Source organism: Acomys minous (genome assembly GCF_964271855.1).
Source record: "Acomys minous genome assembly, chromosome: 16".
Lineage (NCBI taxonomy): Eukaryota > Metazoa > Chordata > Mammalia > Rodentia > Muridae > Acomys > Acomys minous.
This window is the reverse complement of record NC_140498.1, coordinates 5,127,070-5,269,293: the sequence shown is the minus strand read 5'-3', so window position 1 is coordinate 5,269,293 and position 142,224 is coordinate 5,127,070. Positions and strand designations below refer to the sequence as shown.

Sequence of the window (142,224 nt, the reverse complement as noted above, 5' to 3'; positions counted from 1 at the left end):
TGACTCTCCTCTGGGTGAGATAGGTTCAGAAATGTTATCTGCACGCAGGGCCAGAAAGCCTGCTTAAAGACCAACCCTGAGGATGGTGGCGTTAGAGAGACAAGCATGGGGAAAGAGCTGTTTTATGGGTTTTCTCTGCCTCCTCCCTCATCAAGGGTCCATGTTCACTCTCCGAGAAGGACACACGGCTGGGTCCACATGCAGCATGCACAGGGGCTGTGTCAGTTCAGGAGACACGATGATCATCTGGCAGGAAAAAAAAAATGAAGTGGTCGGTGCCAGCTAGCAGATAAGCGAATCTGTTTAGGAGTTGACTAGTCTGTTCCAAGACGTCCAGAGTTTCCTGGCAGAGTAGGCACACAAGGCTGAAGGCCAGCCAAGAAAACAAGAGAACAGCCAAACCCCCTTTGTCAGAGACGCTGGGGTGAGAAGCTCAGAATGCCAGAATCTGACTACAGGTCTAGGGTGCTCAAGTTCACTCTGTGAAGGAACATTCTGTGCATATCCAAGCACTAAAGAGACGGACTCCAATAGTGGCTGTCTCTGACGTCACAACCTCAAATGCTTTTATGCAACCAATAATTGCATCTGGTCACCCAGGCTCCAGACACTGGGAGCATCTTCAGCATTTGAAATTGGCAACTTTCTGAGGTAAGGAGAATCCACTGTGCCCTACCCCCAGCTGTTCCCTGTCGCCCACACCAAGCTGTCCCCAAGCTCCCCAAGTCAGCATGCAGATGCTAACATTTTACATGCTAACAGCATTTCACACATTAATATAATCACTACATTTGATGACTCTGATTATCACTGCTCTTTCTACCTAGCTCTTTCCCCAAACCAGTTGCCCCATGACTACCCAGTCCTGCAGAATATTTTTCTTCATTAATCAGCTTTATTTGTTCCCAAGACACTGACCTACTCCATAGTGGGGAGCCCCAGACCATATCCACTGGGGCATGCCCCACAGCATTGGCTCTGATGTCTTCTCACTTCTGACCCCACCTTTCCCACAATCCTCCTCTTCCTTCACCCTCCAACCCTGTGGTGCCTACCTTCCCTGGCTGGAGTTCCTTGGAGGCTTGACTCTGGCCCCGCCCAGGGCCTGTTATCTGAAGAAGACTCCAGGCCATGATCTTCAGATCTTGGTCTCCAAAGCTACTTGGGAACACTTAGGCAGTGCCTCTCATAGTGCAGTCTGAGGACCAGCAGCAGTGGCTTCACCTGGGATCTTGGTAGAAATGCCAAGTTTGCAGTCCCAATTCCCTCTTCCCTTAGGGAGTATTGAAGGCTGGCTCCAGTATTGAAGGCTGTGCATCCTGGGAACTCTTAGTCCTGGACAAATCAGTGTGGTTGGTCACCTCCTCTTGTCCCATACTTGTTGAATAACCAACCAGGTCTAGAAGAAAGAGTCTGGTGTTGTGTGGACTCAGGACAGGCTCATCAAGTCCTAGAATATAATGGCACAGGAAGGAGGGGGATGCTCTATAGAGATGCTTGTGCCCTTCTCTTTGGCTGCCATACTATTGAGACAATTGGACTCCAAGGAAGTGGAATTTCCCAGTAGCTTTAAGCTGGGAGAAGGAAAGCACTGAGGGAAGGGAAGGACTGAAGGGAAACATCTTCCAGGAAGATCTACAGTTTGGCAGACCATTGGGCAGAAGGGACTGGAGCTGAGACGTTGGTGGTGGGTGGGACCATGCCGTAAAGGAGATCAGTTAGTTGTGCACACTTCTGGCCTTCTATTTAAACCAAAAAACTTATGATAGGACCTGGAAAATGAACTTGATGGGCAGTGGGGGAGTTACTAAACCTCTTTGTTCATCTCCTCTACGAAACCACGTTGGATATCTCTCTTTTTTTCTGCTCTTCACTATTATGTGTCTTTATTTGGACCACTGAGTACAGGTGGGTAAACCTGACTTGTTAGGGCTGCCCGAGCTCCGGGAATGAGAACGCCTGTCCGGATTGATGTGGAATTTAATGTTTGCCCCAGGGATGACCAGTGTATGACTCTATGTCCTCTGAACTCCCCTTGGGCACAGGAGCATAAAATGTGGCCTGCTGTCTGTCACACTGTGTCCCAGGCTGAACTAGCCCCTGGCAGCTCTTTCAGCTATGGGAACCTCATGTCCTGGCTAGCCCATTCTGCCCCGCGCTCCTCACAACTGGCTAATGACTCCCAGAGTCTGTAGAGATGGAGACAAAGGGATGTAGGCCCTCCTCTATCCCCACACTGACTCCCATCCCACTACACCCCAGTACCAGGCAGCTCAGTACTCTGTGGTCCCCATCTGAGAGATATTCTGGGATGGGAAGTATCCTTCAGGTGCTGTGTCAGTTTCCCAGTCATCATCACATCAAAATCCTCCTTTATTCTGCCCCCTCCCCATCTCTCTCGTTTTAAAATATGTTGTCTGCGAAGCAGATTGTAATCACCATGGAATAATTAATTCGTCTCCCCATGATTTATTAATCAAGGCCATCCAGAACTGGGTATGCAAAAAGAAAAAAAAAAGTATTAGGATTTCCATTAGTGTTTTTGAAACATTTAAAGTGATGCATTACAACCCCAAAAATCCCTTGAGACGTGTGAAGAAGAAATGAAACCGGAGATTTCAGCTCTTGGCTGCCCGTGTGGAGAAAAAGCAGGAGACAAAATGCTTCTTAGCTCTTATTACCACTCTCTGCTCTCCCCGCCACCACTAGCTAGCTCCGGACTTTGACCCCTTCCACAAACCCCCACCTTCCCTTCCATTTCTGTAAACACTCAAGGGGCAACTCATAAACAAGGCCCAAAACTGGTCCCCAGGACCCTTCTCCATCACAGAGATCTCAAGGCTGTGCTGCTTGGCCACAGTGCTAGAGGCAGCTGTTTCCCACTTCCTCCTGCAAAAAGCCTAGGACAGTGGACCTGGAGGACAGACCCAGTGCTGGGGACCAGTGTTTGCTCCTGCTTGGTGCGAGAAGGGCTCATTTTCTCCCTCTCTCACTTGGTACACTTGTCAAACAACTTGGTCTCACTATGTAACACAGGCTGGCTTGAAACCCACAGTCCTCCTGCCTCAGCCTCTTGATGGCTGGTTTTATAGAAGTGCACCACAGGTGGGTCTGACCAAACTCTTCTCAATGACAGAAGAGAAGCAGCCTTCAGGCATGGAGCTGGGAGAGGTCAGCCCCCAACAAGACAAATGTTTACTTGTATGAATGTTGACTTTCCTTTATCTTTTCTTTTTTCAGAGTTTTATTTAACATTCATGCATGTCTATAGTGAGTTTGGATTAAATCTCCGCCCACATTTCCTCTCATCCGGACCCTCCCTGTCCCTCCTGAATGTTGACTTTCACTACACAGTATATTTGTGTGTATTCAGTACTTCTAAACTGTGCCCAACATTTCAAGTCATCATTTTGCCTGTTGGGTTTACTTTCTGCAGCCCAGTGACCTCGGCCAGTCTCGGCAGCCGAGAAGGAATTTCACCATAGGCAACAATTCTCGGCCAGCCACATGTGGGTACCTGTCAGGTTGCCAGGCAAGCCCAGCCATGTCTAACGCCCCCTGGAAAAGAACGAGGCATCCCTCCCATTTCAGCTTCACGTTTTCCATGTGAGGATGAGTCACAGGTGGCCTGAAACCCACTTTGCCTGGCCCCTGGTTTGCTGCTCCTCCTGCCACCTCGTTTGTCCTCTCTTGGGTGAGAGCAAAGGTCCAGAGATGGACAGGGATCTCAGGGCAGCCAGCCTGATAGGTTAAGTTGTATAGTCAGGGACCTTGCTGAGCTGAGCACACAGGACTGTTGATGCCAGCACTAGATTCTTTAGAGGATGCAGGCATGGGAGGATGCTAGGTGACATAGTTCAAACTTCTGGTCCATGAACTACAGCCACTGAAAACATACACTGGCCTCCGAAGCCACTGGGAGGTGTCAGCCAAGTTCAAGTACCTACGCTGCTGGGTGCCAACATGGCCTCCCCATGGGGACAACAAAGGCTACCACCAGGCCACTGAAGCTCACTTCTGAGATGAAACTCCCTTATCTTTGCTCTCATTTCTTAGGGATGTGAGCCAATGCTAGGAGTCAATTATGCAGGTGAACTTAGACCAGCTGTCATAATCAGCAACACCTAGAAACCACAGTCGCCACACCCTCTCCTCACAACACAGTTCCAACCAGAAAGAATCCCGATTAATTCCAAACTTCTCGGCCCTCACGGCCATTCTCCATCAAATCGATAACATTTGCATTTTTACTGTCCTTCATCCCAATTTCCTCTCATTCTACTTGATACGGTGAAAGTCTCCATTGCATAACCACTGAAAAGGGTTTGCTTGACCCTGTTATACACAGAAGAAAAAAAAAAGTCACCACACCTTTCCGCAAGCACTGACACTCACAGGAGAACTCAGGCTGGAAAGGGAATGAAAGGTAGGTTGTCCGACATGGACCGCTCAGTGCAATGCTTCAGGGGGCGAGCTGAGCGGCTTGAGGCCGTGTGTCTGCAACTTACCTGTCCAGGAACAGACCCTCCTCTGTGTTATCAACAGCTTTGCACTGGAAGGGTTTCTGAACATGCTGCCCTCGATCAGACAAGGGGCTTTGGCACTGAAGGGCATAGCAAAGAAATCCCACCACAGACCCGGAGCCCTACCCCCAACACACACACACACACACACACACACACACACACACACACACACACACAGTCACACGTTATTTGTGAACCCCTGAAAGTTGGAGGCAGAACACAAGCCGTCAGTCGAACCCATTACAGAGACTGTGATTCGTATTGAAATCCAAGACCAGCTTGATGAAAAGCCCTACGGTGTAGAAGTAAGGCCCGCAAAGTCAGTGGCAGACTTGAACCTCATGCAAAGGGTAGGATTAAGTTTCCTCTCTTAACACACACATTCTCTCTCTGTCTCTCTGTCTCTCTGTCTCTCTGTCTCTCTGTCTCTCTCTCTCTCTCTTTCTCTCTCTCTCTCTCTCTCTCTCACACACACACACACACACACACACACACACACACACACACTTGCCTGGTAACCACATAGCTATCAGTCAACTGAGATAGAGAAAGTTCTGGACTAGAGGTGAGACCTAGATACAACTTGCTGGCCAACTGACTGTCACTACAGGCCCCTTTCCGTGTCTCTCTGTAAAATGGGCTCTTGGAGCTATCAGGCACGCTAACACAATGCAGTGATAAGCGGCCTCTGGTGAGCTTTTTGTCATGTGTCAGCGCTTTCTGTGCTTTATCTCCTTTCATACTTATCATAACCTTGAAAAGTTATGATAGATGATCCAGAGATGTTCAGGAACTTGCCCTGGTGTGCAGTTAGTGACAAGGAGAGATGGGACCGGACCCAGGAAATCTGATGCCAGAACACTCTGAGATCCATAAAGCACAGGTAGACATGGGTGAAAGGTGAAAGGGAGTCTAAAGTCAGCACTTGAGACATAGTGGCCAGGGGACCTCACATGCCTCACACTGCCAGGCAGACCATCTGTATTTTAATAAGCTCCACCTAGCAATTCCAGCTACACCCAAATCAAAGAGTTTGAATTTGAATGTGAGCTCAGGCACCAGCTTCAGCCAACACGAGCAACAAAATACACAAAGTAACTACTATATAAAAAACGAAGAGGTGAAGTCAAGATACCCAAATATTAAACCTTTGATAGACTGATAAAGATAGACTCGTAAGGAAAAAATGGAATAAAAGGATCAATTTACAGAATGAGAAAGGAGACATACTGAACATTTTACAAATGCTAAAAAGGTCACACAATGAATGCAAAGAATGAGCTCACTTGGCTACTTGTCTTGTTGCTGCGATAAAATGCCCAATCAACAAAAGCAATTTTTAAATATTAATTTATTTTCTTTTATGAGTTTCTCAGAGTGGTTGTATGTGTACAATGTGTGTGTACAGTGTCAATGGAGGCCCAGCAAGGGCTTCAGATGCCCTTGGAACTGGAATTCTAGATGATTGGAATGCCCATGTGGGAGCTGAGAATCGAACTTGCGTCCTCTAGAAGGGAGGCCAGTGCTCTTGAGCATTGAGCCCATCTCTCCAACCCCATCAAAAGCAATTAAAGAAAGGGATATCTAGAGCTGGAGAGGTGACTTAACAGTTAAGAGCACTTCCTGCAGGTGTGCATGTGAAACACACACACACACACACACACACACACACACACACACACACACACTTTTTTTTAAATCTTTTAAGAGAAAGAAAAAAAGAAACTATGGAGAGGAGGGGAAGTGCGTGTCTTGGGCATGTCTAAGATAACTACCTGCCTTTGTGGAGATGTAAGAGTGGGAAAATTCAATTAGTGAGCATTTCTCTCCATTTGGAATCATCAGAAACAAAATCTCCATTCAATACCTGTCCGTGGATCTACCTACCTACCCACCACACAGTTGACAGCCGAGGTGGAATCTGCAGGCAGCAGCAAACCCATGCCACAGCCGTCTGGTAAGTGAGGCGCATCAAGCTGACAGCCACAAGTAAGGGAAAGTTCCCGAGTCTTGCTCTCTCTTTTCTTTAAGAGTAAAACAAGCTATTTTGATATGTCTACAGGGGCACAAACTATACACAGGGTGACTTTCATGGCTAGAACAGTTACCACTGGACAAAAAGTATGTGTGTTCCCTCATGTACACTGTCTGCTAAGGAAATGAAGGCCAAGGTCACTGTGAGGTGACTCTTATAAGGGTCTCGTGGCTTTTAGACAGGGATCAAACTGAGTCACCCAAACACCTTTCTGCTTTTCTTTTGATACTCTTTAAGTTTCAATAGAGGGCAACCAAAAAGAGCCTGTCTCTCAAACCCTCTCTCCCCTCAGTCTGCAACCTTTGCAGGCACCTCCCCAGTCTCTCCCCACCAATACCCCATTGCCCACATTTCTCCTGCACTGCACACATTTCCCCTGCTTCTCTAAGATCTCCCCTTTCTGCTAATGAAGACTCAAAAACAGTTGTAAAAAGACAGCATCTTACTGTTGACACACACTCCAGGCACCCGTGTCATTAAAATCTGCCCTAAAGGAGCTGGAGAGATAGCTCAGTGCCTAAGATCACTAGCTGTGCTTGCAGAGGACTCGGGTTCGGTTTTCAGCACCCACATGGCAGCTCACAACCACCTGTAACTCCACTTCCAGGGGATCCAACATCCTCTTCTGTCGTCTATAAGCACCAGCCACACACATGGTACACATGTCTCTATGTAGGCAAAACACTTATACATATGAAATAAAATAAATGTTAAGCATGTTTGCACATTTGTGCATCTTATTTATAGCCACATATTTGCTCATGGCTCAATGTGACGTAACAACAACATAACAGAAACTGAGGAGACAAAATTTATTCGAAATAGCTCAAGCCTTTGGGGATGTGTTTGATGTACGTGGGTGTGAGACCTAAGACCACCCCAGCATGGTGGGGGAGCGGGGAGCAAGGGCACCTGTGTAGAGTGATGAAATGTCCTCATTCCTAAATTAATAAAGAACAAGGGAACACAATGTTTACATTGTACCCTGGAAGGCAACCACCAATGGGGGGAAAAATACACAGACACAGACACACACACACAGAAAGAGAGAGAGACAGAGAGACAGAGACACACACACACACACACACACACACACACACAGAGAGAGAGAGAGAGAGAGAGAGAGACAGAGAGACAGAGACAGGGAGAGGAAGAGACAGAGAGAGAGAGAGAGAGAGAGAGAGGGAGAGGAGAGGGAGAAGGGAGAGAGAGAGAGAGAGAGAGAGAGAGAGAGAGAGAGGGAGAGAGAGGAGAGGAGAGGGAGAGGGAGAGAACACAGCAGAACAAAGGACAAAGGGAAAACAAACCATAAGATGATCGGCCTGACTCCAACACACAAATTACAAGACAGAGATTATACAGGTGGAATATTTTCAGCTGCCCAGTTATATGTTATCTACAAGAAACTCCTTTCAAATATAACGATGTCGGTATGTTGAAAGCAAATGAGTGGGGAAACATAGGCTATGCAAACATAACCGAAAGAAAGGTGGAGGCTGCATTAACGGATAGAGGGAGCCCGGTTCCCCCCCCCCACCCCCCCACTTTCTGTTTCCTGAGTACAATCTCAGGGTGGTTTAACAGCTCTACTCTTTGACTTGGCCAGCTACACAGTTTCCCCAAACAGCTTAACTCCCATGCCAGAGCTTTCAACGCCCCAAGTTCTGATAAAAGTGGTAAAACATTTGCCCAAAGCTGAGGAACAGGGAGAGGGTGGGAAGGTGGGGGGGGGGGTGGTAGGGGACTCGGCCTTGACCCAATAATCCTTAACTCCTCATAAAAACTCCACACTGAGCCTGGCAAGTTGACTTTGCAGGTAAAGGGGCTTGCTGTATGAGCCAGGAGCCCGTGTAAAGGTGGCAGGAGAGACCCAGTTCCACAAAGATGCCCTCTGACTTCCACACGCACTCCGTGGCACATGCCTAACCCACATACCCAGCACCCCCACACATCGATAATGCTGTTGCTGATAACAATAAAAATTAATAATTTTGTCGGGCATGGTGGCTCATGCCTTTAATCCCAACACTCAGGAGGCAGAGACAGTCGGATCGCTGAGTTCGAGGCCAGTCTGGTCTACAAAGTGACTCCAGGACAGCCAAGGCTACACAGAGAGACCTTGTCTCGAAAAACAAACAAACAAACAAACAAACAAAATTAATACTTTTTTTCAAACTGCTACATACTGATGCCCTCACTGAAGACATATCTAGTAAGTAGCATGTCCCTTTCTCTAGCTGTCAATCATGGGCATAAAGTCTCTGTAAAGTAGCTCCTCTTACCAATGTTTTGCACCCTCCCAGATACTAGAGGTGGATGAGTGCTAGACGTGTGCTCTACCCCTGAGCTACATCCTCAGCACACACACACACACACACACACACACACACACACACACACACAATTCTGAGTCAAGGTCTCACAGAGATACACAAGCTGGTTGCAGTCTTATGATCTTCATGCATCTGCATGTACCTATGGAGAATCTGGGATTACAGTCACCTGTCACTCATAGTTTAGTGCCTCCATGGACTCTTAGCCAGTTCCTTGTCAGGGTTCTTTGAGCCACATCACTTTTGGGCACTTCCCTGCTACAGCTTTTGGGACAACTCCAGCTGAGCTTTGAGAGGATGAAAGACTAATGTAAGAGCAAAGAGAATGTGCTAGGCATGGTGGCACACACACATGTAACCCCAGGACTCTGAGAACCTACGAAAAGGCTAGCCTGACTCACAGAGTGGGATCTGACCCCCCACCCCCTCACACACACACCAAAAAAAAGCAAAGAGAATCTCCAGGGGATGGAAGGGGCGTTATATAATGATAAAAAGTCAAGTCATCGGGACAACAGAAAAATTTTTAAAAACATATGCACTAGTGCCTAGAGAGTTGGCTCAGTGGTTAAGATCACATACTGCACTTGCAGAGGACTGGAGTTCAGTTCCCAGCACCCACATGGGGCTGGCTGCTCACAGCCACCTGTAACTCCAGCTCCCAGGGATCCAACGCCTCAGGCTTCCATAGGCACCTGCGCTTACGTGCACACACTCCCGCCCAGATAGACACACATACACATAATTTTAGTTAATTACTACTAATAATAAGTATTGTTTAAAAGAAATGTGAACTAAATAACAAAGTTTTGGAATCAGTAAAATAATTGAATATACACCCCCCAAAGTTTACTATGTGGAAGACAGATATGTTATCATCATTGACCTTTAGAGATGTGTGTATTAAGTCACCTGAAATACCCTACTTACTTACTAGAATGCCTAAGAGAAAACACTGCCTGCAAATATTTAGTATTTGGAACTCTCAGCCATTGCTGGCAGAAATGGAGGACTGAGCAGCCATGAAATGGGCTGACAGCATCTCACGAATAAGCATTCTCTTATCATACATCCTGGGAATCCCATGCTTGTATATTTATCCCCTGTGAGGGGGAATTACAGTCACATAAACTCACAAGTGTTTACAACAATGGCTGTACTTAAAACTGCAGAAGGAAAAAAGAATCAAACTAAATGTCCTTCCACAGAAAATCAGTAGGAACTGTGGTACAGCCTTACAAATGACATGCTATTCAGAAAGAAGGAGCAAAGCACTTTTGATAGAAATAATACTTTGGATTGACATTCAAAGGCCTTAAGATGAGTGGGGGGAAAAAAAGCCAGTCCTGAAGTTTACATATGTGATACAGAACAAGGCTAAAAAGATACTCTGGTGACAGAGAGCAGCTAGTGTGTGCCAGGGGTCAGGGGTCAGGGGTCAGGGGTCAGGGGTCAGGGGCCAGGGTGGAGTAAGGACGGGACTAAACATGGATGGCAGAAGGAAGGTCTTTGGGTGGTGGAAGAGCTGCGGCTCTCAACTCTGGTGCTTTCAAATCAAAGACCCACAGTCCACCCCACCCCCAATAATGTCAGCTCTGTTTAATTTTTAAAAATAAACTTAAAACTTCATTCTTTGCCATTTGTATTTCTCGAACTTTCCCAAAGAGTCTCTTTATGTAAGCCACAGGGAAAGCAACATTGCTATGTCCTTTCTCGGCTGTCTCATCCTTTACTCCAATTCCCTGTCAGGTGGTAAGGGGTTAATGTATGCCCTGGGCCTACCTTCTTCCTCAGCACTGACAACAGACAAGCCTCTGGTCAAGTTCCCCACTTTCATTAGGCTCAGTGTGGGGAGTCAGAATTGGCAGAGCCTGCTCGTGCTCCAGGTGGTGTGAGGGAAGCCCGGGTTTAGAGTTCACCTGAACAAAACACGTTTGACTAAAAGAGGCCCCAAGACAGCCAACAAGGGAGCTTCAGACTGATTATAATCATGTTACTGCCTCAGCCAAAAAACATTTCTGGAATTCTTTTTCTGGAGAGAGGGTCTTGCATTGTAATCTTCTTATCTTGACCTCAGAGGTATGAGGATTACAGGGGTATGCCAACACTCCTGGCTTAGAATTATTTAATAATTTCCAGGGCAGGCTGTACTACACAAGGACCCCAGTAACAATAATGAATTTAGTGTAGTGTGGTGTGTGGTTTTTTGTGTGTGTGTGTGTTGTGCTGTGTTTATCTAATCTCTACAACAACCTACTATAATAAGGTAAGTACTTGAATGAACCCATTCTGTCTGTGAGAAAACCAAGAAAGAAGATTATTTTCACATCTGCCAGGCGACAGACCTGGCTTTGAGCCTAAACTACCTGAGTCCACAATCCAAAATTTCAATAGTTACTATGTTGCCCATGGGTATTGTCTACTCTTCTTATCTTATAATGAGTTATCATCTTTTTACCCCACCACTCAAAGAATCTGTTTCATCCCAACTGAATTTTCGTTATTTATCCCAAGTAACCTGTCTTCCAAGGAAAGTTACCAACATAAGATAAATTCAAAAGAATTTGCTGCAGGCTTTAGAAGTGGTTCCTAGGAAGGGTCACACATTCCTGAGTGATGACAGTCTTCCAAGACTGTGTACTCTACCTAAATGCCCAGAGCTGTAATTGACTCTGGGATGTTGGTTAAAAATAATTCGCCATATTCTTTTTTATAACTATCCTCAAACCAAGCAGGCGAGGTGCACATCTTCCGCAGTCCTCTGCCTCCTTCCCTGGAACACTCAGAGTGACGTCCCTGACTCAAAGTGTACTCAAAGGGGACTCAGAAACACTCCTCCAGGCCCAGCCCTGAGAGATTAACAAGTTCTCCCCACCTGCTTTAACCCAAACTAGAAATATTTCTGTCCAGTGTCTTCAGTGGGCTCCAAGCTCTGGGGAGGGAGTGAGAAATGAACAGAGAGCATGGCTTGGCTACCAGTGACCATGGCCAGCCAGAGTCATGCCCACCCCGGGGTCCTCACCCTCCCTGCTCACGTATTTTCAGGTGAAGCAATGACTTTCAGATTCATGGAAGCCCTAAGACATCTCTCACACAAGACTCGATGGTGTCTGGGACCAGCCAGAAACTGGACCAGAGACAAGTTTGAAGGATCAGTGAGAGAGAGGTTAGCAGCCAAGAGACCTGACCCTCAAACAGGAAAGAGTGAAGCCCCACCTCAGGCATTAAGGGGTGCAGACACCAAAATGAATGACTAGGTCTCCGTGATGAGCAGCCTGAGTTCAGATTACCTAGGTCAGGGGTCAGCCCAAAGGCCAGACGTCGGCAGTCGCAGTCTGCATCGTTAGCTCTTGTTCCCCACCTTGCCTCTTCATCTTCTTTCTCTGCCTCCTCCTTTCCTCTCTCTCTTCCTCCTTTTTTTTTTTTACAAAACTTTGAAAAGTTTACACCCTATACATCCATACCCCAGAAAGAGAGAGAGAGAGAGAGAGAGAGAGAGAGAGAGAGAGAGAGAGAGAGAGAACTTATGAGGAACACAAAAGCAAGCAATGGGGTGTAGGGTGTATTTGATCCTCAAGCCACAGTTGGCTGACCCCAAGTCAACAATTCTCAAACATTACTCTATGGGCCAGAAACACAGTAAAAATTCGTGATGTATTGATACATACTACCTAAAAACAAAAGCATAACCTTGATTGCCCATAACTATAGTGTAAATATTCCCACTGCACCTACCATATTGCTCCCAGGCACAGAGCTGAGAACTGAGGCTACACACTAAGCTCTTGGCAGCCAAGACCAGCCTGCCCAAAATTGCTTTGCATCATCACAGGAGGACAACATACTGCAGAAATGTTACTACCAAATATGGAAAACTCTGGTGTTGGCTACATCAGTAAATAATATACCCATAACACTCATTAAGCAAATGTTTATACTGTGGTAAAGTGTAGGACTCACTGATGAGTAACAAACATCCCTAGCCTAAAGTAGGTTCTGAGGCAGCTGAGAGTCCACAAACAGGCGTTCACGGCTTACGAACAGGCTGGGATAATATGTCTGGAGAAGACTGCGTAGCCCAGAGGGCCTCTGAGACCAAACAGACCTTACCAGATTATTTCCAAAGGTCTCAACTCAGGTCATCAGACTTTATGGCATACAGCTTGGTTTTAGAAAAGTCTGGCCTAGGGAAAAGTCATAAAATTGGGAGTTAACAGGTATAAGTTCGACAGATTTTTTTTTTTCCTGACCATGGAAGAAGTTGGTTCCTAGTGATCATTTTATCCTTGATTGTGTGCATGTGCGTGTGTGTGTGTGTGTGTGTGTGTGTGTGTGTGTGTGTGTGTGTGGATAGTTTGTCCTGAAAAGGTCAAATGATTATGGCTATGTGATAAAAATGATATTTTCCATTAGTAAATGAACTTGATGAGTTTGCACACTTGGAGGTTTTTTTTCCCTTTGTTTTTGAATGTGCATTGTCTGTTATATTTGACAAAACAACACTTCTGAGTTCCCTGGCACTCTAACAATAACTTGTTCTTCCATTTCTGCATGTTGTCACCTAAGTCTGTGACAGAAGACAGCTCCAAAGGTTGCTTCCTTTTTATATTCATTTGTTTTTGTTTTTTGAGATAGAATCACACTATGCTGGCTAGTGATGCCCATTTATTTCTTGCATATTAGTCAGTTTTACACGTCACCTCACAACCATATTTATGTATTCTTTTTCCCACAAATAATTATAAAAATTTATGTTCCAGTTTCCTCCCAGTTGCTATGACAAAACACTCACATGACCAAAAGCAACAAGGGGGAGGGAAGGGTTTATTTCAGCTGCCGGGTCACAGTCCATCATAAACTTGAAGTGGAAACTATGGAGGAACGGGACTTGATAGCTTGAAGGCTTGTGCTTAGCTATCTTATAGTAGCCCAGGAAACAGTGCCACCTACAGAAGGCTGGACTCCGCCCCCCCCCCCACCAGTTAACAGCCAAGTCAATCCCCCACAGATTTAGCCACAGGCCAAGCTGATCTGGGAATTACCTCACTTGAGACTCCCTTCTCAGGTGACCCTTAACCTTCCTAATGCTGTGACCATTTAGCATAGCTCCTCATAAAATTATTTCATTGTTACTTCATAACTGTAATCTTAGTACTGTTATAAACCATAACGTAAAGATCTATGCTTTCCAATGGTCTTAGGTGACCCCTGTGAAAGGATCATTTGACTCCATAGGGGTCACGACCCACAGGTTGAGAACCACTAAAGCTAACTAAGAAAATCCAGTTTTCCCACAGTTTTAACATTCCAGCTACTTTTGCTTCTAGTGATTCAGTCCTCTGTTGGCTTCTGTTGTCCGACAAACCACTCCAGGACAAAGCAGCCTAAGTCACGGACTGTCTCTTATGTTCATGATTCTGCATCTTGAGGAGCTCTGGTGTGAGATGGGCTGAGCCACGTCCAATGGACTCCCTTGTGCCTCTCAGTTAAGTACTGGGACACCTACCTTGGCTGTCCTGAACTTGCTTTGCAGACCAGGCTGGCCTTGAACTCACAGAGATCCTCCTGCCTCTGCCTCCTGAGTAATGGGATGAAAGGCATGTGCCACCCCCCCCCCCACCTGATCAGTGCTCTTGCCCTGTGTCTGCCGATTGGCCAGCTGCTGACCAGAGTGAGGGGACAATCAGCTCCTGTGTTTCTGGTCAACCAGGAGACTGGCCCAAGCTTTTGACATGGTAGTTGCTGTTTTCTGAGATCAGCAAGTGAAGGCAAGAACATATATAATATATGTCTTTTTTACCCCCATGTTCTGCTTGCATCTTGTTTCTTGTTCAGATGATCGAAGCATGTCAGACGGCTAGGCAGAAGGCCTGGGCACAGGGAAGTGCAGATGATCAGGGGCAAACTCTATTGTAACAATTCACCAGATGTCATTCGCGATTTGAATGATGTTTGCCAATTGCCAACAAATAACTTTGAGACTTCCAGGATGAAGGCATAAACTATGTACCTTGTAAAAGGAAATATTTGGAGACATAAAAAAGCAATGGAGGAAAGAGTAGCCTTAGCAGAGCAAACAGGGTGCATAGAGGTCTGGAAGTGGGACGGTCAAGGCTGCTCCCCAGCGGTTCACTGTGAATGACACAAACAAAGCTGGCCTACCTTGCCCTAAACATCTGCTACAGGCAGGTGCCTTTCACTCGAACGCCTTAGAATACGAACCGTGACCTGACTTTGCGTCCACTACCTATACTGTTTGCCCTGCTATAAAGATTGGCAACAGACCGGGGAAGAAGTGTGCTTGACTTAGGATTGAGTCAAACAGGCCATCACAGTCTACAAAGGGCAAGAGGAAGTAGTGCCTCTGGGAAAGAAGGATTCCTTAGAGGTGAAAATGAAGGTTCTAGAAGGAAGCAAAGAGGATGGTGAGTGAAACAGGGAGAAACATGAGGATTGAGTTACTCCAGGACATTGCATCCAAGAATAGGAGACCTGACAAAAGGCCACAGTAGGGATCTTGTTCTGGAAGCCAACACTGTACAACCCACCTTCTCTCAGTCCACCTGCTTCATCTGGTCACCAAGACCACGAAAGCTCTTCCTCTCAACGTGACCCAGGATGACTTCTCGCCACTCCCCTTCACCAGGAATTTGTCCATTGGCCTCTTTCTTACATTTCATCCTCAATACCTTATCTAGAAAACCCACCCTTCACTCTCCATAAACCCAAAAACTGGGCAGCTGGGGACCCAGGGTGCTAGTGGGATGATAGGATGAGTGGGACCCCTGTTACTTTATTTCTGCTCTCTGGGGCTAGGAGTAACAGTCACATGACCGGAGCTGCTGCAGAGCCAGCTTTCTGTCTCACAGAGGTCTGTGTGTGCTCAACACGAAGCTACCTGTCAAGACACAGCCTCTCGCGTGTGCTGCTCTGAAGCGTTGGCATGTCCTGACATCAGCTGAGTCCTAACATGTAGATATCCACATTTCAGAGCTGTTTTCAAACAGCATAGAAAGAGAGGAGGGGAAAACTCAGAAAACAGTCTTAGTCCTATAAGAAAACCTAAGACACAGGGTCGGCGGTTGGGTCTCCTTCAGTTAGAAGTCTCTGCTTCCTTAATTGTCAGTCAGCTTTTACAATTACCCTCCATGACATCTACAGCTCCCTAAAGTGACTTGCAAAGAGTCGGCCCACTCAAAGGGTGAGAGGCAAGGCAGAAATGTGAAACCACCTCCCCACCCCACTACCACCCCCCGGAAAGCCCAGAGGAGGTTGGCAGAGCCTGCAACGACAGAAAAGAACAGCTTGGAGCTAATTAAGTCTGCAGAGGAGCCGAAGAGGCCTCCTTCCTGGTTCCTTGCCAGACACAAAGCTTTTTGATGCTGTGCTTACATCTGAGTCTGCCGGGCCAGAGAGGATTTTGATTACAATGCCTAGAAATATTGAGAGGAAAAACGAAAGAAGAGCCTTAGAAAATACGGGATCCGCCAACCGACTGTGTGTGGATAGTGTAAGAAGGGTGTATGACCTCTAATCTTGATTTTTTTTTAAAGATGATTCTTTCCATAAATAATTGTACTTTAACCAAAGGAAGGCAGAAAATTATCACATACACACACGGCACCCACCCCCAAGTTAGTGGCTGTGCCATGGAGCTTCTGCCACCTAGTGTCCGATCCTGGAATCACAGCATGGTTGTTTTCTAGCGTGAGTAAATTTTGAAAAGCCGACTCGGAGCAGAGCCCTTGGCTTCTTTTTCAATACAACCTTACTGTGAGAATGCGCCCATTAGTGGTCTCTACACAAGACTAGCACATGTAATTCCCTTTTTGGTATTTGTACAGCCCTTCGAGATTTGCAACCACCGGCCTGCTGCAGGTGAGAAGGCGTAATTATCTTCACCTTCCCAAGGAACAGACTCAGGATCAGAAAGGTCCCCCAGAACCTGTTCAAGGTCAAAGGATGGCAGAACTCTAGTGCCAAGTCCTCCAGAGTCCAAGTTCAGGGCAATTTCACTTAATTCCCAGTAAAATATTTCAATCCTCAGGAAAGACCTGAAGAGCAGCCCTGGCTGCCAAGCATCCCATGCAAGACCTCTGAGCCATACTGATGGCCTGATTCCATGCCCAGACCCCCACTTCCTGCTGTGGGAAATGCCTGCACACCAGCATTTTATGAAGGTCTCCAGTGAGGCTAAGGTGCAGCCGAGGTTGAAAACCAGTGTCCACCAGTGAAATAAAACAGAAGGACACAGAACAGCTGTGCTTCTGTTTCAGAGAGAACTGTATTGCCTCCGGAATCTGGGGCAAACTAGGGACTGTCCATAATGTCACAGGGGAAGACCTCAAAAGCATCCCTGTGACTCCCTTTTCTTCAATACACACACACACACACACACACACACACCACACACCATACACATACCACACACACACACACACACACACCACACACACACACACACACACCACACACACCACACACACACCACACACACCACACACATACCACACACACACCACACCACACACACACACACACCACACCACATACCACACACACAAACACCACACACACCACACCACATACCACACACACACCACACACACACACACACCCCACACCACATACCACACACACACACACAGCACATACACACCACACACACCACACACACACACCACACACACACACCCCACACACACACCACACACACACATACCATACACATACCACACACACCACACACACACCACACACATACCACACACACCACACACACCACACACACACACACACACACCACACACACCACACACACACACACACCACACACATACCACACACCACACACACACACACACACACACACACACACACACACACACGCATGCTAGCTGGCTAGCGATTGGTACTCGGGGCAAGACAAGTTAATAGAAGGACAGGAGGAAGTGTTGGAATCTGAAGGTGGCAGAGATGATACTGACTGAAGTCAATGAGGAGGCAGCGTGGAAAGATCTGGACGCAGAACAGAAACAGCAGTTGCAAAGATCCTGTGGCAGGCTCAGGCCCAGGGCATTCAAGAAACAGCAACAAGATAAGAAGGGGGGGGGGAGAGAAATAAAAGGAGAACTTTGGAGGCCTTGGCTTTTACTCTGAGCAGGAAGAGCCACTTAAAAGAAGCACGTGGGGGAAAGAGAAGAGGGGCGTGAGAGCAATGGGAAGCAGACACAGGGGAGGGTATTAAACCCCTGCTGCTCGCTCTTCTCTTATGGATGCACCTCTCTCTCCCATTACATCCTTTCCTTGTCAAATAGACACCTCAGGAAGTCTAAGCAGACATCACCCCACCTGCCTTGGGCAACACACACCCCTGCCCAAGAGAGACCTGCCTAAACCTAGAGCTGGGTGTGGCCCACATCTCACCTTTCACTCTAATGGGCTGGGTTCTGTGCAGGGTGAAAGGCAAGGGGTCCAGGAGAGAATAAGCTAAGGATCCCAGAGCAGAGGGCAGGTAGTCAGAACCGTCACCCACCAGGGTCACTGAGTCTGACTGGCCAGAGCTGGAAAGGGATGCTGTAATGTGGATGGGCCTCAAAGCTGTCTTGCTAAGTAAAGAAGCAGGACACACAAGGCACATGTTCCATGACTCTCCTTATAATGCCCAGAACAGGAACACGTATAGACAGAGAGTAAGAGGACTGCTTCTGTGGCATGGGATGAGACTGGAGGATGACTGCTTTGTGAGCTTAGGGTCTCCCCTGAAGCTGATAGGAATGCTTTTTTGTTTTTGGTTGGTTGGTTGGTTTGGTTTTTGGGTTTTTTGTTGTTGTTGTTGTTTGTTTGTTTGTTTGTTTTGAAACAGGTTTCTCTGTGTAGCCTTGGCTGTCCTGGACTCCCTTTGTAGACCAGGCTGGCCTCAAACCCTGCATCTGCCTCCTGAGTGCTGGGATTAAAGGGCGTGCACCACCATGCCCAGCCCTGAATGAAATGTTTTGAAATGCGATGCAGCCACTGGTCACCACTCTGCAGACCCAGAAAGTAAAGAGCGCCATGGTAGGTGGCTGACTGGGCTGGACTCCCAGACACAAGGAGTCCTTTGGGCTGTGTCCTTTGGGCAATAAGAGGTCCTCATCATGGGTTCCAGTTGCAGACAGTGACTGTTCTCTTCCAGAAGCCAGCTCTCAGGGCCCGATTAAACTGCCCTTTCTAGAATGCGGGTAGCACCCACGAGCTGCTGAGAGCTTCAGAGTCTACCTCGCAGGGTCAGAGTCAGCTGCTGCCACAGACCTGCTGAGGATGTGGTAGCCAGCAACACAGAAGAGTCCAAGAACTTTCTTCTAAGGTGAAAGATCAAAATAATGGTGACATTTTAGCTACACCAAAGGGACAGCCCCAAGAGACCCAAAACAATAGAAAGAAACTAGGTTAATTCTACACACAACAGAATCAGGAAAAATGAATGGGATTTCTTTTTCAAAGAGGTTTTATCTACTACCCAGAAAATGTTCCAGGAATTTAAGTCAGTGTGAGCAGGGAGGCAGGTGTCCTTGCGAAAAACAGTTAGATGCTCTGTAGGGACCTGATGTTCAAAAAGGCCACCTTCTGCTGGTGAAGTCTTGAGCTGATGTCAGGTTTCATGAGCAAAGCCCAGACCTGTATGGGCCATGATGCGCATGCCCAGGAATGCCATGGTGCAGGGTTTCCCAGTTACAACCACTATATTACAGAGCTTTACTGGCTTATGATAATAACAGAAATCATTTGACACACAGAGTTGCCGGTTGGGTATGGCTGATCGGGGGTACCTTGTGTCTGTTGCATGCAGCCTGGAGAGTGAGGGATGCAGGCTGCTGGAGTTGGTACATCTTCAGGTCACCGATGCGCAGCTTGGGCTTCCTTACATCATGGCGGGCAGTGTTCAAAGTCAGTGGGCATCTCTCCTGCCAAAAGCGGTCTCAAGGAGCAAGTGTGTAAACTCCACCTCCCAGCGGAGGAGGTGGTAAGGTTCCGGAAGGCCCAGGGTGAAAATGGAAATGGTTCTAAAGTTTTAGGGATATTTGGAAAGCCCAGTGCATCATACAGGTGAAGAAAATCTGTCAGGAGCCAGGGTGCACACACACACACACACACACACACACACACACACACACACACATCACACATCACACCACAAAGGCACTTCTCTGAGAGATCAATAGCTCAAGATGTCACTTTTTCCAACAGGCCAAATTGTAGGGGCCAGAGTCCCGCTAAAGCCTCCTGTGCTGAGGAGCCCTTCTGTCCTGTGGAGAGTGGGTGTTGATTCTCTACGATGCCCTGACACGTGCTCTTGGGTGAACATGTTGCAGAAATATACTGTAGACACATTCTGGTACCTCCAAGCCTTTTACAGAATTATGGGTTTTAGAGTCAATCCAGGCAGGCTTAGAATGCAGTCATGTTACTGTGCATCTTTGGAAAAACTGCCCCATGACTCTGTGTCTCCGTTTCCTTAGCCTGTACATGTGTGCAGTACAGAACTGTATGCATGTACAATGCCTTGCGCAACACCCTACTGTGGCCAAATATGGCCCCAGGGAGGGTCCTCAGGTGGAACTCCTGCTGACAGCAAGCCTGACCACCTGTGCTTCAGGCCCGAGACCTTCTGGCCAGGACTGTGGAAACTAACAGGACTCAGTTAATGAGGTCAAAGCCAGGCTGCCTGCCTGGTCCTGGAACCACTGTTCATCTGGCTGGTGATTAAGAGGGAGGCCTGCAAGACTCAGCTCTTCCCGTGTAATTGAATTTCCTCCCGGAGCCAGAGAAGACACAGGGAAGTTAAGTACCGGTTTCCAGAGCACACAGCCAGTCAGGCTGCCCTCTGGGCCCCTTGAAGACAGTAACGCTTTCCTAGAAGCTGCCACTGCCAACTGCTAGTGGCCCTATAGCAGCCTGATCAATGATGACAGCTGAGACATCGCTCTCGCCTTCCCCACCTCCACCCTGCGCCATGCAAGGGAGAAGCTTCGGGGGTTTCAGAAGGAATCCTGGGAGTTTCAGAGGGGGCCTTAGACTCATATTTGTAATCAGGCGATATTGTGGTTGTGGGAAATTATATCACGCATTATAGAATATTTAGCAACATCTTGGTCTCTGACTACTAGATGCCATTTAAAAACGTGCCTTCCTCCCTACTAATAGACATACAGTGTTTCTTGGAGAGCAAAGTCATCAGTAGCTAAGACCACCATACTAAGTGTGTGTGTGTGTGTGTGTGTGTGTGTGTGTGTGTGTGTGTGTGTGTGTTTAGAGGCATATGTATGCACCTGCGCGTTCAAATGAAGAAAAGAAATGTGCCCTCAGTGACAATTTACTCCACATATTCAGAAAAATTAAGAAAAAAGTCTTTTTAATAATAGTGATGTTGTTGTTGTTGTTGTTGTTGTTGTTGTTGTTGTTGTTGTTGTTGTTATTCCCAAAGAGGAACCAGCAGCAAACAGAAACCTTTACTAACTTACACAGGCCTTGGACTGATACATTCCACACACACTATCATCTTTAAATCTCTTTCACTTTCCACCTTAGAACAATTTCAACAGAGACAGGAGACTTCAAGTCTGGCCACTTGGGCAGATGGGAGATTTACACAGCAAAGATATTCCAGAGCTGCCCCTCACTCACCACGGCTGCTCTGTTCAAATACTTGTTACCCAAAGTCATCTTGCCTGCCTGGGAGAATTATGTTCTTTCTGAAGAAAAGAACTGGGGCCTTGGCAAGCCCAGCCTTAACAACAGACAAAGCAATGTCGTCACTCTGTCCCCTTGAGCCGTGCATTACAGGCAAGTTCCCCCACACAGCAATGCCTACTGGCTGGCTCTAAGTCAGGGTTCTCTCTCTTCATTATAGGGATGGGGCCTAACGGCTGGTCAGTCCTGGGGAACAGACATTTACAGAAGTATTATCCTCGATAGTATCCTAAATGTTACTTATCCCTATCAAGCCTGCTTAGTATAGAACGTATCTTTGAAGTATTTAGGGGGGTGTCTTTAACTAAATTAGCTGGATTTTACTATGTGTGACTTAACAGCTCCTTAGCAAATCCTTTATAACAATGATTCTATTGCTTCTACACCAAGTCTGAGGTCGATGATGAATGTCTCCTTTGGTCACGTTACAACTTATCTTTCTAGACAGAGTCTTTAATTGAATCGAATTGCTCAGCAATTGGCTACACTCATTAGCCAGCAAACTATGGGAATCACCTGTCTCTGCCCCGTCTGTGCTAATATCACTGATGTGCACAGCCATGCCTGGCTTCTCTGCATAGATGTTGGGAGACGTGAACTCAGGTCTCCTTGCTAGGGTGGCAGGCATGCTATCAACTGAGCCATCTTTTCAATTCTTCATCGTGCAAGATTTTAATGCTGTTGTAAGTTTTAGCCATCACAATCAGATAAAGAAAGAGAATAGAGTTAGTTGATACCAAATTGACTTTCAGACAGAGTAAGGAATTTAAGGTTTAAAAGGCTCAAAAGATTAAAAGAGAAAAAATTGAATGTTTATCTCACCCCATGGTCTAGAAAATAAGACTTCTACTAATCAAAAACTTCCACAAGAGAAAGATAAGATCCATGTTAACATAAGTGACTATAGGGCCAAGACCATGTTCTAAAAGGCATATAAAGGATCCATAACCATGTATTGTTAACTCTCATATATACCTAACAAAAGACCACTGTCACAATGGTGAAGACAAAAATGGATGTGATATGGTATGCACAAAATAAGTTAGAAATTGGTATACTTTAAAGTGTCTGATATTTTTGGTTAGCAGAAAAATGCAAATTAAAATAATTACAATGTACCTTTGCATATGTGACTCTCAAAGATTGGATTTAAATAGTAATGTCTAATTGTAGGAAGGATGTGAAGAAGAAAAAAACCTGGCACAGAGGATGAGAGCTAATGTGGCTTTAGCTTCCCAAAGAAAAGCCTGATGTTAAAACAGATATTTTTGACCCAAATAGTTCACTCTAAAATTTATACCAAAAAAAAAAAAAAAAATCACAAAGATAACCAAAAATGTATCAAGACATTAGACACCAGTAATCCTAACATTGGAGAGGTAGAGGCAAGAAGACCAGGAGTCCAAGGATAGCCTTGACAGTGTAGAGAGTTCAGATCCAGCCTGGGCTACATTGAGGACCTAACTCCGACAGTATGGTGGCACACGCCTTTAATCCCAGCACTTGGGAAGCAGAGGCTGGTGGATCGCTGTGAGTTCGAGGCCAGTCTGGTCTACAAAGTGACTCCAGGGCAGCCAACACTACACAGAGAAACCCTGTCTTGGAAAAAAAAAATTTATGTTCCAGTTTCCTCCCAGTTGCTATGACAAAACACTCACATGACCAAAAGCAACAAGGGGGAGGGAAGGGTTTATTTCAGCTGCCAGGTCACAGTCCATCATAAACTTGAAGTGGAAACTATGGAGGAACGGGACTTGATAGCTTGAAGGCTTGTGCTTAGCTATCTTATAGTAGCCCAGGAAACAGTGCCACCTACAGAAGGCTGGACTCCGCCCCCCCCCCACCAGTTAACAGCCAAGTCAATCCCCCCACAGATATAGCCACAGGCCAAGCTGATCTGGGAACTACCTCACTTGAGACTCCTTTCTCAGGTGACCCTTAACCTTCCTAATGCTGTGACCATTTAGTATAGCTCCTCATAAAATTATTTCATTGTTACTTCATAACTGTAATCTCGTACTGCTATAAATCATAACGTAAAGATCTGTGCTTTCCAATGGTCTTAGGTGACCCCTGTGAAAGGATCATTTGACTCCATAGGGGTCACGACCCACAGGTTTGTTTGTTTGTTTGTTTGTTTGTTTTTCGAGACAGGGTTTTGGTTTGGTTTGGTTTGGTTTTTCACAACAGGGTTTCTCTGTATAGCCTTGGTTGTCCAGGACTCCCTTTGTAGACCAGGCTGGCCTCGAACTCACAGCGATCCGCCTGCCTCTGCCTCCCGAGTGCTGGGATTAAAGGCATGCACCACCACACCTCGCCCTTGATTTCATCCTCTTTAATTTTAGCTAATTTGTATCTAAATAGTCTTGTGTAGCTTGTGATGACCTTATTGGGCGGCTCCTCATTGTGGGTAAGGACACAGGTTCTGGACCTACGTTTCCAAGGTCCGGATTCCATCTATTCTCCCACTTACTCTGGATATTTGACAACTCCGTGCCTCAGTTTCCAAAGACCATGGAGTGGGTACACCCTTAGCACAGAGCTTCCTGGCAGGGTTACATGACGTGCAGTGAGCATGTGCTCACCACAGTCCATGCTGCTGTGCGGGGTTTCCCCTTTTCCTTCTTCCTTCATTCTGCTCTCTGCCCTGCTTTGCTTTAGGAGATTGGCTGTGATGACCAGGGGCAGCGCATCTGTGTCTCAGGTTTCCAGTTGGGTGTAGCCCAAGAGAGGCACTGACAGAACACAGAGGACTGGAGCAGAAAGAAGTCGGGCTACCTCTCTTCCCTCCTCTATGCCTGGCAGTCATGCTGTCCTTCTCGATTTGCCTCTACATTTACGTTCCATCTTCATCCTGCTCAGCCTAAAGTTGGCAAGGATGGACTCCTGGCATGGTAGCCACAGTTTCTTGTCACCGGGCCCCACTGTGTTGGACAGTGCCTTCCCAGGGCTTCCTCCACGGCTCCACCTTGGGGTGCTTTCTGGCCAGTCACTCACAGGGAGTTACTGGCAACATTGTTGGCAGCATGCCATCTGAATCTGTGCCAGTATCCAAACAAGCTGGCTACACTGGCTGTCTCTTCTTGATGCTGCAGGTCTTATTCACTGGCCTAGCTGGTTGGCTCAGGACCTGGAGAAGTGGGAAGATGATTGGCAGTGTGGACACATGTGTCTTCTCCACCAGAATCCTTGCCCTCTGGAAACAAGCTCATGCACTTCCTTAGCAAGCCTATACCAGAGAATTCCGTTGCCGTGCCTTACAGCATGACACTAGAACCCTGAATCTACCTTCCCTGCTCCAGTTGGAGCAGCATTCCCTAGCCCCCACCCCACCCCCATCCCTGCCACCCCTGGAGTCAGGCAGGGATTGACTAGGTCTCCCTAGGAAACTGCCACTGCATCTCTGCCAGTATCAGGTCTCCCTAGTGGAAAAGATGGCCAAGGTCAAGGGCTTGTTGCTAGGTGCTTGGGATGGAGGCAAGGGTTGGATTAAAGATAATTAAGTGAAAGTCAGAAGAAGAGAAGATTTGGGGCACAGAGTGACTAATCCTTTGTCACCACATATTTACTCTGCAAAGTGCTTTTATGAGGATTTGTACTTGCAAGTGGCAAAGGAGTCAACTTTAGTAGGTTTAAAGAGAAAGTAATTAATCCAAAGTCTATTTAGTGGGTCCCCTAATGCCTGCTAACACTGGGGAGCCAGTTTCTGAACACAGACAGCAAACAGGGAAGCTAAGACAAGTTACATCAATGGTCTTGCCATTAAACCCTTGGGTCCCATATCGCTCCACTCCACTCCACAGGTCTATAGAGGTCACTGTGAATGAATCCTCATCTCTTCCCCATTTTGTCACCAGCTCCTGATTCAAACTCCCAGGCATGTGAATCAGCTTGGCTCATACTGAACCACATGCTTGAGTTCCTCGTGCCAGAGAAAATGGAGAGGCAGTCTCTAGGCCACTGGAGCTCTTGGCATCTACAGAAAATGAATAATATTCCTCATTAAGAAGTATGGCAGGGGCCAGTAAGATGGCTCAGCGGGTAAAGGCCTTGGTCACCAAGTGGCAACCTGACAATCTGAGTTCAAGCCCAGGGACCCACCTGGTGGAAGGAGATAACTGACTCCTTCAGGTTATCCTCTGGGCTCCACACATGTACACACACACACACACACACACACACACACACACACACACACACACACACCTTGTTTAGCTCTAAAGAACAAACTCATGCCATCTGCAGCAAAGTAGATGTAATTGGAGATCATTACATTGAGTAAAATATCCCAGAAAGACAAATGAATACCACATATATGGAATCCACAAATACCAAATATATGGTATTTCTCTCATATATGGAATCCAGATTTTTTTAAAAAGACGTGAAACCACAACAGGGACTTATTTTTATGAGGGGAGAACCCAAGAGGGTGTGGATAGGGACAAGAGAAGAGGAAATAGGGGGATGTATAAGATCAGAGTATATTGTGTACATGAGAGGAAACATCATAATGAATTCTGTTCTTTTTTATTATTTTATTATGTTTCTTTTTTAACATATACATTTATATTATTACACATGAATAAGATAAACTACATACAGCAGGAAGAACCATGAGACAATGGGCTGTTTGTATTTGTCAAGCTTGAAGTAAACATCTTTCCTAGCTTGTTGGGTCTAAATTTCTGAATGAAAGTCAATATCTATCATATCTCATCTCTATTATCTTAAATCATCTACCTTGATTTTAAAAGATCTATCCCCTAGCCATCTAAACTTGATTGCTTAATTGTAAGACTAAACTATCTGGTCTTCAACCCCATCAGAGACTTGAGAAGGAATAAAACTTAAATGCCTGAGTGATCCGGAAGTGCAGATTAGCAGCTTCCAAAATGAAAAATGACAGTTTACTGCCTGAACAGTCACCCAACACTATCTATAAGGAGATAGGAGATAAAAAGAAAGGAGGATATAGAAATATAGAGGGAGGATAGAACAAAAGGTAGAGTATTGAACCTATTTCTTAACTCAAGGCCTTAACTGTTACTCACAAAAAAGGTTGTTTTTAATTCATTAATATAGAATTTTGTATATTGATGCAAATCATGGTCATGCCAAATAATAGTCTAATTTTATCACAAGAATATATATCCTAGATCTAGCAGACAGATATGATTTTATAGATATATAAGGTAAAATAGTTAAATAAGGTCTTCAAAAGCCTCAGAGGCCAGCTCTTTTTATACAAGTATTATTACAGGGAAACAGTCGAGAGGCCACTGAGAAAGAACCTTCCCCTTCACAGTCACTTCAATCCAGGTAACACTAGACAGGTAAACATCAGCTTTGCCACTCATTAGGATTGAAATGAAAAGTAGAGGTGTCTGTGTATTGTTGCAGCTCATTAAAAAGAAGCTACTTCCTCTGGGCAGTGGTTGCACACACCTTAAATCCCAGTACTTGGGAGGCAGAGGCAGGCAGATTTCTGAGTTCAAGTCCAGCCTGGTCTACAAAGCAAGTTCCAACACAGCCAAGGCTACACAGAGAAACCTTGTCTCAAAAGCCAAAAAGAAAAAGAGGAGGAGGAAGAAGAGAAAGAAGAAGGAGAAGAAGAGAAGGAGGAAGAAGAGGAGGAGGTGGCACAAACCTTTAATCCCAGAACTCAGGAGGCAGAGATCTCTGTGAGTTTGAGGCCAGCCTGGTCTGCAAAGAAAGTTCTAGGATACCCAGGGCTATTATACAGAGAAACCCTGTCTCGGAAAAACCAAAAAGAAGAGGAAGGGGAAGGAGGAGAGGAAGAAGAAGAGAGAAGAAGAAGAAGAAGAAGAAGAAGAAGAAGAAGAAGAAGAAGAAGAAGAAGAAGAAGAAGAAGAAGAAGAAGAAGCAGCTGCTTCCTCCTGGTCAAAAAACTAGAACCTAAGCTCTGTCTTTGGCCCTAGATGTACACTTGGCATTCTAAGCTACCCAAAATGTTGTTTACTATTATCTTCTCCTTTATATTAACTCTTTATTCAAGAATTAGTACAACTTGGCCTGTCAGCCATCCTGGTCTATGCCTCAGGAAAGCTGGTTCACCTGAAGATGTGCTAAGGAAATAAAAGGACAAATACTGGCTGAGATAATGTGTGTATCTTTGCAGAAGCCTCTCCCTCGAGGCAGACGCTTGCAGTATTTCCAGAGGTAGCACTGTGGGGCCTGTTCACTTTTATGATCAGTAAGTCTTCGGTGCTAATGTTTGTATGGATAAGAGTCCATTGGGGTCATGAAGCAAAACCACAGCACTTCAAAGACTGGTTTCATTGGCTCTGCTAGGGCTAAGAATATCCATAAATCCAGGTCCCCACACTATAGACACCTAAGCAGACCCCAGCACCATGCAAAGGTACCCTGGAGGCATAAAGATGCTGTAAGCCATGCCAAGGAGGTGAACTAAGACTTGAAAAAAGTGAGGAAGAGAGAAAAGGAATGAGGAGCAGACTCACACTGTGAGGCCTAGCATGGACCGTAGAAGAATGAAACAGACTGACAAAAGATCAGAACACCGGACACCGGTGAGCACAGGTGGTAAGGTGGAACATCTCTATCACCCCAAAGGAATCCAGCCTGGTGCCTTGAGTTGATATTTTTCAAGCAGGTGACTCACTAGCAGACTGTGGAGTCAATTTAGTGGATTCTGACAGGCAGTTCTCAAAAGTGATATAGACCAAAAACTCAGGTTAAGTATGGAGTCCTGTAAACTGCGCTTGCTTTGTATACATGAACGCGCTAGAAAACTCAACTTCGATCTTTGAAAAGAGTCTTAGAGCAGGTTAAGGTCACAAGAAATTGAGAGCCATGTCAGTCGGCACAGAGCTGTCTGGCATTTTTCAAGAAGCATTTGGTTAAGGGTATCATAGGATTTGTAACATATACTCCTCACTCTGCTGTTGGCTACATAGACAGACCTGGAGGATAAGCCTCAAGGGACACCTTTCAGCAGAAGACTGGCAATTAAGGGAGGGGCTGAACTCAACTGATGCTCATACTGAGAGGAGTGGGGAGCTAGCAGTCAACTTCACTGAAGACTTGGAAGAAGACAAAGAGGAAAAGATCCTGTTCCCAGTGTGGCTAGGAGGGTGAAGGGGCCTGACCTGAGCTGGGCCCTGGAGGACATGTATGTTCACCTGTGAAGGAAACAGAGCTGGTAGAACAGATACAGCGTCCAGGCACATCTCCAGGGCTCTGGCCATTGGACACAGTGCACCTCGCCAAAACCAGGTTCAGCCAGTGCTGTCGCCCAGGATAGAGCCTTGAGCAGAGAGACCTGGGACCAATCCACCCTGGAAAGCTGTTTCCTTTGCTTGGGACCCAAGAACTGGATCTGTGAGCCTCCCTCTGCCTTTCCTCACAAGTCCTTTTGATTAATTTCCCACTTCCTTACTCACACAAAGCAAAAGGCATCTTCTCAGCATCCAAGAACACCTGACTGATAAATAGTGGTCACCCTGTTGGCCTCATAAAACTCATGCGGTGTGATTCATGAGGTAGTTTCGAACTGCTTTGCAAACTATTAAGCACTGGACAGGTGTGAATAATAGGAGCTTGGCAACACCACCTCCCTCGCCTCTAGGCTCTTCCAATATCATTCATCCGTGTTCTCCATATGAAGTACAGGACCTGGTGCTGAAGGCAGCTGTCTGCAACGACTGCCCACAGTGCATTGTACCTTCCCATCACCCCCAACACAGTGGTGCAAAGGCTGAGACAAACAGTGGTGGGGTTTACATTGAGCTCTCCCAGAAGACACGAGGATGCTGACCAAGCTGAGGGCCTGGCATGAGCCGTGTCCCACAAGCAGCTGCTCTGCTGGGCAACATGGTCACCACCAATAGCCTGGCATGTCTCATGGCTTGTAGGAAAGAAATGGGGATGGCTGAGGCCCTTCCTTGGGGACTAGGGCCTCGACTACGAGGGGATACGAAACTCAAGGCACAGGCTTGAATGATGGAGAGCCGACACGTGTGGATCTGAGGGGCTTCCAGGCTGTCCAGCTAGAGCAAGAGGAAGAGGATAGACTTGGAGCTCACACACGGACATCAAGTGTTCTATCTCAGAGCCCTTCTGACCTCTAACAAGACCGAGTGGTAGGTCAGCCCTGCAGGTTCCCTTTCCTCTCTAGTTCCCCCCAGGATACTCATTTGTTGCCATCTTGTCTCCCCAAACCCTGTCAAATTTGAAAGGGCAAGGGTAGTATCTTACTGCCTTTGTTCTTCATATTGAAGTCAAAAGGTGCTCTGCAAATGCCAAATGAACAAACAATCCGTCTGTCCTTCCAGTCTGTCATTCCTTCCTGTCTCCCCAGCGGCAGGTCAGACTCAGATGTCCCGCTGAGCCTGGTTCCTCCCTGGGCTCTCTGCAGGGCATTTGTTTACCCTAGAGATAAGTAGAGCCCAGGGCTGGTCAAAATGAGCTGGGCACAAGTTGGCTAGGAGCCAGGCAGCAGTGGAAAATTCCAGCCTGCCACCAAGCCTGCTGGGCCTCAGCACCCAGCTGGCACATGCAGCTACTGAGAGGAGGAGTAAAGAAAACCTACGTTTTTCTCTCAAGGGATCTGTATCTGTATCACCCTAAGCATCCCTCCTGACCCCTTTAAAAACTAAAGAGAGGACCCTGAACTTTTCCTGTAAAGCAACAGAGAGTAACCACTTAGGACCCTATAAAGCAGATGGTGTCTGCCACAGCCACTGAGCTCTGTCCCTTGTAGCAGAAACACGTTGGTGCGTGGGCTGTGTGTTCCAACTAACTCGATTAGGCTCTGGGGTGTGTACTTCAGAAAGCAATAAACCTGCCAAGCCTCTGGGCACTGTCCACCATGAGCCCTACCCACACCTAAGATCTACAGCAATGACTCTCAACCAGGGTCATTTTGCCACCCCCGTAGGAGCCATTTGGCAAGGTCTGGAGACTTTCGTAGCCTTCAGATGTCATGGAAGGCTGTTACTGGCATCTAGCGGGTAGAGTCTTAGCAAAGTCTGTGGCAGTCTTGACAAGGTAGGGTCCTTCACTTATCCTCAACATACCAATTAAAGATCCAAGTAACAGTAAATAGAACCAAGTACCAGTAAATAGGGGGAAAAGGATTGATTTGATGTGGCTACATTGGGAAGAAGATTCAACAAAGAGGTCCAGTGACCCGGTGCTGACACAAGGCATACTTTTAAATAGAGATGTGTATAATTACGCATTCCTAGTCAAAGTATGTCCCGCCCATTATTGATCCATAATTGTCTGGGTTTCTGTCAGTCCCACAAAATAGTCTGATAAGTTGTTGGGACTGTGAAGTCACGTCTTGGAGTCAAATTCCTCCTGGCTGGCACCAGGCATCAGCCTTTCCCTTCTCCTACCATGAGATTCCTGGACACAGTACGATTTCTTAGCATCCATTGCTTCACCTGTTGGACAGCCAGAGAGGCACAGTGTCTCTCTTTACACTCTCTTCTCTCCTCTTGAAAGGCCAGGGATGCTATGGAACATCCCCCAGGGTGCAGGACTATCCTCATAACAAGCATGCTGCCCACCCTGAGTGTCAACAGTCTAACTTGAACAGCTCTGCTGCATAGGACAGCATTAGCACCACCTGGGCAGTCATCAGGCTACCTAACCACCCACCACTCCTGCTGAGTCAGAGCTCTGTGCTGCCCAGCAACCTGCATCCCAATAAGCCTTCCTTCTGACTGTGATGCTCAGCATAGCTAGACAACCATTGCTAAAAGCAAGTCCACAGGGGCCAGTGGATGGGGCCATGAGGAAGGCCAAGAGGGCATACCAAAACAGACCATTTGCCACTCTGAGCTTCAGGAACTCCCACCACAGTAAGAGAGCAAAGATACATAGAAATGCCCACATAGGGGGAATAAGTGTTACAGAAAGACAGGGAGTGAGCCCAATAAGGAACATCCAAATGCTTCTCTCTCATATGACTCAGAGGCATATTTCTAAGTAGTGGTTCAGAGGAATTATGAAGATTTATAAGACTATCCAGACTCAAGGAAGCCACATGCTGCATACTGGAGTCTCGGGAGAGAAAGACGTGAAAGCAGACTTGAAACATAACCCAGCTATGTGTAGCCGCTGTGGGAGTCTAGAGACATTTCAGCCTTCAAGGGGAGCTCGTGGAGGAAGCGACAAGAGGATGCTGACTTTCATCCATCCAGGCCTGAGCCTGTACAAAGAGATTAGGCCTCCCTCAGTGAGACACAACCAGAGCAGGCATCCACTCCCTCTCTCAGCTTGTCCTCTCTCTGCAGCCTAGACTTCGGCACAGGGCACTCCGTGGTGAGGAGTTTTGCTGTGATACATGTAGCCCTGGGGCAACGACACTAGGGATGGCTGGAAGAACTTGAGAGTTTTCAAACCATTTTCACCAGGCACTAAGAGGTTTCTGGGAACATGGCTGTACTCAGAACAGGGTGCAGTGCTTTTATCCATCCACACAAGAGACACGGGATGTAGAGTGGATAGTTTGAGCCACTGGGCTACCACATCGGAAGAGGGGCTCGAGTAGATAGGAAGTGGGGCCACCGCATGCGCACACAACACCAGAAAGCTGCTATGGGGAGATGCAATGAAAGTGGAAGAAAAGTCTCCAGAGGAAAAGGAAGGGAGGAGGCATAGGGCACAGCCTGCTTGCTCTCAGTTCACCACGATCCGGAAAGGTTAGGCTGACTGTCGCCTCCATTTAAGGAGGGAACTGAGGCTCAGAACCATTAGGTATCTTCCGCAAAGGCACACAGCAAATTTTAGATCCAGGCTCCTCAGAAACAGGAACCTACGTCTCTTGCTGAAGCAGGGAAGCATTTAGGAATCAGGAGAGACCTCAGAGAGATGTCTTCCGTCTGTAGGAGAGAAGCAGCCAGGAAGGCATTTGCAGCAGTGACCACAGTGTCTCCAGCATCTCTGTGTTCGGAGACCTCTCTGCCTACCTCCTTTCTCTGTTCTTATCTGTTTGAGATCATCCGAGGGAGACAAACCCTGGCTTCGGCTTCAGGCAGCAGAGACCCTCCCACCTTGGAGGTTGGGGTTTCTTTGGGAGTCTTTGCTTTTGCAAAGGCTGTAGCAGGAGGTTCCAGACAACCTCTCCCCCTTCCCACCCAGCCCCGCCCGTTCATCCTCATTCTCCATACTAGAAAATGCTCCCGCTCTAAGCACGGCCCTCTGTAAATACGCCTCCTTGCCCTGCTTTCTGCTAGATCACAGGATTGTTTTCTTTGTGTCTCTACTGAATCCTGTTTGTTGGCTGACAAGAGGGCTTCGTCACCAGTCACAGCCTTTCCCAGGATTCCTCTTCATGCCCCACTGCTCCAGGAGCCCTACCAGAAAGAAGCCCCACCCCCACCCACCTCCACTGCCTGAATGATGCTGCCAGCATCCTGTTTTGGGATTCACTTAAAGACTATTGGATTAGCAAAAAATAAAGCTGTATTGGATTAGCAAGAAACAAGACTGTGTCGGATGCAAGTTGCCTGCATAACGTTTGCTCTCTGGGTGGAAGGAAATTGCCTCAGCAGGAGCTGGTTTCCTTAATGGGTAGCTTCTTGTTCACGGGAGGCTTAAGTGCCAAGTGTGTTCAGCCAGTTGCTCAGGCAGCCCTGACCTGGCCAGCCACCCAGGGAAAAATGACACGTTTCTCAGATAGAAGAATTGGTACGTTTGCTGGGGGGCAAGGAGGGTCTGAAAATAGAGAGCTGGTCCATGTCCTGAAGCAAATCCTTTCTAGGTTGTTTTGGTTTGTTGTCTTGTTTTTCCTCAAGAAGGCCCACACACCTCCAGCCAGCACCACCCACACCTAGAGGTCATAGGGAGATACAGCACACACAGGCTGGCCTGAGGAAGTCCGGCAGCCCCAAGTTCAGGTGCAGTACAGACTCCAAGCCTTGATACTGGGACCTACAACGTGAGGCCTTGGGCCAGAGAACATTTGCAGCCAGGCAATGAGAAAAAGGCACAGAGGCGACCAGAGCCTCAATTAATCAATGTCCTCTTTGTTTGGAGCAGTGGAAATTGCACTCCCCATGTGTATATGGGGCAATACACATGCTAAGTGGATCCCACACAGGAGCATGTGACAAAGGCACTGCCTTCTGGGTCCCAGCCTACATGGAAGGTGGCCTTGTACTTTTCTGTGCACTTTCTGAAGAAGAACCACGACTTCCTTTGTGTGGTTTGTCACATCCAGGCTAAAAGTCTTTGGAGCCGAGGTTTGTGTTTTAAAAATCATCACATGAGTGACAGGGAGAACTAGAGAGACACACACTCATTCTTCCAGAGGTTAGTCCTTGCTCTCAGGTCAGGTTGCTCACAGGTGCCTGTGAAGCTGGCATCAAAGGGACCCAATGTTTCTAGCCTTCATGGGCACCCAACTCACATGTGCATACCCACACACAGTTCACATAACATACACATAATTAAAAATAAAATAAAGCTTTTTAAAAAATATAAAGAAATAAGGAGCCCCATAGTGTGGTGGTTATCACATCTGCTTTACAAGCAGAAGGTCCTCAGTTCAAACTACAGTGTAGCCGGGAAACACGCTATTGGGCCCTCAAAAAAAATATATATATACATATATATATAAAGAAATAAAGTAAATCCTCACTATTGCAGAGTATTAGATCATGTCTCAGCCAACTCAGCATTTTTACAAACACACACACACACGTGTACATGCACACACATTGGTCTTAAAAACCACAGAGTCAAGGCAGTCCAGAGCCCAGGCCACTGTTCTGTGAGGGCTGCAAAGGCCAGGATGACTAGGGACAAGAATGGAGCCAGGAGATCACGAATACAAACACTTTATGCAAAGCCTACAAAGAGCAGGGCACAGCTCTTTGTTTCCTCTGCTCTCTGTCTACCATTTGGACTCCCTGGGGCTGCTGTGAGCCTGTGCCGTTGCTAGGCAGCTGCTGCCCTGAGCATTACCAGAAAGAGGAGTTTTGGTCTGAACATGCGTCTGCTCCCTGCAGCTGCAAGCACCTGAAAGAATTGCGAGGAGACCAGATACAGGGGTCCCAGGGGAGGTCTCTCATACTAACTAGAGATTCCTTCTGCTCTCTGTCAAGCAGATGAAGGCAGCAGGGCATGGTGGTGCACGCCTTTAATCCCAGCACTCGGGAGGCAGAAGCAGGTGGCTTGCTGTGAGTTCAAGGCCAGCCTGGTCTACAAAGTGAGTCCAGGACAGCCAAGGCTACACAGAGAAACCCTGCCTCGAAAAACCATAAAAGAAAGGAAGGAAGGAAGGAAGAAAGAAAGAAAGAAAGAAAGAAAGAAAGAAAAAAGAGCAGATGAAGGCAACTACCCAGTTTCCCAAGGAAAGAATCAGTAGCTCTCAGTTCTTCCCAGATCAGGATGGAGAGCAATGGACAGGAGTTAGGATGATAGTAGGATGGGGAGATATTGAGAGGGGTGTTTTTGAAGAGTGGCATTGGGGATGGTTCCAGGCTGTGATCTCCTGAGGATGATGGGGGAAATAACCTTCCACCCTCTTCTGGACCACTGACACCAGAGCCTCTAAACAGGAGCTGACTTACACTCCTTCATTCCTTGGGGACATTTGGGCACATCTGAAGATAGTTTTCATTAGCATGAGTTGGAGGTCTTTACTGGCATTTGATGACTAGAGATGCTGTTTAGCCAACCTACAGCACACAGGAGAATGAAACAAAGCAAATTACCCCAGCCCAAAGTGTCATCAATGCTGAGAAAGCTGGTCTGAGAGTGACTGAGGCTTATTCATATAACCAATGTCTTCGAGCTACATCAAAGTGGAGTACTCCCCAACATCCATCATGTTCTTTCTCTAGGTCTCTTTGGAGAAATAATGCACACATATCACCCAAGTGGGACAGAAGCAGGGATAGGAAGAAATAAGAGAGAACATTTATTGAGCACCTACTATGTGCCAGGAGTCCCACTGGAGTACATACACTGCTGTCCTTCACTTCTAAAGGGCAGATATAAAACCATCCTTTGTCCCTCCACACTCCTCCTTTTCCTTTGCCATCAAACCAGTGAAACATTCAAGCACAGAAATTCAAGATTCTGGGAAGTCGCTCCCATTGGTTAAGACAAGAAAAATTCACCCTCAGCCATGCCTGAAGGCTTCTGGGGTACCCTCACAAGAATCCACAGGGCTAAGGGAAATGGGACTGGACCCGGGCCCTGGCGCTCATCTGACATGCCATCTGCAAACAAGTCTAACTCCTCCAGTCTAGCTGCCAAACAAGATCCTCCAATCAGGCTCAGCCTGAAACAAGGTGCCCTGCTGCTCTTGATCTCCAAAGGCGCTGATGGCCACCTCCCCCACCTGGGCTGAGTAAAGAGGGAAAGAGAACAAAAGTAAGGCACAAGAGAGAGACTTGCAAGTACCCATCAGACTCGAGGAAGCCAGCCTCACTCTGCCTCTTCACAAGGTTCTATGTCCCAGACAGAACTCAGGTGTGGTCTCCATGGTGTTTGGAGAAGTCTATTTCCATTCCTGAGCACAAACCCTGTGCCACTCAGTGCAGAGACCGCGTCCTGTTGTTTTAACTGAAAATCCCAGATCGACCTATTTTTACCGATAAAGACTCAGGAGCCAGATGTTGGTGTGAGAAACCTGACAGCTCAGAGAGGCAGAGAAAGCACCCAGCTGACCTTCCTATTCAGCTCACACTCTGATGGAAAAGGCCCAGAAGGTTCACTAGCTCAGCTGACAGCCCAGGAGGAAAGGCCAAAAACAAACAAACAAACAAACAAACAACAAGGCCAAAGGCCAAGGAGCTGAGGAGCTAAAGACCTAAAAGTTAAAAGCCCAAGAGCTAGGGTAGTGGTGCATGCCTTTAATGCCAGCACTCGGGAGGCAGAGGTAGAGGCTCACAGAGATTGCTGTGAGTTCGAGGTCAGCTTGGTCTACAAAAGTGAGTCCAGGACATCCAAGGCTACACAAAGAAACCCTGTCTCAAAAAACAAAAACAAACAAAAAGCCCACGAGCTTCTTCTACTTCTACAAGTTATGTTAGATACCATTCAACTCAAAGTCCCTCCTACTCTTTAATTCCTATTAGTTGATTTCTTGCTCTGCCTCTTGATCTAGGGTTTAACTTTACTAAATCCTACGTACAGCAAGCTCTTAGACTCAAGGTATGTATAGGGGCTGGCTAAACCACTCCTTAATCACCTGTTTACAATAAACAGAAAGTTCTTGGATTAAAGCTGTGTGTTAGGGCTCAACCATGCCAAACAAGAGACAGATTATTACAGTTCACAACGGGATCAACTGTCCTACAACAGAGAACAGGCGACCAAACCATGCTTATTAGAATTACAAAGGTCTAGCTTTCAAGCTAAAGACTGCAGGTAACATCAGGAACCTCTGTATTATTTGTTGTACATGTGACTTTCACAGTTAAATCTGTACTGTGTAACTGCTTGTTCAGTGTCTGTCTCATTAGAATATAAACTCCATGATAGGGGGACTGGAGCCATCTTAGTCACCAGTGTGTCCCCAGAAGGAAACAGCTAACAAACAGTACATTCTGTGTTGCTGTCTTGGTCAGTTGTTTTTTTGTTTGTTTGTTTGTTTGTTGTTTTTATTTTTTGCTTTTTGTTTTGTCGAGTTGGCACAAATTAGTGTTATCTAGGACAAGGAACCTCAGTGGAGAAATGGCCTCCATCAGGCCACCTGTAGGCAAGTCTTTTGACTAAAGCTTGATGTGAGAGGGTCCAGCCCACTTTAGGTGATGTCACCCCTGGGCAAGTGGTCCGGGCTTCTAGTATCTTCTCCAACAATGCTTGGCCTGTGTGTGTGTGTGTGTGTGTGTGTGTGTGTGTGTGTGTGTGTGTGTGTGAGTGCGTGTGCATGCGATGGTGTGCACGGGTATTACACCTATGTATGGTAAAGCCTGATGTACTGTCAGTATAACTTTATTGTTCCTCGATGTTTTAAAAAAACTGTATTTTGTGCATATGTTTATATGATTTATCTGCAGATCCAAACATGCTACAACAAATGGATATCAGAAAACAAGAAGCAAAATAAATAAACAAATAAAAGAAGCAGGCTTGGGCCGGGCGTGGTGGCGCATGCTTTTAATCCCAGCACTTGGGAGGCAGAGGCAGGCAGATCATTGTGAGTTCAAGGCCAGCCTGGTCTACAAAGTGAGTCTACGCAGAGAACCCCTGTCTCTAAAAGCAAAACAAAACAAACAAACAAAACACAAAAATAACCAGGCTGGGAAAGCTCTGAAAGCAAGCAGCTAAGCAGCCTTCCTCCACGGTCCCTGCTTCAGTTCCTGCCTCCTTCTAGGCCTCAGATCCTGACTGCCTTGGACTGTGATCAGACTATGTAAGCCAAATATACCCTTTCCTTCCCAAGGTGCTTTAGCCAGCATTTTATTTCAGCAACAGAAAGCAAATGACGTGAGTGGTGTTAATCCTCTTATCTCTTGGCCTTATGAGACTTGACTTCTTAGACAAGTCCCAAAGGCACTCTAAATTTCATAAACCTCTTCAACACACACACACACACACACACACACACACACACACACACACACACACACAAAGTCCAATGCAGTGATGGTGTGGTGGCTGTCCTTCCTAAACCTCCAGGCTACCAGCACTGAAAAAGGGAACTTGGGATTTTTAAACTTCTGGCAAAATAAAGGGAGGGCTGGTCTGGCCTGCGCCCCAAGCAGTGGGGAGGGAAGCAGTTCAAATGACATTAGCATGGTGCTCAGCTGCTGAGTTAGAGGCTGCAGCCTGCTCAGCAGCTCTTCCTAATAGGACATTAATGTTCATTCTGAGCAATTACTGTATTTGCAACGGTTTCTTAATGTTCGGCTTCTGGAGCCTCAGAGCAAAGGGGCCTCGTGTTTCCAGTAACCAGCTCTCCACTGAGGTGGAGGAATGTACTTCAGAAATGATCTACCCAACAGGAATTGGGGAAAGTTAAGAGGCAGGCAGACTCTGCACACGGCTTCCCTGACCTGCTCACACCCTTTCCGGTGAGTGTAGGCAGAGGCAGGCTGGCAGGTCTCTAGGCACAAAAGGACATCAGGAGCCATCTCTATAGCTGCTTCCTGCAGTTGCAAGGGGCCTGGAGCTAACGCCTGCTAAATGCTCCTAGCATCACCCAGTTTTCAACATCCTGCTATGGTACTTACGTTTTTTATTTTAATACCATTTTCCCTTTTGATCATTAGAGTAATTAATGTTCATTGCAAAAACTAAAGTACTGTGGGAGTTGAACAGATTGTATTATCTCTGCAGCCACAGGTCACAGCTCCTGGACACTCTCCTACACACAGGTATACATAAAGATCAGTAAATACCAGTATTAAAAACACAGAACGCAGCGCCCCAGCAGCCTTACGTTGGTAGGAGGGCCGTGGTACATTGTCATCGCATGGACAGCTCCTTTCCCAGTGAGACGTAATCTCAAGGTGGAGCCATACAAGCAAGCTCACTACTGATTGAGGCCAGGGCCCCTGGCACAGGGCACTCACTCTTGTTACTGGTTGGCTGCTGCCTCAGGATTCCTTGGGTTGTGAGTAACCCGACTGAGCTACCCAGTTAAAACTGGCTATCAAAAGGTAATCTCGAAAATTTTAGGGGATCAAAAATAGTTCGATCTGCAAGTGAAAATTGACCCAAACTTCCTACTTCCTATTCTGGCTCTTCTCTCTCTCTCTCTCTCTCTCTCCCTCTCTCTCTCTCTCTCTCTCTCTCTCTCTCTCTCTCTCTCTCTCTCTCTCTCTCTCTTTCTCTCTCTCCTCTCCCCTCCTCTCATTTACTCTTCTGGGTAGACAGATCTCTTTCTCACACAGCACATAGCCAGGAGAGGGGAGCCAACCCCTCCCTCACTAGCTAAACAGAATCCACCCCTGCACCCAAAGCTGGAATGTCTAGAGCTGGGGTGGTGACAGCTAGGATCTGGAATGTCCTCTAAAGGCCCAGTCCCCAGCTGGGTGGTGCTGGGAGGTGATGACATGTTGAGTGGTGGGGCCTAATGGGAGGTCTTGTCTCTAGGGATATGGCCTTGAAGGGATGTCAGAACCCCAGATTCCCAGCTCTCTCTGTCTCTCTCTGTCTCTGTCTCTCTCTGTCTCTCTGTCTGTCTGTGTGTCTGTGTGTCTGTGTGTCTGTGTGTCTGTCTGTCTGTCTCTCTCTCTCTCTCTCTCTCTCTCTCTCTCTCTCTCTGTGTGTGTGTGTGTGTGTGTGTGTGTGTGTGTGTGTGTGTGTGTTCCTGGCCGCCAGGATAACTGGCTTTTCTATCCTGTGCCATGGTGTGCTGCCACAGGGACAATCAGTCATGAACTGAAAACTCAAAAACTAGAGCCCCAATCACCTTTCTCTAGACTTCATTGTCTGTTGTTTATAACAGAAACAGAAAGCTGGCTCACAAAGGCAGGCGGCCTGTCACCACCAAGTCCAAAGGACAGAAATGGAGAATGAGATGGGAAATCCACACCCACTAGAAAAGAAAGATGGAAAGAAGAATGGGTCATAGTCGGATGGAAGAAATAACCAACTCCTGAGGAGAGCGAGGTGCCGAACCAGCTCTGTGCTCTGAGTCTGGAGTCTGTTCATAATGTACATGCAGAAAAGGCAGGGAGAAGCTGGACATGAGGGAGGGAGGGTGGAGGGAGGGTGAAGGGAGGGAGGGAGGGAGGGAGGGAGGGAGGGAGGGAGGGAGGGAAAGAGACACCAGTCAGGCACAGGAGAACAAGTAGAAGATGACAAGTAAAGTAGCTGATGACATTAACAGTGGACCTTCACAGCAAAAGCCTGCCAGCCCCAGCCTGGGTGGCCCGGAAGCCTTCATGGCTGTCCTCCCTCCAGGCCTAGGGAAGCACCGCAGTGGTGCTGCATTCCAGACTCCGCTCTGGTCTTCTGAGATTTGTGTCCATCTCTCTGTCTGTGGGGTCCCTACCTAACCACCTGACCCTTGGATTTGGTAGTTTGGACAGAGGGAGGAAAAGAGGTGGGGCTTCTACACCATAGATTTCCAGGGAAACCCCACTCACTTTGTGATCTGCTGTCCCCTCAGCGGTCACAGTTTAGCTGTGACCCGAAGGGGACCAGACTCTTTCTACACATCCCAGTCTGCTCCTCATGGGTTGGGCCAAGCCAATGACAAAATGATCTCTGGCCCGGAAAGGATAGAAACTATAGAAAAGAAGGAAGGAACAAGCCTTGTTCTGCCCCCAGCTAGTCAACTGGATGCTGAAGCAAACTGCAGAGAGACTACATCTGTTATGGCCTTAAAACTTGGGGTCACTCCCAACATTGGGAGGCAGAGCCAGGCGGATCACTGTGAGTTCGAGGCCAGCCTGGTCTACAAAGTAAGTCTAGGATAGTCAAGCTACACAGAGAAACCCTGTCTCAAAAAACAAAAACAAAAACAAAACAACAACAACAAAAAACAACACCCAAAAACAAAAACAAAAAAATTTGGGGTCACTCTAACTTAAGTGTGCAGTGTTGTTTGAGTTCTTCTTCACTGGTCTCTGTCTCTGTCTCTGTCTCTCTCTCTCTGTGTCTTTCTCCTTCCCTCCCTCCCTTTTTCACTCCCTCCTTTTTTCCTTTTTTTCATGTCCCTCTCTCTTCTCTTTGTCCCCTCTGCATTCCCATCTCGTCTCTCTCCTTTCACCATGCTGTACTTCCTCGGCGTCTTTCTTTCCTCCTTCTCCCTCCCCCTTCCCTCTTTCCCTTTCCTTCCCTCCCTTCCGTTCTCTTCTTCCTCCTCCTTTCCTCTTCCCTCTTCTTGTTACTCTGCACCCCCTTTCTGTGTCTCTCCCATTGTCTTCCCCCTGTAGATCTCCTTGCCTGCCCCCTTACGTCTCCTGCTTCCTTCCCCTCCCCCTGCCCTCACCACAGACATCTCCATGTTCCCATTTCTTCAGTATTTCTCAGTCTCTTGTCTGTCTTCCTTCTTTCCATCAGGTATTTACATTTTGCCAAATGCAATCACTCTATTATCAACCAAGCACACACTCCACGTGCATTAACGTGAGAAGTACACTCTCTGATAAAGAAATCCTGCTTCCTTCTATCAACCGCAGTGTTTAAATAAAAAAAATACACCTACACTGAATGTAATTTTATTTTATTTATTTATTTTTTATGGAGCATAAAGCAAGAGTGTCCTCCGGAGATGAAAGGCCTCACTTCCTACATCTGTTTGTCTGCTGCTGCTGCAAAAAAAAAAAAAAAAAAAAAAAAAAGGAACCAGCATCGCAGCAGTACTGACTTCAGAGCATGCACAGTGAACAGATCTGACAAGTGTCTCTCAACAGCCTTTGCGGAACTCCGTGCAACACTTCCTGGAAACAAGAAGCAGCTGTGGCCAAGCATGTAACCTCTGACTCAGCCTCCTGCAGCAGCGCTGCCACGCCCTCAGCAGCTGCCTCTTGCTCTGGTAATATTAGCACACTGGCAATTAAACAACGCGTTGCTTGGTGTTTGTGTAGCTCACCAGACTGCAAACCCCATGAGGACAATGTCTGCATCCTTTTTTCCCCCTTCCTGTTGCTTTCCCAGGCTTTGCACCCTTAGCGGGCACGGCTGGTGCTCATTAGCTGTTGTGACAAGAAACCGTTCTGATAACTACTTCCTAATCCTTTAGATCTTTTTACAGAGTATGCGAGTTCAAAGTGAAATCTTGGCACTCACAAAAACAGTTGCCTAGAAAAAAGCACCTTTTTATGACAAAGAACAGAAGGAGGCTTGGTGACGTATATGTCACCAAGCCCAGAGGAAAACACTGCAGCAAACTAATAGACATCCTATTGAGAGACAGCATGTCCCAGGCCTGCCCTCAGGCACTGCACTGCAGCTGCTGCACAGCAGCCGCTAGATGCTTTATTCCCAGTTGGTGGATGTGCTAGCTTTACTTTTTAGCATTTTTTTATTTGCACTTGTGTGTGCATACATGTCACGTGCACATGCATACACACACGGAGGTCACTTGTGAGTGTCAGTTTGCTGCTTCTCCTATGTGGGTCTTGAGACTGAACTCAGGTCTTCAGACTTGGAGGCAGGTGCTTTTATCTGCTGAGCTATCTTGCCAGACTCCTGCTAGTTTTAGATGATGAGACAAATTCTTAACAGAATTATTATTCAACTCAAATACTATTTGTTAGTACATATATAATGCCACAGCGCACGTGCCAGGGGTCAGAGGTCAATTCTCAGGAGTTGATTCTCTTCTTCCACGGTGAGTTCTGGGGACCAAACTCAGGTGTCAGGTTTGTGCACCAAGTGCTTTTTCCAGCTGAGCTGTCTTCTGGGACCCTCAACAGAACCCTTCAGGGAACATTTGCTAATGAATAATAATTTTCTTTATTAAATAATTGGTGCAGTGGAGAGGAGAACAGTCATACTGTGATGTAGTCACACCATGGATTACTAACAGAACCCTAAGGAAAGGAGCCCCTCACCCCCCCCACTCACCCCCACACCCCCCACCCCCACCCCAGCATCTCTGATGGGGAGCCATGCTGAGAGAGGAGGGAGCAGGGAAGGGAGGCTGTTTGTGAGAAAGTCTTCACCAGGGAAAGCCTTTTCTGGGAAGCAGTTCCCCGGGGATGGGTGGGGGTGTGCTGGGAGAGGTCGTGAGAGGGCTTGCTGCCAGTGAGCACCACGTGCTCTGCTGTATCTTGAAGGAGGGGTCGTTAGCGGGGTGTGTCAGCACTGTAGTGTCTGGGCACATCAGAGCTGCTAACATTAATGTTTGCAAAACTGTCACCCAAACAAACAAACAAACAAACAAATAAACCCACGAGCAAATACAGGTCGGTCGGGTGTTATGAGACGCGGGCTCAAGTGTTTAGGGTGAATTGTACAGTGGCTTAAACATAAATAGATTGAAGGTGGCAGGTGGAGGGAGGCGAGGCAGCTGTGTGAAACTGAGGCAGAGCAAGTTGTCCCTAGAAACCAGAGGCAGCGGGCCAATAGTGGCTCCCTGCACAGTGCTTTCCAGCTTTGCTCTGTGTTTGTACATTTTTGTAATAAAATGCTGGAGAAAGAAAAAAAAAAAAAGAAAGAAAGAAAGAAGGAAAGAAAGACAGCAAGCTAAAAGAAAAGAAGTGTTTTAAAAGTAGCTAAACTTCACTGTAATCAATAAAGTAACACAGATGGGTAGAAGATAACTAATTTTTAAAATTGTTTGTTTTGTTTTATTTATTTGTGGTTCAGCGTTTCCCTATGTAGCCCGGCCTAGCCTAGCACTTGCCCTGTGTCCTGGGTGGTTCTGCTTTATCTTTCAAGTACTGGGAATTCAGGCCTGCACCCCTATATCTGTCCACTTGAACTTTCCATTACAGTGGGTCCCCCTTTCCACAGGGGGCGTGTCCCAACTTCTTCAGGAGACACTTGAAGCCGTGGATGGTACCAAACCCCATCTCTGTACTCCAGGCTTTCCCTCTGTACACACGCCTGTGATTGAGTTTGTTATAAATTAGGCTCGGAGAGCAACAACTGATAAGTAAAATACAGCACGCACAACAATATACTGTACTAAAAATTACATGAACGTGATCAGAACACACATTACTCTTTCTGGACTGCCACTCATTGTAGGTGGCTAAAACTCTGGGAAGTGAAAGGGTTAAGGAGACTGAGGAGGGCTAAGGGGATAGTAGGCTAGGAGGAAGGGCTCAGAGCAGTGGCTAGAGGCTGGGCTTAGCTCCGGCTGCAGGGCGTGGCTGGCATGGCCTGCCCTCTATCTAGGGGCGGGGCTTCCTACCTCCCCCCCCCCCTCCGCCCCCACGGAGATTCACTATATAAACCAGACATTTTGGTTCCAGGGAGCACCCTTTTCCCCACCTCCCTACTCTCTCTCCTTCCCTTCTTCCCCCACCCGCAGCGCGCGTTTCCTCTTCCTTTCCCCCTCCGGTGCGCTCCCAATAAACCTGCATTCATATATTATAGCTTCGCCGCCAATTAGCTCATTCTGCTTATTTAATCAATCAGGGGGGAGTGTGGTTCTGCTGACGCCTTCAGTTTGGACTTCCAGACTCTAGAACTATGAGATAATCATTTCTCTGCTTTCAGGATAATTTGCTAAGGTACGGTTACACAACTTTGTTACAAACAAAAACAGCTGTACGCGATTGCGTTATCCGTGAAGAGAGGGACTCCAGAGAAGCCCGTGTCTCCTAGGAAGAGTAGTTTAGATTTACAAATGCAGACTTGGAGGTGGTGTTAAGACGTCAGAAGCTACCTTGGGCTTGCAACCGCCAGCTCTTAACATTATTGTTTGCTGGAGGATCACGTCTTACAAATTCATCTGGTTTTCCTGGCATCTCCAGGTAGCAAATGAGTTTAAGCTCTGCCAATAGCACAGCAAAGCTCAGCTCGAACATAAACGTTCATGATACAAAATTCTATTTGTATTTCTTCACCTTGAGCGGATTGCAAGTTCATATCCACCCAGAAAGTCTACACCAGACCTCTCCCGGGAGATCCAAGGAAGGAAAAATTCCCCAGCCCCGCCCCTTCCCCCAGGACTGGATTCAGAGAGGAAGTCCGCCACCTTGTGGACACTTATTGTTCCAACAGCCTAACCTTTAAACCCCAAAATCAAGACTAGGAAAACCTTGGTTTTCAAGTCTCCTGTATTCTCACGCACGTTCTTTATCTTATTTGTGTAAAAAGACAAGACCATGGGTTGAAAGTCGTCCGGGCTTTATAACAACTAAGAGGTGAGCAAAGTGGTGTCAAGCAGGTCCTGAGAGGTCCACCTTTCGGCCCTTGGAGAAATGAGACCACGCCTCTGGATGACCCCTTAAGCCTCCCCAGGTCATGGAAGGAATGCAGTATCACCTGAAAAGCTTTACTGTGTGTCTCAAAACCCAGTCGGAGGCTACTCCATGGCCTTGGGAACGCCCGTCTTCCGCCACACTGAATTCTCTTCCCGTCTTCTAGCACCAAGTGTTTGCACTGTACTTATCATCACTGTGGGCAGCCCTGTGGCCTTGGCGACCAGGGCCTCCTCACACATGCTCTTCTCTGCCATGAGCTTGTAATCCTTCACATTTCAGTCAGGTCAATCTTAGGGATGCTTGGAGAAGGTCAGACAGAATCCTGGTCCTGGTCATGCACAGTCCCATCGCAGCCTTCCCAGCTCCTTCCCTCGATCCACTGCCTGCTGAGGTCGCCTGCTTAGTTCTCAGACTCACAGAACTCTGTCCGGTATCCGTGTCACATCGTCCGTCTCAGCGCAGTGCCAGACGCGTGCGAAGTCCTGGATGAAGAAAATGCCCCAACGTGCCTCAACGTGTGAAGCCGGATAGAAGTACGCAAAGAGGAGGACATTAAAATGTGTTCTTTTTCCAGTGGCATATGGGGACACCCGAGGAGCATTCTTTGGGTCAGATGTCTTTTATTGGCAATCAATTTTAATTTGCCTCGAGGCGTTTCACAATGGGAGATAAATTTTGCAAACACTCCAAACCAGAATCCAGACAGGCTTTGAAGGAGCACGCCAGGCTTGCTGGGGTGAGGGGCATGTCTGGTTTCAGACGCTTTAGGAGTGTCTGAAGGACAAGCAGTGTAGACTCCCTCAGACATCCTTTCTTCCCCCAGCAACGGCAGTTCCCTCTGGTCCTCTCTCCTGCAGATGGAGGATGAAGCCTTCTCCTGCAGCCTCACCGGCTCCTTCCCCTCCATCTGTGCCCTGGGTACCTCTTCACACAGGGACACCAGTCGTCTATTGGAATAGAGTCTGCCCTTGTGGCCGCGTTTGAAAATGCTATTTGATTATTAATGTTGTTAACTATCATCATCATCATCGTGTGTGTGTGTGTGTGTGTGTGAGAGAGAGAGAGAGAGAGAGAGAGAGAGAGAGAGAGAGAGAGAGAGAGAGAGAGAGAGAGATCCCTCCTGCCTTTTCTCAGGTCTCAGTTTCCACAGAGCAGTTGCTAGTCTTGTGCTGTAACTGTTACTGAGCAATCCTTCTTACCAGCCCATTATCTCATTTTAACCTAACCACCTCTTTTGTTGTTGTTGTTGTTTGTTTGTTTGTTTTTGAAGACAGGATTTCTCTGTGTAGCCTTGGCTGTCCTGCACTTGCTTTGTAGACCAGGCTGGACTCGAACTCACAGAGGTCCGCCTGCCTCTGCCTTCCAAGTGCTGGGATTAAAGGTGTGTGCCACCAACGCCCAGCTCTAACCACCTCTTTAAAGGGTAGAGCCAAATAATGGGAGGTGGGCGGATGGGAAGAGGAATGGGAAGGGAATCCAGCTGTCGACACTCCACAGAGGGCCAGGGCGGTGCAGGAAATCTTGCCTTGTCCCCAGCCACTCTAGATTGATTAGTGTGGGAGGCCTGAAGAGGAGCCGCACCCAACATCAGTAAGAGTGCGTTGCTGCTGTCCTCCCACACCTCACATAATGGTAGTGCCTGCTTCTCCAAGGCCCTCAAGCTCCTTTCCCTGAGGGAGGAATTAATTCCACTCCTGAGCCATGCCAGGCATCCAGCAGATGACATTTCTGAAACAAGAGGTTTCCTCGGTCTAGAGCAGTGGTCCTCAGCCTTCCTAACGCTGCAGCCTTTTAATACAGTGTCTCATGTTGTGGTGACACCCCCCCCCAAACATAATATTCTTTTTGTTGCTGCTTCATAACTGTAATTTTGCTACTGTTGTGAATCATAATGTAAATATCCATGCTTTCCAATGGTCGTTGGCAAATCCTGTGAAAGGGGCCTAAGATCCCTGTTGGGGTCACGACCCTCGGGTTGAGAAGCACAGGTTCAAAGGATGAAGCACAACACACTTCGTTGAAAGAAAAGGGGACAGTCAAGCACCCAAGTGCAGGATTTGAGGTGACAAGGACTATTTAAAATAAAAATGATGAGGCCTCTGTGTGCATAAACAAGCCCTTAGAAGAGCTATCAGGAAACGACTGACCCAAGGGGATGCTTCCTTGTCTTTACCTCTAGGAAATGCATAAGCAAATGGGTGTTGGAAATGTTGGCTTTGCTGGTGGGAGAGAAATGTAAGTCTGTGTAATATGTAAGTGTCCTATATGATACGAGCGGGTGAAAATAAAAGAGGCTGCTGCAAAGCTGTGCGTTGTATCACTCACTCCTGGCACAGTGTTTCTTCCTCTGAAAGCTCCTGAGCTTTTGTTTTGTTTTTCGAGACAGGGTCTCTCTGTGGCTCACTAGCTTTTGATAGAAGTACATAAATACTCACCGGAAAGGCCAGGCATGATGGCGGGTGCCTTTAATCCTAGCACTGTTTAGGATAAACAAATGATGAAGTTTATGTGTAAATGAGCCCAGGCTCTGAGTTTGAGGCCAGCCTGGTTTTTTGTTTGTTTGTTTGATTGGTTGAGTTTTCTTGTTTGCTTTGGTTTTGGGTTTTTCAAGACAGGGTTTCTCTGTGTAGCCCTGGCTGTCTTGGAACTAGGTCTGCACATCAGGCTGGCCTCGAATTCAGAGACTGCCTCGGGAGTGCGGGGGGGGGGGCGGGGGGGGGGGAAGATTTTTAAAAAGGCGCACTACCACCCAGAGAGGCCATCTGTTTTACATAGTGAGTTCCAGGACAGCCAGGGCTATGTAGAGCGACCCTGTGTCAAAAAAGAAAAAAGAAAGAAAGCCCAAAACTAATCGAAACATTCACACACTCGGGCCTCTTTTCTCTTTTCCTTTCTCTTCATTTCCATTTCTAGTTTGTGCTTGTGTTCTGTTTCCCTCATTTGCTTTTTTAACGTGAGAAAAAGGGGAAAGACTGCACAGCACGGCCGATGCCAAACTTCTCCGCTAGTGGGCGCCGCGAGACCGTCCTAGGAGACCGAGGGGGGGCGGGAAGAGCTTGCCACGCCCTCTTAGCCCCGCCCCTGCTATCTGGACCTTGCCCGGCTAACCCCGCCCCCGTCCCTTCTGACCACGCCCCTCTGAGGCCCGCCTCCTCCTCCTCCGGCTTCCTGGCCATGGCGCCCGCAGTGGCTCCTTGGGCTCCGGGTTTGTGGCGGGCCTGCAACGCGCTCATGGCAGCCTTCTTCTCCCTGGCCGCTGTCGTGCAGGTCAGGCGGGCTGAGGAGGGCTGGCAGAGGGGCCACGGAGAAGCCTGGGGAGCCAGTTCTCAGGGTGGAGTAGAATTGGGGTTTATGTTTTTTGAACCCGCAAAGTCCTCTGAAGCAAAACACGGATGAGTTTGTGTGATTAGGCAACACGCTGAGAGCCTGGCTTGGCGGCTTAGAAAGGGACCCAGAACCACAGCTCTGACACCTTTTTGAACCTTCATCTCCCTTGAGATGGAGTGGGTTTCAGCGCCTGGGAGGAAGGAGGAAACAGAACAGACAGCATCCTTACCCTTCCTAGACCTCTTCCTGATCATCCTCAGGATGACTCCCCTTGGTTCTTGAGACCCACCGCTTAAAACACGGTCTTAAAGCACACCGCTGTAGTCTTAGAAAATCCTACACCGTTCTTTTGAAAAGACGCATGGCTGGCTGTGTGTTAGAAGCTATCTGTTGTGTTCAACCGAGAGTCCCTTCAAGCCATCCTGATGTGCAGACAGCTAGACTAGCTCTCTGGTGCTCTCAACTCTGAGCCCATGGCAGCGCCTAGCTCTTCGAAATGAATAGTAAGTCAACACAAGGCCAGACCAGACACAGGACAACACGCCATCAGGTCTGGTGTCAGCTGATGCCTTGATGTTTTGACATTCTAGGTCAACGATCCAGACGCAGAGTTGTGGGTGGTGAGTATGAGCTACTTTAAAAATGTTCCTCCACTTGACGGGACTCTGTTCCAGGGGCGCTTGCCTGAACATGGAAATCAACACCGTTGTGAGCTTGTTTTCCTAATTTTTCCTCCTTGGAGGGGGACGTCACTGTGATAGTAAAATTTGCTGGGAGGCTGTGTATTCTGACCTTTCTGGAGACACAGAAGTCTTTCCACAAAGAGAACTTAGACCAGCTAATCACATCTCCTTGGTTACACTAATCATGACAGCAGGAGTCCCTGTCGTTTACTACGAACCTACAACCTGATAGCCATTTCATATGCACTATACTAACCTATGACAGCCATTACACGATGTCTGTGTTGGTTGTATCTGATCAGGATTTTGTCCTCAAAAGGCAATAGGAAGTCGTGGAGGGAGACGGTACAATATCACTGAGGAGCTCATTCCTGCGTTTGGGGACCGTGTTCACTGTGTAGAGATGAGCCACACGTGAAAACACCAGGAATTGCAGAGCAAAGTTCTAGTCTGGTTTGGGTATTTATGCAGTGGAACCGTAGTCTGACACTGCTTGTTACCCGGAGCTGTCCCCAAATCAGACTCTTGCTCAGCAGTCTGACCCCCAGAGATGTCTACCCAGTATAAGAAGAATCAAAGCAGGGGCAAGATAGTTTTCATCCCTTCAGTTATGGGGAAAATGTTTCCCGAGAAGCCCCCTGGACAGGTGGCATTTGGTTTTCATAAATCAGTGTGCTATGTTGTTGGGGGCCCAGTCTGGTTCTTAAGCGACCATCCCTTGCTTAAATGCTTTGTGTGTCATCAGCTTGGACCCCGGGAAGACATTATGTTCCTGGACCTGACCATTTCTAGCAGCCAAAGAGGTCGAGAAAACAGGTTTGCAATGGACAAGAATGAGAAGAATTAGAAATGAGTCCAGGATATTCTGTGACACCATTGAATTAAATTCTATTCAGTGAATGCTATGATACCTTTATTTTTTTTCATTGTAAAAAAATAAATGATCAACAAAAGGCTGGCAGGATGGATCAGTGGGTAAAGCTGGATGACCACTTGATTTTGGTCCTGGTGACGCACATAAAAGTAGGAGAGAACCAGCTCCACAAAGTTGTCATCTGACCACTAACACATAGATCATACACACAGATATACACTCGTTCACTCACAAAATAATATTATTCAAGTTTCTTAAGTCCCAACAGTAGCAGAAAAGAACATTATAAGTGGATTGTACTGGGTTCATATTTTTGCTGTGAATTAAGTTTTGCTTTGTTTCCTTTTGGTTTGGTTTTGGTCTTTTGAGATGCAGTTTCTCTGTGCAGCCCTGGCTGTCCTGAAACTCTGTAGACCAGGCTGGCCTGGAACTCAGAGATCTGCCTCCTGAGTGCTGGGATTAAAGGCATATGCCACCACCATTTTTTTTTAAACTTTTTAAAAAAATTAATTAATTAATTTTTGGGTTTTTGAGACAGGGTTTCTCTGTGTAGCTTTGGCTGTTCTAGACTCACTTTGTAGACCAGGCTGGCCTTGAACTCACAGGGATCCGCCTGCCTCTGCCTCCTGAGTGCTGGGATTAAAGGCATGCGCCACCATGTCTGGCTGAAGCAATTCTTTTTAATCTCTCCATGCCTAGCTTCCCGGCCCCGCCCCCCCCCCCCCCCCCCCCGTCTTCTCCTATTAGCATTTTAATAAGGATTATTACACGGCAATTGCTATGAGAGACTTAGTTTAAAGGATAGATTTGTTCATATGTGTGTAATGCACTGAAATAAGCTGTGTAATCCGTTAGGACGGATATCAAGGCATTTGAATGCGCATTTTAGAATCCATGCAGAGCATCTCTCACAGAGCACAACTGGATAGTGTATGGCGTGTGCTCGCCTATGCCCTTCTATCTCTAATTCTCCATCTCTGCCTGTATCACTCCTGGCTAGCTGAGTCATATGATTTTCCGTGTGGAATGGGACTGGCCCCCGACTCCTTAAGGGCAGCGGTGGCTCACCCAGGCACTTGTCAGAACGGCAGAATGCTGAGACCTGCTGCAGGCCTCCCCAGTCACCACAAGACCCCAGGTGATTCCTACAGGCTGGGACTGGAAGTGTAGGGCTACCCCACAAGGAGCATGACTAACCCATCGCCCAGGGACAACCTGACTCGCAGGTGGCAGCTGGATGACATCACAGGCACCAGCTGGGTTGGAGCATGCAAGACAAACACAGACTTTGTGATCCGAGTGCGCACTCTGCTCAAGGTGAACACCCGTCAGTCAATACAGACAGCTCTGGGAACTTCCAAATAGACTAAAGGTCTCTGCTCTAAACATTGAAAATGATGTGGCGAAGCAGCTACCTCTCTCAGAGAGTCTCCAGGTTTTATAAGCCTGTTCTCCCTTCCTGCTTTCTGCTACACACACACACACAGCAGACAGATAGAGAGAGAGACAGACACACAGACACATACAGAGACAGACAGACAGACAGACAGACAGACAGACACACACACACACACACACACACAGAGAGAGAGAGAGAGAGAGAGAGAGAGAGAGAGAGAGAGAGAGAGAGAGAGAGAGAGAGAGAGATCTCAGTAGTGGGCATCATTTGGCTGCTTCCTGTGACCTCACTTGCAGAACTGAAATACTGAGCTTTGTGGTCCGTTTAGCAGGCCATCTGATCATTCATGACTGTTTTTACAGAGAATGGTCTTTTTATGCAAGCAGGGAAAGTCAGCCTGGGTGTAGAAGTTGCTTGGGAGAGACTGGGAGGCCAGCATTGACTAAGCACTGCCCGGGAGAGACTGGGAGGCCAGCATTGACTAAGCACTGCTCGGGAGAGACTAGGAGGCCAGCATTGACTAAGCACTGCCCGGGAGAGACTGGGAGGCCAGCATTGACTAAGCACTGCTTGGGAGAGACTGGGAGGCCAGCATTGACTAAGCACTGCCCTGGAGAGACTAGGGGGCCAGCATTGACTAAGCACTGCACGGGAGAGACTGGGGGGCCAGCATTGACTAAGCACTGCTCGGGAGAGACTAGGAGGCCAGCATTGACTAAGCACTGCACGGGAGAGACTGGGGGGCCAGCATTGACTAAGCACTGCTCGGAAGAGACTTGGGGGGCCAGCATTGCTTGGGAGAGACTGGGGGGCCAGCATTGACTAAGCACTGCTCAGAAGCTACAGCTCGGGGATGGAAAGCACTTCCTGGAGGAGCTGATGGACAGAGGTAAAACTACAGCCTGATGCAGTGAAGGTGACAAGGTCACAGTAGCGGAAGTTATCACATCCTTGGTGACTGCAGAGGACAATCCCACAGCTTGGTGACCGCTGATCACACGTTATTTGCTAGCTACCCTGGACCGTACCTCACCGTTGAGCGTACTCCTATTTGCAGTGCTGGGGATGAGGACACGTCATATTGGGCTACCCTGCCAGGTACAGGTACACTTCTTAACCCTCACATTTCCCTTTTTGCTAACAGGTGGTGTACACAATCCCCGCCGTACTTACCCTGCTTGTTGGGGTTAATCCTCTTGTCACAGGTATGAGCAGTGGGTTCTACATGGCAGTTCAGCAGGTCAGAGTTCTTAGGATGAGTGAGAATCTACCTGGCCAACTCCCAAGAGGAAAACAGGGTTCCAGGCATTTCCTCGCTCCTTTTCACCTAGCGTCCATGTCCGAGACTTCTCAAGGTCTTGGTATACTAGCCACTATCAACTGCGACTCCAGACCTCTCTGCTCATTGCTGTTTATGAGATTTAGCTCATAATGGCTAAGGGTTTGGTCATTGCACTGACTTTTTTTGTTTGTTTGTTTGTATTTGTGTGTTTTTGTTTTTTAGAGACAGGGTTTCTCTGTGTAGCCTAGGCTGTCCTGGACTCGCTTTGTAGACCAGGCTGGCCTTGAACTCACAGAGGTCTGCCTGCCTCTGCTTCCCAAGTGCTGGGATTACAAACATGCACCACCACACCTATCTTGCACTGACTTCTTAAACCTCCACCTAGTATCAAATGGGCAACAATCTCAGTGGTAATCTTGTCTCCTCAGACTTAGAATTAATCATTGCCTGTTACATTGTTTTGCCTTTTCTTTCTTTCTTTCTTTCTTTCTTTCTTTTCTCCTTCCTTCCTTCCTTCCTTCCTTCCTTCCTAAGCCAGATCAACTCATTCTCTTTACACATTCTTAGAGCAATGTCATGCTTGTTAACTGCTTTCTTATTTGGAGTTTATTGAGAACCTATGTATACAAACTGTCACTTATAACTGGGCATGGTGGTGCACGCCTTTTATCCCAGCACTTGGGAGGCAGAGGCAGGTGGATCTCTGTGAGTTCGAGACCAGCCTGGTCTACAAAGTGACTTCAGGATAGCCAAGGCTACACAGAGAAACCCTGTCTCGAAAAACCAAAACCAGAACCAAAACCAAATCAAACCAACCAAACAAACAAAAACCCAAACCAAACCAAACTGTCACTTGTGTATAGAAAGTGCTTATCGTATCTGTAAGGCATCTCTCCATTTTCATTAGTATGTGTTGCTCCTCCCAATCTCCCAGTGCAGGGTTCTTACAGCAGTGTATGCCATACTTTATGTGCTCCGCCCCCACCCCCCAACATTTGGTGCAAGTTTCTTACAAGCAAGAATATGCTTTATGCCTCTTTACATAAGCTTACATGTATTATTTCACCAGGCTAAGCAACAGAGGGTGGAAAGGCCAGATGCTGGTGACAGGGACAAGAGGTGTGGGAAGGGTGGCTTCTCCAGTGAACATGAATGAAGTTAAGCAAGTAAAGCAAGTAAAAGAGAGTGCATGGATTGTTTTTAAAATTAGCTGTATTACCTGTATGCCTGGCTAGCAATCGATGAAGACACAGGCACTTGTTATATTTTAAAATAGCCTTAGTTAACCTGGGGCAGGGCAGATAGCAATCCTCTAAACTACCTCCCATAGTGGGGCAGGCATGGGATCCCTGCCTCAATCCCATGCCATCTGTTTCCAATAATTTCTATCAAGCTACCTCCCGTCCATAATCCCAAATACTTGCTAATGTTCTTCATCTGGGCCGGATTCTCCATCCACGCTGCCGGCCATGTGCTTCTCCTCCAGCTAACCCATGGCGGCCTTCCTCTCTTCCCTTCAGGTCTCTCTCCTTCTCCTCCTGGCCGACTTTCTTCCTTCTTTTGGTGGTCTTTCTTTTTCCCAGAATTCCTCTCTCTCTCCTAGCCCCACCTATCTTCTGCCCTGCGCAGGTGGGATGGCCTTTTTATTGAGCAAAAGGTGGGTCAGACAGCAAGCAGTAATTAGCATCAAAATACATCAGCCCATCCCCCAACATGCATGCATCTGGATTCTGTATGATTAACATCCTCAGGATTTCCACTTATAGGCAACCTGGTCTGGAAGAGTGTGGCTGCGATACACGTGCTGTTTTGCGTGCTGTGGGCAGCCGGCTTGGCATACCACTTCTTGCTTCATGCCCAGCACAGCATCCTAAACGAGGAAGAAGGCAGGTGAGCAGAGACCTTTGCTCTATGGAGGGGTGGGGCAGACCTGAGTAATTCTTTTACAACAGCGGCTTCCTGTAGGTGCACAAGGATGGTTTAAATGTACCACGAGCAACAGGGATGGTGACATAGCCATTATCAGATGAAGATTGTGAGGAAATGGTGGAGCCAGGGTTCAAACCCGGCATTGCCTCCTGGACTGCATTAAAACTTCTCTCACGGCCATGCCGGTTCCACATTACTCTGGGGAGGTGGACCTTGACCTTCCTGAAACTAGCAAAGGGCACAGTACAGTAATGCTCCTGTCCGATAAGCTGGGGACAGCATCCTGAGTCAGCCATAGCTCAGTCTTATATATAAATGCTGTCATCCACCTCAGAAGTACTTTGAGTCAATCTCTGCCAGCTTTATCTGGCGCGTCACATGACATCTACTCCCTTGATCAGGACCATTTATGAATGTTTATTACTTTTCCTTTGCTTGGCTCCCACCCTTGCTAAGAGACCTTTACTTTCTTTCCTACCCTGCTGCTGGTGTCGGCTGGCGCCTTGCTCCAGCAGGTATCATTGATGAGCTGCAGTTTGCTCTGGACCCTAATCTGCATACACTGGGTACGTGGCCAGACTGGGTCTGCAGATAGGTGTGTATACTAAACAGGTTGAAGCCCAGGAATCAGGGTGGACTTGAGGTGGAGCCTCCAGTGGTAATGACAACACGCTTATCCTTCAGCCAGTGCCTGAGGCGCACACACCTGACACACTGCTCTACAGACATGTTTTCCTCAATACTATTAGTCTGATAATATTACGAGCCCTTATTCTCGCTGCGCGCTCTCCCAGCTCCCACAGTATGTGTGTTAGGTTTTGTACTCATTCGAGCCTCTGCAAAGCACCGACTCCCTTTAAAAACATGAAACTGATGACAAATGAAACCCCAGGCTGTTTTGGGGGTCTGTACCACTCCAAGTGATGTGCAGTGAGGGGAGCAGCAGACACTTCATAATGCGCAAGTCGGTGTTTTCCAGGGAGCTGTCTGGCCTGCTGATCGTCACAGCTTGGATGGCATTGTGTCACAGCTCATCAAAGTAAGTTCAACTCATTAGTAAAAATCAATGGCTTGGGGGCTAGAGAGACGGCTCAGAGGTTAAGAGCACTGGCTGCTTTCCCAGAAGACCTGAGTTCAATTCCCAGCATCTACAGAGTGACTCTGTGGCCATCTGTTAGCTCTAGTCAGCTGATCTGATGCCCTCTTCTGGCCTTCACAGGGGCTAGGCACACAAGTGGTGAGCAGACAAATGTGTAGGCAAAACACTCATACATATAAATAATTTTTTTTGGCCCAAATATATTTGAAAGTAAATGTCCTAATTTCCAAATGTATATTGCTAATACTCTCTATGCTAAGTGTACTACGTTCAGAGAATATACTTTGTAGGATATATAAGTTCTTTGAAAAATATGTAGGGAATATTTTATGGTTGTACCTATATTGTTTTTGAACTAGTGTGCATGTGAAAAGAAAGTGGATTCTGCCAAGGGTGTGTGTGTGTGTGTGTGTGCGCGCGCGTGCAGATGTTTGTCTGTGACAGGGTTTTGTGTAGCCCAGGCTGGCCTCAAACTCACTATGCAGCAGACGACCTTGAACTCTTGATCTTTCTATTTCATCACTTAAGTGCTGGGATTATAGGTGTGTGTCACTACACCTGGCTGGAAAGACACTTTTTAATGACCAAACCTTCAGTTCATCAAGAAGATACAGCTATTCTAAATCTGTATGTGTCCAATGGCATTGTATCCAAATAGATACAATAAACATTGCCAGTTAAAAACAAAAGTTAACACATTATTGGTGAGACATTAAAACACTTCTATTCATTAATACAAGAAAACAAACAAAAACAGTGCAGATCCAGGAGATTTTAATTACACAGTAAGAACGCAGGCCACAGGAACACTCCAGGACTCCTGGTTATGGATGAAGCAATCTGGGGCTGGAGAAGATGGCTCAGTTGATAAAGCCCCTGTAGAGAAGGTACGAGAACCTGAGTTCCGGTTCCCCCCACCCATGTAAAGCCAGGGAGGTAGTTCTGCCCATGAATGTGACCCCAGCACTTAGAGACTAGAGTCTGGTAGGACCCTAGGGCCTTGTTGGCCAGCCAGTGTAGCCGACCTGTGAGCTCTGGGTTCTCTGAGAGGCCCTGCCCCCAAAAAAGATGGACCATGGGGTTGGAGAGATGCCTCATCAGTTATGGCCCCTGCTGCTCTTGCAGAGGACCAGAGTTTAATTCCCAGCACCCACATGGTGCCTCACAACAGTCTATAACTCCAGTCCTGGGGTATCCAATATCCTTTTGGTCTCCAGGGAACCAGGTAGGTACACATGTGAGGGAAAGATGAATTTTAGCATAATCTAATTAATCAGTATTTCCTCAAAAACAGAGTGGGAAAAAGGCATTTGCAATATAAAATCAAGAATAAGTATATGAAGATTTTATACAAATCAATATTAATTTCAATAAAGAAACTATTAAGATGCAATGTTTTATCAATTCACACTTTATGGATTTTCCAAAGCAATTTATTTTCTTGTACTTTAATTTATAATAATCCTTTCTTTTTATAGGAATCCAGGTGGCGGAAGAATGCACTTGGCTATTGCTGTGGTAATCGCTCTACTCCCACTCCTGTCATGGGTGTACGTGTACATAAACAAGGAGATGCGGTCCTCCTGGCCAACTCACTGCAAGACAGTCATTTAAATGACTTCAGTAATGTTTGAACTGTCAACATTGTATACACATTGGGCTAACAGGACACTGTCCCAGTTTATTTCAAGCAATCTGAATACTAGGGATGATTTCAAGTCTTGCGACTGTAACAAGGCTGCCCACAATGTGATGGAAGATTGAATGGGACAGATCAGAAGTGGGGTCTGGTTCTCTGGAGGTCTCTCCCGCAGCAGCAGTGGGACAGGCACTAAGCAGAGTTTGAATTCAGCTTTAGCACCACGTGATGGGGGCAAAGTCACTCATCTCCTGGTGGATATTTCCTCATGTATAAAGTAGGATGTCAGGTCTTCTTCGTTACCACAACCCGAGCAATGTGAGGGCGCGCCGAGAAGATAGTGTGTGAGAATTACAAGGGGCGATGTGTGACCCGAGGGAGAGGGGAGCAGAGGTTGGGTAACCTGCTGGCATAGAGGTAGCTTACGACGACAGCAATCCCAAACTCATCTCAATATACTTACCTGGCTCAGTTACTGGAACGAAGAAAAAAATCTAGGATGGGTGAGCCAAAAAGCTAGGCTTGTCCTGCAATGAAAGTAGGGGGGAAAAGTCAAAATTAAAGAAAATATAGAGAATATAAATTTGGGACTGGAGAGACGGCTCAATGGTTAAGAGCTCTGGCTGCTCATCCAGAGACCCTGAGTTCAATTCCCAGCACCCACATGGTGGCTCACAACCATCTGTAATGAGATGATGCCCTCTTCTATCATACAGGCATACATGAAAATAGAGTACTCAAATGAATAAATCTTTTAAAAATATAAATTTGGAATTAAGCAAGAATAGGGGATGTTAATCATAATTTACTGCCAGTGAAAACTAAGATGAAAAATGATCCATTCTTTTAATGAACATTGAAATGACCATAGGGCAGGAGAGCACTGTAGGGTGACACAACCCAACAGAGCAGTCACATGTTGTCACTGAGCACTTGGCTTGTGTGTGACCAAAGAAGTAAATTTTTAACTTTTCTACTTTTAGAAATACTCAACTTCCAGGAAAAAAGTGTGCATAGAATGACACGTGTGTGTGTATGTGTGTGTGTGTGTGTGTGTTCAACTGTGAAATTTGGCATCTGCTGTTGGGGTGATCTCTTTGTGCACTGTGTAAAAATTGTCTCTGTATTATTCAAATGCTGATTTCCATATGGGCAGAAAGCTGATTACAGGCCAGACTTTGGTATTGTTATTCCTTGGCTGCATCCTTTTGTAAGCACTCCCTCCAACACCTGATTGGTTTCATACAGAACTGAACCCCTAACAGCAGAGACAAGAGAGGAAGGCAGGACTTCCAGGCAGAGGTAAGAGAAAAAAATCAGAGGGAGACTGAGGAAGGGTAACAACCCACATAAGGGAATGTAAAGTAATATAAAGGATTAATTTAAAATAAGAGCTTAGTTGGGGAATAAGCCTAAGATAAGGCCTAACTTTAATAATCTACAGATGAAATAGTTGCAAGAGTTTAGTGTTCAGATGAATGTGCTCCACTGCAAACAAAACACAACAGACCTTAGAGACACAGACTGTATTTATACTGATTGTATGCTGATAAAAATATTTTGAGATAAAGTGGACTAAATAAAATATATTGCATTTACTTTTAAAGGTGTGACTGCCTGCTCAAGTGTGTTGAGTTTAAGAAGCTCACATTGCGTGTGAGATACCTGCACGGGAAGCTTCTCGAGGCTGGAATCAAACTCTATAAAAGAACGAGTGATGCTTCGGATGAGAACGGGCCCTCACAGGCTCGTATTTCAGCATTTGTTTGGCAGCACTGTTTAGGTGGGTTAGGATGTGTGGCTTTGCTGGAGAAAGTAGTCCCTGGGGATGAGATTTGAGGTTTCAAAGACTCAGGCCGTTCCCAGTGTCCTCTTTGCCTCCTGCTTTCAGATCAGCATGTCAGCTCTCAGCTCTTCCCACCACCATGCCTTTCTTCTGTTATTATGGACTCTAACCAACACTCTTGAATAGCAGTTCTCAACCTGTGGGTCAACTGGGTCAATGACCCTCTGGGAGTTAAATGACCCTTTGTGGGGGAGGGTCAAGCCACCCTTTCACAGAGGCCGCCTAAGGCCAGCTACATTTCATATATTTACATTAAGATTTATAGCAGTAGCAAAATTACAGTTACGAAGTGACAACAAAAATAATTTTATAGTTGGGGAGAGAGTCACCACAACACGAGGAATTGTATTAAAGGGCCGGAAGCATTAGGAAGGTTGAGAACCACAGCTATGGAACCGTAAGCCCCAAGTTAAATGCTTTCTTTTATAAGTTGCTTTGGTCATGGTGTTTTGTTACAGAAAAAAAAAAAGTACCTAAGACAAGATGTCGTCTCAGGATATTTAAGAAATGCTTCTTTTAAATAGGATTAGTAGTCAAGGCTAAGAATGACTAGTATGGTTGTAAATATTCATAGTGCTTTTGCACCCTCACGGAAGTGTGGAAGACACCGACTTTCAGTGTGTACTTGGCTATGGTCCTTACCAATGGAATAATTAAAAAAAATTTTTTTCTGAGATCTGGGTTCTCTATGTAGCCTTGGCTGTCCTGGACTCAGTTTGTAGACCAGGCTGTCCTCAAACTCACAACAGTCTGCCTCCCAAGTGCTGGGATCAAAGCCTTGCACCACCACACCAGGCTGGAATAATTTTTTTTTGAAGGCGGGCCCTATGTAGTTCATGCTGGCTAACATGGTAGGATAAACTTCCTTTTCCTTGTGTTTATGGATTTATTTTGGTACAAATTAGAGGTTCATGTGTATTGTTAACTTATTTTCTCTGCTGGCAGCCTGGTGACTTTACTGGCCAGCCATGCTGCTTTCCATGAGGGCCTTGAGATCCCCGGAGGAAAAACTGAAGTGATCCCAGCACAGTAAGACTTGCTATTTATCAGAGGCAATTCCAGCTTTTTGGTATTGTGGATCAGTGACTTCCAGAAGCCACTGGAAGTGCTGTCCTCTTGTCCTTCCTATAAACCAATGTTGGGCATGAGGCTTTAGCCTGGAACCTTCTCTGCACCTTGATACTTCTGCATTTCTTCCAGACACACTTAATTTTTGACCTACAGGTCTGGATGGTGCAGGATGAAGTTCTTGGCCTTTGCCAGAAGCATGGAGGCAGCCATGCTATTGAGCAGATGGCAGCCACTGGCACACCCATGCTTTGGAGGAGTAAGAACTACACTCTGTTTTTTCTATTGAATTTGAGAATTGTTGCCTGTCAGGGTGTAGTAGTGCACGCCTTTAATCCTAGCACTTGGGAGGCAGACAAGTAGATCTCTGTGAGGTTGAGGTCAGCCTGGTCTATACAGAGTCCCAGGACAGCCAAGGCAACACAGGGAAACCCTGTCTAGAAAAATAAGAGAGACTTGTTAGATTGAGCATTCCAGCTCTCAGAATGTCTCCCCAGAACCCCACACTCTTCTCCCTTCTCCTCAGCCTGCCCATCACTGTTTGCTCTGGAGACACTCATCCCCAGCTCAGAAACAAAGTGTTCCTCTTATGTTGTAACTCTCCAGCCCTCCTCACTGATCTTCCCCACTCATCTAACACATTTCTCTTCTTTTTCATGTCATCCCTAATCTCTTCCACATCCTTCATCCTTCTGTACATGGCGGGCAAATTCTCACATACGTACTTGTGTCTGTATGCCTCTTTCTGCCCTAGTGACATCAGTGTACACATGAACACATACATGACAGTGCTGTGGTAGGATGGGCAGTCATGATCTGTTGTCTTACACTGTGACATGAACTTTGCACGTGAGACCAAGGATCCTGACATGGACAGATGCTTAGATTATCCAGAGGGCCAATCGATGCCAAAGTGTACCTTGAGAGGCTGCAATAGGCAAGGAAGAGAATCCTGCCCAGGGCGTCCCACAGGAAAATGACCAAGCCAATACCTTGTTTATAGCCTGGTGAGATGATTCAAGAATCCTGACCTTGAGAATGACAAGAGAACAAATACATGTGGCCGAGCCGCCATGTATGTAAGAATTCATTGGAGCAGCCACAGAAAAGGACTGAACCCGTTTTCCCGGAGGCACTTCGCAGGCACTCTTACACAATTAGTGTTCCTGTTTTTCAGTCCTGAATCAAACCCTACTCTTCAACGGTCTGTCTGCTGTCAAGACTTTCGACAGACAAGCCTTGACACAAGCAACAGTGGCATTAAATGGGCTCCATTTGTCTAGAGAAATTGTTTTTATATACTGTGGTCACACACAGCACTGGGTGGTTTTTGTTTTGTTTTTTCTTTTATGAATGAGGCAGTTTATTAACACAGCATCCTTTGCTCTAATGCTCCCCATTGGCAGCTGCCACCTGCCCAGCAATCCTGTCCAGATCTTTGTCCCTGAGGTGTTAGCTTGCAGTCCCCATCTTGGTCTTTTCCCACCATTTTCAGCCCCTCCAGTGCTTGGAGGACCCAGTGGGCCACACTCTTGGAGCCTCTGCTCAAGTGGCTGGGCCTGACATGGTTTCTCTGCTGTCCTCTGGTGTTCTCTTGGTCATGGAGCCAAGGCCTGCACCACCCCAGAGGTACAGGTGCCCTGCTGTGGAAGCAGCTCATGTGTAGAACCAGTTCTCAGAGGGGGCAAGCTCTTTATGTTTGGCCAGCTTGACTGTGTCCACCCATTTGGGGACTCTCAGCTTCCTAGACTTTTTGAGGAAGGCTGCCAGAACTCTGATGAACTCCTGCTAATTAACGTCTTTTACAGTAACTCCAGGCATTGTGTGGCCTTCCCGCTGCCAGCCAGGGGAAAGGGAACAACAGGGTTTCCTGAGCAGGCACCAAGTCAGCACTGCGTGTTTTAAACAGACCAAGCTAGCCAGCACACAGCACTTAATCCTGGTGTCACGTGACACTTCTTTGCACAGGTTCTTCTGAGACGCAAGCACCACACTTACACCTAAAATAATTCCTCAGCTTTTCTTCAAAGAATAGGAATGTCACTTATATCTAAGTATAGGTGCTCTGAACCAAACGGCCCAAAACCACTAATGCAGCAGGCAGGCAGGGCAGACTTGCTTGGCTTTTCATGCACTAAGCTGTAGAGTTAACACAAGAGCACATTCCAACTAGGCCAAGCACAGTTCCTTATCAGGACTACCTGCCTACAGAGTCTCCTTCCTGGTTTACTTTAGTACTAGCTTTCAGTATTTGGATATATTATCCTAGAATAACATTTCTGAATTATCCACACTCACACATACTGAAGCCACAGATACATTTTGTGCACAATCACAATATTTAACAAAGGGACCAAGAATTTAACTTTTTATGTAACAGAATAAAACACAAAACATCATCTTCTTTCTACAAAGGCAGACAAGATAATGATACTAAAATCACAAAGCTTGTTCCTTTCTGTAATTCAGAATTCTGTCTGGAACTCTGCCTCTCCCTTTCAGCAGCATTTTGTCAGGGTAGACGTGAACTGTGCCAAAGGCCTGGCTGTCTGGAGCTGTTTCAATAACTCCTTCAAGGTTGACATGGTGCACACCAAAAGGATCCTCAGAGTAGCCACCATCATGTGTGTGACCAGCAAGGAAACAAACCACACACTTGTGAGACCATATGATTGACAGGACATCCATGTAGTTCCAAGCCAGGCACATGCTGTCTGAGGCCTCTGGGTAAATGGGAAGATGGCCTGTTAAGGAAGAATTAGGAGCCAGTCAAATCAACTTTCCATCAAAATGGAAGACCACAAGCTAGTATTCAGGAAACCCAAACATAAGCACAGTGCTTTTTCATCCTGAAGACCACGGTGACAGTGTGTGCTGCAGTCTCAGCCCTGGGAAGCTGCAGGACAATTGAGTTCAAAGTCAACCTGAGCTAAGGAGGAGACAATAGCCAGGCTTTGACACAGAGAACAGACAGATGGGTAGAAGGTTCAAATATAAGGTGGACATATATTTGCATAGGAAAATGACCTCTGAGGCATACAGAATGCAGGGCATCTGTAAAGGCAGCCAGATTCTGTGGCGGATTCTAATCTCACTGGTTTACGTAAATAGGAATGTTACATATAAAGAATGGTGTAGCTAAAAACTGCTCAGGAGCTGCCCAGGGGTTGTGCTATATGACAATGTCACCCAACAGAGACAGTTCAGGAGACTTTAAAGAACCCGTGGAGATCAAAGCTGCCAGATCCAACCTGCAGCTGAGAAAACGGAATAAAGCAGGGAAGGCTGACCTGGGGCCTGAGGGCTGTGTAGGCACAGGAGCAGGGCTTTGAATGCGCAGTGCCAGCACATCTGTCAGCCTACTACCAAGCATCAGGCCAGAGCTTCACTCTGAAGGGAATATCACAGCTCACCCATCTTGGCTCTTCCTGGTCACTTAGCTCTGTTCTGCTACTGTCTGTCTGTACCCTTACATTTAATACCTACTTGTCTATAAGCAAGTTAGAAAGGGAGTGGGTAAAAGACCCCTAAAGCAGGAGGAACACTTGTGTGTGTCCTTCCCCCTTCCCTGACACGAGCGTTTATAAGGCCAAGAGAAGCTAAGGGGACAGTCAAATGGCAGCAGACACATCTCTGTTCAACCCGTGTTATCAAGCATCTGAATAGCCTACCACTTTCAAAGGATTTTCATTAACAATTTCATGTGTAAGAGAAAATAACAGTCATGGGTTTTGTTTGTCAAATGCTCACACAACGTTCATAAAAATCAAGAGGTAGAAGGTGTATCTCACTATTACATAGGAGCAGGCATACGTCCACACTGCCCACCATTTCTAATGGCAACGTGTCTCAAAACTGAGTCTACATGAAAATAACAGAAAACTACTTCCTGTGGAACTGTGGGACTGGCAAGTGCTCCACTGTCACATCACATGCCAGCATTGCTTCAGCTGGGTAGCAGGGACCCAACAGTGGAAACTTCACAGCCAGACGGGGCTCCTAAGGCTAAGACTTGGTGAGGTCATAATCTGTACATAATTTGATCCTAGTTGGGAAAAGTCCACTTTGAAACCTACATGGAAAACCAGGAGACACTAATAGATGTCAAGATGTTTTTGTTATTTTACAATTCTTTCCTGATTCATTCTTATATCTTAAGATTGAGGTTGTTTCAATGAAAAACAGTAAGTAAGGCTGGAGAGCTAGCTGAGCAGTTAAAAGCACTGGCTGTTTTTCCAGAGAACCTGGATTCAATTCCCAGCACCGACATGTCAGCTCACAACTGCCCGTAATTCCAAAAAAGGGGATCTTCTTGCCTCCTCAGGCACTATAAACACACGGCACACAAAGATACATTCAAGCAAACATTCATACACTAGGAAAATTATTTTGCAATCTAAAAAAATTCACGTATCTGTTTTACAGAAAGACGGCATCTAAAAACAAATATTACCTTTTTTTTTCTTTTTTGATACAGGGTTTCTTTGTGTAATCCTGGCTGTCCTGGAACTCCTGTAGACCAGGATGGCCTTGAACTCAGAAATCCACCTGCCTCTGCTTCCAGAGTACTGGGATTAAAGGTGTGTGCCAGTACCATCCGGCTAAATACTACTCTTCTTTTATGGATTAACTTCCCAATTTCCAAAATGCCTGTGTAACCAAAGGAGCAATTTACATACTTACTCACAATCACCACCTTTTCCTGGTTCGTGTCAGAGAACGTAAGAACCTGGTTCAACCAGCTCAGCTGTTCTTGGCTGAATCCTCCATTAAACTGGACATACTGGGGCTCAGAAAGTCCTGAATAAATTCAGTGAGTTAGATTTGTCACATGTCATTTTCTCATTTGGGCATTCAAATTTGGCTAATGCAAGGACACATTTGATCACCATCTTAATGTACAGTGATGTGAATTCCAGTCTTGGTTTGCTCTGCTTACTTGACTTGCTTTCCACTATACTGAAAACACAACCCCCTTTCTATGTCCTCTGGACCCTACTATACATCCTTATCTCCGTTACCTTCACCCAAGTGGATCCTGTACTGTTTAATAATGTCAGAGTCCTGTGATACTTAGAGCCTTTGCATTTGTGTTTCCTGTGCCTGCCAGCTCCCTACCCCATTCCTTCTAAGCATAACTCCTATTATCTAGACAATAGCTTAAACACGTTTGTCCGTGGGGCACTTGTCTGCTCACCTCCTCTAAAACTGCACCCCCAGTTCTCCGCTGTTAACATCACACTCTATTTTCTTAGTAGTTATAGCCGAAGAGAAAATCTTGCTTTAGTTTCATTTACTGCTATAGAATAGATCTGCTGTGTTCACTAAGGCTCACGTGTTGAAGACTTTGTCACACCCGTGGTCCTACTGAGAGGTGGTAGCATCTTTCAGAGGCAGGAACTAGTGAGGGAACAAGCCTTGGAAGTATGCCCTGGATGGGAAGACTACAAGCTCAGGCCCTTTTCTCCTGTTCTTCTTCCTGGCTATAATTAAGCAGCTTGCTCTAGTATGCACTCCCTGTCTTAACATGCTGCTTGATCACAGGCCTGAATGCAGCCAGGCCAAGGGACTATGGACTAAGACTCCCTAAATCATAGGGGAGACAGGCCTTCCCTCCATGTAAGCTGATTATCTTAGGTATGGATCAGTAATGGAATGCTGACCCTGACAACAGCGACAGTAAACTTTTACCTTAATCATCCATCTTCCTGCTGAATAAAAGGTAGCTGAAGAATTTAAAGACAATGTATTAGATTCTCAGCTCAAAGCAAAAATTCACCTTGGGGACTATTCAACTCCACATTTGGGTTGTGCTCCCTCAGCATCTTCATACACTGCTCATATTTTGGAGAAGAGTGATCTATGCCCAAGACACTCAGGTCATAAGCGTCAAGTAAAATGAACCGGAATTTTGGGAATGGTACAAAGTGATAAGCATAATAGTTCTCTGATGGCGTGGTCTCAGGATGCTGCACAATCCGGTCTTCTAGAAACTTGCTGTTAAGTTTAGAGTTTGCTAAGTAGTCTCTACTGAAGTTATAGAACTCATGGTTGCCCCATGTGTGGTGAACGGGGACTTTAAGCATTTGGAATGTGTTCATGACAAGTTCTAGGGACTTTTCTGAAACTTTATATTGTGCATTGTAGCCATCGATGATGTCTCCGAGCTGCAGGACACAGCAGGGCATGCTGCTTTCCTTATTCCAGTCTTCAATGGCTCCCTGTAAGTGAACAAGACTGTGTCGGTAGTACCTCCGCCTGCTTCTTTGATAATTGTATCCATCTTCTAAATCGGCATATTGAATATCTGCTATAACTCCAAAGGAAAAAAGTGGCTCTGAACCATCAGGCAGGGCAGGGGGGTCCAGCTTATCAGCCATAACCTCCAAGCAGGTTCTAAATAAGCAGAGAAGGAGAAGATACCCAAGTTAAAATGATGCAACTTTCCAATGGACAGAAGAAAATGACAAGACAGGTCAATTGACTAGATGGCAAGACAGTTGGACAAGTGTGTGGGCTCGAGGGGTCAATGTCTTAGCTCTGAAATGCTTCAGTGCCCGTCCATAAGAAACTCTGTAAGCATTTCTCACTCTCCAGCCATTTTAAACATGAGTGACATACATCCTCTCCTCAACCAGAGGGTTCCACCCAGGCCTCACTCAGCCACTCTGCCTTCCACGGCAGACACCCACTCTGGGATACTCCAGCAGGCCGAGCCATTTCTCTTTGTTGATGAGCAGCCTGTGGAAATAAGTCTCTCCCTTTTGGTATCCACAGTGCTAAGGGAAGACAGTGATGATATGAAAAGAGAAGACAGTGGTTTAATGAGAAATTTCCTCAGAGGCTCAGGAATTTGGGTATCTCACTCTGGGTGGTGGCATTTTTTTTTTTTATTTTTTTGAGACTTTATGGGGAGGCTTGTTAGTATAAGCCTCAGAGGGCAGGCTTTTAGTTTAAACCCCTGCCCCACTTCCAGCTCACTCCCTGCTTCATGTAGGTAGTGAACATATACTTCTCAGCTTCCTGTGGTGCTACCATGCCTGCCTGAGGGAGCGGTGGTTGGAGATAGGATCTCTGCATAGCCCTGGGTATCCTGGTACTCTGTGTAGATCAGGCTAGAGATCCACCTGCCTCAGCCTCCCATCTTATCCCGCTGAACTATAAGCCAAAATAAACTCTTTCTTCCTTAGATTATCTGTTGTTAGTTTTTTGTTTTTTGTTTTTTTTAAAATCACAACAGAAAACTAACACAAAGAATAATTTTAAAATTGAAAAAGGCCCGTGCAGGGGCTGGAGAGAAGCTAACAGTTGAATGAGCTTCTTTCAGGGTTCCTAAATCCCCAGCACCCATGTCAGAAAGCTCACAATCACCTGTAACTCCATCTACAAGTGACACGGCCTCCTAGGGCTCTCAAATACATGTGTGCAGACTCACATGGAAATATATAAACAAAACTACAAATGCTATGATATAGAAGCAAGCACTATCATTTCCAAGAGCAGCTGAACCCTAATTTAAACCAGTTTTGTTTTTTGGTTTTTTGAGACAGGGTTTCTCTGTGTAGCCTTGGCTGTCCTGGATGCACTTTGTAGGCCAGGCTGGCCTGGAACTTACAGAGATCCGCCTGCCTCTGCCTCCCAAGTGCTGGGATTACAGGTGTGGGCCACAGCGTCCTACAGAAAACAAAATCTTTTAATCCCACAATAATCTCCATCTAAACTTGATAAAAGTATCTCATAAGGTTATTTATAAGCAGAATTTGTAATGCTAAAATAACCAAGAATACTAAAGATTGTGACAAACATAAAAGGCTGGGTGCTAAACTATCAATTATTCTTATTATGAGAAATATACCACTGTAGTTCTATCTGAATTGATCAAACCCTAGCTGAGTTTCTAAAAACTCCTCTGATTTTCTAAAACCCCTTTGACTCCTGGCAGCCACAGAGTTCCTATTTAAGCCTCCAAAGGCACGTGAAATCCCAGTTCAAGTGTACTCCCTAAAGTGAGGCTCCGACACCACTCAGCACAAGGGTCGGACTTCAGCTAGTAGTGAGATGAGGGGCTCACCTCGTTCTGAAACTGCTGTCACTGGACAGTTCAGGGGTAAAGGTTCTTGCTGCCTGGCAAGCCTGACCACCTAAGTCCAGTTCCTAAGACCCATACAGAGAAAACAGTGAACTCCAGCCCCCAGTTGTCCTGACTTTCGTAAGTGCACATGTACCCACATACATATAACACACACAAATATTTTCTTCCTTCTTTTTAAAAAGCATTTTAAAAAATCTGTTCTCCTTCCACGGTCTCCACTTGGAAACCCTTCCAGACATCAGCATTTTAAGTAATGGGGCAGTAGTTTCGTAACCTTCCTGCAAACCAAACACAAAATTACAAGAGACACCAACTTCATTAAAGTCAGCTGAAAATCTCTGATCTAATTAGTTTCAGGTACTTGTGATTCCAAGTTCAACAGAACGGGATTAAAGCAAAGGCCACTCAGCGACAAATCTCTAGTGAGCATCCTCCCCAAAGCTCAAGACAAAACTGTCCCAAGAGTGCCCTTTGGGCTGTGCCAGGTGACCTGTTTGTTTAGATATTTAAACTCAGAACCTTAGGAGACACAAAGTTCTGTGGACCTCTTAGAGAAGGTTTAGCCCCAGTGATCTCTCTAGAAAGGAGTTGCTATTTTTGCTCTCTTAACAGTCATTTCCTGTTGTTTGCGTAACCACATCCCCATTTTCTTCTTAGCCAGTTTCTATCCTGCGTTCATGGCTGTGGCCTCCCTTTTCTGGCCGACCGCCTAGGACCTAGGGGTAGGTACACACTCCATGCTGGGGCAAAAAACTTCAGTCCAGCAACATCTGCCTGGAGCTTGAGCACAGCTGTTGCAGCTCCTTTCACTGAGCTGAAACCACAAGGCAAAGCTGGCTTGTCCTGACTCAGCCACGCTATGATTAAAGCATGTTTTGCTGAAATAGATGTTGCAAGGTTATCCTGAGCCTCATCTGAGATTGATGTAAGTGTGGTATTGTGGTCTTTTGCCTTTAAAAAATGCCACACTCCAGAGCTTCTGTACCAAGAGTCTTCCTGAGGCACTAGCCCACTCTTGGTCACGCCAAACGTGATGAACTGTATCTTGGACTTATGTGAATGGTGAAAAGAGTTCTGGGAACACTGAACACCTGCACACACTGGTCCCTGCTACAGCTTCCTTAGTCGTTCGTTCTGTACCTGTCATTCAACAAGTTCCCCTTACTCCCAAAGGCAAGTCAAATTACTTTCTGTCATGTCACAGCCAATTCTGTCAAATGCTTTACACTTTCAGTATGGGGAAGCAAGGGTTAAGGTTTGACAACTTTCCAAAGAGGAGCAGGGAGAACATTAGGGCACAGACTTCCAGTCTGTTTTGGGTAAAAATTTATCTTTGGATGCTGGAGGCCAAGGCAGGAGGATCAAGATTTCAAGTCTAGCCTTGGAGCAGTGTGTGGTGGCACACGCCCTTAATCCCCAGCATTCAGGGAGGCAGAGGCAGGCAGATCTTTGTGAGTTCAAGGCCAGCCTGGTATACAAAGTGAGTCCAGGATAGCCAAGGCTACGCAGAAAAACCCTGTCTTGAAAACAACACAACACAACAACAACAACAACAAAAAAAAAAAAAAAGAAAGAAAGAAAGAAAGAAAAAAAAAAAGAAAAAAATCCTAAGTTAAGACACCTGCTGGTGTTTCTTCCTTGAGACAGAACATCAAGAAAGAGATAAGGGGGTAAAGGATAGGCATGGTCTACACACCACTGACAAGGTCAAGACCACTTTCACCAGGTAACAAGTAGTGAGTGAAGGCCTGAGAATCTCTCCTTTACCCTCAGGACGGTCTGTTCCACCTCACTCTGACCTATTAAGAGAAAGATAAGAAGGAAGGAGCAGGCCACATCCAGGGACAGATAGTCTGGATCACAGTGAATAAGGCTGGGCAAAGAGAACCAAGTAGGCAGAAAAATTACTCTTGGCTAAATTCCAGATTGTGCTTTATGATTCTGGGAAATAGGCGCAAGTGGGCTTGGATAAGCTGGCCCTGGTGGACAGAGTCCAGAAACACAAATCCATCTCCAGCGGGGAAATGAAGGGACTTCTTCCAAATACCCAATACACTCCCTGACACACACACTTGGAGAAAAGCATTTCACGATGCAGTGTCAGTAAGAGAAGTGTGAGGTTTGGCATGCTTGTCACTAGGCACAGGGGTCTGGTCCTATGATGAAAGCACATGCCAGGATGCTCACAGCACTTCCAGCTTAGATAGAGTGTCCTGCTTAAAGTCACATCCAGCACAGAATTTAACTAACTTTGTCAACTAACAATCGACTAGGCATCAAATGGTACTGTGTGCCCTGTCTCTCTCAGGAGAAGTGCCTAAACATAAGAAAACCCACCTGGTACTCTGGGGGTTCTGTTAAGGAAGTTCTAGATTGCCCACATGCTATCTTTGCCAGGGCTCCATGAGGTCAGGGCTAGAGGGATTACTATCAATTCATTCAACATCGTTACAATTAAAATTCAGTATTTTATCCAATAAACAACACGAAAAGGTTGTAAGACACTTTAGTAGACAAAGAAAATTGTGGGGCTCTGCTGGATAAGGCTGAAGTCTGACTTCTCTGGCTAGCCATTTCCCATCAGTCTATGAAGGCGACCCCCTGTTTTTAGCAAGGGTTCTCACTCCACTTGACCTGGTAACCCCAGATTTTGTAAGAAGCTTCACATACCCTCAGGGAAGATTGTAAATGATACTTTCCTGATAAGGAACTTGACCAGCAAGCACAGGGAATTCCTCAAAGTATTCCACCCTATCCTGAGCAGATCCTAGCCCCCAGCAAAAGACCTTTAATTGCACCTAGAGGTTATCTCCTCACACATAGGGTAATTAAGTACTGTTTTCTCCTTGTTATAGGACCCTGTGTTACTGCATGTAATGTAACACTATATGCACATAGCATGTAAATTATGTTTCCAGGCACCCTTAGTCCTAGGGAATGACACACATTCACCCTCAAAAACACTCCCCCCACCTTGTGCTCTCGCTTGCCATTCTTCCACTATGACCATGACCTTGGGAGACTAAATTTACTGAAGGGGGTGAGGGGTGCTGCGGGGTGGTTAGACAGCAATGGCGGAAGTGCCTATGCTGCTGCTGAGGCCTGCTCCACCACCGGAAGCTTGGTGCTGACCCCAACACGCCTCCACCCCTGAAGCACTGCTGGTCCTGCATCTCACAGGACCTGTGTGGGTGTCAGACATTCACCTGCTTTCCCTGCTGTGTTTGACAAGGAGCTGTAACACTTGCTACATCAAGGGCTTCTGTAGCTCCCAACCCTCCACAGCCATCTGAGACCTGCAGTCTAAGGCATGACACCACATGAACAGCTCATTTTCCACCTTCCCAGGAGAGGCCTGGACCTGGCCTGGTGCCCTGGGCCTCACCCTGAAGCCCCCTAACCTCCCCCGAGTGAGAAACGTTCTCATCCTGAGGCAGGCAGGGCCTGGACTACATCACAGGATGTGGAACCTAGGCCCACGCGCTCGATGGGGAAAGAGAAAATGAGAGCAGAGCTAGTAGTAAAACCACAGCCGACAGAATTTAATAGATGGGCTGATACAACATCAAAGCCAACTTGACTTTGCATGTGAGTTTGATCATGTGCCCTGAAGCTGGGTACTGAACAGAGACAGAAGGGGCACAAACCTCTCGCAGAGTCTTCGGCAGGACGGAAACTGAGTTTTGACAGTGATCCGGAACGCTGAGTAGAAACTCTAGAACGAGGACTGGGGGTGCACGCCTCCTTTAATCCCAGATCGCTGTGAGGTCAAGGTGGTGGTGCACGCCTTTAATCCCAGCACTGGGGGCAGCAGAGGCAGGCTGATCTCTGTGAGCTCCAGGTGGGTGCATGCCTTAATACCCAGCACTAGGCAAGCAGAGGCAGGATGATCTGTGAGTTCAAGGCCAGTGTGGTCTACAAAGCAAGTCTAGGAGAGCCAACGCTATACACAGAGAAACCCTGTCTCAAAAAAACAAATAAATCAAAATTCTTGCTATTCTAAGTCATACCAAGAACCTCTTCCTGAATAACTTTCACACTCACATTTATAAGATCTCTTTAAAGACTCCAAATATGCATCATATTGATTCATCCAGAAACTCTACAGCACCAGGGAATCCTAGCCTTTCCCAAGCAGAGAACTCTGGAAAGAGGGAGCCTTAGGCTGAGTTGTGGTGTCTCCCACTCCTGTTGGGGCTGCCATCTTTCCTGGTAGCCGCGAGGAAACAATCCCTAATGTAGTAGTCTTCCTTCAGGAGCAGCCCACGGTAAGATCTCTTGTAGCTGCAAAGCATGACAAGCCCTGAAAGTTCTTTTCAGACAAGCTACGCTGCCTGGAACCTTACTTTGCTTCACTGTTTTTCGTTTAGGCGCTGTTGGCATAATACATACTCAACGGTTACCAAAATCGACTCAACGAGTCAGCTCTTTCTAAAGGGCTAAAGGGATGCCTCAGCAGGTAAGTGTGTCTGCTGCTCACTCATAAAGCACCGAGTTCAGTCCCCAGCACCTATAGTGGGTGGTTTACAACTACTTGCAATTCCACCTCCAAGGGACCTAAAGCTCTTCTCTCTGGCATTCGAGGGCACCACACACACATGCACACAATATATATATCAGGCAGCTTGTAACAGCCCTGGCTGTCCTGGATTCGCTTTGCAGACCAGGCTAGCTTCGAACTCAGAGATCCACCTGCCTCTGCCTCCCGAGTGCTGGGATTAAAGGCGTGCGCCACCACCGCCCGGTTAACACTAAGTCTTATTAGTACTTTTTCTAAGTCATAGGTTATTTCAAAAGTCATGGGACGACTTCTACTTTGGGGTCCGAGAACCTCGCAGCTCCACCTGCCCGGTTCTTAAGAGTGGGCAGGAGGACGGGGGATCCCCAGTCTCCTGCAGCTAGGAGAGAAGCGAACTGCGCTAGGAGACCAGCGCCAACTAGCCCAATCGGCGTGCCTTGCGACATTTCAGCCCAGGGCCCTGAAGCATTTCCTCCCTCCCTGGGCCTGCCGCTCACAGCCCGCAGCATCCAGAAGAACCACCTACCGCTTGCAGCCGCACGGCCAGGACTCCTTGACAACCTGAGGCAAAACCGGGTTACCACAGAGCTGAGAGGAAAGAGCGGCTTCGCCCGGCTTCCGGCGGAAGCGGAAACTCTGGCGGAAATTGAGGGGCGGTCCAAAAGAGGCGCGGTCTCCTAAACTCATGGCTACCCTGGTGTGGGCACGGTATGTAGTTTTGCCATCACAGTGTCGCCAGCTCTGGCGTCTGTTCCCTCGTGGCCATGGGTTCTGGGGTCCGGCGGAGAGGCCGAGGCCGCGGGAGGGGCGCTGCTGCCCCGGGAGTCGAGCCTTCAGCGCCGCGCCGCCACCGCCGGGGGCCACCGGGCCGGAGCCCAAGGGCGGCCAAGCCGGGTCGCACCGCAGGAAGCCCGGGGTGAGTGTCCACTTGGAGCCTTCCGGCCTCGGTGCTCTCTACAGCCTGGTGTCTTCGCATCCGCTAGGTCACAACAGCAAGAATTCCCTGGCGTGCCCTGAAAGGGCCATGGAATGACTTCCTTGTTTCCCGGTCAGCTATAGGCCCAATCTTGACCGAACTGTTTCCTGGTCAGCTCGTAGTCCCAGTCTTGACAGAACTTGAGAACCTACTCCCTTACCGCGTAGTCACATCCCGCGCTTATTTTTTTTTGTTTGTTTGTTTAAAGTTCTGGGCTTTAAGGGTCTCAACTTTATTACTATTCAAAAGTCAGAGCACTTATATAATCCAGTGGTTCAGTGTATAAATTAAAGTTGAAACAAAATACAGACCTCTATTGGGTTTGTATATTCCCTCTGTTCCATCCCATGCTTCTTCCTTTTTAAATTTCCCCTCCTTCTAGTTCCTTGCTTATGTTAGTGGGTTTGGGGAGCGGGGGAAATTTTAGTCACAGGTAGCAAACCTTTTACATCCCAAAAAGTACAAAGAAAATAACTCAGTGGTTGTTTGCAGGAAGCCGCACTTCTGGGTTTCTTTTATGCCTTGCTGTTATTTTGAAAGCCAGTCCTTAGTATCAGCATCAGCCAGCAATCAGTTGTGGCCTTTTGTGGCTTCTTGAGACTAGGTCTCTTATGTCTCTCATATCTCGGGTTGGCCTAGAACTTGAAGTGTAGCCAAGAATAACTTTGAGCTTGAGCCTCTGCCGTTCCCTCCCAGGGTGCTGCAGTCACAGGTGTGCATCACCACACCCGGTTTTACACAGTGCTTGGCACGGACCCAGGGGCTTGGTACATGGCAAACAAGCACCCCGCCACTTAACAGAGCCCCATCTCCAGCAGTTAATTGGTTTGTAAAATAACTTGGGTAGCTTTCCCTGGACATGAGTAGATATAACTGTATTCACAGAACCTTGCTGCATTTACCTCAAAATAACCTGAAACATCAATGTATGTAACAGTGGTTTGTGTGTATATACTTGCTATGAAAACTTAGGCAGTACATAGCATGGTTAAATGCTTGCATCTTACTTGCTTTATTGTTTTAATCTCTGCCCCAGTAGCCTGTTTCTTGGAAGTCTTTAGCAATCACTTTTGCTATTGGAGGATCTTTATTGGCTGGAATGAAGTTCTTCAAGAAAGAAAAGATAGAAAGTAAGTGGTTATCCTTTTGGGCTTTTGTTTGTTTGTTTGTTTTGTATTTCAAGACAGGGTTTCTGTGTGTAGCCTTGACTGTCCAGGAACTCAGCCTGTAGACCAGCTGGCCTTGAACTCAGATACCCACGTGCCTCTGCCTCTGTTCTGGGATTAAAGGTGTGTGCCACCACACCTGGCTCATCTTTTTGTTTTTAAGCTTTTTTTTTTTCTCTTTTTTAAAAAAAAAAATTATTGAGTGTATGTGTGTGCTGGCACATGCATGCCCTGGTAGAGCCCAGAGGACAACTTTTCGAGTAGGTTCTAGTGTATTTTTTCCTTCTATGTGGGCTCCTGGCTTTTTTATCAGGCACTTCCATCTACTGGGCTATTTGCCCACCCTGTTTTTGAACGTTTTATTTTAAGTCACCTTAGATTTACAGAAGAGATGTGAAGATGACAAAACAACTCTGCATATTCCTCTCCTATAGCTCCTTCCCTGCTGTTGACAGCTAACAAGCTCAGGGCACAGCTGAGAAATTAAATTGGTATAATTAACTGGGACTGTGGCGTTTAATTAGATTTTTGCACATTTTTCCATCAGTGTCTAACTTTTCAGGGACGGTATCCAAAATACCACTGCTTAATAACTGTAAATATCTGGAATGTGGGCAGTTGGAAGTCCAGGGGGTGGATACAAAGATGATTAAGACATCTAACTGTCGAGGTGCAGGTGACAGGGAGATGGACATAGAAACCAAGGATTTCACTAGAGGATGTTTTTCCAGTCCAGAGGGCAGTGCAGGAGTCTGTGAGGACCTGAGGACTTGATCTTGGGGTTAGGCATGGGGAGCAGGATGCGTAAGCACTGCAGGGCAGTGGGCATGGCAGCACTGGGTAAGAACAGGCTGGCTGGGTGAGGGAAAGCCGGGCATTGCTGTGAAATACCAAGCTGAAATGTTGAAGATATTCTTAAAAATTGTATTTTAGTGCATAGTCTAAGGATTTTAAGATTTGTTTCAAAAGGTTAAGAAAAATCTTGTTTAAATCAGTTGTTTAGAGTCTCTAGATGCCATTATATAAAGAGAAATGTTAAAGTTGGGGGTGAGAATGCACAGCATTGGACTGTTAGCAGTATAAATTCCATAGTGATAGGAGAGAGATCACCTTTTGGCAGAACAGAATAATTGATATCATCTTCATGTTTGCTTAGTTATTTATTTAGTGTCTGTGTTTTGCTTGTGTGCATGTATGTGAATCATGTGAGTGCCTTATATGTGTGAAAGTCAGAAGAGAGCATTGAATTCCCTGAGTTACAGATGGTTGTGAGCTGCCATCGGTACAGGGAATTGAACCCAGGTACTACGCAGGAACAGGTGCTCTTAACTGCTGAGTCATATCTCTAGCTTCTAATTTTCTATTTTAACAGGCATTTGGTTTGTTTGGGTGACCAAAAAATTAGTTTTTAAATGTTGAAAAGTTGTAAATGTAAGCTGCTTTAGTTTGAAATTTCAGTTTTTAATAAATTTATTTTAGTTACAAATTTACTATGAGATAAACCTAAAGTGTTCCAAAATTATTTAGTTATTTGCTGACATGATGCCTCATACATTGTATAGTTCCCTCAACATAATCAGAACCATAAAAATTTAGGAAATTAACATGAGTGGAACCATTGTTCTGTCTGACAATCTGAGGTTCGGGCTTGAGGTTTGATATAGTGTTTTGCTTTTGTAATAAAAGCCTCCAGTTTAGAGCAATTCCTTGTATCTTGAGTTTCTCAGGCTGCACCTGACTTTTATGACCTTGACAACTTTGAAAGTCAAAGGCCAGTTTTATAAATTGTTCCTCAGTCTGTCCTGTCCTGGTCTCACCTTATGATTTGTTCAGACCCTGCAGCCCTTGACAGGTTTGTCACAGAAGTGGTAGCACCAACCATTGCATGTAGCTGGGTCATCATGATTTCTCTTTGTCCCATTATTGATGATACTGGATCACTAAGACATTGCCAGCCTTCTTCTCTTGCATACACTATGTGTTTTGTCATATGTGTTTGTGTGTGCTGTTCTTTTGTCAGTGTAGATTAATCATTTGGTATATACTCAGTGGGTTGTGATCTATTCTCTTTCTCTAAACACTCAAAGTATCTCATGGGAGCTTATGATAATTTAGTTGTTTTCTTTGTTTCTTTGAGTTGTTTTTTTTTGGGGGGGGGCTTCGAGATAGGGTTTCTTTGTAGCCTTGGCTGTCATGGAACTCACTTTATAGACCAGGCTGGCCTAGAACTCACTGAGATGGGGCTGCCTCCACCTCCTGAGTGCTGGGATTATAGGTGTGCTCCCAGCTTGTTTCTTTGTAGTCACCTGGGAAGAGTCTCAGTGAGGGATTGCTTGGGTCAGGTTTGTCTGTGGACATACATGACACTGGGGATCCCCTTGATTGTCCTAAATGATGTGGGAAGATCCAGCCTGAAAGTGGCAGGCGCCCCATTTCCTGGTTTGGGGCTCTGTACTTTATAGGAATAGGGAAAGCTAGCTAAATACTACGTGTGCCTGTACAGTTTATTTCTCTTCTAGACTGTTGATGTGATGGCTAATGCTGTAGGCCCTTTCCACTATGACTTCCCCATAGATAGGTTATTACCTGCTGTTGTAAGATAAAATAAACCCTTTCTTAACTAATTTATCTTATTTTACCACAGCATCAAAAATAAAATCAGGCTGGTCGTGGTAGCGCCTTTAATCCTAGCACTGGGGAGGCAGAGGCAGGCAGATCTCTGTGAGTTCAAGGCCAGCCTGGTCTACAAAGCGAGTCAAGGACAGCCAGGGCTACACAGAGAGACCTTGTCTCAGAAAAAAAAAAAAAAAAGAAATCAGAACAGTTTGTTCAAACAGGATCCTGGTTTCAGTAGTCTTTGGGTTTCCTTCTACTGGCTCTACTTGTACTTTGTTTCAGCTTATTTCAGCATTTCTCAACATCAAAAACAACTGTTCTCTTTCAGTTGAAGAATCTCTATATGATGAAACGATAAGCTCACACCAGTACCTCCCATTATCTTAGTACTACAGAAACCATTGCAGCTTTCGCCTGTCTCCGGTCTAGCTTCCTTTCCACTGTAGCACTCTTATCCCGGTTTAATCTTCTGTGTAAAACTAAGGCCCCATCACTGCCTTTCCTCAGGAAGCTGCCTCTAGCACTCAGCCTCTAGGCCCCCTCGCCTCACACTGAACAACTTAGGACTGGATTGTCCGGGTAGAACCCTTTTTAACCACTGCAGTGACAATGCTTGCCATGTGTGGTAGCATTTCATTTTATTATTTTGTACTTAATTTTGATTCTTGTTAGTGTTTTGAAAGCTGGCATTTCTTCTATATTTTATACCCCACTCCCACCCACCCACATACTGTTACTAGTGTTGCACTAACTCTATGTGAGTTACTTCAGTGACTCTGGTTACAATGACTTGTTTTGTTTGGTGCATTTCTTTAAGAACTAGAGAAACAACGGCATCGCAGCCTTGGGAAGCCTTTGCTAGGGGGACCGTTTTCCCTCACGACTCACGATGGAGAGCCCAAAACTGACAGGGACTACCTGGGTCAGTGGGTGCTGATATACTTCGGCTTCACGCATTGCCCTGATATCTGTCCAGAGGAACTGGAAAAAATGATTGAAGTCGTGGATGAAATAGGTAAGAAAGCAATCCCTAACTGCACTGTTTATTTAATAGAACTGTTTCTCCCATTGCTGTAGTGTGTTAGACAGGGTGTTGTTACTCTCTGGTCTATAAGAGTTTCCATGTTCAGCTGGTTGCTTTGATTCCAGAGCCCTTGTTTGGTGCCAAGTATTAGGTCACTTAAAAGTGCCCTGGTGTTCCTATCTCCTTTTACTGAAGCATTCTCTTTGTGTTTCCCTGGTGGCATTGGCGGTTAGCTTAGGAAATCTGGATGCTCAGTTATTATTAGTGTCAATTAAAAACAATTAGAAGGTAGCACGCCTCTTTAGTTGGCTCAGTGTAGTCAGTCTTTATTGGTGGCATGCCTTGTCCTTGAAATGTGGTAGGGAAAACTACAGAGACCGAATTACATTAGGAAATAAGATGACCGTGAGAATTGATCTAGAGTAACAGCCTCTGTATACCAACAGAGGTGTTTGATGGGACATCTGGCTCCACCACAGACAGAAACTCCTCCTCCTCCACTCAAGATAATCTAATCTGTCCCCTTGCTGCCCAGACACTGTGTTATAGAACCACCTTCTCAGGTGTTGCTGGGTCTCTCTTTGTACTCTTATGGTGGCTACTGACTAATTGGAACTTTTCTTTCAGATAGTATTCCATCCCTGCCAAATTTAACTCCACTTTTCATCACAATTGACCCGGAAAGAGACACAAAAGAAGCCATCGCGACTTATGTGAAAGGTGTGTTTACTGATAATTTACACATACTTCCTAACAGTTTTCAGTAGCAAACCATCTGAGAATTCACAACGCTTTCTAAAATAGATGGGTGGTAAAATCAATGGTTTTGCAGGCAAATAAAACACTGAAGCTCAGAGTTACAGCTTCATTTTGTTGACACATGACAAGCAGTTTTCCCATTCTTAGTGCTATGCTCTTTATTTTATCACGGGAAAGGTTGGAACTTGAGCCTCCTGTGCCACCTAAGTTAAGTGGAGAGTAAGGGTGCAGTGCTTCTCACTCTGTACCTCACTGTCCTTTTTGATAGAAGGGAGAAACATACTTCAGGATTGTATACAACAGGAGATTAAAGATGAATTTTGTAAATATAAACAAATTTTGGCCTCAGTCCTTACAGTTGTGTGTTTGTTTACTTATTTATTGAGGCTGGATTTAACTGTACCTGTGGCTGGCCTGGAACTCACTGTAGACTCGGCTCACCTTGAACTCACAGACCTGCTCGCCTCTGCCTCCAGATTGCTGGGATTAAAAATGTGCCACTGTTCCCTGTTTAATTCAGTCATTTTAAGAGTCTTCCAAGATTATGTAAATTCTAATGAACAAAACAGCACATACATTCTATTTGCCTGTAGCTGAGCTTTCTTTTACCATAGCATGAATTTTCTTACAGATACCCTTTGAGCCATCTTTGCTGCTGCTGTTGTTAATTTTTTCCACCAAGCATGGTGGTGTACACCTTTAATCCTAGCTTTGGAGAGCTGTGAGTTCGGGGACAGCCAGGGCTACATAGAGACCCTGTCTCAAAAAATCTCAGAAGCAAACAAAAATTTCATACAGTGTTTTAGTCATGTTCACTCCTTCCAAGTCTTCCCTGCCCATCCAACTTCATGTCCTAGCTCCCTCCTCAAAAGCAAAACAAATTAAAAAAAAAAAAAAAACAGCAACAAAAATCAAACAAATACTAAAAAGACAAAAACTGCTAAAACAATGAAACAAAAGCTCAAAAAGAACATGGGGCACATTTGTGTGGCCACCAAACACTCCTGGCATGGGGCCTGCTCTAGCATTGGTTGGTGTTCCCATTAACACCTCACTGGAGAAAACGGAGTTTCCCTTTCCCAGCCAGCATCAATTGCAGAAAGCTTTTGGGGAGGGTGGGGACTGTGTGCACTTCCCTTCCTGGTGCTCAGAGTTTGTCCAGTTTGAACAGGTTCTGTCCATGCTGTCACGGTCTCTGAGCTCATCTGTCAGCGGTCTCCTTGTCTTTGGGAGACACTGTTGCTTGGAGTCATCATCCCCTCCGTCTCTGCAGTCTTTCTGCCCCCTCTTCCAGGAGCCCTGTTCCTAGAGGGGAGGGAGAATGGAGAGCGGGTTAGACCTGGGTCCTCCCAAGCCGCTCACTCCACTGATCCATCCTCCCAGCCTCTTGAACTAATAACTTAGTTTCCATGTGCTACTGTGAAAAACCTCCTGCATATGTTTGTAACTAAACCAACTTCAAATATGATTTAAATTACTAAAATACATTTCCTTCAAAGCCTTACAATAGTCACAAAAAGAGCCAACATACGTCACAGAATATTTTCATTAAATCTTTGTGAGTTTATTTTTCTTTAAATTTTGTTTTGAGACTCAGGAACAAAGTGGCACCAAAGCTGCTTTAAAGTGACATTAGGGTTTTTATTTATGTATGTTTTCTGTTTTATTTTAAGTAAAGACTGTTACGTCTCTTGTCTTTCATTTTCACTGTCTGTCTTTTTTTATATTTAGAATTTTCTCCCAAGTTGGTTGGTTTGACTGGCACAAGAGAGGAGATTGATGGAGTGGCCAGAGCGTACAGGGTGTATTACAGCCCCGGGCCTAAGGATGAGGACGAGGACTACATAGTAAGTAAATGCTCAGCTTTTCACGCCTGGCCTGGCCCAGGATCCTAGGTTCTCACACAGTTTACATGCCTGACAAGCTCCTGAAGTAGAGGAAAACCTGGAAGGCTGAAGAGATGGCTCAGTGACTGAGAGCACTGGCTGCTCTTCCAGTGAATTCTCAGCACTACATTGTCCTCGTGGTTGACTGTAACTCCACTGTTCTCTTCTGGACTCTACTGGCACCAGGCACACACGTGGTACATGTATATACATATATATAGGCAAGCACTCAAACACATAAAGCAAAAATCTCTTAAAAAGAAGAAAACTGAGGCTATCGTAAATCTTTTGAGAGTTTTGCCAGAGGGGGTTGGAGGGGCTAAGTATCCAGCCATAAACACATTTTGTTAAATTCTATAATAGTCCTGTTCTAAAGTCAAAAAGACATTTTGCAAATAAACCAAATGGCTGATTTTATTTGTAACATTTTAGTTCAGCCAGGCATGGTAGAACACTGAGTTTGGGGCCAGCCTGGTATACACAGTAAGTTTCAGGCTAGCTAGGGTCACATAGTGAGAACCTTGTCTCAAAAATAAAAATAAGTAAAACATTCCATTCAAATGATAAGTATTTCACAGAAACCATAGCTCCCCTTACTACAGGAATGAGGTCGAGCTGCTAGCCGATGTAGTTCCATGATACTGTCAGTTTCCCCTTCACAATCTTTTAAGCTCACCCTGGATCGCATAGTCTCCATCAGTCACCCTTGGTGTAGCAAGAATTACATTTCCTTGTTATGTGCACAGCCTGGAACTGGTGAGTGCATTAGCAGAGCAAACATGAGTTAGGCCTCAAAATATGTACTTGGGATGCAGGTAATCTAAAATGTAGTTGATTAATGTACAAAGGCTTCCTTGGCCTTCTAGGAGGCATCCTAGACCCTGCTTTCCTACATACTGGTTTCCTGCCCTAAGGCCAAGCTTTCAGTGACTTCATTGCTGTGCATTAGCTAAGTCAAGCGACAGGGGGAGACACTATCCACTGCTTAGAGTTTGCGTTAGTGGCTCCTTATATCTTGAGGCCATGGGTAAATAGAAATGCCGGTTAGGATTAAGGACTAATAGAGCAGTGCTTAAAGGTTAACCTTGAGATGTAGTGGGATATTTTCATCATCTCAGACAATAGTAGTGATAAAAGTAAAATCTTTAGACAGATATAAATTGAGCATCCAAATGGCATCCACCACAAAGCTACATTTGCATGTTATTGTGTACATGGTTATTTTATGCATAATCCTACATTATTATATATAAATGTTAGCTAGAAAACAATTTGGGGAGAATACAAATGACTTTTTAATCTAAACAAAGATATCAAATTTATAACGAAATGTGGATTATTTAATGATATGCCTTTTTTTTCTTTTAATCTGTTAGTTTAGCTGTGATTGGAAAGTTTGAAAATACTGTTGTCAGGATAGGAAAAAGTGGACTGTGTTGTTGGAGTGAAAGCAGGTGTCTCCATGCATTGTTAATGGGACTGAATCTGATAGTCCTCTTTGGGGGACCAGGGAGGGCTGTAAAGTTAACTGCTTTTACTGGCATTGGTGCTACATGGAAATCAGCTTACAGGAGGAATCTTACAGCATCATTGATAAAGACCAAGGAGTGACACCCAAGCAACCATTTTTGAAGAGTTACTTTATCTGTCCTGATGTGAAACAGTGGCTTCTGTGTTACCTGACAAGAGACTGTCCTGAAGTGTCGGTTGTGTGACAGTGGGGGCTGGTGCTGGGTACAGACATAGTAAGTATTCTCTGAGAATACAGTAGCAGCTAGTGACAGTGGTTCCCTGGGAGAAGAACCAAGGGACTCTGGGAGACCAGAATGAAGGTTAGTGTGCCTGTTGAGACAGTGACAGTGTGTATTTAAGAAACATGGGTTACCACCTTTGTGCCTGAGTTGGAAATAGTGGCAGCATAGTGATAAGAAAAGGATGTGTGCTTTGAAATTGGACAGATGCCTGGTCCTCATATGAGGTCAGGCATTTAGTAGTGTATACAATTTCCCCTTGCCAGCCTGTTTGTGTTTTATAGAGGATTCTGGTCTTACGCAGAAATGACGAGAGGGGTTTGGAGATGGCTCAGTGGGGAACAGTGCCTGTTGCAAAGCACTGAGTTCAAATCTCCAGCAACCACATAAAAGGCCTTGCATGGTCATGCACTCCTGAGCCTGCACTGTTGGCGGTGCTAGCAGGAGGCGTGCTGGAGCTACCAGCCTAGCTCTAGGCTTACTGACAGATTTGTCCCAAGGGAATCAGATGAAGAATGACAAAGGAGGGCGCCTAGCATTGTTTCTGTGCTCTGTGCGTGTTCATGCGGGTGCAAGTGAACAGGAACAAGCTTGGCAAGGGCACAGGATGTCTTACTTATACTAGTTGGTAATTTATATTAACCCTCAGAAGTAAGTCCAACATACTTCAGTTCTATTCTTTAAGGAGGAAAGTGAATAGAGGAAAAGGAGAAGAATGACCTATATTATGTGTATATATGAAATTGTCAAAAAAAAATTCTTTAAGAAAGGAAACAGTGAAGGAAAGAGGAGTATAAGCTACAGAGAAAGGCTAGAGAAGAAAGCCAGAGTTTTAATGCTGATTCTTCTGTCAGATGTGAGGAGAATTCCAGGCCCTGCCTGGCTCCTACAGTAAATTCTCCACATGAAGTCACCAGCTGTCTGAGCTCTTGATGACATTCTTTCTTGATGGCAGGAGAGTGGCTCTTTCCATTTGCTAGCTCCTTATGAATGTGTGTGTATAAAAAGATAGTAGCCTCACAGCCTTATAATGTGGCTTGGGGTATATATTCAGGGGTGTTTCCAGTTTGGTATGTGTGATAGCATTCCTATCTTTCTTCCTGTCTTGCCAAATAAGCCTGCAACAAATTCCAAGGACTTAGGATGCCAGATCTACTATTAAAATGTTATGGAAATGAATATCCAAAATGAGTGATGACTAGTCTGAACCTAAGTTGGAATGAGACATTTTAAGAGCATAGTTGGGAAAATGACGATGGGTTGAAGAAGCCCCTAGAGAGTAGCGTTTGTGGCGGGGGGTTTCCAAGCAGTTCGCTTCAGAGAGCATGTGCAGTAGCAAATGTAAATTTCCCCGAAATGTCTTCCAGTTTGTGTTTGAATCACAAATACCTGGATTACATGACTGTAGGATTTGTATCACATGCTTCAGCTAGTGGTTGGTTTTCTGGCTTTCATAAAATGTGGCCAGCAGAGTTCAAGCAGTAGTGAATGAGAGCCTTAAACATGAAGGTGGACACCCAGGCACTCACTGAGGAAAGTAGTTCTGACTGCAGCTCCAGTGCCTGTGTGACAGCTCCATGAGTGGAGATGGGGTCAGATGAGAGACTCCAGTAAAAGTGGAAGGTATTTCAAAATAGCGTGCCTGTTCCCTGGCATAGGCTACTTAATGAAGGCTGGTAAAAGGTGAATTATTCTTTCAGAGACAGTGTGGGTAAGTGTGTGAACAGTGGTACCAAAAAGATCCCACGCTGACCCTCAGCAGCAGCCGTTGCTGTGTCGGGGCTGTGTGTGCTGCGGTTGTGCAGGCCCTGTAGCTAATGCTTCTGTGGTGGATGCTGCAGTGGCTGTGAAAGTACTGATGCTAACTTCTCTTATCTTGCAGCATTTGTCTACTCAGTAAAATAAGACTATAATCTTCATTCACATGTGTTTCTCCCCCTTCGCTTTACAGGTGGATCATACAATAATAATGTACTTGATTGGACCAGATGGAGAATTTATTGATTATTTTGGCCAGAACAAGAAGAAGGCAGAAATAGCTGGTTCGATTGCTGCACACATGAGGTCACACATGAAAAAGAGGTAGCCACAGTGGTATCACCAGATGCAGGATTGTCTTGCTGAAGAGAAAGCTTTGTCTCCCAGAGGAACGTGTGTCTAATGTAACTTACAGCATGGCCTTCATACCCTGAGAACATCATTCTGTATGAGATCTTATCCTTGGCCTCAGCCAACCCAGCTGCCACGAAGCTGCCATGAGTCCCGAGGGCCAGGGAAGGCAGAGCCTGTGGAGAACAGGCCTCCAGAACCATCAGAGAGAGGCACATGAGCACACACCCTTAGGAACGGCACTCTTGGAGTGGTATTGCTGCCTCGCCAGTGTCTGGGACCTTGCTTAGGCGTAGAAAAGAGTACCATTTCCATAGTGCTCTTGCTGTTTCAGTTTATGTGCTTGTATTGATGCTATGTGTATGGATAGGCACTCAGGTTATCTTGGTTTGGGGTGTTTGTTTTGTTTCTGAGACAGGGTTTCTGTGTTGGTAGTCCTGGACTCGCTTTGTAGACCAGGCTGGCTTTGAACTCACAGAGATTTGCCTGCCTCTGCCTCCCAAGTGCTGGGATTACAGGTGTGAGCCACTGCCACAGACCACCCCCGCTGTGTATGGGAGTCCCTGGGACGAGGGTCCTCGAAGACTAGGTAGGTAAGGATTCCAAGGTTACAAACAGAAACAAACACAGAGGCAGTTTGAATCCAAGTGTATTTTACAGCTTTTAGGCAAGGATATTTATACACAGTGAAACAAATATGTCTTTGTGGTTACAACTATTGGAAGATGGGTTCAGGGAAGCAATCATGGATAGAACACATAACATCATTGTTTTTATTACTAGGCACAGGAAAGCATAAGATCACCCAGAGTTAACAGCATGCTACCAAAAACAGGTTAATAAATTTTTGTGGTTATTGTCTAACATCTAGTGTCTAAGTCTTATGTGAACCTTCAAAGTGTGAATTTTAAACTATTCCAATTCTTCTCTATTTGAGGCTTCTTTTTCTATATGTAGGTACTTTAAGGTCAATATTTTGTCCAAATAATTTTACTAAATAGTCCAAATTCCTGTTACTCATCCCTACAGCATTTAATTGGACCAGCACCTTTTCTAGTTATTCTTTGAATCCTCTTGTTTCTTTTTAGAAAGAAGACACCGAGGAGGCTGAGCCTGCTCAAGGCGCTCAGCCCCATTTAGGGAAAACCAAGACACATTCCTTCCACTAATTCCATCTATTGTCCTCCTCATAAATTCCCGTATAAGGCAGAGGTGAATGTGGAGTAATAGCCAATCTATATGAACCCCTATATCTGGGAGGATATTAAAGCCTACTTTTGATAACATATGCATTGCCATATGGAGCTTTTGCTGTTGGAAGAGTTTTGTAAATAATTCATGAGATCCCCGAGCCAAGCATTTTTCTAAAGCGTGATAAAGCACTGGTTTTCTCAGAGGTAAGGTCATGGCTGGTGATTCTGTCTCAGGGGTCATTTTCGTATCTAGTTCTTCGTTTGGCATCTCAGCTTGGGCTATCAGGAACATCTCATGAAAGAGAAAGAGAACAGAACAGATAAAAGTAATTGCCAAGAAACTACAGCTAAGGACACTGCCTAAGGTAAGACCACCAGGACTCATTCCAGAAGACTTCCTTCTTACAAGTTTTTGCCTCAGCCTGTAAAACAGGTCACACAGATTCTACAGGAGTTGGCATGGGACGCCACTGCTCCTGATTTCAAGTTATCTTTATACTCAAAAGTAGAAGTTCAGGCTTCCTTGAAAAGAAATGTCACTGTCAGGTTTGCATTTCATTCCCTCAGCAATTGCTGCTTTGATGACTGAAAGAGACTGAAGGAGAAAACTTGCTGTTTGTACATAACTGTTGGTTCAGTTCCTGCTTTTTATTTGGTCAATAGCCAAATGACTTAGCTGGTTTTCATGATAGACCAAATGGGCATGAGGATATTAATCATGACTGTGGTCTGATTTTTTTGTTTTTTTGTTTTTTTTTAATGTACCAGATTACACAGTGTATGAAATAAAGATGCAGTCAGTTCAGCGACTTGGACAAGCATTACTTTGCTTCTGTGAAAGTGGGTGCCTAGCATACCATTGTGGGCCAGAGGCCACAGACTGAACTGCGTGGGTAAATACGTGCTTGTTAAAATGCGCGCTCCCAGGCATGGGATGCTGAGACCTGGATTTCCAGGGACAGGTGACTGAGATCACACCTGGATTAACTGTGGGATGGAGAGACAACAAGCTATTTGAGGAAATGCTGTTGGACTGAGCATGCTGGCACACACCATTAGTTCCAGCACTCAGGATGCAGAAGCAGGTGGCTCTCTTGAGTTTGAGGCCAGCCCAGTAATCTACATAGAGAGTTTGGGGCCAGCCATGCTACATAATGAGACCTTGTTTCTAAGAAAGAAAAGAAGATGCTTGTTGAGTAATGGATCTTGGCTTTGTATCTGAATTAAACTTCTCTGGCAACTGGATTTGGCTATCACGTTTTCAACTTTAACCTTTCCAATAAATCCAGAGATGCTATAAATAAGCCTTGCTGGGAAGCATTCTGAGACTGGTTAGCTTTATATGCATATAATGCAAGCTTATCTTCTGGTTTTTAACTTCTCAGTCTGTACATTAAGCCTAATGTAGGTACTTATGTTACTATGAAAGGACACCCTGTACCTGTTATACATAGGCCAAATCATGTCATTCACAGTGTATATGTTCAAGTCCCACAGTCAGTCACTTCACAATGTGACCCTTTAGCCCTGGCTGTCCTGGAACTTTGTGCAAGGACCAGGCAGGCCTTGAACTCAGAGATCTGCCTCCCAAGTGCTAGGGAGCCAGGTGCTCACTACTATCCTTTAAGTCTTTAAGGAGCTAATTATGTAAATGAGTCTGTTAGGTTGGCCCTCCCTAAAGCAAAGCTCCTGGTGTCCTTAAAAGTGTGCACAGAGCAGAGGTCCTAATGAACAGGTTTCTTTCACCTTCTTTCCTCCTCTGGCATTGTTAGCCTGGAAACATTCTGCTCAGTAGCTACATGTTCATTAAATACCTACAAGAACATCCTTACATGGGAGCAAGCCAAGTCTCAGGAAGCTTATGTTACAGATGACTATAAACAGATTGACACTCTGAGTGCTGTCATAGTAATTAGTGTTGTAAAGAAATTCAGGCTGGGCGGTGGTAGCGCACGCCTTTAATCCCAGCACTCGGGAGGCAGAGTATGAGTTTGAGGCCAGCCTCGTCTACAAAATGAGTCCAGGACAGCCAAGGCTACACAGAGAAACTCAGGCAAGGTAAGAGTGAAGAAAGAGGGGAAGATGGGTGTGGATGGAAGGAGAGATGGTTTAAATGTGGTTGGTTTCTCTGAAGCCCATGCTGGCATTTAGTCATCTTTAAAGTAGTAATGTGGGACCTTTAAGCGTTGAAGGACTGGCCCTTTGCCTCCATGATTGGAACAACCAAGTCATGTGAAATATGGATAATAGGTTAATGGACTGTTCGAGAGTAAATGCAGCAGAAACCAGTTTGCTCTGTACTCTTGTTTTAACCTTGCTTTACTACCCTGCAGTAGCAGCACAGCCTCAGGCTCTGCCATCAACAGATGTGCCCCTCGACCCTGGATCCTAATGATAAATGAATGACCTTGTGTCTTAAAGACTTAATGTGTGATGTTTTTATTTTCTTATCAAAAACACACTTAAGACAGGTTTCCTTCACCCGGTAGTTACTGAGGAAAATGAGAGTGAGCTTTTTATCTAGGAGAACCTTCTTGACAGAAGCCACCCTAAGCCTATGGTACCAACACCAGGGCTCACTCAGCATGTGAGGACCAGTGTGACAGAGTAGTGAGCCGTGCAGACCTATAGAAAAGAGGCCAGGGAGCAGCAAGAAGCCACAGACTGCTAGGCTTGGGTTCAAGTAAGGGACTTTGATTTTGCTGTAAGTGCTAGGGGGGTAGGTACTGGAAGGACAGCAAAAGTCTGACCTGATATCTTAAGGGACCCTCTGAAATCACTGCTCTGGTGACTTGGTAGTCTGAGGACACAAGTACCACCCTTATAAGGTACTTTAAAAGTGGTTCAATCTGTTCTCTGTGTACTATTTCATTAGAACATTTGCGTCCCTGTCTGTCATTGTGACAGAAAGCTTGAGCTTTCCCCCCCTTTAGACTGTGGAAATTTTCTGACATACTCAAAAGCTTAGTGAACTTTGTGCATTCATCAGCACCCTTCATTTCTTACCAGCAGAGGAGCTAATTGTGCTTGTATACACCTCCACCTGCTCACCCAGAGCACAGTCCCAGTGTGTATCTCCAAAAGAGACCAACCAACATGCTCTCGTTGCCATGCCAAAAACATGTTTTGAGATTTAGGGTCATAGGAGGATTGTTTATGTTAGTTTCCTGTTGTGGCAATATAACCCAGGAGGGGGAAACTTAGAAAACATTGTTTGAGTTTGAAAGTCCATGGTGGCTTGACTCCATTGCTTGGGGGAATGGAGAGTCTGAACATCATGACATGGTGCGCATGGTTCAGTCAAGCTGCCCACCTATTGGTGACCAGACAGCTGAGAGGCAGAGAGCAAGGTTCAGTGTCCCCTTCCTCATAGTTAACTTACAAACATTTAACATACCTGGGAAGAGTCACCCTCAATCAAAGAGTTGCCTTCACCAGCTTGGCTATGCATATGTCTGTGTTAACATATTCTTGATTGCTAAGTGATGTAGAAGTGGGTAATATATCCTTAGGCTGATAGGCCTGGGCTGTATAAAAATACTAGCTGAACAAGCCAAAGGAAGCAAGTCAAGCAGCATTTCTCCATGATGTCTGCTTCAGTTCCTGCCTCTAGATTCTTGCCTTGGTTTTCCCCAATGATGACTTTAACCTGTAAGTCAAATACATGCTTTCCTCCCCAAGTTGCTTTTTCATCACAGCACTGGAGAAGCAAACTAATACATCCTTCAAAGGAGGTACCATCCCAATAACACTGGCTAGTGACAAGACATTTTGTACATGGGCCTTTAGAGACATTTAAGATTCAATAGTCATATAATGTCATCAAATATTCAGTTAGTGATAACTCAGGGTTGGGCATTGGTTCTTTGATTCCCAGGAGCCATGACACTCCAAATCATATTGTAACTATGCATATTGTGCTGGGGTCAAGGAAGATGCGAGTGTCCAGGATGGACTAGAGCAAAAGCAACAACCTAACCTGTTTGTTAGGGTTTTCATTTGTAAAACCAGGATGACATTAGGACAACTTCAAGTGCTGCTGGGAGCACAAATCAGAATAGTGCTCAATTCATCAGAACTTGGGGTGGTTGGTTGTGGTTGAAGCAGACACAAGGCCTCTTCCAGAGTGGTGGAAGTGTTCTGTGCCTGCCTTGAGCAATGTGGTGGCTTACACACCTGAAAGGTTAAGATTCGTCCTGCCACTGTCTACATCCTGTAAAACACAGGAAGAAGAGTTCCTCTGAGTGGATTTGAAAGAAGCAAGTCTCAGCAGCTTGCCCCAGCTTAGCAGAGTAGCATTGACTAATGCAGGAGTAGGCTACCTGGGTGAGAGAGGGACAAAGAGACTGCAGAAGGCAGAGCTCTCAACGAACTTAAGCAAATCCAGAAGAAAGAGAACGTGTGGTCAGACAGGGATGAGAGACATGTGGAGTCAGGGCCTACATGCAGGGTCTTCCTGTTCCCATTTCTTGGCACAGAAAGATCAGTGGCTCCAGAGACTCTGAATCCACCCTCTGCAGGACAGCAACTAAAGCTGCTGTGGCACTGAGAGGCAGTGAGTGCTCAGAGGCCTCAGGGAGGAACGTGGGGAAAGGGACAGCAGACACGTTCCTTGGCTGCTAAAGAGAACGCCAGCTGGTCAGTGTCCTGTTAGCATGGAGACCACTCCAATGGTCCTTGTGGCCCATTAAGTCCCTTTTTATGGAATGAGCTGGAGACACTACCCTTATAGTCCAGCCATCTGAGGTATTCCAGGGTGGGTCTGCAGTTGGCAGCCCATTATCTGTTTTCCATCCAGGGATGCAGGAGCCCTGGTGGAGGGAGAAATACAGCCTTATCCTCTGCTTCTGTGGGGTGCTGAGGGTTTATGAAGGTCTTGAGGTTGTCCTGCCATCACAGTAGTAGGTGCATCCGAGTGTGGGGAGAAAGGGTCCATGTGGGTCCCTTTGGGTTTGTAGAAACACCAATAAAACTGGTGGACATTGCAAATGCAAACTATAACATGCTATCAGCTTATTTTATAAACATACTTTTGCACAGTCTTGTATATGTTTATTTTCTGTCAATAAAAATGCCCTAATATTTTTCTCCCACATTCCTGTGCTATGATCCTGACTTTGGGAGTGAATACTCTGGAGTTCTTGAGCACCCAACTTTAGGTCCAGTCATCACTAGGCTTGATCAAAAACATACATAAATAATTACTAACCATAAAAATACATATAACTTCTGAAAAAGCCAGGCAAAGAACAGAAATACATAGTTACCAAAAGAAGAATAACAGGTAAATGATAGACGAAAAACGTAGCATTACTAGTGATCAATAATGAAAATTAAAACAGTTGAATTTTGACTCAGGTCCATGAGATTGAAAAGAATATATATTAATGATGACTCTCGCATAGAACTGGTAGAGAAATCATGCAATTCTGGATGGTGATTTCAGATACATAACCTGCTATTCTTTGTCCACAGAAATAATGAGTACAAACATTTGCTTACTGCTACATTTTTGTATTAAATAACATAAGTTAGTATGAAATGCAGAACTACCTAGGTGCCTAACTACAGCTGATGAACAATGGTACATCCATAAATGGAAAACCACAGGATCATTAAATGGAGCTGTAGCATATCTCAGTAGTAGAGCACTTGCCTAGCATGTGGGAGGCCCTTGGTTTGATCCCTAGGACCACAAAATAACTACATTTAAGTAAATTTACAAGAGGAGCTGTTGGTTAGTATTTAAGGGTATGAAAGATACTCAGTAAGCCTCATTTTTGTGTACATGTAAAGACCAGAGGAGGGTGTCCTGTTCTATCTCTTCTGCCTTATTCTCCTAAGACAAATTCTTTCCCTGAATCTAGAGTAAGACTAGCATGCAGCAAACTCCAGCGAGCCTCACATCTGTCTTTGTTTTATGTGGGCACTGGGGATTTGAAATCAGGTCCTAATGATTTATAGCCATCTCTTCTGCCCCCAGTGACTCATTACATAGCATTATCATTTTTATAAACATAATATATATTTACTTGGAAAGGCTAAGAAAACAGATGATCAAAAATAAGAGAATAAAATTCATGAACAACTGTTGACATTCTGATGTGTATTTTTGTATGTATGCTGGAGAGGTGGTTCAGAGGTTAAGAGCACTGGTTGCTCTTCTAGAGGTCCTAAGTTCAATTCCCAGCAACCACATGGTGGCTCATCAGCATCTATAATGAGATCTGGCACGCAAGTATACATGCAGGCAGAACACTGTATATGAGGTAGGAGGAGGTGGTAGTGGAGGAGAAGGAGGAAGGAGAAGAAGGAAGAGGAAAAGGAGGAGGAGGAGGAGGAGGAAGAAGTAGAAAGAAGAAGAGTTCTTCTTCATGCACACCCTGGAAAACCACAGAGAGAAATGCCTTTGGTGTCAGGCTGTCATGTCACCCCAGAGAATGTCATATATTGTGACAGACAACCCTTTCCCTCAACACATACAGACTTGTGTCTCTCTTGTACCTTAAGCAACAGAGTCAGAAGGTACTAGAGACGAGGGTTTACAGCAATTTAGTTTGCCTCCTCTTTTTGCTTTAGATAGAAACTAAAGCCAAGACATTTAGTAAGTTTAAACTTTACAGGGGACAATTGTTTCCCCCATAATCCAAGAATATTCTATCAGTGTTGAGGCACTGGGGTAGGTACCATGCTCACAACAAGGACGAGCACCTCCCCATAGTCCCATCACTCTGGGCAACAAACACGCCCTGCTGAGTCATAGCTTCTCCATCAATTAAGTAGGGATATGGCCACTTGCTCTGCCTGATCACTGGGATTGAGGCAAGGCTCAAATAAGATCAGGAACAAATGAAAAAACCATTGGCAATACAAACAAGATTGCTAAGGACTTTGACATACGAAAGTTCCTAAAATAGAAAAAAAAAATACGTGAGAGAAAAACAAAACAAAAGAGGTATGATGATGAGAACTAGGAATGACCAGCAAATACAAGACATCCAACTTCACAGGAACGCTACACTCATGGCACCTCAACAATACAGTCGCCTGAACAATGACAATAAACATGCTAACGTGGAAAGGGAAATCTCACAGTGTCTCAACTTTAGACAAAGAGTCACTGGCAACTGATGACTGTTGAGAGCAGAAGAGTCAGTCTCTCCCAGGGATGAGCTTCTTAACTGGTTACCCAGCGCAAAGCAGGTAGCCTTGAAAGCATATACACACAAGCAGCACCAAATGGACTCAGCAGATTGTGTTCATATGTTTATATAATATATATGTAACAATGAAGAAGAAAAAGGTGCCATCAATTTGAGATAAAGTGAGGACAGACTATGTAAGGGGTTGAAGGGAGGAAGGAGAATGGGGAAAGTGATGTAATTGGACTCTAATTAAAAATTTAAATTTAAATAATAAAATCTTTAAAACAAATAAAAGGCAAATAAAATCTGAGAGATTTTGCCACTTCACAGAGACCCAGTCACTTCCAGATTTCCCTTGGTGTGGTTTGATAATCTTGGATGCTGCCATTTGCTTCTTGACCCCTCAGTCCTGCTCTGAACCCCTTACATTCCATCTTGGGAATGAAGGAAAGCGCCCCTCTACAGTTGGCTCCTGTGTATGGTGGCCTCTGCCAGGTAGCCAGTCTCTACCCACTGACACCTTCTACTGATGTCCATGTGCTGGGGCCTCCAGATTCTTGGAGGTACTCTATAAATTCCTGCCCCCACCTGAGGAAGTTTCCCGCCATGTGCTCAGGCTCACACAAGACAGAGGGAACCAAGAAGTGAATGCGACAGACATTGATTATGAATTATGCAATTCATATGTTAACTTATATACCTTTGTGGTCTCTACAAAGGGAAAGTAGAGCTCATCATAGTTCCAGAAGGTCTCCCTAGCTCTGGCCCCATCAGTACCACCTTTGCCCATGTGTTTGTGGACACAAATGGAGAACTTAAGTCCATCACTGCTTTCTATTAGAAATCCTAATGTGTAGTTGGTTGCCTCTTATTAAAGATGGGGGTTGTGGGTGGGAGAGGAGAGACATTATCTTTCTCCATCCTTCCCACCTCCTTTTGAGTTCTACTCTCTACCTGAAACCAGAAAGTGCAAATGCCTTTTCATTGGTATTTCAGTACTCCAAGCCTGAATGTAGATCCAGCCTGGCCTGGATTCTACTTCGTAGTGTTCCTAAGGTATTTCCTTACATGACAACTCTAAGACAGAGACTCACATCAGACCCACGAATCCAGAAATATTGTCATAATCCCACAGCACTGTGACCTCACACCTAACCTGTCTCGTTTGAGGCAGACCCCAAAAGGCCCTGGTTTTTTTCTCTAGAAGCAAATGGCGCTAGGACCTATAGGTTGCCACCTGTCCCTTGCTGTGACCATTCTGTTGGCAGATCACCTGTCAATTTGCCCACAACCCCACTGGTTCCTACACACCTGTCTTTGTATTCTCAGCAGCATCAAATACCAACAGCTATCACTTCTTATGATCTGATGCTCTGATAAGTATGTTTTGAGAACATTCCCCCAAAGACTCATGTTCTAAAAACTTGGGCCCTGGTATAGCTATGTTAGAAGACAATGAGGCTTTTAAGAGATGAGGCTTCCTCTTTCCTTTCTGCTGCCACCATGCCATCCTGACTGAGGAAGACCTGAAAACTCCGGGGCCACGTAAGCCATGATCACGACTACATCGGTAAGCACCGCAAGCATGCTGGAGACATGTATCACCACAGGACCAACTTCGACAAATATCATCCAGGTTACTTTGGGAAAGTTGGTATGAGGCATTACTACTTAAAGGGGAACCAGAGCTTCTGCCCAACTGTCAACCTGGATAAGCTGTGGATACTGGTCAGTGAGCAGACACGGGTCAATGCTCCTTTCCTTGATGACTGGAGGGGGAGAGAGATGGGAGACAGGGAGGAGGTAGTCACTTGAATATACCTGGGAACGCAAGGAAGGCCTCAGCACAAGGAGGAGATGGCATCTGCCCCCTTCTCTCTGATTCACAGACAAGTGAGGCCCCGGGTCTGCTCCCCTAGGACATATGGGAGCAGTTCTTTTAGGATGTAGCTGACCTTGAATCTTTCTGCTTTGAAAGTCAAGATGCCAGGGATTAATAAAGAATTCATCCATGTTTTCCTTAGTACATGTTTCTTTCTTCACACTTGGGCCCGGCATGTTGTTGAGTCTGATGTATGCTGGGAGGGATGCTCCCAAGTCCCTTTCCCCGAAAGGCCATAGGTCACCTACACACTGCTTGCTAGAGTCCATCCTGGGCCTGGGATGCTGCTGCCTTCCTGATCAGCTTCCTTCCATCTGTACTCCACACACACGGCCAGATCTTCTGTCTGGACTTTCTGCCATGCCCCTCTGTCTGTCTTTATGAGCAGTGCAAATTTGTCATGTGTGAATGATGGCATGCTTTGTTTGTTTCATTTTTATTATTTATTTGATTGTTTGGTTGGTTGGTTGGTTTTGGTTTTGGTTTTGGTTTTTAGAGACAGGGTTTCTCTGTGTTATCTTGGCTGTCCCGAACTTGCTTTGTAGACCATATTTTTTATTATGTATTGATTAGTTATTTATGAGACAGCATCTCACCATGTACACCTGGTGGCCTGAAACCCACTACTCACTATGTAGATCAGGCTGGCCTCAAAATAGGGATTAAAGGCAAGTGCCACCACACCAGGCTGGGGACTGTGTTTCAGTCATTGGAATGGTGCCCCTGTGTCTTGTTTCTCCTCTGTTTTGTTTTGATTTGATGTTGTTTATCATACATGTCTGAAATTCAGAATTAACTTTTAAATTTCAGGGGAATTTCAAAAAGTTTATATTTTTCTATTTCAATCCTTGCCATATCAGCCTGGAAATGGCTGGCATCTTTAGTAGCACTCATAGGTTGCACATGCCTGTTCAGCTTTTTCTTTAAGGTTTTTTTTTTTTTAACCATACCAGGTTTTCTCTTCCCTATGGAGTCCTGTCATCAAACTGGCCATGCAAACTCTGTCCTCGCCACAGCTCCTTGGGTGCTTCTAAGGTCTGGCCAGTTAGAAAGACTTCTCCAAGTGAAAGCCTGTGTTATCCTTCAAATTAAGGGCTGTCTTAGGATAACTATTTCTGTGATGAAACATCATGACCAGGGCAACTTATAAGAAAAAGCACTTAAGCCAGGCATTGGTGGTGCACTCCTTTAATCCCAGCACTTGGGAGGCAGAGGCAGGCGGATCTCCATGAGTTCGAGGCCAGCCTGGTCTACAGAGTGAGCTCCAGGACAGCCAAGGCTACACAGAGAAACCCTGTCTTGAAAAACAAAACCAAAAACAAGAAAAAGCATGGTCACCATGGCCAGAAGCATGGCAGCGGGCAGGCAGGCATGATGCTGGAACCATCGCTGAGAGTTTAATTCGGATCCTTGGGCAGAAGGCGGATAGAGACTCGCCTGCTGTGGGCCTTTGAGATCTCAAATCCCGCTCCCAGTGTCATACCTACTCCAACAAAACCACACCTCCTAATCTTTCTTGAATAGTTCCTCTAACTGGGAGCCAAGCCAATGGGGCCATTTTCATTCTAACCACACAGGGGCTTGATGTAAATCTTGACTGCCACTCTCTGCATCTGCCACCTTTCTTCCTGAGTCCTGCTGTTACAATGCCATCTGTTCTCCATCTCACGGCATTGGTGACCGGGAGGAGGACACCTTTGATCGATTCTTTCCCTGTCTGCCTATTGCCCTTACCTTTCATTGTTGTTGCCGAATCTTACCTCTCTGCAAATTACTTTTCTTAGAAACCCTTTTCTCCTGTCCGATTAGAGCAGTGGTTCTCAACCTTCCTAATGCAGTGACCATTTAATACAGTTCCTCGTGTTGTGGTGACCTCTCCCCCCCCAACCAAAAAAAATTAATTTTGTTACAACTTCATAACTGTAATTTTTGCTACCGTTATGAATCATAATGTAAATATCTGCTATGCAAGATATCTGATATGTGACCCCTGTGACCCCTGTGAAAGAGTCTTTCAACCTCCAAAGGGGTCTCGACCCACAGGTTGAGAGCTCATCCCCTTCCGTCAGGGTTCTTTGAGCTCCCAACCACATGAGCCCCCATCAATCATTTCAGTCCAGTGCAGAGCTGTCACCTCCTTTGAGCCAGCTGAATGTCACAAACTGAATGTCACAAATGCAACAAACACCCTCCCTTCCAGTCCTTTCCTTCTGTTTTTACCCGTGTGTGACATTGTGTCCTCATGTGGTCACTTTTTAGCACCAGTGCTGTCTCTGACAGATTAAGAGTTGACGTTTCCCAGGAGCTTCTTGTGGTTAAACTTGAGGCATCCCAGCTTGTGCTATAATCTAGGAATCAACTGTCTCGGCTCTCTTCTCATCCAGTTAATGAGGCGCTTCATAGCCTGGCTTCAACATTCTCACTCTAACCTGGTATTTGCTGGCTGCAAACCCCAAGCTGGTTTCCTTCCCTTTGCCCGGCTTTGGCGTTCTCGTCAATAATCAATGTCTTTATATAATAACACATGAGCTGTGCTTGTAAAAATCTTCTGAGCAGTGCCCAAAAGAGACCGAAAATGCTGGTCATTTTTGCCTGTGAGTCCTTACTATAGGAATGAGAAGCAGGCGAATTAACCTTTACTCCATTGTCAGATAGGGATGCTTTTTATGACTGTTGTGACTGCATTAATTTTTAGACTAGGTAACACATAGACCAGTTCAAAACTTGTAGAAAGGCAAACCATGTCCCTCCTCCATCTCTTCAGCCATATGCTTCTCCCTGCAAAGGAAAGGTGTATTCTGGGGCTTCGATAGCTCTTTATCGCCTAAATGAAGAAAAGAAGAAGAAGAGAAAAAAGAGGAGGAGGAAGAAAGGAGGAGAAGGAGAAGGAGGAAGAAGAGGGGCAGAAGAACAGAGAAAACTGGTCAGGCATCCTCTGTGTTGCCTTTGTGAGTGGGAGGTCCTTTGTGATACTTTGAATTTACTTGCACAATGAAAATGTTTCAATAATAGAAACAAGACAGGGGGAGCCTACACTGGGGCCTTGAACAGAGGGAAGAGCTCTGGCCTCTCTGCTTGAACTCCTCCCTGGCTCAGGCCCTCTACCCTTCACTTCAGAACCAGTGAACGGCTGCAGCCCAGACTAACAGGGGTCCCTCGTTTCCAGGGACACCCAATCCCCCTCACAGTGGGCTGTGGAGAAGGCACTTGATCCAGGAGGCATGTGCTCACTGACGCTGACTTCATACTCTGGCACACAGTGGTCCTGGGAATGCTGCTGCGAGCCTGGGAGCCCCAGCGTCCACACTGTGGGTTCAGACATCAAACAGGGGGCAGCTAGCCAGGGAGGAAGCAGCTAGGCATGGAAGGGCGGGTGGCGTGGGGGGATGGGGAGGAAGGCCAGGGGAGGGTGGGCACCTGGCCTCCTGAGCCTGCCTGCATTCCTGAGACATGGTCCATTTTTTCCCCAGCTCCTAAGGGATAAATGAAGCCCTGGGCTCCTGCTGTGGGGATTAGCTTTGCCTGTGTGATGGCTCAAACAACAAGAGTTCCTCTGTTCCCCCAGAGATGTCTAATAATATACTATATGTCATCTGTCCCCTGTTTATCAGAGGAAGAATTCCATGCCGAAAGAGCATCCAGTTTGCCTCCAAAGGCTGCCTCTTCTAGGGGCAAGAAATTCTCCTCTCTAAGATTGCCTGTTTAGACAGACATTTAAAAAATATATGATCTCAGGGGTTGGGGATTTAGCTCAGTGGTAGAGCGCAAGGCCCTGGGTTCGGTCCTCAGCTCTGGAAGAAAAAAAAAAGACAAAAAATATATGATCTGATCTCTTTCCCTCTCTGCAATTTAGTAAATACATATTTAAAACAATCCATTCAAGCTTACCACTTAGAAAGGTAGTCATCTCATACCATAACGCATTCAAGTAAAGAAGACAGATTACATTTGACAAACATTGGTATGTCAATTATATGCCCTACAGAATGCACCTAAGACATCCATGAGATGCATATCTCTCTCTCTCTCTCTCTCTCTCTCTCTCTCTCTCTCTCTCTCTCTCTCTGTGTGTGTGTGTGTGTGTGTGTGTGTGTGTGTGTGTCTGTCTGTCTGTCTGTCTGTCTCTGTCTCTGTGTCTCTGTCCCTGTCTCTGTCTCCACCCATCCCCCCCCCTCAACCTTCAATTCCTTACATGTAAGGAAGAGTGTTTAACAAGTGATTTCTTGGATCTCTCAATGGGACCATTGTGCTTTCTCAGAGGCTCACCTGGATCTACTTGATGGCAACAGATGAGTCTGATGGCAAGAAGAAAGGATGGCTGACTTTAGAAAAGTCTAGGTACAAGCAACCAGTGCGGAGTATTTCTCTTCTGGGTCCTGAGGTGTGAATGGCTCTAATGATGCAGATGATTGGTGGCTGTGCAGGACAAGTGCCTCCCAACAGGGACTGCACATGAAGAAGAAGCTAGAGCCACCCACCTCTCCACCTGTGTATACCAGTGTTGAAGACGTAACCATGGCTGCTTGCACTGTCCTTGGTGTCTGTTAACATCTGCCCCCCCAGGGAGGATGCTTAGCTATCCCATGTCCTGAACAGGAGATAGCTTGGAAGCTTGGGACAATGTGTCATTGGGCAAGACATTCAGAGCCAGGAGGCCACACTCTTTTAGGTGATGCATGGCCACTTCAGGACTGATGGTGTTAGAAGGAAGATGGACGTTTCCGTCCAAACCGGAGCAAGAGCAATGAGAAGGTATGGTTCCACAGTGGGCTGATGGGTAGGTAGCACAGGGGTAGTGAGCCTCAGCATCCTCTCCAGATAGTCACTTCCCTTGCCTGGTCTCTCTGATCTGAAATAGCCTAAGTCTTGGAAATGGATGTCTGAAGGCTCTGTGACTCATTATCCATAGCATGATTTATGTATGTTGAGGAAAGACTGTCCTCCGGTTCCACCGTGTCTTCTTGAAGCATCCTAGGTAGGAAAAAAACACATAGAGGGTGATTAATGAATGCCCCTTATGTAGCCTTTGGTCCTGCTTCCCCCACCCCTCACTGTATAGGTAGGCTGGGAGTGGCCGGCCTTTATTCTCAAGGGCATGCAGTTCTCCGTTCAATAAACAACTATGTGTGCCTCATACAACTCAGACACTTGCCCCAAAGATCAGGTCAGGAAACCAACAGTGGAATGGAAGTGGACAAAAACTTCAAATATACCTTAATTTTTTTTCTCTTGAAGCTTATTTTTTCCAGTCCTGATTTAGAAATGACACATCTGTTAGACAATACCCACCCTCCCTTTCTCTCTAGGCCACCACCGTCCCCCTCACATGCACCCCCTCCATTTAGACTGGCAGCTGGTCTTTCCTAATTGGTAATACGTCTTGATAACCACAGGCCCCTAAGCAGCTGTCGCTGTGAACACTAAACACGGGCTGGTGGCATAGCTCCCTGTCATTAACTTGTGTGTTGGTCCTACTAGTGCTTAAGCAAGGATTAAGTTAATAACGATAGTAATGAGACAGAAAACAAGGAGAGGAAGGAGAGAGAAGGAGAAGAAGGAGAAAAAACTATAATTCACAGCCACAAGTTTCACAGTCAAACTGCCCTGCCACAGCCTTGGGCTCTAATGAGTGAGTCATTTTCCCAAGGGGATTCCAACAGGTTCAATCCTGGTTTTTATTCATTTACTCACTGATGGAATTTCTAAGCAAATAACCCAACTGAGTGTCTCCTGTTGCCAAGCAGTAGAGGCTCCCAATGGCTTCTAGGGTGGGATGGCCTTCAGGATAGAGTCGGGCAGGGCCCCTAAAGCAAAGGCAATAATCCCATTGCACCAGGTGAAGAAGCAACAGCCCTGAGTTCAGAGCAAGGCATCTCAGATTCCACGCTTTCTACAGTTGGGAAAATGGTTTCGGACCCTGCTCATTTCTATATATACTTTTCCCCTTGGCAATGGCAAAAAAATACGTGTGGAGGGGGCCAGTTCTCAGCTTCTGGTGTCACTCATTCTCTTTCCAAATATAGAGAAAGAATGAGCCCAGGGGGTTAGTGGTGGCCTATAAAAGCCCAGGGAGGTGGCTGCTCCTCTGTGGTTCACTCTGTCGTGGTCAGAGGTAAGTGACAGCATTTTCCTTGTCCTTTGCTGCTTCCCACAGCTGGGTCAGCCACTGCTCTGGGCTGTGTGTCCCTCCCTGGCTTTGTTACAGAAGATGGCCCTCATTTCTCTTCTCTAGGCGTTTTTCAAAGAACATGTGTGGGGTGAGATGTGAGGCTCAGTGCCCAGCTGCCCACTGCCTCTAGCAGGTCATCAAAGCTGGGGTCCTGCACACTTTTCCTCCTCCTCTTCCTCCTCTTCCTTCTTCTCCTCCTCCTCCTCCTTCTCTTTCTTTCCTCTGCTTGGGAAGGACCCTGCTGGACAGTCATGGGCCTGTCCACCATGGCTTGACATTCTCCCGTTGCCTCTCTGAGCCACACTCTGGGCAAAGGACTCTGGATTCCCTACCTGGACTCTACACCTGCTGGGTGGTTAATCGCCTTGAGACCACATGCTGTGGTTCAGCAGGTTTAAATGAGCCTGGCTCAGAGCTGCCTCCGACTGTAGAAAACCAGGAAGCCTGGCCTCACCTGCTAACAGAAGCTTCATTGACAGGGCCTCAGTCCATTTAGAAGCCTTGCCCTATTCACAATGGAGAATCTTGCAGTCTGAAAGACATTGTCAGAGCAGGCTGGAAGAGCCAGCCTGCCCAGGCAGTTGGTAGCTCTGCCTGGCTACGGGCCATGACCTGTCTGCTCTTCTCGCTTGCCTCAGGGCTGAGCCTCTTTAGAAGCCCCTGGCCCTTTGTGTGTGTTAGCTGAATCTCATCAAGGTTCGGTTCAACATGACAAGGTTCTGTTCTCCGTGTGCGTGCTCTTGCAGGTTCCGTAGTTTCACAGCTGTTCCTGCTTTCTGCTGTCCCGCCGGTGTGACTCAGGTGAGAACCAGGCTTCTGGAAGTCTTCAGGTAAACCTAGATCACCCATCGCTCCCTCATGCCTGTGTCCCCAAGGAGTTAGAGAACAGGCTCTGTGGAGGAAGAGAAGGGACCTTTCCTCCCCAGAGCTGCAAGGGGGGCGGGTTCTATTCTTTGTGTCTTTGCTTTTTGTTTTGTCTTTGTTTTGAGACAGGATCTCACTGTGTAGCCCTGGATGGCCTAGAACTTACTAGATAAACTAGGCTGGCTTCAAACTCACAGAGATCACTTGTCTTGGCCTCGAGAGCGCAGGGATTACAGGCGTGTCCCATCATGCCTGGCCTTCTGTCTATTCTTAGCGTGGGAGGACGCAGCCATCTTGATTTAATATAGCTCAAAACCGCGTCTGCCATTTGCCGCTTAGCATTCTCTCTTTGAGGAATGCCTTTACTTAATTTTTTACCCCATCGTATTTATTTTTTGAATGTCCTGTTTCCTGTACCTACGCTTCTCAGAAGAGGAAAACAAAGCGTCAAAAGCAGCATTTCAGAAGCCCCTTCACCAGACTGAAAGAATTGAGACACTTGGATTAAATAGACTATCTAAGCCTCCAGCGCACAGTAGCAGCTCAACAGCTATGAGCTGATTACATTTTCCCAGTGTTGAATCCTCGTGGGGAGCCCCACTGGGCATGAGACAGCCCAGATCTCCACGACCCAGTCTGAGAGGCTTCCATCAATGGCAGGGTGGTAGGGTGGGCAGGAGGCTGCCAGCTGTCTGGCCCAGGGAACAGCTGGGCTCACTGGAGGGTTTGCTTTGCAGCTGACGCCATGAGTAGCGACAGCGAGATGGAAGTGTTTGGCATAGCCGCACCTTTCCTCCGCAAGTCGGAAAAGGAGAGGATCGAGGCTCAGAACCAGCCCTTTGACGCCAAAACCTACTGCTTTGTGGTTGACTCAAAGGAAGAATATGCCAAGGGGAAAATTAAGAGTAGCCAGGATGGGAAAGTCACTGTGGAGACGGAAGACAACAGGGTAAGGTGTTTGCTCTTTCTCTGCACCGGCCCCAGCTCCCTACATTGTCTGCACAAGCATCTCCCCCTCCTTCACTCACTTCTGGAGCCAGAGCCTTGGACTGGAATTTGGCAACTGAAACAGCACTAGGCATCCAGACACTGGGAGAAAGCAGAATGCTCTGTTTTTTCTTCCGAGAAAGCAGGATGGGAGATGGGTCCACTGGTGGCTGACCAAAGCATTTAGTTTTGGGTCTTTTATCACTGTTCACATTGTTTTGGGCCAGAGAACCACTGTCACTGTCTCAAGGGTAGAGTGCTGTTAGAGCACCCACCTTTTGTAGCTGTCCCTCCAAGTTCTGTCAGTGGTCATTTAAGCAAGGAATGAAGGCAGATGTGTAAGGAATTCTAGAGGACCACGGGGTCAACGATGAGAACCAGGCGCTGTAGCTGGAACAGGACGGGCCATTGAGCCCACTGTATGCTGTGGGAGGAAAGAAGGAATTTGGGACTTTAGAAAGTTACAAGGAAGAAAACAAAAGAGCTGTGGGAATGGCTCAATGGTAGAGCACTGGCCCAGCACACACAACGTCCTGGCTTCAGTCACCACGGGTGTGAGGGTGTGCGCAATGGAGGCAGAAGCAGAGACAGGGACAGAGCAGATGCAAGAGACAAAGGAAATGGTGTCATTTCAATAGAACAGGGAGACGACAGGCAGCGCCGGCGTGGGAGGTCCTGGAAGGAAGGCGTCTCTACATAGTTCAGATTTTAAAAGCTGAGAATGGGCTTCCAGAGTAGGATAGGAGGCAGAAGCTAGACTCAGTGTAGGATTAGCCCACGGTCTAGGGAGAGCATGCCTGAGAGATCATAGGAGGGCCCGTGGCCCGGGGTGGCTTAAGAGAGGCAGCTTTGTGGCCCACACTGCTCAGGGACTGGCTGTGTCCAGAGCCACTCCACAGGGCTTCAGCACTCCCCACCTCTGCACCAGAGGAAAGACACAGGGCCCGGTGATGGAAATCTCCCTCTTTTAAAAAAAATTTATTTATTTATTTATTTATTTATTTATTCACTCACTCGCTTTATGCCCTTATTGGATCCCCCTCCCTCCTCTCCTCCCAGTCCTACCCTCTCTTACTCTCCCCCATATCCTCCTCCCCCACTCTTCTGAAACAGGGACCCCCTCCACACCCCAGCTCATCACGTCACATCAGGACTGAGTGCATCCTCTTCCCCGGTGGCCTGGTGAGGCAGCCCTGCCAGGGGGAAGTGAACAAATAGCAGGCAACAGAGTTTGTGTCAGAGACAGCCCCTGCTCCCCTTACTAGGGGGCCCACATGAAGCTGAGAGCTGCCCATTGGCTACATCTGTGTACTGGGCCTAGGTCTAGTCTATGCCTGGTCCTTCAGTCTCCAAAAGCCCCTCTGGCTCTGATTAGTTGGTTCTGTTGGTCTTCTTGTGGTGTTCCTGTCACCTCCGGGTCCTTCTATCCTTCTGTCGCTTTTCCACAAGACTCCCTACACTTCGTCCAATGCTTGGCTGTGAGTCTCAGCATCTGTTTGGATCCACTGCTGCATGGAGTCTCTCAGAGGACAGCTATGCTAGGCTCCTTTCTGCACAAACTATGATACATTTACACAATGGAGTGTTACTCAGCTATTAAAAACATGGAAATCATGAAATTTGCAGGCAAACAGATGGAACTAGAAAAGATCATCATGAGTGAGGTAGCCCAGACCCAGATAGACACATATGGTGTGTCCTCACTTATAAGCAGATATGAGCCATATAGTACAGGATAAACATAATACAATTCACAGACCCAAAGAAGATAAATAACAAGGAGGACCCAAGAGAGGATGCTTAAGTCTCACTCAGAAGGATAAATAGAATAGACAGAGGTAGTGGATGAAGAGAGGGACCAGAGTAGGAGAGGGAGTGAGGAGAGAAATGAGAGAAATCTCCCTCTTAACCCAGAGTTCCAAGGACGCTGCAGGAAGGGAGGGGTGGGCCATTGGCTCTTCTTCCTCAAGAGCAGGGAAGGTGGTAAAGGAAGTAGGGTGGGGCAGCTGGGGTAGGGGTGGGGTGTTTCTCACCCCTCACTGGACAGCTGCTTCTATAGGGCAGCGAGGTTGGCCGACCCTGTAGGCACCAGCCCAGGGGACACAGTACATCTTCTGTTGTTCTTTGTTGTCCCTGGTCAGGCCTGCTGTAGACATGCACTTTTCTCTGAGCAGTTAGGAAAGAACAGGAACAGCCAACACCCACAGCCGAACTGCTTCCTTTGGCGCCCGTTCTCTGTCACAGACCCCCTCCCCCGCTTAGTCCTCAGAAATCCTCTTTCCATCACATCTGTCACCATCCCCCAACCCCAGACCACACGCTTTCCCTCACTGTCAACCAGGCATTTCTTCTGCTCACCTCGATTGCAGTCTCTCCCAGGGTGCCGGCCACCCACAGCAGTCCAGTGCCTGGGGAACATTAGATAAACCTCACGACTCTTCCTTTACAGACCCTGGTGGTTAAACCAGAGGATGTGTATGCCATGAACCCCCCCAAGTTTGACAAGATCGAGGACATGGCCATGCTGACACACCTGAACGAGCCCGCTGTGCTGTACAACCTCAAAGAGCGTTACACTTCCTGGATGATCTACGTCAGTGGCTCATCACCAGCAGGCTACCCTGAAGTGTATTGGGGGTGGGGGTGGGGTGGGAGGGGGAGGGGAAATGTTTCTGAAAGATTGCCATTTGCCTGGCTAAAAGAGAATAGGTGGAGTGGGGTAGTGAATGACCATAAAGATGGAAAAGCAAGAGATGGATGGGATGGAAGAGGAGGGGCTGGAGGAAGGAAAGTGGGGAGGAAGGAAGCTACAGAGGAGCAAACATAGGGATGAGAAGCCCCTAAGAGCAAGAAAGCTGAGATTACTGTTGGGTCAGCAAGATACTAGCTGTGGGAGGACTGGCTATTTTCCTCTTTGACTTTCAGTTGTTTCATCCATCAGTAGAAATAATCACTTCTTTATGAGTTATTGAAAGAAGCCTGGGACAATAATAAGGCAACAAACACACATATATACTATACACATATATACATGTATATGTACATATGCATATATATTTTTTTCCTTCCACAGACATATTCAGGCCTCTTCTGTGTCACCGTCAACCCCTACAAGTGGCTGCCGGTGTACAACCCAGAGGTGGTAGATGGCTACCGAGGCAAAAAGCGCCAGGAAGCCCCGCCCCACATCTTCTCCATCTCTGACAACGCCTACCAGTTCATGCTGACTGGTATGTTTTCGGGGGGACAGTATGTGGATGGGGAGTGGGCACTCTATGGGCCCTGGACCTCCCTGGTGAGAGGCCCTAGAGAAGCAAGGGGGAAAAGAGGCTTTAGGTCATTGGGGTGAGGAGTTTGCATTTAGCATAAGCATTGGTTAGACACAAGAAAGAATATTCTTACAGACTGACCATTTCAGATGGTTCAGTGTCAGTGCATGAGAAGCCTCTCATTTCATCAAGGGCTTGACTTCTTTGAGCCTCGTTCTCAAGCCAAATGCTCTTTAAATGTCCACATATGACCAAGCAGAGAAAGAGAAAATAAACAAGTAAATAAAAGTCTAGTGCTTGCTCGATGGGTAAGAACCTCTTTGTACATTGCCATCAGCTCTGTTTTCTTCCCCTCCCACAGATCGTGAAAACCAGTCCATCCTGATCACGTGAGTATCCCTGCTTAGAGAGGCTTCACAGCTGGGGCCAGGGACACCATCCCTCAGCACTGTTCATTAGACAGTGCTTGGAGCAAAGCTCGCAGTAAAAAGACGGGTTGGGGATGGGCAAAAAAGCCTCTGAAAATAGCACCCATGCTTGGATCAACTAAGGCAGTAGCCCAGGTCCTCTGCCCCTCTGTGTGACCACTTGTAGTCATTTGACGTATGCACCAGGCGTGTTGAAGACCATCTTAGGTACTGGCTTGTGAACAGACTAATTTCTTTGTCTTTCCATCCTTCTGAACAGCGGAGAATCCGGGGCCGGGAAGACTGTGAACACCAAGCGGGTCATCCAGTACTTTGCAACAATTGCAGCCACTGGGGACCTTGCCAAGAAGAAGGACTCCAAAATGAAGGTGCGGAAGGGAACAAGGGAAAGAGAGTGGGCTAGGGCGCAAGAGCTTGAGGAACAGCGTGGGGTTGACCATGGGTCTGGATGCTGTGACTTCTTCTCAGATAAGAGACTTAATGATAAGAGGGTGAATCTGGGTGCAAGCGAGCAAGCTTGTTCCTTCCTGGTGGCTTCACAGATAGCACTATGAGCAGCACATATCCCCTGACCCACAGCAAGGGTGTGAGAGGAAGGCAGGCAGCCTAACTGGAGGATCAAATGAGGGCATGTCCACTCAAGAGAGCCAACCGCTGACAAGTACAAGAGGGATGCAGAAGTGTTTTGAGGGTGGCATGCCGCCCATGTGGTTGGTCTTTACCTTATCAAGTTAAGGAGGTCAGGTCTGGCCTCACTGCAGCAGCCAGGCAGCCAGGCAGCCAGGAAAAGTAGAGCAGGTGATGATCCTTTTCTTTAATGAGGATTTTGCAGCTTGCAAACACCTTTTCCTCCCTCTGGATTTCTTGCTTAGGGGACCCTGGAAGATCAGATCATCAGCGCCAACCCGCTGCTGGAGGCCTTTGGGAACGCCAAGACTGTGAGGAATGACAACTCCTCTCGCTTTGTGAGTCTGCCCTGGAGTGGAATGGGCTCTTCTTTTTGGCCTGCTGGACAATCCAAGTGCCTGAGCTTGGTACAGCCCAGTGGGAAGAGACAGTGGAAGAAGCAAATCCACAGGCCGTGTGTGTGTGTGTGTGTGTGTGTGTGTGTGTGTGTGTTTCAAAAACCCAAGGCTGTAGCTGAGAAAACAGGGACCAGGTCCCCAACAGACAGGGCAGGTAAGGGCTTTTTGGGGGTTGGGTACATGAGCCACAAACTGCTGAGTAAGGAAAGGGACGAGGAGATATCATTTGATGTCATAGGTGCCATAGTAGGGAGAGAAGCTCACCAAGATGCCAAGCCTTCATTTTCTGAAGGAGCGGAGGGGTTCAGTTTTCTTGGAAAAGACTGGCACCCAGCTAGCTCACTCGAATAATTTTATTCAAACATTATACAAGGTTAGTTGGAGCTTGGAAAGGTTCCAAATACCAAAATTATTTTCCTCTTGCTGCCCATGAGAGCAGACAACCCACACAAATCTCAATCCCTTTGACCACGGCTAGCCGTAATCAAAAATAAGAACTCCACGTTTGCCAGGAGCGTCTCAGGACCAAGGCTGGTGCAGCTGCAGATTCCCATGTAGCACCAAGTGTGGATTCTCCAGAGAGACAACAATTCTTCAAGGTTCAAACAGTCTCAAAACAAGTTCCCAGCCTCTACCGATCGACCCAAACATAGCGGAACAGAGGCTTTGCTGAGCTATTTCACTCAAAGGCAGACACAAATGCTTTACTTTACATACCACCACAAGGGGAAGAGTGGCTACTTGTTCCCCAGGGTGGGAAAGGTGTGTGGGGCACTCCTGCAGAGGATCCATGTGGCAAGTAATGGGGGTGGGGGGTGGGCAGAAGAAGGAGAAGACACCCACCGCTAGCAAAGGCATTAGCCGTGAGGAAGACTTGAGCATACTAGGAAGGATTCTGTGAGCAGGGAACTGACATGGTTTGGCACCCCGGTTATTTCACTGATGAGATATGGGGAGTCTAGGAAGAGGCAGACGCAGCAAACGGAAGAAAGGGAAGGGAGAGGAGAGAGGACTATTGAGGGAAAGGCGTCTATGGGCAGTGCTCAGGAATCTAAAGGAAGTTTCTCAGGCACGGAAGGTTCCGGTCTCCTTCCACACAGGGCAAGTTCATCCGCATCCACTTCGGCACCACTGGGAAGCTGGCCTCTGCAGATATTGAAACTTGTAAGTACTCTCAGCTCAGCAGGACGGGACGGATGAGATCTCTGAGCCGTGGGGAGAAGCATGAACCCTGACAGGCCTGTGCTTCTGTTCCAGATCTGCTGGAGAAGTCCAGAGTCACCTTCCAGCTGAAGGCTGAGAGGAGCTACCACATCTTCTACCAGATTCTTTCCAACAAGAAGCCTGAGCTGATCGGTGAGCTGATGGGGTGGGGTGGGATAGGGTGGGAGGGGGTGGAGGGGGTGGAGGGCGTGGAGGAGAGGAAGTCATCCTTTGGGCATTTGAATCATTGGATGGAGGAGAGTTAGTTGCACCTGTAGGTGACTCTACAGCCAATGCAGATTTATTATCAGCCATGGGATGGGCCTTTTTGATCAGCAACTGTACCAATTTTTAAAATATCATGTGAGTATGTGTGTAGAGTGCATGTGTGTCTGCTGGTGTAGGTGCACGTGTGTGCATGTGGAGGCCTGAGGGCGACACTGGGTGTCTTCCTCGATTTCCTTCAGCCTTGTCTATTAAGGCAAGGGCTCTCATCAGGCCTGGAGCGACTCTAACTTGCCAGGATGCTGCACGAACCCCTGTCTCTGCCTCCTGAGTGTTGGGGGCGAATTACAGGCAGACTCCCAAACCCACCTAGCTTTCTAGTGAGTTTTGGGGACTGGAACCCCAGTCCTATGCTTACATGGCAAGCACTTTACCTGATGAGCCATCTCCTCAGCCTCACTGTACCAATTTGAAGCATCTGATCAGATGTTCCCTAATAGGGCAAAATGATCACTAGAAGGTCTTTTAATAGTGAAGCACTTAATGGTCCTCTAGCCCTGCCCTCCCCTCCCCCCCAGTGTTTCAACACAGGAAGCAGCCTCAGCCCACACATGGCCAGTGAAAACCCATTCTGCTGGTAGGCTTGTAGCTGAGAGAGGTCTCTGTGCTCGCTGCCTTTCTTACTTTCTGTCTGTGCCAGCTAAGCCTTCCGGGCTCCAACCTGCAAACAGGCTGTCAGTTTTCAACCAACTTTAGAAAAGGCTATCCCAAACAACCTATGTTTCCCCTGCCTGGGCTCCTGTCCTGGCATGAATTCGCCCAGTTCTCCTTATTCTCTGTCCTCAGCCTATACTGGCATGCACCATTCATTTGCAAAGCAAAACCACAGACCTGGTTTTTCTCTAGGGTTCTCAACTTAGATGGCATGAGAGACCGCAAAGTCTCCCCTAGACCTGTCATAGTTTTCACTCAGACTTCCTAATGCTGCGGCCTTTTAATACAGTTCTTCATGCTGAGGTGACCACCCCCCCAACCATAAAATGACTTCTGTTGCTACTCATATGTATAATTTTGCCACTGTTATGAAAATCTGTGTTTTCAGATGGTCTTAGGTGACCCCTATAAAAAAAGTCATTCAACTCACAAAGGGGTTGTAACCCACAGGTTGAGAAACACTGCCCTAGACTTTCTGGTCACAACCTGAGCAATGTGAAACTGCCTAGAGCAGTGGTTCTCAATCTTCCCAATGCTGTAACCCTTTAATACAGTACCTCACTTTGTGGTGACCTCCCAACCATAAAATTGTGGGGTTTTTTTGCTACTTTATAGCTGTAATTTTGCTACTGTTATGAACAGTAATGTAAATATATGATGTACAGGATATCCAATATGTGACCCCAAAGCGGTTGAGGCCCACAGGTTGAGAGCCCCAGGTCTGGAGACGTCTATTTCTGCATTTAATTTTGACCCCAGTGGCTGAAGTCTCCAGCCAGGGTTCAGGAGCACAGTTCTACCTGTGGATTTTACATTCCACGTGTGTGTGTGTGTGTGTGTGTGTGTGTGTGTGTGTGTGTGTGTGTGTAAATTCCTCAAACATCCATCGTTTCAGAGTTGCTGCTGATCACGACCAACCCTTACGACTACCCGTTCATCAGCCAGGGTGAAATCCTGGTGGCCAGCATCGACGACGCTGAGGAGCTGTTGGCTACAGACGTAAGAAGGACCATAGAAAGGTGGGAGGGAGAGCCTCCCCATGGTGAGGGCAATGGATGCACAGACTGTCCTTTCTGTTGCAGAGTGCCATTGACATCCTGGGTTTCACCCCAGAGGAGAAATCCGGACTTTATAAACTGACAGGGGCCGTGATGCATTATGGGAACATGAAGTTCAAGCAGAAGCAGAGAGAGGAGCAAGCTGAGCCAGATGGCACGGAAGGTACCATGTCACCACAGCAAGCTACAGAGATGAGGCAGAGAGGTCATTCCCCTGGGGCCAGCCAGAGCCTCTTTTGAAAATAATTAATCTTTCTTCCCCTCTGGAGAGGTGGATGAACCATTTCTGGGCCTGCAATGAATATAAGGAACCATCACTACTCATTTTATTTAGTGTCCATGTGCGTGTGTGTGTGTGTGTGTGTGTGTGTGTGTGTGTGTGTGTGTAAGCATTCTACAGCTCATGTGTGAAAGTCAGAGCACAACTTTCAAGAGTCAGTTTTCTCCATCCATAATATGAGTCCCTGGGACAAAACTCAGTTGCCAGGCGTGGTACCCCGTGCCTCTCCCTGCCGAGCCATCTCTCCGGCCCCTCCTCCAACTTCTGCTGAGTTCCTAGAAAAGTCTTGCAATGTGCAATGGCCAGGGCTTTCTGGAACCCAATCCTGCTAATTCGTGAAGTCTGCCACACTCTCTGAATGATGTAGTGTCACTGGCCCCACGCAGACATTTACGACATGGCGATTGTGAGAATGACAAGACAAAGCATGGCTTTCCTTCTGCCTCACTGAACATGGTCTTCCCTTTCTGACCAGTGGCTGACAAAACAGCCTACTTGATGGGCCTCAACTCTTCAGACCTCCTCAAAGCTTTATGCTTTCCCAGAGTGAAAGTCGGGAATGAGTACGTCACAAAGGGACAAACTGTGGACCAGGTAAGGGACTGCCCGGAGCCCAGGAGGGACCTAGGGCCCTGGTGGCCGCTGCCTTCTCACTAGCTTGCTGGTCTTTCCTCCGACAGGTTCACCATGCAGTGAATGCGCTCTCCAAGTCTGTTTATGAGAAGCTGTTCCTGTGGATGGTCACGCGCATCAACCAGCAGCTGGATACAAAGCTCCCGAGACAACACTTCATTGGGGTTCTGGATATTGCGGGCTTTGAAATTTTTGAGGTTTATATTATTTATGTTTTCTTTATTTCTTTGTATGGGAGTTTTTATAACCCTGAAAAGGGGACACCAAGATGATTTCCTTGTAGGAAGGATAGAGTGAGTCAGGTAGGAGGGGAATAGCATATAAGGAAAGTCTGGTTTTTTTTTTTTAAGGCAGTTGGAGAGGCTGGGGAGATAGTTTGGTCAGTAAAGTGTCTGCCTTATAAATAGAGAGAGCTGACTATGAGACTACGATGCCTAGAATACTTGGGTTAAAAACAAAAGAGCTTGGCGTGGTGGTGGTGTATTGTCAGCAGTGGAGATGCAGGGACCAGCAGATAGATACCGTGGGCTCACTAGACAGTTAGCCTGGCCTACTCAGACATTCTCAGGCCAAGAAGAGATCCTGTAGAAAAAAAAAGATGGGTGGTGGGTGTTGCCTGGAGAATGGCACCCAAAGTGTCTTCTGGCCTCTTTGGGCACACTGACACTTGCATGTGCACCCATACATATTTGCACACATGTGAATAAATGCACACATGCAGATACACACAGGGCTGAAGACTTCCTTCAAGTGAGATTTTAAAAGATATTACCTAATAGGTAAAATTGAGAAAAATCTAATGGAGGGCCGGAGAAGTGGAGAATTGGATGCTATCAGTCACGCTCTATTTGATGTAATTATCTGGCTGGCTCTGAGTGAGAAGTAAATGTGCATTCAGTGTTGGCCAGGTGGCAGCCATGCAGGTAGGAAGAAGGGAATCTTGTAGTTTAGCTGAGGAAAAAACAAAAACAAAAACAGAAGCCCATTGGGCATGCAGAAGGATAGACACAAAATAAGTGCACAATCGATGCCCAGAGGCAGGAGAAATATCTAGATGGAAGACACATGGCTGGCCCTGAAAACAGATGAGCAGGCAGGATCCTCTCCATAAGGAGGAATGCTGACGATGTCTCCTTTTGAAAGAGGTCTGATTTGTCACGAGAACACTATGTTTTGGTGTCAGTATAACAGCCTGGAGCAGCTGTGCATCAACTTCACCAACGAGAAGCTGCAACAGTTCTTCAACCACCACATGTTCGTGCTGGAGCAGGAGGAGTACAAGAAGGAAGGCATCGAGTGGACGTTCATCGACTTCGGGATGGACCTGGCTGCCTGCATCGAGCTCATCGAGAAGGTACCTACCCCATCTGCTCTGTGCCCCCTTCCCAGGTGCTCTGCCGCCCTTATTTACTCAGCTGCCTTTGCCTCACCTCCTATCCAGCCCATGGGCATCTTCTCCATCCTGGAAGAGGAGTGCATGTTCCCCAAGGCAACAGACACCTCCTTCAAGAACAAGCTGTACGACCAGCACCTGGGAAAGTCCAACAACTTCCAGAAGCCCAAGGTGGTCAAGGGCAAGGCCGAGGCCCACTTCTCCCTCATTCACTATGCGGGCACCGTGGACTACAGTGTCTCAGGCTGGCTGGAGAAGAACAAGGACCCTCTCAATGAGACCGTGGTGGGGCTGTACCAGAAGTCTTCCAACAGGCTCCTGGCGCATCTCTATGCCACCTTCGCTACAACAGATGGTAACTGACAGACTCCAGATGTGTGTGTGTGTGGGGGACGGGGCTTTGTCCTCACATGATCATCTCCTTTTTCCCACAGCACCCAAGAGGTTTAGTAGATCCACTCACAGTGCCTGGCCTCTTTTGTGTCTTGCAGCTGACAGTGGGAAGAAGAAAGTTGCTAAGAAGAAAGGCTCCTCTTTCCAAACGGTCTCTGCACTCTTCAGGGTAGGACAGATGCGGGTTAATCTGTGCACGGTTCACGCGAGTCACAGCCAAACGAGCAATGTCGAGATCCTAGACCTGACTTACTCAAGGGTGGTAATGTGGCCTGAGTCTGAAGGCTGTCACTGAGTGAGATCAGTTGACAGTCTCACAATACCCGGATGAGGGTTAGTAAATATGGGGCCAGGACTTACTTCCGTTGTGTCCTATAGCTAGCAGGCCTGGCTGGCTGCGGAAGTGAATTCTAGGTTCCAATTATCCAGTGGCCTCCAGGACACCTGCAGGAGCACCTCAGACCCCTGTCAGGGACAGACACACTTTCTGTGTTAATTTTGGAAACCACTTTGTGGTTGGTGTCCGTCTTGCAACCTGGGAGAAAGATGACTTAGGCAGGGCACATTTCCTAGTGTTTGGGACCAAACATCAGACTTTAGATGATGATGATGATGATGAACAACAATGATGATGATGATGATTGTTATTATTATTTTACTAATCCATATAATGAGATTTCTTGAGTATGGTACCCAAATCTTAACACAAAATTCATCTGTTTCATATTATGCCTTATTCAGGAAATATGAAGGCAATTTTACATACTATTTGAAGAATATTGCTGTTTTGCAGCATAATAATGTGGAATGTTTTATTTGTGTGTTGGGTTGATACTCAAAGAAAAATCAAATTTATAAAAGAGAACATTTTCAGATTTTAGAGCATTTTACATTTTCAATATTGGGGTGTCTAAATTGTGCCAGTTGTCTATACATCTGGCTTTGGGGCTACTAAAGGACAGAGTTAATTTCACAATCCTTAAGTTAAAGCCATATATTTTCGTTTTTACCACCATGCATGTATTTGTCACTGTGGAAGTTTACAATAGGCTGTCAAATGAAATCTTTTTTTTTTCTTTTAGGAAAACTTGAACAAGCTGATGTCCAATTTAAGAACCACCCACCCTCACTTTGTGCGCTGTATAATACCCAATGAAACCAAAACCCCAGGTGAGACACTTGCCAGCCCTGCAGCTGCTGCTTAGTCTGTGAGGACTTCCGGGTGAAGCTCAGGTGTCTTGCCTGTGTTCTCAGGGGCCATGGAACACAGCCTGGTCCTGCACCAGCTGCGGTGTAACGGGGTGCTGGAAGGCATCCGCATCTGCAGGAAGGGGTTCCCCAACAGGATCCTCTACGGAGACTTTAAACAAAGGTACATTATCAAAATTCTCCGTTTGTCCTTTGACATGGATAAGGGCTGCAATTTGAGGTCTTCATGCAAAATAACCTGTTATTTGGTCAAGGTTCAGGTTCTTGCGTCTTCCACATTTCCTTGGAACTTGTCTGATATGTAACGAGGAAGGGAAAGAAAGTCCTGGCCCAAGAGCCCCAAGGCCTAGATTCTAGGCAGCAATCTGGAAATATGATTATGGACAGCTTTCTTTACTTCCTGGGAACTAAGCTTTCTGGTCTATAGGAAGAGAAGCCTGTGATCACTGGTCTTTGCCAATAGCCCGATCATTTTTCTCTGTCCACGATGACAGATACCGAGTGCTGAATGCCAGCGCCATCCCAGAGGGCCAGTTCATTGACAGCAAGAAAGCTTGCGAGAAGCTCTTGGCTTCCATCGACATCGACCACACACAGTACAAATTTGGACACACGAAGGTAATGCATCACTTCCGCCTCATGCTGTTAGCCTCTGCGTCCTCTCAACCCGACGAGCCAGGTGGCTCATTCTTCTCATCCTCCCTTCTGAAGGTGTTCTTTAAGGCTGGCTTGCTGGGAACCCTGGAGGAGATGCGGGATGACCGCTTGGCCAAACTGATCACTCGGACGCAAGCCGTGTGCAGAGGGTTTCTCATGCGTGTGGAGTTCCAGAAGATGATGCAGAGGAGGTTGAGCGGGGTCTTTGTTTGAGCATGAGCTCTTTGGGAGAGGTGGAAGGAGAAAGAGAGAGAGAATGCCTTGTAGGGATGAGCAATGCTTTTCTTTGTTTCTTTTCTTTTCCCCCCCATTTGGATTCTTGTTTTTTTATTTTTTATTTATTTATTTTTTAATTTTTCGAGACAGGGTTTCTCTGTGTAGCTTTGGCTGTCCTGGACTTGCTTTGTAGACCAGGCTGGCCTCAAACTCACAGCGATCTGCCTGCCTCTGCCTCCCGAGTGCTGGGATTAAAGGCATGCGCCACCATGCCCGGCACCCCATTTGGATTCTTGAGACAGTTTCTCTGTATAGGCCTGTGCTGACCTGGGTCTCACTCTGTAGACCAAGCTGGCCTTGAACTCAGAGATCTACCTGCCTCTGCCTCCTAGGTGCTAGGATTAAAGGGATGCACCATACCACCCTGCTGCTTTAAAAATATTATCTATCTATCTATCTATCTATCTATCTATCTATCTACCCATCCATCCATCCATCTATCTATGATCTGTTTTGTTTATGTGTATGGGCATGTATGGCAAGCCATGCTTGTAGGGGTCAGGGGACAACTTGCAGGAGTCAGTACTTGTCTCCACCATGTGGGGCCTAGGAATCAAATCAGGGTGTTGGCTTGGCTTCAGGCACCTTTACCTGCTGAGCCATGTTGCTGGTCCATGCTTTGTTTTCAGGGAGTCCATCTTCTGCATCCAGTACAACATCCGCGCCTTCATGAACGTCAAGCACTGGCCCTGGATGAAGCTCTTCTTCAAGATCAAGCCACTGCTGAAGAGCGCGGAGACCGAGAAGGAGATGGCCACCATGAAGGAGGAGTTCCAGAAAACCAAAGACGAGCTCGCCAAGTCGGAGGCCAAGAGGAAGGAGCTGGAGGAGAAGCTGGTCACGCTGGCACAAGAGAAAAATGACCTGCAGCTTCAGGTCCAGGCTGTATGTGTCTAGGACTCTTGATTTTTCAAATTATGATTTTAGGAAATCGGGATTAACGAGAGTGAGCATGGGTGGGTGTTGGGTTTTTACTTTGGAGTGGTTCATAGAGGACTTCATGAGGAAAGGTGGCGATGTCTCAAAAGGAACTGTGTGGTTTTTTTTGTTTTTTAAGGAGAGCGAAAATTTGTTGGATGCTGAGGAACGATGCGACCAGCTCATCAAAGCCAAATTCCAGCTGGAGGCCAAGATCAAGGAGGTGACCGAGCGAGCAGAGGATGAGGAGGAGATCAACGCCGAGCTGACGGCCAAGAAGAGGAAGCTGGAGGACGAGTGCTCAGAGCTGAAGAAAGACATCGATGACCTTGAGCTGACCCTGGCCAAGGTCGAGAAGGAGAAGCACGCCACGGAGAACAAGGTATGGCGCGCTCTTCTTGTGGCTTCTCTCCGCTCCACGCACTCACTGCTAACCCGGCTTTGCTGCTTCTACTTGTCGGGCTTTCTTTTTAGGTAAAAAACCTTACCGAGGAGCTGGCTGGGCTGGATGAAACGATTGCAAAGCTAACAAGGGAGAAGAAAGCCCTCCAGGAGGCTCACCAGCAGACCCTGGACGACCTCCAGGCTGAGGAGGACAAGGTCAATTCCCTGAGCAAGCTCAAGAGCAAGCTGGAGCAGCAAGTGGATGACGTGAGCACGGGTGTTCCTCTCAGGAGTCTTGAACCATCAGGCTGGAAGAGCCCTGGGCAGGGGCTGGGGTGGAGTTGTCCCAGTGGAAATCGCTGGGTCCTAAAGGGGGAAGTGATGCCTTTTGCAGCTGGAGAGCTCTCTGGAACAAGAAAAGAAGCTGCGTGTGGACCTGGAAAGGAACAAAAGGAAACTGGAAGGGGACCTGAAGCTTGCCCAGGAGTCCATATTGGATCTGGAAAACGGCAAGCAACAGCTGGATGAGAGGCTCAAGAAGTACGTCCGGCTCCACCCCCCAACTCGGCTTCCGTTCTGTGAGGGGCTGGAGACCCCTTCTTCACACATCCTCTATGTCTCGCCACAGGAAGGACTTTGAATATAGTCAGCTGCAAAGCAAAGTGGAAGATGAGCAGACGCTGAGCCTCCAGCTGCAGAAGAAAATCAAAGAGTTACAGGTAGGAGGAGGAGGAGGAAGGGGAGGAGGGGGAGGAGGAGGAAGAGGAGGAAGAGGGGGAGGGGAGGAGGAAGAGGAGGAGGAGGAGGAGGAGGAGGAAGCTTTCAGCTCCTGCTTCCCTGTGTGGGTCACTCAGGAACCTGAGTCGTGTCTACTCAGGAGCCATTTAGAGCAGGTGGGGCAGGACTGTGTGGCCGCCAGCCTCACGGGACCTCACTCTGCCAGGCTGACCTAGCAGTGGTGTCAGTGATGACCACACCCACCCCCAATTTGCAATAAAATGCATGGAGGTGAATGGAGACATTTCCAGGGTCATGGCCATATCGGTTCAGGAAAAGATTCATTTGCAGGGAAATTAGCAGTGTTTATGTTTCTCTGGGGGGGGGGCACATCCATGAGCAGATTCATCTGGTGGGAACAGAACCTTGTCTGCCCTATCATCATCATCATCATCATCATCATCAAATTTTATATATTAATGGGCCTTTGTGTACTAGTTCATCACATGCATATAGTGCTCACTGACCGTGCCCTCTCTTAGCCACTTTCCCGGACCTTCGGAACCTTTAGCAATCACCGTTTCATATCCAGATTGACTTGAACAAATTCTTCCCATGAAAACGTGCATTGCTTGTTTTTGTGTCTGGCATTCTCCATTTTGCTGCGGTTGATGGGTAACATGCCGTCGTTTAAGTGAAGGACGGCTTCTTCTTACATTTGTGGGTTGATGGCACCTACTCGGATGCCATCTGAATTAGCTGTTGTGACCCTGAGAGTCTCATGGGGGCTCTGCCTGCCCTCTCCAGGCTCGCATCGAGGAGCTGGAGGAAGAGATAGAGGCCGAGAGGGCCACGCGGGCCAAGACAGAGAAACAGCGCAGCGACTACGCCCGTGAGCTGGAGGAGCTGAGTGAGCGGCTGGAGGAGGCGGGAGGGGTCACCTCCACCCAGATCGAGATGAACAAGAAGCGAGAGGCCGAGTTCTTGAAGCTGCGCAGGGACCTGGAGGAGGCCACCCTGCAGCACGAGGCCACGGCAGCCGCCCTGAGGAAGAAGCACGCGGACAGCGTGGCGGAGCTCGGGGAGCAGATTGACAACCTGCAGCGCGTCAAGCAGAAGCTGGAGAAGGAGAAGAGCGAGCTGAAGATGGAGATTGACGACCTTGCCAGCAGTGTGGAGAGCGTGTCCAAATCCAAGGTGAGGGGCTGGCTGGGCAGACTCGGAAAAGGGACGCCTGCCCCTAGGGGGTGAACGAAGGTAAGGCCGCCCGCAGACCTCCCTCCCCTTTCCAACCCACAGGCCAATCTAGAGAAGATATGCCGCACTCTGGAGGACCAGCTAAGTGAGGCCAGGGGCAAAAACGAGGAGAGCCAGAGGAGCCTGAGTGAGCTGACCACACAGAAGTCCCGGCTGCAGTCGGAGGCGGGTGAGCCATGCTCCCGAACGCTGTGCTGTGCGGGCACGCCAGAAGGCTTCTCCACCAGGGGCAGCACCAATTGGGGGAGAGAATGTTTTGTTCTGTTTTGCATTGTTTTAAAGACAGGATCCCACTCCGTAACCCTGGCTGGCCTGGAACTCCCTATGTAGACCAGGCTGGCCTGGAACTTACAGAGTTCTGCCTGCCTCTGCCTACACAGCCCTGGTGGTAAAGCCCTGCACCACCACACCTGGTGAGGGAGGATTTCCAAAAACACATTTCCAGGAAAAAGTAAATGAAAGTTACACACAAAGGAGGCTGTCCCAAACACCCGAGAGGAGAACACTGAGTGTAGTGAAAGCAGGAACCAAGGAGACGGTCTGACTTCCATGAGTAATATAAACTTGCCCCTGACAAAACCCGGGTAGGAGCGAGAGGAGCCAAGCATTTGTACTTCCTGGCCAGCTTTCCCTTCTGACTTCTGTATACACCCCAGTTGACCATATTCACCCGAGAGAATAACTTCACATTCCTAGAGAGGTGCGAAGCCCCGAGTGTCTTCCTTAGTGACACAGCTGGAATCGTCAGCCACTGGGGAGGTGTGTTGGGAGTGGAGAGCTGCCCCTGGCAATGTTCAAACTCATAATGGCTCTCTTAGCTTTCACTGGCCAGGTCATTGCTGGCTTCCCGTGGTTTACAGCAGTATTTTATTAGGGTGTCATTTCATTTTCATGGACACTCCCATACTCCCTCAGGGGGACCGGGATCTCCTTTTTATTACTCTTCCCCACTCCTGTCTTATGCTTGGCGAGAGGATAAAGAATGAATGAATGAGTGAGTGAATGAATGAATGAGCTTTGTCTTTCCCGACACAGGGGAGCTGAGTCGCCAACTGGAAGAAAAGGAAAGCATAGTATCTCAGCTTTCCAGGAGCAAGCAAGCCTTTACTCAACAGATAGAGGAGCTCAAGAGGCAGCTGGAGGAAGAGAGCAAGGTACCCGGCCTGAAGGATGATTTCTTGGTCTCATCCTCAAATCACACCTGCAAAAGAAAAGCAAGCTTGAAAAAAAAAAGTGACTTCATTCAGCTGGTGACGATAGCAGGATGCACCCTGGCTTGTATGGCACACACAGTCTTAATCCTAATTGGGGTGTCTTGATTATTTTCAGGCTAAGAACGCGCTGGCCCATGCTCTTCAGTCCTCCCGCCATGATTGTGACCTGCTGAGGGAACAATACGAGGAGGAGCAGGAAGCCAAGGCTGAGCTGCAGAGGGCCATGTCCAAGGCCAACAGCGAGGTGGCCCAGTGGAGGACCAAATACGAGACGGACGCCATCCAGCGCACGGAGGAGCTGGAGGAGGCCAAGTACGTGACTCTAACTAGAACCTTCGAGCGATCTCACAGCTCAGCATGTTGGCTTCGCAGTGGCTTGGGGAACAATCTAAAGGAATTTGTTTTGTTATCCGAGATCCCCCGCATCCCGAGTGTCTTTAAACATAGCATCGGTTAAGGCACCGACTTTGATCCTGCTTAGATCAGAGACAGGCCATTGAGCACAGACTTTGAGCAGACGGGGTGGGGGTGGGGTGAGAGGGAGACAGGGGTAGGGGGGTGGGGGGTTAGGAGGGGCGGGGCTCTCTTGGGGTTTATGCACAGAGGCCTTTGAGCCACATGGATTCAGCTTGATGAACACTGACGCTCAAGAAGAGCGAAACTTAATGGAGTCTGCTTTCCTCCCCCCCCCCACTCCACCCCCCATCTCATTTTCTTGAAGGAAAAAACTCGCTCAGCGTCTTCAGGATTCGGAGGAGCAGGTGGAAGCTGTGAATGCAAAGTGTGCTTCCTTGGAAAAGACCAAGCAGAGGCTGCAAGGGGAGGTGGAGGATCTGATGGTGGATGTGGAAAGAGCCAACTCGCTGGCCGCTGCTCTGGACAAGAAGCAGAGGAACTTTGACAAGGTGCCGGAAGCTCCGTGTGTGCTGAGCTCCATGGTGTGGGGGTGCTGGGGGCGGGAGCTGGGGAGGAAGAGATCGGCTCCCTTGCTCTGCCCTTCTTTAGTGAGGCAGCCTTAGGAAAAAAAAAATCCTTGAATGTCACCAGCATGTAGTTTCTCCATCTGGGACACAGACTGGGGACGGGATAGGGCAGGAGTGAACCAGTTTCCACAGTATGGTTAAGGCCACAGTCTTTTCCATCTGCTCATACCACCTGTGTCTTTAGGTGGCTGACATGAGACTCGAACTTAGGTCCATCTCTGTGCCAGACAAGTGTTACCTGAACCAATGTTTTAATGGAATACTTCTGTTCAGGGTCTTTTTTTTTTTTTTTGACATCTATGTCTAGCTAATTCTCTAAGAATGTATTTGCCTTTGGGATATAACAGTAGATACTGACTGACTAGCCTGAGTAGGCTAATGGAATGAAACCTTAGCTCATTCAGTAATCTAGAGCAGGCCCTAGCTCTGAGAGCAGTCACCTCAGTGGTGAGGAGCTGGGGGTGGGGGTGGGGCGCGCTCACTTAACAGAGCCGCTCCACCATGCTGCTGCAGGTGCTGGCTGAGTGGAAGACGAAGTGTGAGGAGAGCCAAGCTGAGCTGGAGGCGGCTCTCAAGGAGTCTCGATCCTTGAGCACCGAGCTCTTCAAACTAAAGAATGCCTATGAGGAAGCCTTGGATCAACTTGAAACCGTGAAACGGGAAAACAAGAACTTAGAACGTAAGTCCCCCCGAAATGTCTGAGATTGTGGGGGGCTCTTTTCCTCACGGATCGTGGCCTGAGTGTGTGGGGGTGGGTGACGCTACGTTATTTAGGCTCCTCCACACGGCTTGGCTGAGGCACCTGGAGAAACTGTTCACTGTGGACAAGCTGTTGTTCTGAGTCTCCACAATGTCTGGTCTCCGGGAAGCAGAGGTCTTTAGATTTAGGGAGAGCTATCGAAAGCCGTTGAGTGAGTGCGTTGCATTCCCGAGAACCGGTGCAGAGGCGTCCACAGGCAACGGGAACTCATTTCATTGCAGAAGAGATCGCGGACCTCACTGAACAAATTGCTGAGAATGGGAAAAGCATCCACGAGCTGGAGAAATCCAGGAAACAGATGGAGCTGGAGAAGGCTGATGTCCAGATGGCGCTGGAGGAGGCAGAGGTGAGGGGGCGGGGAGGCAGAGGCCAGGGGGGAGGCAGAGGTGAGCGGGAGTGGGGAGACAGAGGTGAGACTGGGGGGGGGGGGGGGAAAGAGGCCAGAACTGAGGCCACGGGTGGCCTGACAGGAGAGACTTCACCTTGGTGGAATCAGGGTCCTAGTGTCCCCTCCTTCCCCAGGACTGTGGGCCTGATGAGATAATGCCTGTGAGTTACTTTAAGTTTATTGGAGAAAATCATTATGTTAAGATAGGCCTACAACTGAAATTTTACAAACCTTTAGCTGAAGTTAAAAGAGCGATAAAGCTCTTCCTACTCCTAATAAATAGGAAGGTATAAATACTTCCCGTGTTTGAGTGCACAGTCATAAATGGACAACAATAACATCTTTTACTTCTGCACTGAAGGTAAGTTAGGGATTTTATTTAAAGGTAGCTTCGTTTATTATGAAGTCTGATTTAGGAATATCTCCTTGGAGCGCCACAACTGTGCAAAAACTGATTCTGATTTTGTCTTGTTTTGCTTTTGGATTTTTTTTTTTTTTTTTGAGACTGGGATTTCCTGTGTAGCCTTGGCTGTCCCGGACTCACTTTGTAGACCAGGCTGGCCCCGATCTCACAGCGATCTGCCGCCTGCCTCTGCCTCCCCAGTGGTGGGATTAAAGGCGTGCGCCACCACGTCCGGCTCTGGTTTTGTCTTTTAAAGGCAGCTCTTGAGCACGAAGAAGCCAAGATCCTCCGAATCCAGCTTGAACTGACCCAGGTGAAGTCAGAGATCGACAGAAAGATGGCGGAGAAGGACGAGGAGCTCGAGCAGCTGAAGAGGAACTACCAGAGGACGGTGGAGACCATGCAGGGGGCCCTGGATGCCGAGGTGCGCAGCAGGAACGAAGCCATCCGGCTCAAGAAGAAGATGGAGGGCGACCTCAACGAGATTGAGATCCAGCTGAGCCACGCCAACCGCCAGGCCGCGGAGACCCTCAAGCACCTCCGGAGTGTCCAGGGGCAGCTGAAGGTGCGGGGAGCTCCGTGGGGGTGGGGGTGGGGGTACACTTTCCCAGTGTCCAGATATGAAAAGACTAAACAAGGCTTATGGTCCCTTGGCCCTCCGCTTCAGACACTTTGTCTTCTGCCCAGGACACCCAGCTGCACCTGGATGACGCTCTCCGGGGCCAGGAGGACCTGAAAGAGCAGCTGGCGATTGTGGAGCGCAGAGCCAACCTGCTGCAGGCTGAGGTGGAGGAGCTGCGGGCCACGCTGGAGCAAACCGAGAGGGCCCGGAAGCTGGCTGAGCAGGAGCTGCTGGATTCCAATGAGAGGGTGCAGCTGTTGCACACTCAGGTGAGGGCAGGGGCATGGGATACGAAGGTCCACCACAGTCACACTGTATGACACTCTCCCCCGCCCCCCCCCCCCACTGCCCCCCAGAACACCAGCCTCATCCACACCAAGAAGAAGCTGGAGACAGACATCACTCAGCTCCAGAGTGAGGTGGAGGATGCCAGCAGGGATGCAAGGAATGCGGAGGAAAAGGCCAAAAAAGCCATCACTGACGTGAGGCTCCTGCTGTCTCTACGCCCCCCACCCCGCGTGCCCCCCGCCCGCCCTGCGTGCCCTCCCCCCGCCCCGCCCCCCGTGTGTCCATTAAACGTGTTTTCCCCGTGACTCGACATGCCCAGCAGAAGTCCACCCTCTCAGGACACACGTGATGTACGCAGGTTGACCCCAGACCATTTCCACTTCCTCATCAGACTCACCTGTTCCCTTCTGCACTGTTAAAAGCTGGCAGATGGGGGCAAGGCAGGCTAGGATTATACTTTTTTTTGTTTGTTTTCTGCCCCTAGAGAGACATGTTTTTCATTTCACGTCTGGAATAGCCCCTTTGAGGATGCTATCCCATCACGTGTCTCCTTTCCTGGCTTTCTAACCAACTAACCTTTCCCTGTCTCCAGATTTTCTAGTTCTGTAGCTCCAATAGCGCCACCTGCTGCCTCCTGAGGGAATATCACCTCAGCGATGTTTTACGGTCCTGTATGCCCTACTTTTTGAGTCCCTCCCTCAAGAGATTCTAGGTAGCAGGTTAGTTTCCTTCAAGCCTTAGGATCCTTTGAAACTGTGTGTTGATGATGACGAAAACAAAAACAAAAAAACCTCTGGAGTTTAGACAGGCCCATACAAGACCAGTTTCAGGACACTGCCTCTCACCCAGTTTTTGTAAAGTTTATTTCATATATTTTATATCCCAGGTGTGGCCTTCGTCTTGCTCCAACGTGGCAAACCGTGCTCACTTATGGTCTTACCCATTGTCCGCTCTGTAGAGCATGCTACCTACTCACCATGGAATGCCACTTTTCACAGCTGCAGGGTCTTTGAGCCTCGCCTGCACACTTTGCCTTCCAGGCCGCCATGATGGCAGAGGAGCTGAGGAAGGAGCAGGACACCAGCGCCCACCTGGAGCGGATGAAGAAGAACATGGAGCAGACGGTGAAGGACCTGCAGCTGCGTCTGGACGAGGCGGAGCAGCTGGCGCTGAAGGGCGGCAAGAAGCAGATCCAGAAACTGGAGACACGGGTACCAGCGGGGGCGTCCCTGGTCGAGCCCAGCTTCCAGCCCATCCCACCCAGGGCGCAGCTCCAGGGTAACGTGCCCGACATCTCTCCAGATCAGAGAGCTGGAGTTTGAGCTGGAAGGGGAGCAGAAGAGGAACGCGGAGTCGGTGAAGGGCCTGAGGAAGTATGAGCGCCGCGTCAAGGAGCTCACGTACCAGGTGGGTGGGAAGAACACCTAATGCGAGCTTTCTCTCCAGGGTGTGGATACCACTCAAAGTCTGGAAAAGGGGGTCCTGGAAACCTACAAGTAGAGCATTATGACGGGCAGATCTGGGCCCAGGGGTCCTGCTCCAACTATGGCACCAGCCAAGGACAATACATGCAGTAAACATCGAACCCCTACCCAGATCTAGCCAATGAACAGGACATTCTCCACAGTTGAGTGGAGAGTGGGGGCTGACTTTCACACGAACTCTGGTGCCCCATATTTGACCATGTCCCCTGGATGGGGAGGCCTGGTGGCACTCAGAGGAAGGACAGCAGGTTACCAAGAAGAGACTTGATACCCTATGAGCATATAGAGGGGGAGGTAATCCCCCTCAGGAACAGTCATAGGGGAGGAGAATAAAGGGAAAATGGGAGGGAGGGAAGAATGGGAGGATACAAGGGATGGGATAACCATTGAGATGTAATATGAATGAATGAATGAATGAATGAATAAATAAATAAATAAATAAATTTTTTAAAAATCTGGGAAAGGACTTGCGTGCCCCCACGCTGCCTAGGCCCTGGCACAACCGTGCCCTTCCACTCTAGTGACTCCCCTACGTTCTCACTTGCAGAGTGAGGAGGACAGGAAGAATGTGCTGAGATTGCAGGATCTGGTGGATAAACTTCAAGTTAAAGTCAAATCCTACAAGAGGCAGGCCGAGGAGGCTGTAAGTCAGAAGCACGCGTGGCCTGGCCTGTCTCTCACAGGGAGCCCCGACAAAGGGGCATGCCGATTTCACCCGCTGGGCTCTTTGCCTTTAGGATGAACAAGCCAATGTTCACCTCACCAAGTTCCGGAAAGCCCAGCATGAGCTGGAGGAGGCCGAGGAACGTGCTGATATCGCAGAATCGCAGGTCAATAAGTTGCGGGCTAAGACCCGGGACTTCACCTCCAGCCGGGTAAGCTGACCTGGGAAATGCCTACAGCGATGCAAACACTTCCGAGCTAGAAGCTGCTGTAGGGGAATCCTCTACTTCCCAGCCAGAGAATCTCAAGCTCAGAGAAACTCAGAGAGAGAACATTGTTTATAGTCACTAACCTGGGTGGAGCCCACTAGAAAAGTAATGTATGGGTTTACCTCACAATAATGCGCTGAGTTGTCTCCTTAGCGCCCTCTGCTGGTATGAGAGAGGCTGCTCAGGAGCACCCTCTAGAGGTGGCTGAAGGTGTCTGCAAATCCTGTACCCACCGGCCAATTGCTGCTCTCAGAGGGGACTTGCTATAACTCTCTGAGGACCTGTTTCTCAGGTTCTAGAGCGACTTCACGTAGGCTGTCGTACATCCTCCCGAAGGATCTCCAAATTGCCTGCATCCCATTGAAATATACAAACAACTCCGTAATGCTCGAGCGAGGAGGGGTTCAGGAAGTGTCTAGCTGCCTGAGCTGACCAGAGCATCCGCATTCTCTCTAGATGGTGGTCCATGAGAGCGAGGAGTAAGCGAGTCCTCCCGACACAGGGCAGAAGATATGCAAAATGCATGTCTTCATGGCTCCTGACAACCGTACTTAATTTTCATGTGACTCTTTTCCACATGCAATAAAATTTGCCTTGTTTCCAAGCTGGGCTGATTTGTCTTGTGCCTTCCTCTCTTCCCCACATGGAAATGATTGCTCTTTGGGTGATTTTTTTATGCTGAATGCTGAACTATCAGTAAACAGATTAAATTGGTGTGTGTGTGTGTGTGTGTGTGTGTGTGTGTGTGTGTGTGTATGTGTGTGTGTGTGTGTGTTGGTTTTTGGTTTAAATTTGAGATTAACACTTTAAAATTACTTCTAGGTCACACAATGCTTCAGTGGGGTAGGGAGGGAGAGTTAAATCAAAGTCATTTATTGATATCGTATAAGAGAAACACAAAGGTTCGGTTGAAGAACACTTTGTTCCAGATTGGATAGCTTTTCCTTCACATCTTACTAGGAAATGTCTCTCGAGCCTAGTAAATAATGGTTGGGCTCCACAGAAGATGTGGATGCCACAGTGCCTGGTCCTTTCAAGGGTTCAGGGGCGAGGGATGTAGCTCAGTGGTGGAGTGGTCATCACACAAACACAGGGCTTTGGATTCAACCCTCTGCCACTGTAAACAGACAAACAAACAAAAAGCATTTTAAAAAAGAAAAAGAATTCAGTCTGTATCTCCTGCCACATCCTGCTATCCTGGGTGCAATCTGGTTTGTTTCAGAGCTGAATAAACAAACCCCTCACCCATGACCCAGGTGAAGAGGACAAATGTGGGCAAAGTCAGAACGACGTCCATGCTGATTGGCCAGCAGGACAGAATTCTCCCAGAGGATGCCAAGTAGGTTGCCATGAGCATGCTCATCAGAAAGGGCTACCAGCCTCTTTCTTTAATGAGGTCTAGAAGGCTCTGGGATGATCCATGTTTGACTCAGGTGTGAAATAAAGTCCAAGGGGTTTTTTTGACAGTGCTTGGGACTGAGTCAGCATCTCTTACGGTTTCTGGCTATGGAAGGAAGGAGGCCACTGCTGTGGTCAGGTTTGTCCTTTTTGGCGATCCTCAATCATTTTGGCTCTAAGGACACGTTGCTTTGATTTGCCTTCAATACCTCCTGACAATGCCATGGCTGAAAAGTGGCGTGCCTTCCGAGGAGGCACTGAGAAAAGGTCTGATCCACAGCCTGACCTGAGGTGGGGCCAGAAAAGTAATGGTCACTCAGCTTCTCTCAGAAGTTAGGAAGCCTGCTGCACACTGCTCTCTATGGGAAGCCACCTCGGAGAAGGCAGAAGAAATGAGAGACCTGGGCTGTCACAGTTTTCATACAAGCAGGAGCCTTTAATGAGCTGCTACCAGAAGTAGGAAAAGACAAAGTTGCCACACATGCCTTGCCTCCCAGATAAGGGCATGCACACCATTGCTTGCATAGAACTCTGGATCAAAAGGCTAGAGTGGGAGCCGGGCATGGTGGCACGCGCGCGCGTGCGCGCGCACACACACACACACACACACACACACACACACACACACTTTCCTGAGGCTGCGGGATCTGCCTTGTCCACTTACCAGTAAAATGTGGCACTGCACACAAAAGCACAGTTCCCTGCTACCCTCTCCCCACCCCTGTGTGAGACAGTGATTTCTTGAAGAATATAAGTAGAAAAAAAATCAGTTTTTAAGAGTTACAATCATCATGGATTTTTACCAGTTCATTTACTCCTTAAAGCAAAGGATGCCCTCAGTTATAGAAGACGTCAGCCCTGTTAGTGAACAGAAAAAAAAAGAGAACAGAAGTCTCCTTCCCAATGAGGAGCAGCTGTGCCATATGAGCCTGAGACGGGCAGCCTGCTCCGGGCAAGGGAGACCAGGATGAACTCAGCCACTATTACTGAACTCTTACAGTGTGTCCTGCAGGCTCTTTCTCACATCCTCGAATAAAGAGTCAACGGTGACGAGATGGGCCTTGTTATACTTGCTTACTGCAGAAGAGGAAGATGAAGAAGAGATACATGGTACCTTGCCCTAGGTCAAAATGGCAGAGCTGGGGTTGTTTTAGTTTCTAAGACCACGTTTACCCTGCAAAGTCTGTCTACAGGAGTGGTAGTCAAACCCCCAGGGGAATCATCCCACAGAAGAGGGCTGACGAGACCAGAAATGTGTGCCTTTTTTCTTTCTGATCACTGTTTCTGTTCACTCCAGGCACTAGACTATAAGCCTTCCGTTGCCCACCAGCACGTGGTACTCCATCCTTGGAACTCTTCCCACACACACCATTGGATAATTCATTGGCACATGATGATCTTTAGCCCATTTTTGACATCCCCTGATGCTCGCTTCTGCACATGAGCCCTAGATCAGGATGCAGAAGTGGCCGAAGGTGACAGTTTTTTTTCCATTTCTTAAACAGCCCCACTTTTTCTCTTTTATTATTCTTTTTTTTTTCTTTTCTGATATCTGGGCAAAGAATTGATTTATTTTTCTCCCTGTAATCCTCATGTGATCCAGAAAACTCTGACTGGCTGAGTTCTTTATTGAGTCTCAAATCTCCCATCTGTAGATCTCGTCTATTTTTTATTACCTTTTGTATTTTTTTAATTATAAAAGAAATATATGTTCAAGAATAGGGGTTTTTTTTAAAGGCTCTGTCAAATATAAAGGGACCGCCAGCTGGGATGGTAGAATTTTTTATTTGGAGGGGCCACAAGCTTGATTTATGATTGGCAGACGGTACCCTCTGAAGGAACCAAGGGATCCATTTCTAATAGGAGTAACATGTCCTTATGTGGGGAGATGGGGCAGCTTGCAGTCACTGGCAGCTGGTGAGGATAGCCTTTCATTTCTCTATGCCTGGGTCACTTCGACAGCTGAGTTTTAATAAAGCAAATGTACCTCAGACTATGAGAGGAGCGAGCCTCCCAGAACACCAAGGCCGATTTGCACACCCCTCCCACTAATCCTACTGCTAAAAACAGCTGAGGTGGAGAGGCTTTGAGAGTGCTTGTTAGATCTGAGCAGTGATCTGGTTACCCTGAGCTATGCTGAGACATTCCAGAGGCTCTTGTGTCCTCGGCTGCAGGCCACCAGGAGCCAGAAGCCCAGGATGGCACTGGCTATTTTTATTCAAGATGGTCATGCTATCTATGGCACGGAGGAGCAAGAAGCCTCCTCTTAAGGCTGCGATCTAACAACTGAGCCAGGATCTTCTTTTGGGCAAGCTTGTGGGAGGCTTAAGTGAGCAAGTGATGGGCCCTCTTGGGCTCCCTGCACAGACGCCGACTTGGTAAGATTCAGCTTACATGAAGAGAACGGAGAACTGTCATCTTTCAGGGCTTTCCCAGTGACCATATGACATATGACCCCATGGCGCAAAAAGCAAATAAGACAGAACCTTGAACTCCAAGAGCAGTAAACAGAAAATAAGGACTTAGGTAAAGATTAGAAAAAAAAAATGAATAGCAAGAAAAAAGAAAAAGAAAAACCAAACCCTCTGAGCAGTGGATAATTGAGGAGAGTGGTAAGGAAGGAAGGTGACAGGTGGCAGTTTCACAAAGAAGACAAAAAAGAAGGCTTCCGCCACAAGCCAGGGCCTTTGCACACGGCAGGCACACAGTGCCCGTGCCAAAATCCAATTCTTAGCAGGCAAGGTCAAATAGAAAGGTAGGGAAAATTAGTTCTCTCCAACCGCAATCCCTGAATATTTATTCCAACCCCTATACCAGTAAGGAAGAGGCAATGCGATTCAGAGATCTGCTGCAAATTTTCAGTCTTAACCATGAACTCCTTTTTGTTGGCTTCTCAAACAACAAGGCCCTGAAGCCAGGCTCAAGAATCAGAGAGGAGGCCTGGAGAGTGAGGTGCTGCCTGGGGGCACCTGAGATGGGGCCAGGAGTCTCCACTCAACAAGCTTAGTTGGCTACTATGCATTTCAGGTTTGTGGTCTCACACACCTGTCATTTACCAAGTGCCTACTATGGTCCAGAACTGGGGGATAGGGGCAGAAATCCCTTGGAAAGTGAGACAGAAGAAGAGGGAGAGGAGGAGTCCATATGTTAAACCCTCAGAGTGTGGAGGGCAGGCACGTGGGAAGAGAGACATACATTTCTAAATGTGGCTCAGCCTCTGCCCTGAGTGACTGAGTGTGTACAGCAGCTGCACCTATTTTGGGCTTGGCCAGGGATGGGGGGGGGTCTCTGTCCCAGGGGCAACAGGTGTGAAGACCGAATAGTTCCTGGCACATTCCCAGGGGGACCACAATTCACCCTTTCAGTGAATAATTTTAAGCTAGAAACAGATGGGTGCTTCCCTTTCTGTTTTCCCAGGGCCCCACCGGTCTTGGGGACCCAGGCCTCATCACACAGGCAGTGAGTGACTTGTGGTTCCTGCGACTCACACGCACACAGCCTTCTCTGAGCTGATGAGGAGGGAAGGCCGTGTCAGTTATAGTCCAAGCCCAGAAGTCCAGAGAAGAGAGGCAAGCCAGACCATAGATAGGGTGCAGAGATGAACTCACCCGCTTTGTCATCCAGCTTCAGGCTTAGCATCCCTGCACAAACAGGGTCTTCCATGTGATGTGTGGTCCGTGAGTTCCCACTGAATAGATTTGACACCATTATCATTGGTCAGCAGGAGCAAAGGCGCACAGCCCTTTGTCACCAAGACAGACACTGCAGAATAAAAAAAAAAATAATCTTTTAGGGGAAATCAGCCCTTTGGCTGTGGCCTCACCCTGATGATCAGAGGGCGCCTTTGTTAGGATGTTTTCCACCTACCTACTTCCTTTGCCCTTATCTCAGGGAGGGGTCAGAGGGCGGCAGACATGGCATGGGTACTAGCAGCAGGAGTCCTTGGCTTCTGTGGCCGTCCTCTAGCCTGTCATGAGAACGGTTCCCTAAGCTGCGACTCGAACCCCTGACCTAGGCCTTGAGCGCTTGGTGCTGACACCCTGCTAACGTCTTCTCCTCCTCCCTTTAGGCTCTGTCTTGGCTTGTAATCCCGAGTAATCTGTTGCCTTTTTTCCACTGTCTGAGACACACATAAGAAATGCATGCAGGCTTCTTTTTTTTTTTTTTGTGGCTCTTGACATCTCTGTAAGAAAATATTAATAGTGGTTCTGCGGTGTAAGCCACCCTGAGCTAGTTCCCGAGATTAAAAAGACAGCCTGAATATTAATCACTACTCTACATGAAAGGAGCAATTTTGACAAGTTTCTTACTGCACTGAATTCATGGCTTCACTGAACTTCCCCTCTGGGTTTTAAAGGCTGGTGAAAAGAGGAACCCCTGATCTCTTTAACATGGAAACAGGAGGGAGGAGCATTGGGGATTAAAGGTTCAAGTGAGGATGGGCTTGGGGGAGAGGACAGAGGAGGGCGTGGGTGTGGGTTAATCGAAAACTAAGGGTGTGTATCAACCCTTGTCGAAATATACTACTCTGCAGCTAAAAAAACAAACAAAACAAAACCAAAAACAACCAAACAAAAAACACCCAAAACAATTATTTTTAAGGAGTTTGAACACAAGTACCTTGCCTGGGTAAAGAGTGTTTCCCCAAGAAGACTCGGGTTATTAAATTAAAATTCTGTGCCAGGCTCGAGTATACTCCTTTAGGAATTATTGGTCAACGAGGCTGTAGAGAGCCCCCTCTCCTTCAAAAACAACACAAGCTCTTGGATTTCCACCATAACTGTTTGGTGAGATCCTATTGCACTTTGGTTTGTGGGACATAGGGAACTCGGCTGGACTTGACCTGAAAACTTCCTCCCTGCTGGACAGCGTCCCTAGAGCCAGAAGGTGCTATGCAGATGCCTGGAGGAGAACTTGCCAGCTGTGGACCCTGAATGCTGCAGTACTCATCTGATGGGCAAGAGGCGTGTGCCCACTGGCATAAGTGGCCTAAACCAGCCACCCTCTGATGATCTCATATGAGGTCATCATATGAGGCCTGGCACTTTAAACTGGGTCAAAACCTCATAGCTTAGGGGGTCATAGGCCCTAAGGGGAAGCCCACGACTGTTGCTTTGCAGATCAGACACGTTGTGAAACAGCTTTGTAAATACGTATACCGGTGCTATTCCCAACCTCGGTCAGAGGACTTCCCCTGCAATGGGTGGCAGTCAATGCAGAGACGCATGACTGGTCACAGTACTGAGAGAAAGTGACTTTTGAGCTCTGAATGGGGCATCTATCTGTACTAACCCCCCCCCAAGTCTCAGGGAATACCATGGGAGAGGGAGTGAGAAGAATAGAAGAGCTGGAGGAAGCAGAGGTGCCTGTGGAAGTTTGACTCCTGAACGTGACGTGGCTGCTGTGCTCATCGACTTGCGGCAGCTATAGTTCCTCAAGTCAACAGGACCAGCCAGTATCCCCCAGGCAGCACTAACTGGGCTCAGAAAGCCACCAAAAGAATGGAAGAAAGACAAAGAAAGGACACGGAGGTGCGAAGGGGACAAGCCACATCCCCGGCCCTCTGTTTTACTTACTATTTTGTAACAAGTTCTTACTGAGTTGCCCGGGCTGGCCTTGAACTCACTCTCTTGCTTACCAGGCCTTGACATTTTTATCCTCCTGCCTGAGGTTTTGGTAAGGCTAATCAAGATACACTGTAAACATGTATAAAATTGTCAAAGCATAAATTAAAAAAAAAAAACCGCTGAAAACAAGAATCCCATGCTCTGAGATGCACACGGTTTCACTAGGTCTTTGGTTCAGGAGCCCACAGGCCACACCCATTGTAAACTGAAGACAGCAGAAGTTGAGCATGTGTTTAATAACTCAATCTGGCAGACTTCCTGGCTCAGTTGCCTCACTCACCACAGGGCCAGTAATTTCCTTCATGGCCACAGGGCTCACTAGGGACTATGGCTCATTGCTGCCACCCTGCATGGAAAGGAACCAAAGGTCAGGTTGCCAGGCCAGGAAAGGATGGAAACCTCAAAGTCCAAGCATGATCTCTACGTAATGCACTTTGTTTTCCCACTAGGATAAATTGAGCAGTAGTAAATTGGGAGCTATGGCCAGTTAAGTCTGTGTAGACCAATAGTGGTCTCCTCTGAGGCCTGGGTAAAACAGGTGTGACCTGCCCCAGCTCTGCCCAAACACTCTGTGGCATCTGTTCCTGTTGGTCAATCACCCTTGGCCCAGAAACACACTCAACTTGGGTCCCACCTATGACTGAAGACAGTGACCTTATTTGAGTCTCCACAAACGTGGTCCCTTGCCGTTTGCTGGAATTCTAACTTTGCTAAGGCTGTTTCTTCACATCTGCCCAGTCACCAGTGAACACTCTGACCTGATGCCTTCTGGGAGCAACCTTTGTCTTCGGTCATGAGAGCCACATCTGGGGCCTCACACAGGCTACGCTGGTACTTTACAGCTAAGCTTTACAGCCCCGGTTTTACTTTTGTGACAAGGTCTCACTGAGTTGCTCAGGTTGGCCTTGAACTCATGATGTGGCTTACTAGACCTTGACTTTTCCTTCTGGGATGGTAGGCCTATGCCACCTTGAGTAGTGTCCCACTTTCTGTCTGACGGATCCTTGCATTTCCAGTGCCACCCAGATACCCTGTGTTTTCAAAGACTCTCAGGACTTTTTCTCATATTTGTCTCAACTAGGTGAAATAAAGATTATGGTCCATGGTCTCGGTCATCTCTCTCACTTTACAGATGGGAAGGAAGGTAGGAGGCAAGAGTTTGCTTTAGGGTCACCCAACCTGTGTGTGGCAGTGCTAAGACTGTGTCACAAGACTTTTCTACCTTGAGGTCACCCCACTTAACCTCCCGACCCATTTGTCCACAGTCTCCCTTCTGCCTTGTCTGAACGACCTCCATGCAAGTTCCCAAGCTTTGTCCCCCAAACCTGAGGCAGGCTCTGAAAGATTCCCCCACTAGGTGGCACCACTGCTCTGCCAGGAGCACAGTTCCCGTCAGAGAAGGGTAACATTGCTCAGGTGCCAAGGCCTGTAGGTGGCTCTGGCACGGTAGATGTGGGCGGACAGTGAAAGGCTCCCCACCACCTCAGCCTGCATTCATTAGAAAATGCCAGAGCGGTGCTGTTGGAAAAAAAGAAAAGCTGGCAGTAGGGATTGTGTCTTAATTAAAATTTTTTGTTTACCATGGAGTTCTTGAGTATTAAGTTTGATCTTTTTTTTGGGGGGAGGGGGGCTGGGGTGGTAGAGGAGCTTTGGGGCCATGTCAGTGGGGCTGTGCCTGTTATCTTAGGTTGCTATGGAAACACATGCCCTTGCTGCGGTGCATGGCCCTTTCTCTTTGTGAGGGCACCAGGCTAAGGAGGCTTTCAGGCCAGCCATCATTCTGGCGTCCTTGGGAAGCATCAACCCCTGGCAGTAGCTAATGTCTCTCAGGACATGTGTCCACCCAGAAAGACCCCAATATCCCTGTGAAGCCACTGCTGCTGCCGCCCACACCCCCTCCTTGCCATCTCCTTGCCTGACCAGGTTCCCCCAAAGCCCAGAAACCCACACTGCCCCTACCAGGATATATGCTAAAATTCTTGTTAGTGGAAGGGGCAGGGTTTCTTGTTTTCTAGAACATCCCTTTGTCCTCCACATGGCTTATTTATTTTCTGTCGGCAATGAAATGCTTTTCATCACCGGGAAAGCTTCCTTTGAGCTTCACCCCCTCTCTCTGCCTGAGCAGAATCTATTTTACTTTTTCTCCTGACCTAACTGTATTCTCCATCATGCCATGGGACACCCACTTCCTGGGGTCCTCACTTCTTTCTGTGGATCCAGGCTCCACTGCAGAGGTGGACTGAGGAAAGGATGTCAAACAAGCTGCCCCTAAACCCCACAGGAACCAAGGGGCCCAGTTTGCAAACTATCCCTCCCAACCTTGGGGGAGAGCCAGCTGGGGAGCTTTGTAAAACACCAATGTTCATGACTAGGCACTGAGGCATATGTTTGTACTCCCAGCTACCTGGGAGGCTAAGGCAGGAGGATTGCTTGAATGCAGGATTTGGAGACTAGCAGAGGCGACATAGCAAGTGCTTGTCTTAGCAGGCAAGCGAGCAAACAAATACCCAACAACAACAATAACAACAGCGACAACAAATTGCCCAGGCCACACACAAGGTCAACAAAATCAGAGTCTCTGAGGCATGGTGCCCACATATCAGTAGTTTATAGCACCCCCCAAACCTCCGGCTGAAAAGGAGTCCCAGCTGGTTGGATCTAGGGTACCGGAAACAAAACGAAATAAAAAACCAAAAAACCCCAAACAGACAACAAAACAAAACAGAAAAACCAGGCTTAGGTTCTATTGAGCTTAGGCTGCCACCTACAGGCCAAAGTGAGTGCTGCCTCTTGGTGCAGGAAGAGGAGGGGGATCTGGTTTAAAAGTCTCTCATATAACCCTGTAGTGAGCCCCAGACCAAGCCTCTCCCCCAATTTTCCACCTCCATAGGGCCACTATATCCACAATCCCGCAAGAGCTCAAATTGACTGCCTTCCTGGCTCTCCAGGGCCCATCAGACGGATGCTTCATCCTTAGAAACTGTGACTTTTCAGGGTGAGAGAGTCCCCATGCCTGTGCCCTGCCTCCTCCATCTTGCCGTCCTCTTTTCTGCATGCCAGGCTAACAGCACATCTAGAACTTAGCCTCAAATCTGAAGCATAAAGAACAACATGTGTTTATCTAAACACTATTTTAAAGGCACAGTTCCCTGTCTATTCTGCTCAGGTGGGGAGCAGGGTGCTGAGTTACACACATCTTAACAGGTTGGTGGTACGTAACATACGAATGCCATATTCATATATTAAGAAGGAAACATCTTCTGTGAGCCCCTATTGCTTCATCTGTAACATGAATAATTATGGCACCCACACTAGAGGAGCAATGCTACAGCTCAGATAAAAGGCTCCACACAATACTGTTTGATAGAAACCGCAGTTCCCAGGGGCTAGCTGAATTGTCTGACAATGGCTGGGCTAGACAGAGCCATGGGATCCATTGACTTCTACTCAGTGCACTCTCATCACAGCATGACTTGGTTCATGCATGTGGGTAAAATTGGTCCTGAAACCCAAATACTTAGGGCATGCACAAAAACAATCAAACCAAACCAAAACACCAAAACCAAAAACCAAACCAAACCACTACCGATTGGTTAAGTCAGGGGCGCCAACCCCAAGTCTTTAAAACCAAGTTGCACTTTTAGAGAGTGCCGCCAGAGGGCAGTGCTGGGTCACAAATGAATGGATATGTTCATGGACCAGGTACATCAGTTTGGGGAGGCTGCCTAGGTTTTAACTACCCGGGTTTTCTTATGCCTCCACCAGTTGCCCCCAGGTTATGAATCTAAACTCTTTCCTGGCATCCACTTACAACTTGGGATCATGGTGACATCTTCAACTCATGGTGAATTTGGCTCTCATGTCCCATAACAGGTCTTTCATGTAACTGTCTTCCTGCTCACTCACTCACCTGCAAGCGTGACAGACGGGTTATAAAGTATGGGACTTCTGCTGAGTCTGACCTAAGAACCCTTCCCCACGTCTCCAACAACGAACACCTCACGCTCACCATGGGACATCTTGCCACTCAGGAGATGCTCACGGGCGGCGCAGGCTGCACACTGTTCCACACACAGTTCCAAGGCAGGTCCAACAAAGGTCTTGGTTTCTCTAACAGAGCCTGAACTACTGTGATTTCTCTAGATTCAGATGACCCCTGACTTGGCAGCAACGCACCCCACTGACTTCAGGGCTGCCTGCACTACCCTACCTACAGGCTCTCATGTAGGAACATCGATTATGCGTGCTCTTTAAGGAGAACAGGGGAAAGGGTTCTTGTGGGATTATGCAACGTTAGAAACGGGAGTGGTAGGATCCTCGACTTGAGTGCTAGAGACTATTTTAAGAAATGGGAGAGGAAGGATATGAGGAATCAAAGGATTTAATGCCGATTAAACCTGAGAGACTACAACATCCTTGCAGGGGATTAGTTGCTAAGATGGAATTGAGCTCAGTGGATGATCCAAGGTGCTCAAGACAGGAGGAGAAGAAGAGGGTGCCGTGGCCTGTTTGATCACCCTAGGAGAAAGAGAAACCCTGAAGAAATTCATGGTGGAATCACACCGTGAGTCCCAGGCTTGATCTAGTTTAGGCCTCACCAGGACAAGCATGCAAAAATCAAGGGAAGTGACGGTTAAAACAAGAGTTGAGGATCATATTCAAGAGGACACTTGCTGGGATTCCTGACAATGGGATCTGTAAGGTCCTCATGAGCAGGATGGCCTACGTGTACCAGAGCGTTAAGGCATCCAGGACAAGCAGGGACTACTGATTACGCTGTTTAGAAACAAAAGGCCACAAGCATATGGTTCCACCCATGTGAAATGTCCAGACCAGGAAAATCTACACAAACAAAAGTTTGATGAGTGGATGGCAGAAGGTGAGGGGATTTGAAGTGTGGAAAGTGCTGCTCAATGGGGGTGAAACTGTTTTGAGGGTGCTGAAATATTCTAAAGTTAAACACCTGTTGACGGTTGCACATATCTGTGGGATACGCCAGAATCGTTGAAGTATTAACAGGTGCAGGTTAAGGTCTGTGAAATTCACCTTAATAATTGTGTAGAATGAAGGTAGAGAGTTGTGTGATACAATTTACAAATGTTCCTCTAGAAATGATTCCACAATATGGGAATTCACAGTGTGAGAAATTTTATTCTGAGGCAAAGTCACAAAGGGAGCATTTCTAGCTCATCAACAGGAGTGAATGCAAAGTGAAGGGATCATGAGCAGAGGTAGATAGATAGATAGATAGATAGATAGATAGATAGATAGATAGACAGACAGATAGATAATAAACACCTGCCAGTTCAGTAGAATCTATTGCTTTAAGAGAAGGGACTCAGAGGATCACGTGACTGTGCAGGGATGCTTTCTTACTGCATGGATGAAGAAACAGTCTAAAACAGCACCAAAGGCTTAAAAGTGAAAACAGTGTCTCTGTACCCCAGCTCATCAGCCTCACTCCCTGAAGTAACCACTGTGTCCAGGTTCTTGTGTATTCCTCCCATAAACATTCTATTTGTGGGTATGTACCTGTCTGCTTACACACACACACACACACACACACACACACACTCACACACACACACACTCACACACACACTCACACACACACACACACTCACACACACACTCACACACACACACACACACACACTCACACACACACACTCACTCACACACACACACACTCACACACACACACACACACACACACACACACACACACACTCACACACACCATTCAGCTAGACTGAAAATGAAGGAGGAAAATACGAAATTTATTTATTTTTAAAAAGACTTAGTTTTAGACCAGGCGTGGTGCCTTTAATCCCAGCACTCAGCAGGTAGAGGCAGGAGGATCTCTGTGAGTTCGAGGCCAGTCTGGTCTACAAAGTGAGTTCAGGACAGCCAGGGCTATACAAAGAAACCCTCTCTTGAAAAAAAAAAAACCTTATATTTTACATTGTGTGGTTTAGTTCTCTGTTTGTGTCTGTATGACTGTATGCATATACGCATGTGAACATCCACAGAGTATCTGGTCCCCTGGGACTAAAGCTGAGAATTAACTCAGGTCCTCTGGAGGAGACATATGTGCTCTTAGCCTCTGAGCCATTATTTTCAGCCCCCAAGTTAGTTGTATTTAAGGAAGAAGTCCCTTAATGTCAGAGCATGTGTTCAGAGTGAGAGCAACACCGTTATGTGGTGGAAGCGCTTCCTTAGGCTTCAGCACACCAGGACATGAGGTCTGACATGTTCACAGGGACTGCCAACCTGTACATGAGTGGCTGTTGGTGACACTCACAATCCTTGGATAACGCCAGGATGGATGAGGTGTTTGAGCCTGTGCCTTCATGGACCACACTCTTCTCTTTTCTACGTGCTCACCAGACCCTGAATGGCACAAACTCCCTCTTTTTCTCTAATGCTAGTTATTACACTTTTGTTTACTTGTTTTTCTTTATTTCCTGTGTATGGTGTGTATGTGTGTACACACGGTGCATGTGCATACAAGTGTGGGTTTGTGCTCTCGTGGAGACCAGAATGGCCTGCTGGGTGTCTGCCATATTGCCTTGAAGCAGGGTCTTCTGTTGAGCCGGGAGCTCACCATTTCAGCTAGGCTGGGTGGCCGGTGAGCTCTAGGGACCTACAGGTCTCTGCACACCGTCCCCGCAACATGAGGACTACAGGCTTGCACAGCCATGTGTGACTTTTTTTTCTTTAACATGTGTGCTGGAGATTCAAAACCAGGTCCTCAGGCTTCCAGGGTAACTGCTCTCACTCACAGAGCGATCTCCCTAGATCCTTTATTTTGTCAATTGACGCCTTAACACAAACGTGTGTCTATTAATGAAGCACCGCACGATGCTTTGATGCACTCGCACATTGCATAACATTTGCGGGAGGTTAACTCTGTTACTTCCGCACATATTTATGACCGTGTGGTACAAATGCTCCAAACTCCTCCTTCCAGCGTTCTGAGATAAGCAGTGTCAACCTGTCACCACATGAATCATCACAGCAGCCATTCCTGGTTCCATCGAAGTGCAACTCAGGGCCCACTGGTCAACATTTCCCTCTCCTCCTCCTCCCCTCCTTCCCCTCTTTCCTCTCCTCCCCTACTTCTCCTCCTCCCCTCCTCCCCTCCTTCTTCTCCTCCTGCTCTTCCTCTTTCTCTTCTGGTTTCTTTCAAGACAAAGATTCTCTATATAGCCCTTTCTGTCCTGGAACTGGCTCTATAGACCAGGTTGGCCTTGATCTTACACAGACCCTCCTGCCTCTTCAGTACTGGCATTAAAGGCGTGTGCCTTCATTGCCCAAAAATACTTTCAACGCCTTATAGATCCTAAGTGTAGATTCCACATATGAGTGAAACCTGTGAAAACTGATGCCCTGTATCTGGTCTATTTCTCTTCACACAATGACCTGGAGTTTTCTCAGCATAGGTTTGTGTGTGATGGCTCCTCAGTCATGCCATTGGAGGCGGAAGGACCATGCTAGCTGTGGTGTATGGAAGCCCACGTTACCATGAAGAAGATAATGCTTGACTAATGTCTAGGAAGATGCTGTTTCTGTACATGGTGCCTGAGTAGAGACAGAACTATCTGGAAAACCATGAGTGGGTACCTCTGTGGGGAATGGAGACATAACCACTAGGCTTCCATTAACTGTAAAGTGCAACTTCCACCAAGTGGTGAAGTGTAGCTCAGCAACCGCAAGGCTGCTGCCTTGAGATAGGGTACCAAACTAGGAGGCGTGTGGTCCAGGCGCCAAGGCCCCTTGAAGACGCTCCTCACTCTGAGGTATTTTTAGTTGTGGTAATTGTAGGTGGTGAGCAGAGCACTACAGCCCTAAAATAGGCGGCTCTCAAATGCGCAGGGTCAGCAGGTGCCACCCCTGTAAGCAAGCCGGCAAGAAGGGAGGGATTAGCTGTGCACAGGGTAGTTTTCCAGAAGAGGCCGTCTTGCAGAGTGATCTGGGGTGACTTTACTCAGGAGATTAATGTGCTTCTCCTCTTGTGCCATTAGCAAGCAGCAAAACATCTGACACTTGGGAGACTGTGTGTTGTGGTAACAGGGAGCGTAAACGCAGGGCTAGGGTGGTCTCTTAGGTGAATATCTGGAGAGAGACATTGGGAAGTGGAACACATCAGTGCATCATCTCCAAAGGTCCAACAGGTTGTCCTGATGGATGAGCTGGACCTTTGGTGCGGAAATGGCCAACAGATCTTCAGATCTTGCTAAAAATGGACACTAAGGATACCTAACTTACACTCTGAGTTTCCCTAGGGACACAGTTCGGGTCTGCAGTGGCCCAGGCAGTGTAAAGGCTTGTTGCACAGCACAGCAGCCTGGGAGGTGGGAGAATGTCGAAAACATGGGACCAGGTGG

General features: G+C 47.1%; 4 protein-coding genes, 2 long non-coding RNA genes and 1 pseudogene across 12 annotated transcripts; 3 read left to right on the top strand and 4 right to left on the bottom strand.

The window, feature by feature from the left end:
- Window positions 1–48,572: 48,572 nt before the first annotated feature.
- On the top strand, window positions 48,573–59,254 carry TMEM220 (transmembrane protein 220). Of its 2 annotated transcripts, XM_084764381.1 has the most exons (6): window positions 48,573–48,679; window positions 49,330–49,359; window positions 52,840–52,900; window positions 54,744–54,867; window positions 55,886–55,945; window positions 57,484–59,254. In XM_084764381.1, exons 1-6 carry the CDS (start codon window positions 48,587–48,589, stop codon window positions 57,617–57,619), a joined length of 504 nt encoding a protein of 167 aa, XP_084620507.1. In that variant the 5' UTR covers window positions 48,573–48,586; the 3' UTR covers window positions 57,620–59,254. The 2 variants fall into 2 exon arrangements, with proteins under 2 accessions (XP_084620507.1, XP_084620508.1); XM_084764382.1 differs by lacking the exon at window positions 55,886–55,945.
- A 2,647-nt stretch (window positions 59,255–61,901) lies between these two features.
- Window positions 61,902–62,769, bottom strand: LOC311587500 (small ribosomal subunit protein eS19-like; annotated as a pseudogene). The gene has a single exon. The product of its transcript is annotated as a small ribosomal subunit protein eS19-like (transcript).
- A 143-nt stretch (window positions 62,770–62,912) lies between these two features.
- ADPRM (ADP-ribose/CDP-alcohol diphosphatase, manganese dependent) lies at window positions 62,913–73,856 on the bottom strand (the record flags this gene model as incomplete). 5 transcript variants are annotated; one of them, XM_084764373.1, is made up of 6 exons in its annotated part: window positions 62,913–63,302; window positions 65,242–65,358; window positions 66,338–66,954; window positions 68,174–68,232; window positions 72,298–72,517; window positions 73,696–73,805. In XM_084764373.1, 3 exons carry the CDS (start codon window positions 66,936–66,938, stop codon window positions 62,998–63,000), a joined length of 1,023 nt encoding a protein of 340 aa, XP_084620499.1. In that variant the 3' UTR covers window positions 62,913–62,997. The 5 variants fall into 5 exon arrangements, with proteins under 5 accessions (XP_084620499.1, XP_084620496.1, XP_084620497.1 ...); XM_084764370.1 differs by lacking the exon at window positions 68,174–68,232; XM_084764371.1 differs by lacking the exon at window positions 68,174–68,232 and having other exon boundaries at window positions 72,298–72,610; window positions 73,696–73,753.
- SCO1 (synthesis of cytochrome C oxidase 1) lies at window positions 73,855–87,892 on the top strand (the record flags this gene model as incomplete). Its single annotated transcript, XM_084764380.1, has 6 exons — window positions 73,855–74,085; window positions 75,185–75,275; window positions 78,745–78,942; window positions 79,579–79,671; window positions 81,442–81,557; window positions 85,299–87,892. The coding sequence occupies 6 exons, from the start codon at window positions 73,855–73,857 to the stop codon at window positions 85,431–85,433; spliced, it is 864 nt and encodes a 287-aa protein (XP_084620506.1). The 3' UTR covers window positions 85,434–87,892.
- An 11,807-nt stretch (window positions 87,893–99,699) lies between these two features.
- LOC311587503 lies at window positions 99,700–106,194 on the bottom strand. The gene is made up of 3 exons (XR_014775885.1): window positions 106,055–106,194; window positions 103,972–104,120; window positions 99,700–100,647 (listed from the first exon to the last, which is right to left on the bottom strand). It is a non-coding gene; the product is annotated as an uncharacterized lncRNA (long non-coding RNA).
- LOC311587487 (myosin-3) lies at window positions 101,715–127,418 on the top strand. The gene is made up of 41 exons (XM_084764348.1): window positions 101,715–101,788; window positions 102,592–102,646; window positions 103,447–103,658; window positions 106,146–106,289; window positions 106,770–106,926; window positions 107,327–107,354; window positions 107,653–107,761; window positions 108,266–108,358; window positions 109,519–109,582; window positions 109,676–109,774; window positions 111,456–111,559; window positions 111,643–111,781; window positions 112,374–112,492; window positions 112,579–112,728; window positions 113,715–113,885; window positions 113,973–114,279; window positions 114,416–114,486; window positions 115,400–115,487; window positions 115,572–115,689; window positions 116,021–116,144; window positions 116,238–116,374; window positions 117,089–117,344; window positions 117,517–117,759; window positions 117,852–118,028; window positions 118,156–118,301; window positions 118,390–118,480; window positions 119,286–119,675; window positions 119,778–119,904; window positions 120,771–120,889; window positions 121,065–121,261; window positions 121,671–121,854; window positions 122,446–122,611; window positions 122,914–123,038; window positions 123,740–124,048; window positions 124,171–124,374; window positions 124,462–124,587; window positions 125,434–125,604; window positions 125,696–125,800; window positions 126,425–126,520; window positions 126,615–126,752; window positions 127,266–127,418. Exons 3-41 carry the CDS (start codon window positions 103,455–103,457, stop codon window positions 127,290–127,292), a joined length of 5,823 nt encoding a protein of 1,940 aa, XP_084620474.1. The 5' UTR covers window positions 101,715–101,788; window positions 102,592–102,646; window positions 103,447–103,454; the 3' UTR covers window positions 127,293–127,418.
- A 243-nt stretch (window positions 127,419–127,661) lies between these two features.
- LOC311587502 lies at window positions 127,662–138,043 on the bottom strand. The gene is made up of 4 exons (XR_014775884.1): window positions 137,844–138,043; window positions 137,646–137,744; window positions 131,816–131,969; window positions 127,662–127,926 (listed from the first exon to the last, which is right to left on the bottom strand). It is a non-coding gene; the product is annotated as an uncharacterized lncRNA (long non-coding RNA).
- Window positions 138,044–142,224: the final 4,181 nt, after the last annotated feature.

What these genes read in the sequence shown, in the direction of transcription:
- TMEM220 (XM_084764381.1), top strand. Translation starts at nt 48,587, where the DNA reads ATGGCGCCCGCAGTGGCTCCTTGGGCTCCGGGTTTGTGGCGGGCCTGC. An exon ending in GGTTAATCCTCTTGTCACAG is followed by an intron (nt 52,901 to 54,743) that starts GTATGAGCAGTG and finishes TTCCACTTATAG; the next exon opens with GCAACCTGGTCTGGAAGAGT. An exon ending in TTGTGTCACAGCTCATCAAA is followed by an intron (nt 55,946 to 57,483) that starts GTAAGTTCAACT and finishes TTCTTTTTATAG; the next exon opens with GAATCCAGGTGGCGGAAGAA.
- LOC311587487 (XM_084764348.1), top strand. Translation starts at nt 103,455, where the DNA reads ATGAGTAGCGACAGCGAGATGGAAGTGTTTGGCATAGCCGCACCTTTC. An exon ending in ATGACAACTCCTCTCGCTTT is followed by an intron (nt 108,359 to 109,518) that starts GTGAGTCTGCCC and finishes CCTTCCACACAG; the next exon opens with GGCAAGTTCATCCGCATCCA. An exon ending in CCGGCTGCAGTCGGAGGCGG is followed by an intron (nt 119,905 to 120,770) that starts GTGAGCCATGCT and finishes TTCCCGACACAG; the next exon opens with GGGAGCTGAGTCGCCAACTG.